This window comes from Cryptomeria japonica, chromosome 10 (assembly GCF_030272615.1).
Source record: "Cryptomeria japonica chromosome 10, Sugi_1.0, whole genome shotgun sequence".
NCBI classification, from domain to species: domain Eukaryota; kingdom Viridiplantae; phylum Streptophyta; class Pinopsida; order Cupressales; family Cupressaceae; genus Cryptomeria; species Cryptomeria japonica.
The window spans coordinates 318231795-318375973 of record NC_081414.1 but is presented as its reverse complement, the minus strand read 5'-3'; positions in this window follow the sequence as shown (position 1 = coordinate 318375973).

Below are 144179 nucleotides of genomic sequence, written 5' to 3'. Positions count from 1 at the left end.
GACTCCTCCTCCCTACAACAAAGAGAGAACCTGTTAGGAAAAACAAATCCTCGCTTATGGAGATTATCAAGAGTTAGCACTTTATTTTGGATAAAAATCCAAAAGAAGATATTAATTTTGGGTGTCAATTTCTTTATCCACACTTTCGCCCACAAAGAGATCTCTTCTAGAACTTTGTAATGGATAGAAACCGCTGAAGACACATAATATTTTCCATCAGAAGTTTCCTTCCAAATCAAACAATCCTCAGAATGCTCCATAAAGAATTTGGAAGAAAGCAAGGTCTCCAAAAATTTTAATCCCATACAAAGCTGGCTAAACTCAATCCACTTCCCATTTCTCCAGTAGTCCCTAACAAAGTCTCCATACATGCTTTTAGACCAATCTTTCCATTCCTTAAGAATGGGGATTTCCTCCAACAGTTTATCCATTAGCCATTTGTCCTCCAAGAATCTAATAATTCTCCCATTCCCCAGTTTCCACTTTCTTCCAGCAACAACCCAAGCTTTAGTTGTTTGAACTGTGTTTCAAATTGCAGAACCTTCCACAAGGAAAGAATTATCCATAAATTCTTCCTCAGACGGTTGCATGTGAAGGTATTTATTTTTCCAAATTGAATTCCATTCCCTTTCCTCCCCTTTCATTCTCCAAATTTGTTTAGCTAACAAGGCATTATTCATAGTCATAATGTTCCTTATTCCCAAACCCCCAAAAGCCTTAGGAGTGCAAATATTATTCCAGGCAATAAGGGGGATTCTATTTTTATCTTCCACTCCCGACCATAAAATTTTTTTTTGAATTCTTTCAATGGCCTCAGCAAACTTCTTGGGGATTTTAAACAGACTAAGGGCATAGATAGGCAAATTTTGAAGGGTAGCCTTAAGCATCATCACCTTACCCGCTTGGCTAAGGAGGGCTCCTTTCCAACCAACCAATTTGGAATTGAATCTATCAACCAACTTCATCCAAAAATTCTCCGAAGGCTTTAAGCACAGAGGGAGACCCAAATAAGTAGAATAGAACTCAACAATTTTACATCCAAGGATCCTTTCGATCCTTCTTTGTCTATCCTTAGGGGTATTGATGAAGAACAAATAACTCTTATCCCAATTTATTTTTTGACTAGAGAGTAGCTTCATAGGAATCCATAACACTCTTCATGTTTCCCACTTCTCTTATGGTAGCTTCTCCCATGGTAATAAAATCTTTACTGTTATAATATACCATTATGACTATTTCCTAGTTAAAAGTTCAAATTTATTTCCTACATTAGCATTCAATGAAATTTTTGTTACTAGAAATGTTAAATCTAAGAGTATTCATTTGGAGCTTTACAGTTATTCATTTTTCTTATATTCTGATTTGTATTTAAAACTATTGATTAAGTTCTGTTATTATCCATGAAACTAACTAATAATATCCTAAAATCTAAAAATAAATTACATTGTAGCATTCTATTAATTCTAGTAAATCATTTATACATTTGAGAATACTATAAATCATCTATTGTGTAGAATAATATATATAATGATAAAATCTCCAAAAGAACACTCTGTTTAAAAACAGTGAATAGATTTATTTCCTCAAACTATATATATATATATAGTTTGAGGAAATAAATCTATTCACTGTTTTTAAACAGAGTGTTCTTTTGGAGATTTTATCATTATATATATTATATATATATATATTATATATATATATATATATATATATATATATATATATATATATATATATATATATATATATATATATATATATATATTTATAGTTTGAGGAAATAAATCTATTCACTGTTTTTAAATAGAGTGTTCTTTTGGAGATTTTATCATTATATATATTATTCTACACAATAGATGATTTATAGTATATATATATATATATATATATACATATATACATATGTATATATATGTGTATATATATATATATACACACATATATATACATATGTATATATGTATATATATATATGTATATATATATGTATATATATTTATGAACTCCATAGATATATGCATTTGTAATTTAAGAGTTAATAAAACTAATGCTACCAAAGCTAAACAAACCATCCTAAGAATATAGTGTATAAATTTTGAGTGTGTACACACACACACACACACACAAAATAAAACTAAAAATGAAATTTAGCAGATTGAGGAATCAACAGTGGGGAACCACGAACCCCTCACCCACCATCGGGGCTTCGCTTCCCTGCGGGTGCCACAGTGAGCGAGCTACCGCTCACTGTGAGCCATCCACAGTGAGCGGGGTGAAACCCGCCACTGCGGGCGGTGGCCGCCATTGTAGTAACCCACAATGGATGACAACTGCCACTGTGGTAACCCGCAATGGACGACGACCGCCCACTGTGGCATACCACAGGGGCCGCCCTCGCCTATCCTCTATCATCCCCAAAATGCTAGGTATGGAGAAAACATCGCCCCCCTCCATCGAATCCTCTTTGCCACCATTCCTCATCCATACCTGCAACAAACAAATTATCCACCATCAAAATATTTCATGGTGGAACCCTAATCCGACTTAGGGTCAAGGGGCTATTAAAAAAAAAGAGAGAGAAAATAGATGAGGATAGACTCTTCTTTTTTAAAATAAAAATTAAAAAATAAGGAAACCCTAAATAGGGTTAACCCATTATGAATAGAATTTTGAATAGGGTTTTAAATTAAAAATGTAGTTAAATGGGGGGAATCTCATTTCAGATAAAGGAAAATTTAAAATAAATTAATGTGTTCACTTTTATCTTAGGAGGTTTTAAATATAATGAGGCATTGATATATTCCTCAAGGAGGAATTACTAACAACTTCATTAAAGTTTTTATTTTTTGGTAGGTAATAGGCCATAGTCGGAATTATTATTATTATTATTATTATTATTGACCCCAAGAACTTCCCCATCTTATGGAAGGCCAAGAGTCACAACTTAGAATCCCACTTAGATGTCCCTATTGGGAATTGAACTTGGGTCTCCACAATGAGAACCCAGTGTTTTCACCAATTAAGCTCAACCCCTTGGACACAACTTGATTAAAGCTATATAAATACATTTTGGAAATTTTAATGCTATATAATTAGAGGGAATAATTTAATGAAGGTTATTAAATGATTATTTTGTTTGTAAGGGGTATTGTAGAGGGATAATATATTTTTAAAATAAGATAATGAACTTTGACCTTACGAATTTATTTAACCCAAGTGGAATATTTTATTAAATAATTTAGTCATTATAATGACTTTTGACACTTTATTTTTATTTGCTCAATTAATTATATTAATGCACTGAATTTGTATAAATATTGATTTAATGGATTCTAGAGTTATTTAAGTTATAAAAGAAGAGATTAAATTATTAATGATTTGGGGAAAACTTGGTATTCCTTTACTTAGATAAATAATTGATATTAATTCAAGAAATTGTATTAATGTCAATTTAGTGAAATTTGGACTATTTAAATATTGTAAAATGTAATTAAAATTGGAGGACCATGGGGCGAAATTATTTAATATTTAAAAGGAAAATTATCCTTATAAAATTAGTTTAATTTGCTTTTGAGAATGGGTGTTATTGTAATTGTTACGTATGTCAAAATCTAATTTGATCGCTTAGGAGTTAGAGATGAGACCCAAGACTTCTGGTTAAATTTCAATTCATCGCTCACTTTAGAAACCCATTCTTAATGTCTAATAAGATTTCCTTTAGTGCAACTTATCATGTTGTCACATCTAATTAAACATAGGTCTCTAGTAATTAAGTATTTAAAAAAAAATTGTTGTTGTGTTTTTTGCCCAAAAGTTAGGGCATGACATGAATGAAAGGTCACTACTCTTGGACTGAATCAAGGAGTCCTCAAATGTGATAATAACTAGCTAATTGTCCATAAAAATATTGACTCCTTCCTGAATTGATACTTCCAATCTTCTCAAGTATCTACTGCAACTTAGAAACTGCATTAACTACTTTCTTAACAACCCGAAACCATCCTTATAACAACTGCAGTCAGGAGGTTAAGCACACAAAGATTTCTGTTTATTCAAAATCACTTAAAACATAACATTTTTCACCATTCATAACCAAAAACACATTCATCCAACATTTGTGGTATTCATTCAAAAAGAAATTAAGACATCAAATGTTCACTTAAAATTAAGGCCTAATACAGACATAAATTGCATAATATCATGTCTTTTGAAAATATAAAAAGTCTCAAACAACAATAAGGGTCTAAATAAGATATCAAAAATGGTGCTCATCACCCATAACTCTCATAGTCTCTATCATTGCCTCTACTTGGCTGAAGGGATCTATCATTGCATCCCTCTTGGACGTCATTGTTTGTACCTTCTCCTAAAGTGAAGCTATCTAACCAGCTTGTAACTGCACCTAGTCCTCCAAAATTGTTTGACTCCTCCCAACCCTAGTTGTCTCCTCCCTTGGCCTACTCATACCTACCCTCCAAATCCCACCCATATCCTAGTTGATCCTATCTAGTGACATCTCCTACCTATCCTCCCTCCCCCTCAACCTAGGGAGGTGTAGCCTGAACCTATATCGGTGCACCTGGAACCTATGTCTGTATATTTGCATGATTGGTACTTTTACTTGTGCTCGCACTAAGCATGGCCTAGGTTGTCCCTATCCCCCTCCCCCATGCGGTGGCTTAGGTGGTCATCCACCCCTACCTCCCTCACCCTTATCATCTCCCTTTGAGCCACTCCCCTTGCCCTCTCCTCCTTCATCTTTGTGTGAGCCTCCCTCCATCAGTATCATCATCCAATCGAGGCATAGTCTCCCCTACTCCTGTCAATTGTGGAAATGGATGCACTTGAAAATATACCTCGTGACCTAGAGTCATCCCTACATCTTCCACATCTAGTCAAAGATCCCAGGGTAAAGTGCTAGTGCATGAAACTTGACCATGGCCACCTCATAGTATAAACATTGGCCCCAGTGAGGAACCTTTTTTCATGTCCACACAAACTCTGTAGACCCTAGTGGTTGTGCCTACACCCATCTAAATTGCCTATACACCCTATTTGGTAGGTGTCTCCCAATGATATATGTTAATCAAGCATCATGTCTAATTGCAGTATAGTAGCTCTCGGTCATCCTCATCCTAGGCCTCACAATCTAAGTAGGGTCTCTAGATCATTGTATTTATATCATGTATGACCTTCTGCTAATACTCCATCTTCTTGAGCTAAGGCTAGGAGATGATCATGCTATATATATGAACATAGGGTTTCCCTACCCCACATCCTCTATAGAAAAACAACCTTGTCACTACATTGTGCTCAAAAGCCCAAATCTATAGTAGTGTGACTCCTGCAAAAATGCCACAACCACCAAGGTACACAAATTGATGCAAATCATGCTATAAATGGGCCAACATGTAGGCCCCCAAGTATCCATGACTTTGCCCCATCCTATAGACATGCCATGGGTCATCCAATCTAAACAAATGTACCTAATGCACATGAAAGGGGGAACAAGCCAAAAATAAAGATCAAATGTCAATAAGTTAGTCTCAACCAAAAACCAAAACAAATGAGCTCAAAGCCTTCACATACATATCAAAAGAGATTAACAAGTATACAATAGAAGCAAAACAAATAAAAATTAAGGGAGAAGAGACTCCCTAAGATGCTCCCATGGTGCTCTTGTTGCCTCTCCCTTGTGCTTCTCCTCTCTAAGATCCAAAGCTTGCTTGAGTGTAACCCCCAATTTTTAGCATGAAGCCATGGATGCCAAATAAAGGATTGAATGTGGTTGAAAGTGAAATCCTATTACTATCTAAATGCACAAATAACAATTCTATTCTATGAGAAAGCTTAAATAATTATGTAAGTATTGTAACAATTCTCACAAAACTGCTCTCTTTTGCTTGAGGATGAAGGTTCCTTTTATAGGCAAAACGGTTGATTGAATGGTCAAGATTGATTTGGCTTAGCAATGGCTAGGATTGCATGATCCTCAATCCATGTTTCCAAATTCAACCAATGCAATGGTGACAAGTGGCATCATGAGAGGGCTTGAGAGGAGAGGGAAGATGCATTAAATGCTTGAGCAGACATCAGGGTAACCTCATGTGGTTGGGTTTTTGAATGAAGCTATTATCCAATGGGTAAACTCTTGTGCAATGTTTACCCATGGTTAGGCCTTGGTCAAAGGGACAAGACCCATGTTGGTTAGTGTGTTGAAGAAGGGAAGCATTTAAGACTCTATAAGAGTCCTTCATGGCTGAGATGATGGGTTGAGGGTTAATTTGGGTTTAGGCTAAATTGGAAGGGATTAGAAGAATCTAGAAGAATGGTTAGTGAACAAGTGGGCTTGGCAAGTGGGTGAGGATAAATATGCTTTAAAATAGTGGTTCAACTTGCATTTGTAGGAGAATGCAAGTGGATATGGTTTTTAAATAAATATTTAGTTTATTTAAATAGGGATTTGATTGGGGATTTTTAAATAAATGTTTGATTTATTTAAATAAGAGGAAAGGGGGTTGATTAAATAAATTGATGGATTTATTTAATAGCTAGGCTATAATTAGTAATTTCAATTTATTTAATTAAATTAGAAGAATGGGTTTGAAATGAATTAATTAAATGTATATTTAATTAATAGAAGAATATTAGTGTATTAAAAAAATATTAAATATTTATTTAATTTAGTGGACAAAATTATGTGTCTATATTTGCCCCTCTTTGAGACAGTACAATTTATCGTGCTGTTTCAAAGATCAATAGATAGGCATGAGAAAAATGCCCCAGGGATGTTAGTTTAGTGGATGGTATGCCCCCTCGATAGATGGGCCAAAAATTTCTAAAAATCGAGCGACCTCTCAAAAAATAGAAAATTAGGCATGGTAGAATGGAAGATTGTGAATGAAAAAAATTAGGCTAAGTCGGTAAGTATTTTTAGGTTGTGTAGGAGATATGATGCAAATGTAATATGGTAGTACATTTGATTGATGTTGTTCAATTGATCAATATGGTTTCGAAAGTCTGGTGCAATTGGCTGAATTGCCCCAGTTTAGTCAAAGTGTGACAGTTGATGTCAAATGGTTGCTTGAACAAGGTAAAATATGAGGAAGTGAGTCAAATTGACTTGATGAGACATAGACAATTGATGTAATTGTATGTTGTGATTGTATTCGATTGGTTGATCAATTGACAATTGGGTTTAAAAGGCTGACACAGTATTGCATACATGATGACCAAGGTGACACAGGCTATGTAGCCCCTTCCCGTTAGATGGACTACAATGTGATTGGCTTGATCATCTTGTGGAACATGATATAGGGTATGTATTGTTGATGATCTGGATAGGGAGGGTAGGGGGGTTAGTTGTAGAGAGAAGGTTTGGAGACATAGTACCCAGTCCTTTAGCTTGAGGTGACCTTTGGAAAGGATCAAATAGAGTATCGATTGACATGAATGGGGTGTATATCATTGTACTCAGTCATGATTTTAGGGATAGGATTCTCATTAGCAATCTCATAGAAAGTCTATTCCTTTTCTATGCATACACACATGATATTTACAATGTAATCTAAGCAAAGGATTAGGCACATCACTTAGAGGCTTCAGACTAATTGACGTATTCTTTGACAAATTAGACAAAGAAAAGTCAGAAGTACTTACTTGATGATTAGCAGCTAGATTTTTAGGAAGGGTAGGAAAAGTTAATCCTCTTTTTGTAAGAGTAACAAGCAAATGAGGTATATCTTTTTCTTTTTTCTTGTCACCCGGCTATAGATAAAGTTGGTTTGTAACTTGTGAATGAGTAAAAAACTGCATATGCTTCACTTTCATGTTCAACTTTGGCTTCCTCGTACTACAAAAACTGGATACTAGAGTTGCTAGCTAATTCTCCTTTATCCTTCTGAAAGGAATTAACTATGTCTTCAAGTGGAAGATCTTCAACAATATTGTCTCCTTTCTTGGCTTCATAGTAACCCACTTAAGCATTAACTGGAGGTGCTTCAAGAGCCAATCTTTTGGGAGGAGGAGGCAACTTATTATGATTTCTAGCCATATAGTTAGAAGCATTATTTGGGTAGGTTCTTTGTGAAACATATTTATAAGGAACATAAAAAGATGTCTAAGAGATTTTCTTTTTCAAAGAAAGAACTTCATTAGCTAGCCTCTACACCACGGAGTCAATAGTATTTGAAGAAGGAATAACAACTTCTGGAACATAAAAACTTAATTTAACCTTGTTAGGATCTTTTTTTATCTTTCCAGCTTAGATTAAATGATCCTCCATTTCCACGGCTTGAGAATGAGCTATTGTCAAATTTGTCGGTGGTGTTCTTCTTAATAAGAAATTGATTTTTGGTAGCTAAGCATTTATAAAGAAGCACTTTAATTTCCTCATGGAAGTGAGTTGAGCTAAAAGAGCATGCATGTCTTCAGTCGGCTTGAAACGTGCTTCAAATTGAGTTTTAAGCACATCCCAATTTTTAATGGTTTAAGGTGCTAAATGATAAAACCTATCAGCAACAACACCTTGTAAAGTCTCAACAAAAAGACTAATAGCTATATCTTCATATTCTACACCAATAATTCTACATGCAATATGGAAAGCTACAATATGTTCATCTAGGTGTTGCTTTCCATCCCCAAAGAATTTAAGAATATTTTTCCTTGATCCTTGAGGAAGAGGATGAAGTGGTGAAGTCAAATTTAAAGGACCAAAATTTTGTCCCCATGGTCCTAGTGCAGCCATTGCAACAAGAGGTACTGGTAGAAATGGAGGAATAAAAAACCTCAGTACTTGTGGGTTTACTAAAGCTCTTGGTGCATTGGAGACCTCACTTGGAATAGGAGATCTCTGACTTGTAGGTGGAAAAATCCTTGTCCTTTGAAGAGAATAACTTGCATGCACATGTAAGTAATCAAAATGATGTTTATGTAAAAGTTCAAAGATAGGATCAACAACACCTTGATTTCTTCATCCTTGAGTATAACTTTGTCTAGCCAGAGTCGAAACTAGTTGAAGCTTGCTTCCCCAGTAGAGTCGCCCAAAAAATGTTGGGTAAAAATTTTGTAAACTTGTAAAGGGTTACAAAAAGAGTGTTTCATGATAGCACTCAAGACAATATCTCTCAAAAGGCAAGATATGCTCCCTCCTAATTATAAGGGAAGGTTCCCCCTTTCTACTGCAATTATTCTACTTTCTTCTACCTGCTAACTTTACACTAATCAAAGGTACAACAACAACTTAGTTCTCTTTTTTCAGAACTAGTTCCGTCTAATTCTCTTATAAGAATAGACTTTTCCCTTAATTTAAATAACTTGAAAACTTGCAATAATACTTAAACTAATTATTTTGGAAAGTAAAGTGTCCATGAAAGAACAAAGTCTCCTATTACTTTCTTTTTTCTGAAAAATGACCAAGGGACGGGAACTCACACACTTAAGAACTCAAAGATTCTTTTTATGTATTATAACTCCTATCAACCACTGGAACCCAAATATACCATTAGCTCAAAGATTGACATATATATTGAAATATGTTCTACTCTAACTAGATAGTTTGTGCAGCACAAAGACGTCACTTTCTATCTTTTTAAATTTAACTTGAGGGATAATTAGCAAAAGCACAAAGACTTAAAACTATATTATCTTAGCCAGGTCCCAATTATTGAATCTTCAAGGTAACTCAAAGATTACTTGTAAAAATCCAAAGTTCTTCAATATCTATCACCAATAGCTTTCACCCACTTTAATCAATTGAGAGCATATGATACTAAATGACATAAGAACGTCAATATCACACAAAGATTGAATTCAAAACAAAGTTTGAATTTCAAGCTTCAATCCTTCTTGATTAAATTGTAAATTCATAAAAATAAAGTAAAAGTCTCAATTTGTTCTTCACTTGGGCAAAGTTTTGTTGCATAAAACAAAGATGGAAAAAGATCCTTATTACAATAAAAACCCTCATATATATAGGAGAGGGGTGCAACATGAAAATAGGAAAATATAACTAATTCTATGACTAAGTCAAAAGAAGAGTTCGATTGACTTAGGACTTGTGCACTCAACAAGAGCACAAGAACAATTACAAAATGACACTTGAAGTATTGCTAGATAAAATAAAAAGCCACTAGAGAATCATGAAAATGACTAAGTGTCACTTTTCTTAGGTAGAATTCTTCTTTTGAAATTCCTTAAACTTCTAGAAAGCATGCTTCAACTGAACTCTATCAGGTCCTTGGGTATTACTGGTGATGATTTTGACTCTATTAATGTAATCCTCTAAATCAATACAACATTTCTTATGCTTCCTCATAATAGTATCTAAGAAATCCAGGGCAAATTGAAGGTCAACCAATTTATCAATCAAGGATGAAGAGAAATCCTCTATGTCAACTTCAATAGTTACAAGTAAATTGAATTCTTTAATGATCTCATCTACTGGTAGCACTTTTGCATCCTAATCAAGAAACACACATGGGATTTCTGAAATCTTTGTAACAATATCTTCCTTCTTGTCAACACATTCCTCTAAAGCCTTTTTCATATCCTTGACTAGACGTTCAAGAATGTTCATTTTTTGTTCTAAGGCTTCTCACTGCTCCACATACATGCATCGTTAAGGAATAACATTATTCTATATAAGTTCATCAGGATCATAATCTTCAAATTTCATCCAAGCCTCAAAGTCTCTTTCTTGTGTTTCAAGCTCCTGGGAGAAGACCTCTATAGTGCTATCTATCTATGTCATGACAGTATCAAGTTTATTGACAATTGTACTAGATGAACCTACGAGTCATGTGCCTTGACTCAAAATATGATCCATCCATTTTGCCATAGCTCTACTATGAGATGTCGCTTTCTTAGCTCTTTTAACAACCTACTCATCCAATGAAGAAGTTATTGGTTCAACAGTCTCATAAGACTTATTTACCTTGATCAAGATCGAAGTGAGTTGCTCGATCCTTGCTTTGAGTTGATATTTATTAACCTTATCTTTATTATATCTGGAAACAAGAGATTCCAAGGCCGATATTGCATCTCTTGATGAGGTGAACTCACAATAGTGGGTTACACTTTCTTGCCAAGTTTGCCATTGCAATATTAATTTTCAAAAAAAACTTTACATTTGAACACCCATTACTGCTAAACCATAAGGAATTTGTAGATGATATGAACTAGTGATTTGTGGAATTTCTTATGTAGATTATAAATATATTTTTTTGAATTTTTTTGGAATCAATTTGTTTCCATTTTTCTATCTCCCTTGAAAACTAGATTTTTACAGAAACAACATTTTTAAAGAGTGATACTCATTTGGTATGGCATAACTTTTTTTTCTAGAATAGATATGAATGTGATTATTTCAAATTTAGTTTTTTAACATCCATATCTAATGTTTTCAATTGGTTTCATAACATTATCTTCAATATTTCATATTTTATGAAGTTTTGAAGTCGAGTTAACTATAGTTTTGAAGTGAATGTATCAACATTTTTTAATTTTTTTCTCTTGGAAAGAGGACTTCAATTCCTATTGCGTAGATGTTTTCAAATATTTTTTTCGCTTGTTTACTATTTTTTCGTAAGCATTGAACTGAGAAGTTGATGTTTGGTGTGAAACCTATGTTTAGTTAATCTATTAAAAAAATCATAATAAACTCAATATATATTAAAATAATAATCATTGGAAATCTCACTTTAAGTACCACTATCATGCATTTAGGTTTGTCAAAATTCATCCATTTGAGCCCCCAATTTGAGCTTTTAAGGCCAAAAAATTTCAGAAACTAGGAGAGTTTGGGGGGGAGATCTCTAACATGGAGGTTCGATAGAAAGGTGTTCGATCAAACCCCCTTTCTATCGAACCCCATTGATACAAATTTTATATTGAACACTTTTTTGGATTTGATCGAAAGGAGGTTTCAATCGAATGCATTTTTTGCATTCGATTGAAAGGGGGTTTTGATAGAATGTGGCTAAAATTGAGTTTTGGACAAAAGAGTCAAATTCTTTCATCTAAAAAAGTGTAACCCACTATTGTGGGTTCATCGGAAGCAAAATCATGATTCTTTTTTCCCAACTCAACCCTTTGAATAGTATAATCAGTATCCTATAATTGACCAATAATTGCACCTTGGGGAGGAACAACTACCTCAACATACTTGTTCTTATCCTTATCAACCTTAACTCTTGACAGAGTCTTAGCTTTCTTGGTAGTTTTGGATTTGACAGAAACAGGTTGATTGAAATCAAAATCTTCAGGGGAAACAACTTGCTTCTTCCTTTTTTAGGCATTAGAAAACAACCAAGGTGGCAAGGTAGAAACATATTTCCCACCAACCATCACAACCCAGGAAGGATTGATCTATAGAATCTTGAACAATTGTAGTCACAAAAGAAGAGACTATGGTGATCACATTGGTGGGATTTTCTAATGAAGATTCATTTGACCTAGAAGCAGGCTCATTGATGAACTTATCAAAATCATCTAATATAGATGTGGACACTCTGGGAAATGTGGGAAAAGCTAAAAAAACATTCTCAATATTATCATGGGGTGTGTCTAGGGCTGACTCACTAGCACTTGTGGAAGATACATGAATAATACTTTATGAAACAACACTTGCAAATATCAGAGGCTCAGGATCAGAAGTAGAGACAATAACTTGCAATGAAGATGTAGGAGAAGATACCTAGAGTAAAGCTTCATCTATTTGTGGCAACTCTTCTACATTCAACTCATCTTGTTCCTGATCACCCTCCCGTTCATTAACTAACTCTTCATTGTGAAGTTCACCCTCCTCTTGATGGTGCATCCAATTTTGATATCTCCTGAACATTATAACTTGAAGGCTCTCCCTTAAATTTACCTTTCTTGGATCTAACTGTGAATTTCAATTTAGGATCTTTCATTGGAACCGCAACATCCGGTTTGTTCTTGGTTCTAATCTCAAGTCATTTTCCCATTGGGCCAACAATGTCATCATCAGAAAAAAAGGAGAAAGGTTTTAGGTGAACACCATGCAAAGATAACTAAATATTAGTATTTGTGAGAACTCTGAAAATGTGCTCTAATGGAAATACACTCCTTTTGTGACCATTGAATAAGAGGAAAAGGAGCAGAAGAAACCCTATTATTTTCATATAAAGGATCAAAGATGTCACCATCCTCTTTTAGATCATCAGGAACATCAACAATACCAAAGTTCTCAATTTTCTCAACTGTCAAGTGGCAATAATCAAGTTTCCTTATATCATTCTCAGATCTACAATCAACCCAAACATCTTCGATCAGATGAACATGCACATAGGCCTTCTTTAGTTTTTTTCTCATACCCCTATAGTCATAATCCTTCATGGCTTTGAAGAATCTCATAGTGACTCTTCTCATCTCATCCTCCATGGCTCTGGCCTTGAAAATAGAATTAATAGAATATCTTCCAATGGAGATAGATAATTTTAAACCTATCTTATGAGAACTAGATTGGGACTCATGTATTGCATTCATCTGATGAGCAAGGTCCATTAGCATAATTTTGTTAGAAGGATATCTAGGGAGCATGAAGGGCTCACCATTGAAACATCCAACCCTAATATAGGTAAAAGTTAGAAACTGAAGAAACATGCATCCATATTGATTAAAAACTTTCCATGTGTGATCAGACACCCTCTTATTATATAGATTTTTATCCATCATGACCATATAATAACCAAAAAAGGCATCATTGAATCTTCAGAAATGACTATGACTTTCTTTCAAGACCAATTGGGTATAGTATTCATGTACCTCAACTTGCCTTCTATCACTAGTAGTAGTTAAGCCAAGAAAGTGTCTCATTGAATCCACAGCGTACATGGTCTTACCAAGTAAAAAGTCATATAGAACCTAAGAGTAGTAGGAACCTTGGCGAGCTACTCATAGATGACATCACTAATTTTCTTTCCCCAAAATATCTTCTCTTTATTCTGTCTGATCACATGGATGTATTGATACATCCACTTATATAAAATATTAGAAGTGTCCAAGGGGTTGAGCTTAGTTGGTTAAAGCATTGAGTTCTCAATGTGGAGACCCAAGTTCAACTCCCATGAGGGAGACCTTTGTGTAGAATCTAAGTTGTGACTCTTGGTCTTCCATTGGTTGTATTTGTCACATTGTTTAAAGTGGATTTATAAGTTGTAACCCTTGGTCTTCCAATTGTTGTTTCGAGTTTGGTGCTTGAAAGGAGCTAGTATTTGTAATAAGTTTATTCAAAAGGAGCTGGTATTTGTAATAAGTTTGTAACGTGGAATGCTCGAATGAGCAAAAAATGACTTTGCGATTTTATGATATTTAATAAAAAAAAAATATTAGAAGTGGGAAGTCCTTTAACTCTACTCAAAAGAGTTATCAAGTCATTGAATTCTTCAATGAAGTCGCACCTGGGAAGAGTTTCCGATCATCTAGCAATAGTTGGCCTTGGAGTTTTAAGCCAATTGTCATTAATATTACGCCTACACTTGTTAGAATTCTTGTCAAAGTAGGCTACAACTGACTACATAGTGATATTTGAATATCTCTCAATACTTGGATATTTGAACACTGAATCAAAGAACACATCATCAAGCCTGATTAACTTCTTTCCAGATTCATCTTTCAGGCTTTTCCTTCTAGGATCAAAATGCTTCGCCACTGCCATCACAAATTCAGGATCTTGTGCTAAAATTGGCAAAAGTTGCAACTAAGTGTACACCACGATTGATAACTTCTTCCATATCCCGATATGAAGGTGGTTTCTTGATTCTTTTGAGGAATTATTCTAGGTCAACATGACCTATCTCCGTGTCTCTAATATGATCAATATTAGAAGTAATTGAAGAAGAAGGATAAACCCACTAACTCATTTGGGTGCATTTTCCGATGAACTATGGGATTTCTTTTTGCTTTGTCGGATTTTACAATGCAATTTGTGTCAAATTTCTCATTTTTTAAAACCTTGTCTACATTCATCAGAATTTTGACGACAATGGTGTTCATCGAAATTCTGCTGAAAATGGGATATGTTTAAAAAAAAAAGTAATGTACGCGCCTTCATTATACGCGGGAACGGTACAAAAAATTGGGAGGAAGCGGGCACACGATTAGAATATTGTTACTACTTATCAAATTGCCATTAGTTTTATATTCAAAGTCATACTATATATTCTAGTCGGTTAGTATTACCGAATCATGCAGTCGGTACACACAGAGAAGTCAGTATGAATAGTGTAGTCAGTTACAGAAGAAAGCAGTCACAGAACGCAGTATTCACCGAGCTGTTTATCGAGTATCTTTTTATGGCTACCGAGTAGTAAAGATAATACACCGAGTGAAATGTGTTACCAGATTCATTGAACCTGGACACACATATGAAAACGTGTTACAAGATCAAGGCACATAGAACTGTTATCACATTGGAAATTGCACATACAGATTTTGTATAATTTTGAGGTCATCTAACCAATGAAATATTTTCCATGGTTATTTATTCGAGAAATCATGTTTGTAAGATCGAAGCAATGAATCAGATCGCCGACATAAGAAGTCTATTTATACAACATGAATTTAGGGTTAGCTATATATGTGAATGTGAGAAATATGTGTGCATATGTGTATGAAGCAAGACTTATGTGATACATGAGAAATCATAGAGTATTATGACAGTTACAGAGACACAGAGGTCACCGAGAAGGTTATCAGAGAACAGTCGAGGAACAAAGTAAACAGAAGGGTTTACCGAGTTACTTTATGAGTTACCGAGGTATGCTATAGGCAAGGTAATCTTATTTTGAGCACATAGAATCTGCTACAGCATTTTAGATGTAAAGTTGTAGATATTTGTAAAGTCTTATTCTAATATTTTGAAGTTGTAAGAGAAACCTTCCTTTAACAGGGTAAAAGACTCTAATCAAGTCTATAAATTGTAAATCCTCTAACTAGGTGCAACATATATATAGTGTTGTAAAATCCTTTAGCAAGGTAGATCTAATAGATCTTGTTACTCCTAACAGGGTAAGCTATTAGAAATAGCTAAATATGTAGCTCTAACCGAGCACTCTTTATTATTGTAGTAGTGAAGTTGTGGGTGCCATCCCCACCGTAGTTTTTCTCTCTAACCAAGAGTTTCTGCGTAACCAAAATATATGTGTTATGGAGTGAATCATGTATGATTGTTACTCATTTGTTTTAGCTTTATGTTATGTTACAGTAGTTTTTTATTTATGCATAACAATAAAGATATTGTTGAGAAAAGGATTTGAAGTACTGATTCACCCCTCCCCTCTCAGTACATTAGCTTTCCATATTGGGCCTAACAATTGGTATTAGAGCTTGAATCTTGGAAAAGGGTTTAACTACCTAAAGAGAAAGATCTTATCAATGGAAGGCTATAAACAATCTCAGAGGATTGTGTATCTACAAGAAGAGCTAGATAATGCAAATCAAGTGATTGAAGACATGCAAAGGCAAATGCAAAAATCTCTGAAAGTGAGAAGAAGATTATCTGATGATTTACAGGACTCTCAAGAGTTAGTGGAACAAATTGAGACATCATCTGAGAATAGTATGTTTGAAGAGATTGAAGAAATGATTGGACAATTGAATGAAAAGAACAAGGCACTAGCGGATCAACTAAAAGCAATGAAAAGAGAACATGAACATTTCAAGACACAGATGACTGAAAATATAGATGCATTAAGGATAGCCAAGGATAAAGCCAGAGATCTACAAAGACAGAAACAACAACTTGAAGTCTTACTATCTGATAAGAATGATGAAATCATAAGGCTAACTGGTATTCAACAAAATATGACAGATCAACTAGGTTATGCACATCACGAAGCAAATATGAAAGATGATGAAAATCAAGCATTGAAACTTGAAGTATCAAGGTTGACTGATGAACTTGAAACAGAGAAGAAATCCAAAGAAACATTGAAAAAGAGTTATGAAGCATCAAAGATGTTGGATGAGCAACTGAATACAAGAAGACCCAACAAAGATGCAGGACTCGGTTACAAAGGAAAAGACTCTACCGAGAAGGGAATCTGCACTACAGAGAGAGGAGAATCATCAAAGCAAGCTGGGAAAAGGAATAACATCAAAAGGAAGAAACCTATTTGCTACTACTATGGAAATCAAGGTCATACTGCCAACATGTGTCAAATCAGAAAAGGCAAGCAACTAAATACCACTAAGACCAATGGTTATTGTTACAATTGCAATAAACATGGTCACACATCCAATCAATGTAGGACAAAGTCTGTTAACAATTATCAGAAGGCAAAATTCAAAGGGTTTTGTAAAAACTGCAATAGATATGGACATAGTACCGAGAAGTGTTGGTTTAAGCAAAAAAACCACATGTGGCCTGCACACCAAGCAAAACTAGAGGTTACCGAACTCACACAGATCCTTACCGACAATATTCTGTAGTACCATGGGATTACAATACAAGGATATGGTGTGAATGTTGTGGAAGATATGGACATATAAGTGCCAACTACTTTATAAGGTTTGGAATGAATAACCGAAGATCATGGAGAAATCCCGGTATGGCATGTTTTCATTGTCACAAAGTTGGACACTTGGTTGGAGATTGCAGAGATCAACCTAGAGAAGACACTGAGGAAATAAAAGAGAAATTTAAGATGATTTGGAGAAAGAAGGAAATTGTGTCAAATAAAGAAAGCACCTTACCTACCGAGTTAGGTGCTCCCAGTCCAAATTAATCGGTAAAGGTATGAAGGGACAACATTCTCACAAGGTTAAATCTTAAACAGTTCCTATTTTAGTATGTACTGAATTCAAAATCTGCATAGTAAGATGTAATAGTAAGTTTGAAATTCTATCAAAGTCTTTTGGAGAACTTTATAGGAAAACTGTTAAGTCAGTAAATTCAGGAATCTTGTCAAGTCGGTATATGAAGGAAATCTGGTTACTCGGTTAAAGTGCAAAAAAAAAAAGGGGAAAGAAAGTTAAGTGAACCGAGTGCATTTAATATCTTTGACCTAACTTGCACGGAGTCCAATAAGATATTTTTGAGTACTTAAAGGTTTTTTGCAGTCATTTTCATTCACCAAGTTTTTGAGAAGTAGAGCAGAGCGAATCAAGGCGATCAAACCATCTTCAAAGTAAAATCTAAGGTATTTACATCGAATCTCATCACATTGTTAAGCTGGTTTACCAAACTCATTAAGTTGTTATTATCTGCTGAGTGTGAAGCATCTGCCATTTGTTAAGCTCTCAAACCCTAAGGTTCCTATGTCAATTTTTATCTGAAATCAAAACGGCACCTAAGATCCAAGACCCAATTGTTGTCACAAATGTAGAAAAGCCCTCACTAAAATACTCTTTGACTCCCAAAATTGCATCTAAACCAGATGACAAAACTGCCTTTTCACTCATCCCGGATCGAGTCTTGTTAGTCAAGGTTGTGAGATTCTTCACAAAATGCCATGTTGAAGAACTCGGTCATGTTGAGATCAAAGATGCATATGATGAATTGTGCACAGATGGTAAAATGGATAGCAAGTATGAGCATATCAAAATCAAGGGATTGACTGAAGCCCTAACCTATCCCCGTGTGTTCAAACCTCAGTGGGTCAAGTTTGTACTAAGCCGAGTGCATGATGATTTCATGTGGCTACAAGAGCAACCATTTAATATCACTAAAGAAATCATTCATCTGATCACCAGTTATCCTATCTATGATCATGCCCGAGCACAGAAAATGATATCACAGAAGGAATTGATCAGTTTGATTGGAGTTGAATCAGATTGCAGAGGTTTGAAGTTGAACAATGTCACTGATCCTGAACTCAAATTTGCCATTAGAGTAATTGGTTATTGTTTCTTCCAATCGGCAAGGGAAAACAGTGTACCCTGTGCAGCAGTGGACTTAGCATACAAAATTGTTAAGAAAGGCATGAAAATTGACTTGTGTGAAGTATTGCTGAAGAACTTGTTTGAAAATCTGAACACAATCAGGAAGCCGAAGAAGAACAACTTGGCAAATACTCTAAAATTTGGATCACTACATGTATGTATGTTTTTCTACTTTGAGAAGTTTTTTCCAACAGTCGGTAAAGTTGTTTGGGAACTACACCGACCAATCACCCATCAGATCAATGACTTCATCAAGAAGTTAGGTGATAACTTTAGTGATATAATGGATGATTACTTAAGCAAGTTCCAAGAGAAAATGCATAATAGGTACCGGATTCCACCACAGCTCGTAGAAAAATACAAAGATGAAATATGTTTTGACATCGACACTGATTATTATTATGTGAATGCTGTGGAACCGAGGACTCAATCTTTGTCACCTATGGGTTATGAGATTGATTTTGATATCACAAAATAGCAAATTGATGCCTATCTATCATTGCCAAGGCATACTACCGAGCTGAGGTATGGAACTTATGAAGAGGTGAAGGAAAAAGTAAAAATGAGCATTGTAGTACCTAAGGCTACAAGAAAAGCTACAAAGATGATTAAGACATTAACTTAGAAATTTGGAGAAGAGTCTTCCTCCACACCTGTCAAAGGAGTTCTAGCCATCACCAAAGAGGAGACAAAAGCCCAAGAAGCAGCCATAACACTTAGCACCGAATTGCCTAAGGGAAAAGTGTTGAAGAGAAAGAAATAGGACACTTCAATGGCCCTACCGACCCCTCCAACAAAGAGACCTAACACAAGGGCATCTGCTACATCATCGAGTAAGAAACAAAAGACTGTTGTCATTCCTAAGGTAACTAGAACTTACAAGAAATCTACTCGGAGACTCATTTTGCCAAAAGAGTTGAGTGATACCAAATCTAAAGATGGAAATAAATTTTAGATTGTGAAAAGAAAGAAGGTAGATGTACATAGTGTAGAATTTTTTTGTAATAATCTAAAAGAATATGGTGGATTTGGTGGATTTAGATTTTTCAAATATGAATCCAGATCTGCTGATGAAAAGAGGCAAATTGAAGAAGCTATCATTTGCACACTTCTCAAATCCTGAGTGGTCCCATTAGAAGTATGTAATTCTATTCCTAAGGAATTATATGCACATATTGAAACCAGATGGCAATATACCCTAGACTCAGAGAAACAAATCAGAGAAAGAAGTTTGGTGCATCTCTTTCCTGATATGTCGGTTGATGAAATAAAAGAACATCTAACAAACAGCCAAACACAATTTACAATAAAACAAAAGGCCTTGAAATTGATGAATGGCCTGTATATAGAAGTGGAGAAGGAAACAAAAGAGCAATGGAAGACCATCTTTAGAAGAAAGAATGCTGGTGAACAATCTACTGTGGAAATAGTCAATGTCACTGACCAAGAGCCTGATGGCACTAAGTAAGACCCTGCTGACACCAATCAAATAGATGAAGATATCATGGATGCAGAGGCACCTGAACAAGAAATGATAGAAGGCAATGCTTATGCAAAACTTGTCTCCAGTGAATCTGTTTTGGAACAAGTTTAGACTTACCCACTGATCAATCAACCTGCTACAATCGAAGCTCCTCAGGATATAGGTGAAGGCACCGAATGTCAAAAGTCTACATCAGAAGGTACTTCACAAGAACAAACCTCTCAAGCACCTTCTAGCACGAAAAATGTTACAGTCGAGACACCAAGCACTGAGACACTGAAGGACACTACCGAGGCTAAAGTAACCAGCCAAAGTGTTGTCTCTACTGAGCAACCTACCGAGGGTCCTCAAGCCTCACAAGCTATTGTAGTGGTTCACCCGGTGAAAGGTAAAGAAAAGAAGTTGAAAAAGCATAGTTTTAAAATTGATTTATCAAAACCGATAGTGTTGCCCAATGTAGACATCTCCAAATTGAAAGGGCAAGCACTCACTGAATTCGATGAATTGTGCAAACCAAAAGCCAAATAGGAGAAGCAACTGGCCATACAAAAGAAGAATAAAGTACTTCAGAAGGTAAAGACCTTACTATAAGATATGCTACCTTCAACTACAGTATCAACCGATGTAGCCATCCATAATCAATTAGATTAACTCCTAAATCAGATTGAGACATTTGGAGTAGATGCATCCGAATACTTGAGCAAACTAAAAGACAAGGAGCTAACTGCTAAAATGATAGAGGAAGTACATAAATCCATTGCTATTGGCAAGGTGAAACTTGTCAAATTTATTGCTGAGTTGTCCCCTCAACTCAAGCACATTCTTTCATTATTTCAGAAACTTTGCACATTTTCTTTATTTCTTATGGACATTAAGAATAAAACAGAAGCAATTGAGAAAGAGATCACCGATCTCTCAAATAAGTTGACCCCCGAGCCCAATTCAGCTCAGAATTTTTATACTAAGCTACAACAGCTCATGGCTCAACAATTGGAACTAAGGAATGAAGAACACAAGATCAGGATGGACATATTGACACTTCAAACATTGTTCTTTCCTCATCTTTCATCCATTCAAGAACAACTAAACCGAGCCACTTATCTCTCTACTACACAAGAGGGAAGCACTTTAGATGGCTTAATTTCATTATTGGCTGATATTAATGCACATAATTCTTTAATGGATAGTGTAAAGGATGCACTCTCTGTCGCTCTCACCAAAGCCAAGACAAAGTACAAATCCATTTTTTATCAGTTGCCACCTCCCAATGGTAACTAAATTTTGATGTTTGTCAAAAAGGGGGAGTATATCAGAGTATATCATCAAGAGTATATATAGCATCAAAGTACACAGGGGGAGTGTATAGTATTCAAAGTATCAAACAACCAGAGTGTAGTATACAGGGGGAGTATACCGAGCAGAGAATGAGTAGAATATGCAGAGTATCCAAGAGCAGTGAACCGAGCAATGAACAAACGAAAGAACAGTGATTACAGAGTTTTGTACAACATATTGATAAGGGGAGTATATTTGATTATACTATTTCAATGACTAAGGTATATACTGCATGTTTAGTCAAATTTTGTAAAGTATACAGATTTTTGAGTAATGACTTTGAAAGTAGTTTTGTCAAACATCTCAACTAATGTCAAAAGGGGAGACTATTACTACTTATCAAATTGTCATTAGTTTTATATTCAAAGTCATACTATATATTCTAGTCGGTTAGTATTACCGAATCATGCAGTTGGTACACACAGAGATGTCGGTATGAACAGTCTAGTTGGTTATAGAAGAAAGTAGTCACAAGACGCAGTATTCACCGAGCTATTTACCGAGTATCTTTTTATGTCTACTGAGCAGTAAAGATAATACACCGAGTTGATATACACTGAGTGAAACGTGTTACCAGATTCCTTGAACCTAGACACACATATGAGAACGTGTTACAAGATTGAGGCACACAGAATCGTTATCACATTGGAAATTGCACATACAGATTTTATATAATTTTGAGGTCATCTAGCCAATGAAATATTTTGCATGGTTATTTATTCAAGAAATCATGTTTGTAAGATCGAAGCAATGAATTAGATCACCGACATAAGAAGTTTATTTATAGAGCATGAATTTAGGGTTAGATATATATGTGAATGTGAGAAATATGTGTGCATATGTGTATGAAGCAAGACTTATGTGATACATGAGAAATCATAGAGTATTATGATTGTTATAGAGACACAGAGGTCACCGAGAAGGTTATTAGAGAACAATCGAGGAACAAAGTAAACAGAAGGTTTACCGAGTTACTTTATGAGTTACCGAGGTATGCTATAGCCAAGGTAATCTTATTTTGAGCACATAGAATCTGCTACAACATTTCAGATGTAAAGTTGCAGATATTTGTAAAGTCTTATTGTAATATTTTGAAGTTGTAAGAGAAACCTTTAACATGGTAAAAGACTCTAATCAAGTCTATAAATTGTAAATCCTCTAATCAGGTGCAACATATATATAGTGTTGTAAAATCCTTTAGCAAGGTAGATCTAACAGATCTTGTTACTCCTAATAGGGTAAGCTATCAGAAATAGCTAAATATGTAGCTCTAACCGAGCACTCTTTATTATTGTAGTAGAGAAGTTGTGGGTGCCATCCCCACCATAGTTTTTCTCTCTAACCAAGAGTTTCTGCGTAACCAAAATATATGTGTTATGGAGTGAATCATGTATGATTGTCACTCATTTGTTTTAGCTTTATGCTATGTTACAGTAGTTTTTGATTTATGCATAACAATAAAGATATTGTTTAGAAAAGGATTTGAAGTACTGATTCACCCCTCCCCTCTCAGTACATTAGCTTTCCATATTGGGCCTAACAATTGGTATCAGAGCTTGAATCTTGGAAAAGGGTTTAACTACCTAAAGAGAAAGATCTTATCAATGGAAGGCTATAAACAATCTCAGAGGATTGTGTATCTACAAGAAGAGCCGGATAATGCAAATCAAGTGATTGCAGACATGCAAAGGCAAATGCAAAAATCTCTGAAAGTGAGAAGAAGATTATCTGATTATTTACAGGACTCTCAAGAGTTAGTGGAACAAATTGAGACATCATCTAAGAACAATATGTCTGAAGAGATTGAAGAAATGATTGGACAATTGAAAGAAAAGAACAAGTCACTGGCTGATCAACTAAAAGCAATGAAAAGAGAACATGAACATTTCAGCACACAGATGACTGAAAATCTAGATGCATTAAGGATAGCTGAGGATAAAGCAAGAGATCTAGAAAGAGAGAAACAACAACTTGAATTCTTAGTATCTGATAAGAATGATGAAATCATAAGGCTAACTGGTATTCAACAAAATATGATAGATCAACTAGGTTATGCACACCATGAAGCAAATCTAAAAGATGATGAAAATCAAGCATTGAAACTTGAAGTATCAAGGTTGACTGATGAACTTGAAACAGAGAAGAAATCCAAAGAAACATTGAAAAAGAGTTATGAAGCATCAAAGATGTTGGATGAGCAACTGAATACAAGAAGACCCAACAAAGATGCAGGACTCGGTTACAAAGGAAAAGACTCTACCGAGAAGGGAATCTGCACTACAGAGAGAGGAGAATCATCAAAACAAGCTGGAAAAAGGAATAACATCAAAAGGAAGAAGCCTATTTTCTACTACTGTGGAAATCAAGGTCATACTGCCAACATGTGTCAAATCAGAAAAGGTAAGCAATGAAATACCACTAAGACCAATGGTTATTGTTACAGTTTCAATAAACATGGTCACACATCTAATCAATGTAGGACAAAGTCTGTTAACAATTATCAAAAGGCAAAATTCAAAGGGTTTTGTAAAAACTACAATAGATATGGACATAGTACTGAGAAGTGTTGGTTTAAGCAAAAAAACAACACGTGGTCTGCACACCAAGCAAATACTAGAGGTTACCGAACTCACACAGATCCTTACCGATAGTATTCTGCAGTACCATGGGATTACAATACAAGGATATGGTGTGAATGTTGTGGATGATATGGACATATATTTGCCAACTGCTTTATAAGGTTTGGAATGAATAACCGAAGATCATGGAGAAATCCTGGTATGGCATGTTTTCATTGTCACAAAGTTGGACACTTGGCTGGAGATTGCAGAGATCAACCTAGAGAAGACACTGAGGAAATAAAAGAGAAATTTAAGATGATTTGGAGAAAGAAGGAAATTGTGTCAAATAAAGAAAGCACCTTACCTACCGAGTTAGGTGCTCTCAATCCAAATTAATCGGTAAAGATATGAAGGAACTGCATTCTCACAAGGTTAAATCTTAAATAGTTCCTATTTTAGTATGTACTGAATTCAAAATCTTCATAGTAAGATGTAATAGTAAGTTTGAAATTCTATCAAAGTCTTTTGGAGCACTTTACAAGAAAACTGTCAAGTCAGTGAATTCAGGAAGCCTGTCAAGTCGGTATATGAAGGAAATCTGGTTACTCGGTTAAAGAGTGAAAAAAAAGGCTAAAGAAAGTTAAGTAAACCGACTGCATTTAATGTCTTTGACCTAACTTGCACAAAGCTCGATAAGGTATTTTTGAGTACTTAAAGGTTTTTTCCGGTCATTTTCATTCACCAAGTTTTCGAGAAGTAGAGCAGAGCGAATCAAGGTGATCAAACCATCTTCAAAGCAAAATCTAAGGTATTTACATCGAATCTCATCGCATTGTTAAGCTGGTTTACCGAACTCAGTAAGTTGTTATTATCTGCTGAGTGTGAAGCGTCTGTCGTTTGTTAAGTTCTCAAACCCTAAGGTTCCTGTGTCAATTTTTATCTGAAATCAAAATGGCACCTAAGATCCAAGACCGAATTGTTGTCACAAATGTAGAAAAGCCCTCACTAAAATCTCTTTGACTCCCAAAATTGCATCTGAACTAGATGACAAAACTGTCTTTTCACTCATCCTGTATCGAGTCTTGTTAGTCGAGGATGTGAGATTCTTCACAAAATGCCGTGTTGAAGAACTCGGTCATGTTGAGATCAAAGATGCATATGATGAATTGTGCACAGATGGTAAAATGGTTAGCAAGTATGAGCATATCAAAATCAAGGGATTGACTGAAGCCCTAACCTATCCTAGTGTGTTCAAACCCCAGTGGGTCAAGTTTGTACTAAGCTGAGTGCATGATGATTTCATGTGGCTACAAGAGAAACTGTTTAAGATCACTAATGAAATCATTCATCTGATCACTGGTTTTCCTATCTATGATCATGCCTGAGCATAGAAAATGATATCACAGAAGGAATTTATCAGTTTGACTGGAGTTGAATCAGATTTCAGAGGTTTGAAGTTGAACAATGTCACTGATCCTGAACTCAAATTTGCCATTAGAGTAATTGGTTACTGTTTCTTCCAATTGGCAAGGGAAAATAGTGTACCCTGTGCAGCAGTGGACTTAGCATACAAAATTGTTAAGAAAGGCATGAAAATTGACTTGTGTGAAGTATTACTGAAGAACTTGTTTGAAAATCTGAACACAATCAGGAAGCCGAAGAAGAACAACTTGGCAAATACTCTAAAATTTGGATCACTACATGTATGTATGTTTTTCTACTTTGAGAAGTTTTTTCCAACAGTTGGTAAAGTTGTTTGGGAGCTACACTAACCAATCACCCATCAGATCAATGACTTCATCAAGAAGTTAGGTGATAACTTTAGTGATATAATGGATGATTACTTCAGCAAGTTCCAAGAGAAAATGCATAACAGGTACCGGATTCCACCACAACTGGTAGAAAAATACATAGATGAAATATGTTTTGAGGTCGACACCGATTATTGTTATGTGAATGCTGTGGAGCCGAGGACTCAATCTTTGTCACCTATGGGTTATAAGATTGATTTTGATATCACACAACAACAAATTGATGCCTATCTATCATTGCCAAGGCATACTACCGAGCTGGGGTATGGAACCTATGAAAAGGTGAAGGAAAAAGTAAAAATGAGCATTGTAGTACCTAAGGCTACAAGAAAAGATACAAAGATGATTAAGGCATTAACTGAGAAATTTGGAGAAGAGTCTTCCTCCACACCTGTCAAAGGAGTTCTAGCTATCACCAAAGAGGAGACAGAAGCCAAGAAGCAGCCATAACACTTAGCACCAAATTGCCTAAGGGAAAATTCTTGAAGAGAAATAAACAGGACACTTCAATGGCCCTACCGACCCCTCCAACAAAGAGACCTAACACAAGGGCATTTGTTGCATCACCAAGTAAGAAACAAAAGACTGTTGCCGTTCCTAAGGTAACTAGAACTTACAAGAAATCTACTCGGAGACTCATTTTTCCAAAAGAGTCGAGTGATACCGAATCTGAAGATGCAAATAAATTTCAGATTGTGAAAAGCAAGAAGGTAGATGTACATAGTGTAGAAATTTTTTGTAATAATCTAAAGGAATATGGTGGATTTGGTGGATTCAGATTTGTCAAATATGAATCCAGATCTGCTGATGAAAAGAGGCAAAGTGAAGAAGCTGTCATTTGCACACTTCTCAAATTGTGAGTGGTCCCATTAGAAGTATGTAATTCTATTCCTAAGGAATTATATGAACATATTGAAACTAGATGGCAATATGCCCTAGACTCAGAGAAACAAATCAGAGAAAGAAGTTTGGTGCATCTCTTTCCTGATATGTCGGTTGATGAAATAAAAGAACATCTAACAAATAGCCAAACACAATTTACAGTAAAACAAAAGGCCTTGAAATTGATGAATGGTTTGCATATAGAAGTGGAGAAGGAAATAAAAGAGCAATGAAAGACCATCTTTCGAAGAAAGAATGCTGGTGAACAATCTATAGTGGAAATAGTCGATGTCACCGACCAAGAGCCTGATGTCACCGAGCAAGACCCTGCTGACACCATTCAAATAGATGAGGATATCATTGATGCAGAGGCACCTGAACAAGAAATGATAGAAGGCAATGCTTATGCAAAACTTGTCTCCAGTGAATTTGTTTTGGAACAAGTTTAGCCTTACCCACCGATCAATCAACCTGCTACAACCGAAGCTCCTCAGGATACAAGTGAAGGCACTGAAGGTCAAAAGTCTACAATAGAAGGTACTTCACAAGAATAAACCTCTCAAGCAGCTTCTAACATGGAAAATGTTACATCGAAGACACCAAGCACCGAGACACTGAAGGACACTACCGATGCTAAAGTAACCGACCAAAGTGTTGTCTCTACCGAGCAACCTACCGAGAGTCCTGAAGCCTCTCAAGCTATTGTAGTGGTTCACCTGGTGAAAGGTAAAGAAAAGAAGTTGAAAAAGCATAGTTTCAAAATTGATTTATCCAAACAAATAGTGTTGCCCAATGTAGACATCTCCAAATCGGAAGGGCAAGCACTCACTGAATTCGGTGAACTGTGCAGAGCATAGGCCAAACAGGAGAAGCAACTGGCCATACAAAAGAAGAATAAAGTACTTCAGAAGGTAAGGACCTTACTATCAGATATGCTACCTTCAGCTACAATATCAACCGATGCAACCATCCATATTCAATTAGATGAACTCCTAAATCAGATTGAGATATCTGGAGTAGATGCATCCGAATACTTGAGCAAACTAAAAGACAAGGAGCTAACTGCTAAAATGATAGAGGAAGTACATAAATCCATTGCTGTTGGCAAGGTAAAACTTATCAAATTTATTGCTGAGTTGTCCCCTCAACTCAAGCACATTCTTTCATTATTTCAGAAACTCTGCACATTTTCTTTATTTCTTAAGGACATTAAGAATAAAACAAAAGGAATTGAGAAAGAGATCACCGATCTCTCAAATAAGTTGACCCTCGAGCCCAATTCAATTTAGAATTTTTATATGAAGCTACGACAGCTCATGGCTCAACAATTGGAACTGAGGAATGAAGAACACAAGATCAAGATGGACATAATGACACTTCAAACATTATTCTTTCCTCATCTTTCATCTGTTCAAGAATAGCTAAACCGAGCCACTTATCTCTCTACTACACAAGAGGGAAGCACTTTAGATGGCTTAATTTCATTATTGGCTGATATTAATGCACATAATTCTTTAATGGACAGTGTAAAGGATGCATTCTTTGTCGCTCTCACCAAAGCCAAGACAAAGTACAAATCCATTTTTTATCAGTTGCCACCTCCCAATGGTAACTAAATTTTGATGTTTGTCAAAAAGGGGGAGTATATCAGAGTATATCATCAAGAGTATATATAGCATCAAAGTACACAGGGGGAGTGTATAGTATTCAAAGTATCAAACAACCAGAGTGTAGTATACAGGGGGAGTATACCGAGCAGAGAATGAGTAGAATATGCAGAGTATCCAAGAGCAGTGAACCGAGCAATGAACAGAGGAAAGAACAGTGATTACAGAGTTTTGTACAACATATTGATAAGGGGAGTATATTTGATTATACTATTTCAATGACTAATGTATATACTGCATGTTTAGTCAAATTTTGTAAAGTATACAGATTTTTGAGTAATGACTTTGAAAGTAGTTTTGTCGAACATCTCAACTAATGTCAAAAGGGGAGATTGTTACTACTTATCAAATTGCCATTAGTTTTATATTCAAAGTCATACTATATATTCTAGTCAGTTAGTATTACCGAATCATGCAGTCGGTACACATAGAGAAGTCGGTATGAACAGTCTAGTCGGTTACAAAAGAAAGAAGTCACAGAACACAGTATTCACCGAGCTGTTTACCAAGTATCTTTTTATGGCTACAGAGCGGTAAAGATACACTGAGTTGATATACACCGAGTGAAACGTGTTACCAGATTCATTAAACCTGGACACATATATGAAAGCATGTTACAAGATCGAGGCACACAGAACCGTTATCACATTGGAAATTGCAAATACAAATTTTGTATAATTTTGAGGTCATCTAACCAATGAAATATTTTACATGGTTATTTATTCGAGAAATCATGTTTGTAAGATTGAAGCAATAAATCAGATCACCGACATAAGAAGTCTATTTATACAGCATGAATTTAGGGTTAGATATATATGTGAATGTGAGAAATATGTGTGCATATGTGTATGAAGAAAGACTTATGTGATACATGAGAAATCATAGAGTATTATGACTATTATAGAGACACAGAGGTCACCGAGAAGGTTATCAGAGAACAATCGAGGAACAAAGTAAACATAAGGGTTTACTGAGTTACTTTATGAGTTACCGAGGTATGCTATAGGCAAGGTAATCTTATTTTGAGCACATAGAATCTGCTACAGCATTTTAGATTTAAAGTTGCAGATATTTGTAAAGTCTTATTCTAATATTTTTAAGTTGTAAGAGAAACCTTTAACAGGGTAAAAGACTCTAATCAAGTCTATAAATTGTAAATCCTCTAACCAGGTGCAACATATATATAGTGTTGTAAAATCCTTCAGCAAGGTAGATCTAATAGATCTTGTTACTCCTAACATGGTAAGCTATCAGAAATAGCTAAATATGTAGCTCTAACCGATCACTCTTTATTATTGCAGTAGTGAAGTTGTGGGTGCCATCCCCACCATAGTTTTTCTCTCTAACAAAGAGTTTCTACGTAACCAAAATATATGTGTTATGGAGTGAATCATGTATGATTGTTACTCATTTGTTTTAGCTTTATGTTATGTTACAGTAGTTTTTGATTTATGCATAACAGTAAAGATATTGTTGAGAAAAGGAGTTGAAGTACTGATTCACCCCTCCCCTCTCAGTACATTAGCTTTCCATATTGGGCCTAACAAATATGATGAGCATTTTTCAAATTTTTTGAGATTGGGTAAGTTATGATCTCTTGCCATTGCCATTGTGTTATCTATTTTTTCACTACAAATCTGATTTACATTTTGCATTTTTTTACATTTACATTTTGTAGGTTGAGGCAATTCCAAGTGTCGACCCAAGTTTGATTCAAGTTTCAGAAAGTTCACCGTTGTTTTTCTCCTGGCTTGCATTGTACGTATACATTCTCAAATTCTTTTATTCATATTAAAAATCCCAAATACTTCTTGCACAAAATAGTATGAACATTGAGAGGGCTTTTTGCTGTACACGATCGATCTCTGCATGGTTTGTAATCCTTGATTCACAATATTCTTATATAATCCTAAAAGAGTGAAATAATGAAAGAGTTTACATTGAAAACTACCAACTCATGGTAGACTATACCATAGACCATTAGCCCCACAATCCCCTCAAGCAACACCAACACAACTATCAAATAACTCGAAGAACCTTAGCAACACTAGAAATCTATATACCACCCATCATAATACATACATGGACCATACATTATTCAAATGCAATTACATAAGATACATGATGGTAGCTGCTCGATTACCCAGATCTACCAATTTCTATACTTGCATTTAACAACCAATTTTCGTTAGTATTCATCATCCTCCTAAAGGGAGCCAAGTCATGGTTGATTACCTCGATTCGGAATACCTCCCAAGACTCAACCCAAAAGTTTTCCTTCCTCTTTCTCTCCACATTTAGCCTTTCGATCTCCTCTTCCTCAGCTTCAGGATCTTCTTCTTCGTCTGAAAAAAAAATGCAAGGTTAAAGTAGACCCTTAGAATACTAGACCATTCCTGCTCCAGTTCCATAACAACACTACCAACAATGTCTACATTGACTTATCTAACAAAGCCAACAAATCACTCGACACATTTTTCCTTCGAGGTGAGGGTGTCCACTAGAATTGTGAGCACTGCTTCATACACATAACCATCAAACCAATGCCTATTTCCACGCAGTTACTCCACCACCAACCCCCTAATTGCATCATGTCCCTCCACATCAATGTCAAAAATTCTTTCACATTGTTCATCCAGGGTTTTCTCCCTTCACATACAACTCAAACCAAAATAATGACCCATTCTAAAGCCATCTCTGTTTAGCTCCACAGTTAAGAAACATTTCCCTGCCTACCTTAAATATCCTTTCTTACCACTAAAAGTTTTCCAAGAAATTCAAAGATATCTAATCCTTATTCAAGTTTGACCCCTCCCCTAGGAAACCATGATCTATGTCTAGATCGGCTTGATTTCACCCCACAGCCAAAGAACCCACCTTATTCTCATCCTTAGATTTTCTCAGGATCTTCTTACAGTGAATCTAATTGTTGTACATTCCAGTTGATACACATTGTACTATTCCCTCTGGCAATTCATCTCTTCCATTTGCAAGAGATGGCAACACCAACGCATGGGACAAACAAGACACCCGTTACGACAAAAGTTGCTACCTATATCTTATCCCAACAAAGCCCTTCGATACCATTACTACTATAAAGGCCAAGATTCTATCAATCTTGCTTGCTCTGAAAGGAATATCGATGCACACTTGATTACCCAATTCCTTTCTTGACCACAGTCTCTGCATCCCTAAAAAGAATATCCATGAAAGATTGATCCCAATCGATGCTATTGTCAATTGTCTGATCCAAAACTGCTTCGGCCCCCTTATTTGCAAGTCAATCTATCGCCCTGTTGCCTTCTCTATATGTGTGTTGCATCCTACAATCCACTAAAGAACTCAATAGTCTTCAATCCTATGAGTCCACATTTGAAGTCTCCAATTAGGAAAATATCCTTTTGAAATCAGATTTCAATTACATTTATTTATAGGTAAATGCTCATCGTATGAGCTGCATCTAAAAAATTCTAGACTCTCAATAAACTCTCTCTTGGAGGGGATACGAACAATAGTTGATAGAGCATATGACTGAAGTCCTATCTCCATATACGTGGATGTTCACTCTACTGTAAACAATGCAGACTGATACAAATTTGTCAATCATTGAATATATTTTCTTGCATGAGAAGTTACAACTTCAAGATCAATTTCTAACTATAGTTTTCATGACATAGATTTTACAAACAAGAGAAAGGATAATCAAATTAGTTTCAATGAATATACCTACATAACTATAAACATATATATGCATGTGTGGTGCCACAATTTTTGAATAGTAGTAAAAGCACATCTTTGGGGAATACCAAGGAACTTTAATGTTGTCTTTAAAATGTTTCATACATTTGTAATCTCAAAATTTGCAGAAGTGCTTATAATATCTTTTTCTTGTCTCTTTTTTACACATAACAATTAATCTCCCTTTATAGAGAGTGAAACGGTTTGACACTGAAGGGACATGCCCTTTCGAAAACACAACTAACTAATTGACAAACAACTATTGAATTCTTAACATAAACAAATTAAATAAACCAAGATTATGGATGTAATCATGACTACAATAAGATTGGAATTCCTTGGTCTATTTCATCATGGAATTCTCCAGCGCGTAAGCTCAACCAACCACGTATCTCACAAAGGGTGTCATGTCTCCATTTTCATCAACTCATGCCCTTGACCTATCCATGAATCCAATCAAATTTCCTCGATGGTATTTCTCTTTTGAGTTGGATCAACATTAAACCCTTTTTACAAAAATATTTATTCCAGTGGGAGCAAGGAGGGTTCCTCAGGCACTTTCTGTCTTATGATTTTGGTAAGAAAACTTATGTAGCTTCATTCCAAGGGTGATACAAAGGCTTGGTGATGACAACTTTAGGTGGTGAAAACTTTGGTCATAACATGACCATCTGTGGGTCCTTATTGGATTAAACAAGTGGGAAAGGTGCCCCTACACCACCTAGTTTAGACACCCCTATTTATAAGAGTTTCCTACAATTGCAAAATAAAATTGGAAAGAAGATCTATCATCTTGTCAATGACTCATTTATCTAGCTTGTAATAAAAAAGGGAAGGTTACTGAATTCATTTCTACATTGCCTTATTAGGTTACCTATTACATATTCTAAGTGGCCTTATTAGGACCTTACAAACATATTTCATTCTCAAACCCTTAATTAACCATTAAACCCCAATAATTTCAAATAATGATATAAATATGCCTACAAAGATAAAAAAAGGAATGGTGAGTCAATGTAATCAATTTTGATATCAATATAACATGGTTTTCTACTCATTTTTCATGTTTTTAACAGTATAACAGTCTAATCACTTGAATTTTCTGTGTTAATACCTTGAATTTTTTTTTTATCTTCTATTGGATTTTATGTGGCACTGAAAAAACTTTAATTTGGTTTTTATTCTATTCAAATCCATCATTGTTTAGGCAAGATATTCAAGTTTTTGTCCAAAATACAAACCCTCGGTCTAGGGTATCTAGTGACAGGTAAAAACGTAATAACTTTTGTTTTCATGTCCATAAAGTCCCCAAAATTGGTAGTATAGAGGGGAAGGATGTGTAAAATATGTTTGTAAGCCTGCAGGCGATCATGTACGGATTGACACATGTGCTGGTGGATGAAGATGACTGAAAATATATCTCAGACTGAGACAAAGAAGTGATGTGGCAATTTGATAAAGGTTTTGCGCATGCAGGTTGCTTGGAAGGGAAAGTGGTGGTTTGGAGAGATGTAATAGTGATTCTTTAATGTGTCCAAGTATTTAAAAGGGTAAGGGATACTTGTTTGGGGTTTTGTTGGGTGATTGTCTCAGATAAAGGTATGACTGTCATAGCTGACAGTGAATTATTATGTTGGAACTTAAGTTATAGTCAAAGGTTGGATTGTTGGGTTACATTGGGGAATATAATTGAGTTATGTTGAAGGTCTCTTAATATGTGTGAGGAGTCTAATGGTATGATGAAAGAACAAGTATCTGATAGATTACTGAGAGGGGGGGGGGTGAATCAATAACTAGAAAAACTAATACAAACTTCCCAAAATCAAACTCAAACATGCAAAGTAATCTTATCAATGAAATAGCACTGTCAAGATCAATACTCATAAGAATATCAATTGACTGTTACAACAACTTAACAATAAACAACATTTAACTTGTAAACATCCAAATGTTTTATCACATGCCAATGCAAACTTCCCAATGCATCTGGTTATCATGTCTTATTAGAAATACTTAATCCAATCAATCATAAGATCATAACCATAAAAAAATTCACCACATGACACAAGTATTTATACTTGGAAAACCCATATAGGTAAAAACCACGGTGAGATGAGACTCACAAGATAATATCTGAACTCTTCTGAAGTTCACCCTGTTAGGAGCGAAGCCTGTTAAAGCTTTTACAAAAAGTCTTGTTAAGAACTAATCCTATTAGGAATCACCTGGTTAAGGGATTGACTACAAATGCCTTGTTAGAAGCAAATACCTTGTAGGGAGTAACCTTAGTAGAGGATTTGAAAATCCAATCTAATGGACCACCTTGTTAGAAGATTTAATAAGTAACCAAGCTTGTCAAAGCTTACCCAGTTAGGGGATTTCAATTTTACTCTAATTATTAGAAAATAATAGGAGTTTCTTGATCTGTCTGAATAGCACTACATTTGCTTGATCAGATCCATTTAAGCTTCTATCTTCATTTACTCAAACTGCAAACTCATTCTCTAGTTCGATAATCACACACTCAACTGATTTCTACCAACTCTCAAACAAAACAACTTCATTGACCTTAAGTACAAATCAATTAGGTTGGTAACACAACAAAATCCTCATCCTCTCATCGAGATTACAAAAAAGTTGGTACAAGCATGACTGTTGGATTTTATAGAAATCTCTATACATCAATCAAGAAAACCTCAACCGCTCCTTGATTACCGCTTCATCGAGCTTAGTAACTTGTCACACATTTTGCATTTGATGTAAATTCATTTTGTTCATTCCCTAGACAAAAAAACATGGCAAAACATTTTGAACTTGTCTTCATACAATGACCTTACTTGCCACCATTATTATCGCTCAACCAACATAACCAATTCAACAACCTTAATTGGTTAAGGTTTAACAAAAAACAACTAGTAGGGTTTACTAGTTACATAACATAAAAAGGGTTTAACCTTTTACTCTGATTACCATTTCAACTCACAAAATTACATACCAGTTTACAATACAATATCAATAATAGCAACAATATCAACAATATCATTTATATATTTACTGGTTCAATTGACATCAATGACAACACAACTTATCATTAATGCAATCTTCATGCAAATGCTAACAATCTCCCCCTTTGGCATTGATGGAAATACAAAATATCAACACCATTGCTTTGTTGTTGTGATTGTGAATAGGAATCTTGGTTTACATTACCAAGTATTCACATGCTCTCCCTGTCTTCAATCTGTCACTGGTTTTCCTTCCCATAATCACATAATTCTTCTCCCCTTTTGACAACAATGCCAAATTGAAAGTAAAATATGTAATTTTAAATTTACGCTGTGCATCAACAACATACTGCAATTGAAAGTAAAATATGTAATTTTAAATTTACGCTGTGCATCAACAACATACTACAACTGGATGCTCCCCCTGTGGAATACATCCACTTCTACATCAATCCTTGTAAAATTTTGCAATTTATTCAAGGACTGATGTATTCAACATCATGTTCAACTGACTTCTAAGATACTCAAAAGTAGTCTTAGGCAGAGGTTTGGTAAAAATATCTGTAAGCTACTCCTTGGTAGAAACATGCTCTAAGATAACATCTTTTCTCTGAACTTTTTCCCTTAAGAAATGATACTTCAATTCAATTTGATTGGTTTGTGTGTGCAAAACAAGATTCTTGGAAATATTTATGGCACTTGTGTTATCACATAAAATCTTTATAGGTTCTGAAATCTTCATCTTAAAACCTTCCAAAATGTGCCTTATCCAAATAGCCTGTGTGCAATTCATATAAGCTGCAACATACTCAGCTTCAGTAGTAGATTGTGAAGTGCAACTCTTCTTTTTACTACTCCATGAAACAAGCCTTCCTCCAAGAAAAAATTCTCCACCGGTTGTGCTTTTCTGGTCATCAACATTTCCTGCCCAATCAACATTTGTCTATACCTTCAAATCAAAGTTTCCTCCATATGGATACCATAATCCATAGTCAACAGTACCTTTCAGGTATCTAAAGATTCTCTTGGTTGCTATCAGGTGTGTCTCCTTAGGATTCTTCTGGAATCTAGCAACTATGCCAACCACATGGGCTATGTCGAGTCTATTGTGAACAACATAGTGCAACTTGCCAATCATTGACCTGTATTCCTTCTCATCAATAGACTTAGATTCATCTTCCTTGGACAACTTACAACCTGTAACCATTGGTGTCCCAACTGGTTTACAGTCACTCATGCCAAATATCTTCAAAACCTCTTTCACATACTTAGACTGTGTAATGAAAATACCATTCCTCATTTGTTGTATCTGCAAACCTATGAAATTTTTTATTTCCCCTACTAAATACATTTCAAACTCATTTTTTATTTCATCTGCCAAACTATTTCTCATGACATCATTACCTCCAAATATAATATCATCAACAAATAATTCAGTGACCAGTATTTCATCTCCTTCAGACTTGAGATATATGTTACTATCATCACTGGTTCTTAGAAAGCCTATCTTCATTAGATGTGTATGAAGCCTTTCATACTATGCTCTGGGTGCCTTCTTTAATCCTTATAAAGCCTTATGCAATCTGCATACCATGTCTTTCTCATCAGTCAAATCATAACCATTTGGCTTCTTTATGTATACCTCTTCTTCCAATATCCCATTTAAAAATGCAGACTTAACATCCATTTCATATACCTTGAACTTTTTATAGGCTGCAAATGCAAGTAAAGTTCTGACACCTTCTAGTCTTTCTACTAGTGCAAAAGTTTCTCTATAATCTTCTCCTTCTTCTTGTGCATAACCCTTGCAGACTAATCTTGCCTTGTTGCGAACTACAACACCATCTTCATTCAAATTGTTCTTGTATACCCATTTAGTACCTATAACATTCTTATTTACTGGTCGATGTACTACGGTCCAAGTGTTGTTCTTCTCAATTTGATCCAATTCCTCCTCCATAGCTTTAACCCAATATTCCTCACCAAATGCCTCCTTAGCAGTTCTTGGTTCAATGGTGGAGATCATGCAAGAATTCTCTTTGATTCTTTTTTTGGTTAGTACTCCAGCATCCTTATCTCCAATAATCTGCTCAGGATTGTGATTCAATCTCACATATCTAGGAATAACATGATCATTATCTTCAAGTTCAGCTTCTTCATTGTCATCATCTTCTTCTGAATTTATCTATTTTGGTTGAACTGCTGCATCAAAATTTGCTTTGCCGGTTTCAGATTTCACAGTTTCTGGTTCCAAAAACAAAATGCAAGGATCTTCATCCTTTTTCTCTGAACTGTTGCATTCTTAGACTTCAGGAAATTCATCCACTCAAACATCAACACTCTCAACAATTCTCTATGTATGGTTGTTAAAAAAATTGTAGGCCTTACTCTTGGTGGAATAGCCAAGAAATATGCCTTCATCACTCTTAGCCTCAAATTTTCTAATGTAATCACCTCTCTTAATAAAACATTTGCTTCCAAATATCTTAAAATAACTCACATCAGGTGATTTTCCATACCAATATTCATAAGGAGTCTTTTCCTTACCTTTCTTTACCAGAACCCGGTTCATTGTGTAGACAGATGTGTTGATAGCTTCTCTCCAAAAGGTTTTCGCTACACCTCCTTGTATCAACATTGTCCTAGCAGCTTCAACAACTAACCGGTTGTTCCTTTCTGTGATACCATTATGCTGTGGTGTCCTTGGTGCAGAAAGTTGTCATTTGATACCATTCTCTTCACAGTACCTAGTGAATTCCTCAGAAGTGAATTCACCACCTTGATCTATCCTTACACATTTTATCTTCTTACCACTCTCTTTCTCTGCTAAGGCCCTGAATGCCTTGAAATTACCAAAAGCTTCAGTGTTATCCTTCAAGAATCTGACCCACATCATCCTTGAGCAATCATCTATGAGAATCATAAAATATCTGTCACCCTAAATGCTTTTTGTTCTTATTGGTCCATAAAGATCTGTATGAACCAAATCTAACAAGTGCTCCGTTGAAAAGGATTTTCTTTTGAAAGTTGAAGAAGTCATCTTCCCTAACTGGCATTCTTTGTAAAGAGCATTAACCAGTTCTCTAACTGAGGCAAACCTCTCATTGTCTTGGACTTACTCACTTTAACAATGTTATCAAAGTTTATATGAGAAAATCTCCTATGCCAAAGCTAGCTATCATCCATTTTAGCATTAAAATAGTTGCTAACTTTAGAATTAAGATGAAATAGGTTACCTTTAGTTTGTTTCCCGGCTGCAATCAATTCACCTTTGTTGTCAAATATTTTTGACATACCATTTTTAAACTACAGTGGGTATTCATTAAGTTGTGCCACACTCAAAAGATTGTACTTTAGTCCTTCAACCCAGTAGACATCATCTGCACCACTCTTCCTGTTAAGAGAAATAACTCCTTTACCTTTAACCATGCAAGGTGAGTCATTGCCAAATCTAACAACACCGCCATCAAATTATTTCAAGGAAAGAAATTTGCTCCGATCACTAGTCATATGATGTGAACAACCACGATCAATGATCCAATCATCAGAGTTATCCATCCTGGATACTAATGCCTTCTGGTTTGATATCTCTTCCTTAATATCTACAAACACAATATCTTCACTAGCATCATCATCAGATTCTTCATTAGTGATACCACTATCAATAGAAATAAGACAATCTCTTTTGCCTTTACCCTTATACTTCTTGAATTTATCTCTCTTGTGTTCATTTTCACTATTAGGACAATTTGCCGCTATGTGACCAATCTTGTTGCATGCAAAACATTTTAAAGGTAATTTACCTCTGTATTTACCAGTGCCTCTACGCAACCGCTTTGCCAATAATGCTTCAAGCTCCACTAAATTGTCTTCATCATCAGCATCTCTACTGGATCTAGATTCATAACCATGACTAGTATCTCTACTTTTTCTCATAGATGGGCTAGAAACAAAAGCTCTAAATGCAGACCTAGATTTTTGTACACTACCATCATAACCCTTTAATTCAAAAGTAGTAAGATTTCCAATGATGGAGTCAAGAGTTAACTTAGTTTTATCAATGGACTTCAACTCCTGAATAACTGCAACTCGAATAGCATAGACCAGTAGTAGGGTTCTCATTACCTTACTGATTAGTGTGGCATCTTCTACTTTCCCTCTTGCACTCTTAATTTCACTGACTATCTCTTTTATCCTTTGACCATACTGTTGGATATTCTCACCTTCGGACATCCTCATGTCATCAAACTTTCCTCTTAGACTCTCTTCTTTAGAAATCTTAACATGTTCATCACCGCTATAAATCTCTTCAAGTTTTTTCCATACTTCATATGCAGTTTCAAGACCATGAACATCTACATATTCAGCATCAGATAGGGAACTGTTAATAGCCTCCAATGCTTGATGATTTTATTTTTGTTCTTTCTTCTAATCATCAGTCCAAATTCTAGTAGGTGCAATATACTTAGTATCTATATGATCCCAATACTGACTTCCCAAACTCTTGATGTAAATTTTCATTCTGTCGCTCCATATCCTATAGTTTTCTCTGTTGAACTTTGGACCTTCCTTCTTCATCATGCTCTAGAAGATCTTTTCCTCAAGTTGTTAGGCTTCAACCTTAGAGGACCTGAATCGCTCTGATACCAATTGATGGTATGGTGAAATAATAAGTATCCAAAAGATTACTCAGAGGGGGGGTGAATCAGTAACTAGAAAAATTGATACAAACTTCCCAAACTCAAACTCAAACATGCAAAGTAATCTTATCAATGAAATAGCACTGTCAAGATCAATACTCATAAGAATATCGGTTGACTATTACAACAACTTAACAGTAAACAACATTTAACTTGTAAATATCCAAATGTTTTATCATATGGCAATGCAAATTTCTCAATGCATCCGGTTATCATGCCTTATCAGAAATAGTTAATCCAATCAATCATAAGATCATAACCACAAAAACATTCACCACATGACCCAAGTATTTATACATGGAAATCCCAAATAGGTAAAAACCATAGTGAGATGAGACTCACAAGATAATATTTGAACTCTTCTGAAGTTCCCCCTGTTAGGAGCCAAGCCTGTTAAAGCTTTTACAAAAAGTCCTGTTAAGAACTAATCCTGTTAGGAATCACCTGGTTAAGGGATTGACTACAAATGCCTTGTTAGAACCAAATACCCTGTAAGGAGTAACCTTAGTAGATGATTTAAAAATCCAATCTAACAGACCACCTTGTTAGAGGATTTAATAAGTAACCAAGCTTGTTAGAGCTTACCCGGTTATGGGATTTCAATTCTGCTGTAATTGTTAAAAAACAATAGGAGTTTCTTGATCTCTCTGAATAGAACTACATTTGCTTGATCAGATCCATTTAAGCTTCTAAATTCCTTTACTCAAACTACAGACTCATTATTTGGTTCAGCAATCACACACTCAACTGATTTCTACCAACTCTTGCCAACTCTCAAACAAAACAACTTCATTGACCTTAAGTACAAATCAATTAGGTCGATAACACAACAAAAATCTAATCCTCTCATTGAGATTACAAACAAGTCGGTACAAGCATGACCGTTGGATTTTATATCAATCTTTACACATCAATCAAGAAAACCTCAACAGCTCCTTGATTACCGCTTCATCAATCTCAGTAACTCATCACCCATTTTGCATTAGATGCAAATACATTTTGTTCATTCCCTAGACAAACAAAAGCGCCAAAACATTTTGAACTTGTCTTCATACAATGACCTTACGTGTCACCATCATTACTGCTCAACCAACATAACCAATTCAACAACCTTAATTGGTTAGGGTTTAACAAAAAACAACTGGTAGGGTTTACTGATTAAATAACATAGAAAGGGTTTAACCTTTTACTCTGATTATCGGTTCAACTCACAAACTTACATACCGGTTTACAATACAATATTAACAATAACAACAATATCAACAACATCATTAATATCTTTACCGGTTCAATTCACATCAATGACAACACAACATATTATTAATGCAATCTTCATCCAAATTCCAGCAGAGTCAAGAGTCCTAAGGTGTAAGGGTTTGTTTCAAACCAAGATTTGTTAAGGGTTGTTGAATGCTTAAGGGGAAAGTTTATGGGATAGTCACAACCATATAAGTTGTTTAATGTGTTGACAAAGGTTTGAAGTCGTTAATAAGCCATTGTGAGTGCTTTGGAGTATGGGGATGGTTGGGTTATGTGTAGGTGAATCTATGTTGTTACCACAAGAAGTGGAGCCTAGTTTTCAATACAAGGGTTGTTGAGTTGTCAATATGAAGGATGTTGTCATAGGAATGGGTATGTGTTCAAACAAAAGTTGCAGACCAGAGTATGTTATGACCAATGAGAGCATTGTTTGTGAGATCAAGTTTGGAGTGAAAAGTTGGCTAAAGGTGTTGAGGCCTAATGCATGAAGGCTTGACCATAGTGGTCATTTGAAGAAGCAAAGAGATTGTGAGTGAGTCATGAATGATGGTGGATCTTGGAGATAGGTCCTGATTGTGAATTTGAAGGTGTTGTTACCAAACAAAGTTGGAACCATGAAGTGTTTCATTGCAATAGTTAAGAGGGCCATGATGGCTCCTCATCATCACATGACCCTCCTTGTGTTCCTCTGGGGTTTAGGTGCTCCTACACCACTTGTGACCTCTCTTTCAAGAGTACAAGTTCTCCACCACTAAGCCAACTTAGGTTGTCTTCGAACTCATGCATTGCCACTACTTTGTAGGTATTGATATCACTGTTTCATAACTCAGTAAACTGTCAATATATATGCATCCATATTATCTTGGTTTATTTATAACTTTGGGAGTCATGGTGTTAAGTATTAATGGTGTCATTGTCCTCATACTACCATGGTCACTACTTTGATCTTATCATAGTGCTTTGATATTGTTGTATTACAGTTGTTGCTCTTGTGATCTATCAATGACTGATGTTCATGATGATAGTGATGCCTCCTATTCTGGTCATGCCTAGGACAAAATCTATGCATATGATTTAAGTTTTCTTATTAACCTGAAATTGGTGTTATGTTGATCTCCACAAAACCTCGAATTACCCGTCCCCACACCGGGTACTTGGAGTACCCAATTACTATGTTACTATGTTGAATGTTCAATGGTTTTGGTTCATTTTGCAATTTTTCTATGTTTAAGTATTTCAATTTGGTATATTATATTGAAAAATCATTTCATAACTAACATTTCAAGTTATTTAATACTAGTTCTAAGAAGACTTTTGTACTTGCGACATCGTTTTTCTTAGTTTGTGAAGGTTATAGACCAAAGTTTCCATAGCCCAATTTTTTTGCCTGTGAAGAAAGATCATGTCAGATAATATAAGCAAAGAACAAAATAAGGAGACAATTGCTAGATTCTGGTCTATCTTGAAAAGAAAAGGCGATGGAAAATGTTATTGTCCCTACAAAAATTGTAAGGGCTTAAAGACTAGAAGACTTCTAATCACAACAGCTTAGAAACATTGTAGGCAACATGGTCACATTGAAGGAGGGCATGATTATCGTCCATTGGTAAGTTGTTCATTATATCATTTTAACAATTTATATACATAAGAAATCACTTGATGATGAGATCATGATCATGGTTTATTTATGTTGATTATTTTTATATAGGTGGAGCGCCCTAGGGAACATGATATGGATTGCCACAACCTGAAGAATGTGGTTTTCCAAGTGGAGGAACATGGAGGTGTGAATATCAAAGCTGAAGATAATGATCCTATGCAAGAAGATGATCATGCACTAGAAAACATAATTGAAGATGATGGTACAAATACATTGATCCATGACACATTTAGTGCTAGTGCAACTGATCATGATGATCAAGATGACTTTGATGTTGTTCATGATGTACCTCTACTTGAGAAGGCATACGAGCCCCTTTACGAAGGCTCTCAAACAACTCTTCTCTTTGTTGTATGGTTATTGGTGAACTTGAAGGTTATGAACAGTTTATCCAACATAACAATCTCATGTATGTTAAGGTATGTCATATATATCATCTTTTTTCATCTATTTTTGTTGTTATTTCATTATAGTTGTTGTGTGTGTGAAGTAGGGTACCTACAGCTGCAACACAAACACTCAATAGATCATTACAAGCATGGTTAGAAAATTAAAAGCAAATAAAAGATAAACCATGACAAAGCGACCTGTCGCCTCCTAAGAGATGCGAGTGTGGATTTTCTCTCAGATCTGGATAAGCAATTCCAGTGACTTGACTACACCAAGATGGAGGATTTGAAATGATGATGATATGCAAGCTAGATGAGATTGATTATGCTATATTGATCCAATAGTCTAATTAAGCTAATGATATGCATGATTAAGCTATGATGATGATGCTATTAACCTAGAAAAGAGATTGATTAAGCTACATGATTCAAAAATTATGCTAGAAAAATGATCAAATTAAGCTAGATCTAAGATGTAATTTCCTATAATAACAATGCTCAAATGATATGCTAGAATGGATATGCCTATAGTAACAATGCCTAAATTGATATGAGATGGGATCCTTTGTGCTCCAAAATGGGGGATATTTATAAGATTTTCAAGGCCAGGGGTGAGGTGGAAGCAATCAACGGTCAAGATTGAGTCTAAAGATATCAAGGGTGAAATTGGAGGAGGTTGGAGAAGAGGTTGGAGGAAGGGACACTTTTCATCTCTCTGGTGACAAGTGTCAAGGAACCTTGCTCATGAGAGGGCAAGTTTCCAAGGGAAGAGACATGTGGCCAAAGTGCCATGTGTCTCAAAGGGAGAATATCCACACCATAGGAGGCTGGGATAAGGAGGTTAGGAGGTGAAAGATAAGATAGGGTTAGTTAAACCCAAGGTTAGGTGAAATGGGTTAGGTTAAGGGATGGTTAGGTTAGGTGGTTAGAAGTTAGGAGGCATGTGGGTAATTTGAATTTTAAAATTCAAATAATAGGAAAAAGACTAATTAATTTTCAACAACTCATAAATTGATTTGTTTTAATTAATTAGGAGATTAGAATAAATGAATTAAATGAGGGGGAGGATAATTAATTTGGATTAATTAATCAAAGGGGAGTATTGAAACGAACCTATTAAATAAATCCTTAGATTTATTAATAAGTAGATGAATGGGAGAATTTAATCAAATTATTAATGAATTCAATTAAATTAGGAAGGGGGGTTAATTAAATAATTTCTTATTCAATTAATTATCTTTAGACCATTTTTAGGTGTATACATTTTTTCCCTCTTTGAAGCGACGTGTGATGGCGCTTTGATTTAAAGAATAATCTCATTTTGATGATGATATTGGTTTGGTAGGATGCCCTAGACATTGATTGATAAATTGCGGTATGATGATACCCCCTTGGGAGATCAATTGAGATAAGTGACCTATGGAGTGTTTGGATCGTGGCAAAATTGATTTCTCGATTACAATTGATTTGATATCTGCAACTGTGGTTGATGAAAGGGCGAGTTCTTCGATCACTACGATGTGGTTCAAAATATGATGATTGAGAAAACTTGATTGAAGTCGATAAGATTGATTAGATTGATGACATCGAGATTTAGTCTAGTTTCAGGAATGACACCTCCTGTATAAGACAAATATGATCAAAGCGTCTGGTTTCAGGAATGATATATCCTATATAAGACTTGATCAGAACGTCTGGTTCTAGGAAAGATGCATCCTGTATAAGACATGATAGAATAGATTAGATGAGCTCGATTGATAGAATTGATAAGGTTGATTGGATAAAGAACTATTATTTTGATGATATCAGGTTGCAGGAAGATCCAAATATGCTGATGTTGGTTCTTTTGAGGGGGTAGCATAAGATTTGTGCTGGGTCGACAATATCTAGAGAGAGATGAGTCATCGGTTTGATTGTGTATACACTTATGATGATACTTTGATGATTCTTGTAATATATTTGTCCTTGGATAAGATGAGCTTTTGTGATCCCATGCAAGAATGAAATGCAAGCTAAATTCAAAGCTACGATCGGACCAGTCACTGGGTTATTGTATTTTATCATCATTGAGATTTTGAAAATGTGGGAAATGAGTGCAAACATCAATGATATAATTGAACCATGATGAATTGAGCACTTCTTTCCTAGATTTTGATATTGTAAGTTAGCACAAGCATCGAGGTATAATTGAACCAAGATGACCTGTGTGTTGCTTGCGTAAAACATGTAGCATTAACCATTTCTATATGCAAATCATAAATGTCTTTGATGATACTCTGATGATCATGTCCTGAGACAACTTTTCACATATTAACGATTAATTTACAAACAACAGACAAGAAAAATATCACGTTCCTTCCTTGTTCCTCTAATCAGAGACATCATGGAGTCACTCAGAAATCATGACAACGAAAATCAATATAGAAAAGTTGAACTGAAGTGTTAAAAGCATTATCCAAAAGATATCATCCATTGAAAAGTGTGTGATGTGCTTAGATTGACATGTGATAGTTTGATGGTGGACAATTTGATCTCGTGTTCAATGTTGGATGTGTCTCAATTTTTGTTTGACAAGTGTTGCCTAACTATTGTTCTAAATGTTTGATTAAGCTCAAAACGATGAAATTTTTTGCCCCTAGCTAGGTTAAGGATTTTTCCCCCAGTCTAGAAACAAACTTTATTATGATATATAAAATGATCCAAACCATGGTGAGAAATCACCTGGGATGCCTGCGTATGTACAAAGGCTTTATTATGGATATGAACAACATTGATGGAAATGAATGCAAGCAGAAAAAAGCATGACCCAATAGATGGAAGAGCTAGCTGACAGATAGCGCTTGTTTGCCAGGTTTTCACCATCTATTTTTATTGCACTTTTTCTCATATTTGATTTTTTTCACTGTTTTCACTGTTTTTGTATTTTCTGATTTTCCATTGTTTTGGATTTTCTGCTTTTTTAGACATAAAACTTCTTCAGATGCAAGCTATTGACGGGTTCCTCGAGTTGATCCCCGTCCTGTGTTGATAGCTGATATGCTCCTGACCTAATTACTATTGTGACCACAAACAGACCTAACTAGTTTGGTTCAAACGTCCCTTTCTTTTCTTGATCTGACTGGTTTCATGGATCTTCCTTTAGTACTAGTTCCCCAACTTGAAAGACTTGTGGTTTGACCTTGTGATTATAACTTTGGTACATTCTTTATTGATATACCTTGAAATGATCAAAGGCATTTTGTCTTCAGTCATGGATCAATTCTAACTCTTGAAATCTAGATACTCGTTGTTCTTCATCTGGGATAAGGTCTTTTAATGATACTTGTAGAGAAGGTATCTCTACTTATATTGGCAGTATTGCTTCTTCTAATCCATAGACAAGAGAGAAAGGTGTGGCGCATGTTGGTATGCAGATACTAGTATGGTAGGCCCATAGAGCAGGGTTTAATTGAATATGCCAATCTCTGCCAGCATCATTCATTGTCTTTTTGAGGATTTTCAAAATAGTTTCGTTAGATGCTTCTTCTTGCCCATTCCCTTGGGGATAGTAGGGTGTTGAAAATTTGTGTTGGATCTTGAATTTTTCACATAGCTCTTGTACATCTTGATTCTTGAATGGTCACCCATTATCAGTGATAATGGTCATGGGTATGCCATAGCGACATATGATGTAGTTGAAGATAAATGCAACAATCTATTTTCCCATGATATTGATGAGAGGTACTGCCTCAATCCATTTTTTGAAATATTCTATAGTGACAAGGATGAATTTGTGACCATTGGATGAAGAAGGATTTATCTTTCCTACTAGATAAAGACCCCATTGGAAAAAAGGCCAAGATGTTGCCAAAGCATGAAGTTCTTGTACTGGTGCATGAATCAAATTCCCATGGATCTGACATTGTTTGCATGTTTTAGCTATCTGAAAAGAATGTCATTCCACAGTTGGCCAATAATATCCCACGTGTATGAGTTTTTTCGAAAGGGTAAGACCACTTGAATGAGTGCCACAAATGTTGTTATGGACTTCATTTAAAGCCTTCTCAGATTCTTCCTGCTCAAGACATCTTAAAAGAGTGTTGTCAAGACCCTGTTTAAAAAGGGTATCCATTACGAGAGTATAATAAGAGGATTGGCAAATAAAGATTCTCTTCTGGTTCTTTTATAAGTCAGGAGGGAGGATATTATCTTTTAGGTATGTGTAAGTTTAGCCATAGCGGGAGGAATCATTCCCAACAAGGTGACAAATAGTCTCGGAATCAGGACAATTATGTGCAGGGTAAAACAACTCTTCCACCAGGAATTCGTAACGCTCTTGATTTTCCTGTGTCTAAAGTAGAGAAGCAAGTGTTGCCATGGCATCTGCTACTTTGTTGTCATTCCTTAGAATCTGCTAAAAAGTTATTTCGACAAAGTATTTCTTAGCATCATCAACCATCTTCTTATAAGGCATTAGCTTTTCATCCTTTGTTTGGTAATCATCATTGATTTGATTGATGACGAGCTGAGAGTCTCCAAAGGCTTGTAGCTATGTAATGTTCCATTCGATAGCCATGTTAATACCTGTAACCAAAGCTTCATATGTTGTTGTATTGTTGGTGCATGGAAAACTTAATTTGTACGCTTTTGGAATTGTATGACCTTGTGGTGTGATGAATAGAATGTCTGCTCTTGATCCATATTATGTTCCATTATTGATGCCTTCTCCTAGACTAATATTCGGGTGATGTATTATAAGATCTAGATCAAACCCTTGAATGTCTACATATGACCATCTTTTGATTTGCCTCTTTTTGAAGAGTCCCAAATATTTTTGCCCTTCGTGTTTTGATAGAGAGATTGCTCGATGTAGATCAATTGTGCCAATGGTAATTGTTGGCAAATGCACACTCCAATGAGAAATTATAGGTGATTGAAGGTATTGTCATTGATGGCAATCTTACAATCATATGATACCGGCAGGCACCAGCACCAATAGACTCTACATTGACATAGGTTCACCGGCACCAAAAAAATTGATTACTGGTACCCTGGCCGACATGATTTTATTTATTGCAAAATGTAATTAATTGTAATACCTTTTTGAAAGCCGACAAGGCATATTGTAATAAGGCTCATATATAAGTATGAGATCTTAGAGAAAATTTGTACGTAGGATATATGATGGATATTATGTGCGAACATTAAGGCAGAGTTTTGGAATAAGGTTTTGGAAGTTGTAGAGTTTAAACCAGTACTGGATCTGGCATAGCGGATGCCCTTTTGTAGTAGTACATGACATTGGATTTTCATAATCCACTTTTGTAAGTTAGTGAGACTTCTCTTTTGTATTTAAGTAGTGAGCTTTAGGTAGTTGGCCTTCCTACATGTGTAGGCCCCTATTGTAATAGTAATATTCTCTTATTGGCTAGTAAGCGAATATTGTGGGTCACAAATCCCACCGAGGTTTTTCCCACACCGGTTTTCCTTGTTAAAAATATTGTGTTATGGTGTGTCTTTCATGTTGTGGTTTCTATTCTTATTTACTACATTTATTTTGGTTTACCGGTACACAGTTTTGGAATTCTTTTCATTTAATAAGTTAAGAAAATCAATTAACCGGTTAGATACTGATTCACCCCCGCTCTCAGTATCTTTGGGAATCCTAACAATTGGTATCAAAGCTTGGTCCTCTATTTTCAAAATCCTAACAACTTGAGGAAGATTCTGACACTGGTACAAATGGATAATCTAAGAAAGCAACTAGAAACATCTCTTGCAGATTATGATGTAGAAAAATCGAGGAATATCAAACTTGAAGATGATCTGAAGGCTGCACAGGAAATCATTCAAGGACTTCATAAAAATCTCACTATTTCTAGGAACAAAAGAATAGAACTTTCTGAGAAGATGCAGAGTGATGATGATGAGAAAGAAACTCTTAATGACCTTGTGAACAAACTGAGACAAGAAAATAGTACAATGAAGAATGAGATGCAAGATATAACCATGAGATTTTGTAAAGACATTGAAGATAGAAAGAAGAATGAAGATGATCTAGCTAGAAGAAACAATGATGTTGCAGATGAAAAATACAAGACTTAGTCATGAGAATCATATGCTAAAGATAGATCTAATACACTTGGAACATGATAAAACTAAACTCATGAGAAATAAAGATTTCTTGGAAAATGAATTGGCTACTGCAAATCAACACAAGGAAAAATTCAAGAAAAGTTCAAAAAAACTTGATGATATGTTGAAGAATCAAAAACCTAATGGAGATACAAATGGCCTTGGCTTTGAAGTTGGTGAAACTGCTCAAGCTCCTACGAGCACTGAAACTTCTCAAGCTCCTGCAAGCACTGAAACTGCTACCACTGAGACCCCAAGCAAGGAATCACCGAAGGCTACAACATAGGCTATAGAAACTGACAAAAGTGTTGCTCCCACCGAGGAACATACCGAGGAAGATCAAGCCTCCAAAGCCATTGTACTCATTCAATCGATGAAGGCATCATCATCAAAGGAGAAGAAAGCAAAGAAGCACAACTTCAAGATAGATCTGTCAAAGCCTATTGTGCTACCGAATGTTGACATTTCCAAACTCAAAGGGCAAGGACTTATTGAATTTGGTGAGTTGTGCAAAGCCAAAGCAGAACAATAAAAATAGATAGCCATTCAAAAGAAGAACCGAGTACTTCAGAAGGTTAAAGCATTATTGACAGACATGCTACTTGAAGCTACTATAAGTAAAGATGCAGCCATCCATATGCAATTGGATGAACTACTCACTCAATTGGAAACATCAGGAGTAGAGGCATCAGAATACCTTAGCAAATTAAAAGACAAAGAGCTAAGTGCCAAAATGATTGAAGAAGTGCAGAAAGCCATTGCTATAGGTAAAATCAAGCTTGTTGGATTCATTACTGAGTTGTCCCCTCAACTCAAGCACATTATTTATTTATTCTAGAAATTATGTACATTTTCATTCTTTATTAAAGATATCAAGCAGAAGACCGAAGCCATTGAAAAAGAGATTACTAATCTCTCAAATACACTGACTACCGAGCCAAATTCTACTCAGAATTTTTATACCAAGCTACAAACATTTATGGCTCAGCAGTTAGAACTTAGGAATGAAGAGCAAAAAATAAGGATGGATATTATGACTCTTCAGACATTATTTATTCCCCATCTGTCATCAGTACAAGAGCAGATCAATTGAACTACCCAACTATCCACACAAGTAGAGGGAAGCACTTTAGATGGTTCGATTTCATTGTTAGCTGATATTAATGCTCAAAATTCTTTAATGGAAAGTGTCAAGGGTGCACTTACCAACGCTCTCAAAGATGCTCATACTAAGTATAAATTTATTTTTGATCAGTTGCCCTCACCGAATGGTAACTAGTTTTGATGTTTGTCAAAAAAGGGGAGTGTACCGAGTATATACAGAGTATCGGAGTGTACAAATGAAATTGTCAGGGGGAGCATGGAACATTAGGGGCATGCAAATCAAGTTTTGTTCAACATATTGATAAGGGGAGTATGTATTCGAAGTATGTATTTGAACGAATGTATATACTGTCATTTTAGTCACATTTTGTAAGTATATAGATTTTGTGTTATGAATTTGAAAGGAGTTTTGTCAAACATACCAAACTAATGTCAAAAGGGGAGATTGTTACTATTTACCAAGTTGTCATTAGTTTTATGTTCAAAGTCATCCTATATACCCTAGTCGGTTAATACTACAGAAAGCTTCAGTCGGTAAGCACTAAGGGTGTCGGTTACAGAAGAAAGGCTAGTCACCGAGATGATATATACCGAGCTATCTACCAAGTAAATTTCCTATGTCCACCGAGTAGCAAAGAAGGTACACCGAGTTAATCTGAACCGAGCGAAAACATGTTACCAGATTCAATGAACTTGGACACATGTGGAAACGTGTTACAAGATTCGAGAACAGGGAACCGTTATTTCATAGGGAATTGCACTTGAAGATTTTGTATGATTTTGAGGAAGTTTATCCAATGAAATAATTTCTATGTTTATTCATTCAATAAAACATGTTTGTATAATCGATGTATGAACAAGATCACCGCCTTAGAGATCTATATAAAGAGTGATTTGAGTATCTAAGAACAAGAAGAGAAAAAGATGGTGAGTTGAAGATAAAGTATTGTGAAAAGATAAGATGTGATGATTGAACAGAGGTATTTAGAGGTCACCGAGAAGATTTTCAGAAAACAGTTTAAGGGATAGAGAATACAAAAGAGGTCACCAAGTTGATCTATCAATTACCGAGGTATGCTATGAGCATGGTAATTTCATATTGAGCACATAGAGTCTACTATAACATTTCAGATGTAAAGTTGCAGATATTTTGTAAAAGATTTTGATTGAACTATTTTGAGTTGTGTTAGAAACCTTTAACAGGGTAAAAGACTCTAACAAGGTCTATAAATTGTAAAGCCTCTAACCAGGTACAACATTTTGTAAAAGTGTTTGTAAAAATCCTTTAGTAAGGTAGATCTAAAGATCTTGATACTCCTAACAGGGTAAGCTATCATAAATAGCTAAACATGTAGCTCTAACCAAGCAACCTTTATTATTGTAGTAGTGAAGTTGTGGGTGCCATCCCCACCGCAGTTTTTCTCTCTAACCAAGAGTTTCTGCATAACCAAAATCTTTGTGTTATGGAGTGAAATGTGTATGGATGTAACTTCTATGATTGTGTTTTGGCTTTATATATTATGAGATCAACTATATATAGTTTATGTTTATCAGTAAGATTGTTTTTAAAGAAAAGTTTTGAAGTATTGATTCACCCCTCCCCTCTTAGTACATTAGCTTTCATTGTTGGACCTAACAAGTTTACCCTTGGTTGATGGTGAGAAGTTGAATTACTTCTTTACCGACAGATGAGTTAAGTTTTGACTTAACCGACAGACATTAAATATGGTAGTTGAAAGAAATAACATTATAAAGCAAGTGTTTTGGCTTTTTTTCATTCATCAAGCATTCAAATCTCTAGAGAGCGCGAAATTCCTGAGCGAAGGCATCCATAGCAAAAAGTGAAGCAAATCATCCTAAAGGCAGATTAAGGTATTTATAACTATGGCTTCTTCTTCTGCACCTGAATTCATTGCAAACCCTATTGTGATTGAAGTTATTAAGCACTCTAGACCCATGTTCAAACTTATTCCCAAACTTATGAAGATGATACCCTAGGAGCATTTTCAAAAATACCTAAGGGAGTAGTTTATGTAGAAGATCCTAGAATGTATATACATTGTCATATTGAGAAAATAGGAGCTAAAGAAATAATGAACATGTATAGGACTGTTATTTGTGATGAACAAGGAAATGTTAAACCGGAACACAAGATAGTGGAAACTGTAAAGTTATTTCAATTTCAATTAAAGAACAAGTTATGAACTATGTATGCTATAAATGTATATGAGGAATTATGTTGAAGTCTAATAATTCTGATTTTATCTGCAGGTCTGAAAGAGAAAGATCATTTTATGTTTTCTATGTCTCCTCCAAATGAATTCAATTGGTATATATATCATTTAGGCAACCGGTCAATTGGTGTATTGACCGGTCATGCCTTTTTAGGCATGACCGATCAATGCACCCATTGATCGGTGCCTTTGTAATTATACTATTAACACAAGGCTGTTTATCCGTTCAAAACCTCGATAGCATAATATAATGATTGATCAAGATAATGAATCGGTTCATGTAAACACAGATAATTCAAAATGCACGATGTATGTAATCCAACCGGTGCAGTTGTTAACCACTGTTAATTCCAAATGAAGCGGTGTATGTATTAAGCCCGATAACAAATATGCCTGATGATTAAGCCCGATAACAGATGTGGATCGGTGCCAATAGTTATGCACCCGATAGCAAGTATGTATCGGCTAATAACCTGATAACTTATAGCATTTAATATGCTAAGCAATGTTTGTAAAATCCGATAATCATATGCAATATAAGTTTAGACATGAAGCATGTAAATAACAGAACAAGGAAGGTTAGAAATATCTTATCTTGCATAAGCTACCATGCATTAACAACCCTAGGCTTTGTGGACATTTTTAGTATCCCTAATTTTCTTGAGGATGTGATAAGGATAGTCTTGAGCAGAGTTCTATTGGGAAATGCACACTCCAATGAGAAATTGTAGGTGATTGAAGGTATTTTCATTGATGGCAACCTTGCAATCCTATGATACCGGTAGGCACCAACACTGACAGACTCAACACCGGCACACAGATCTCCGACACCAAAAAGATTGATCACCGACACCATGACCGACAGGAATTTTGTTTAAATGTATTTTGTATTTAATTGTAAAATCTTTTGTAAGCCGACTTGGCGGATTGTAATATGACTCATATATGTATGAGATCATTGTAGATCATTTAGTAGTAGTGATAGATGGAAGGATTAATGCAGACCTAAAATGAGAATTGTAAGCCAAATATTGGATAAGGGTTTATTTATGTAGCAGAGTTTAAACTGGTACTGAATCTAGAATAGTAGATGTTGATCTGAAGAAGTACAAGATATTGGATTTGTATAATCCATTTTTGTAAGTCAGTGAGACTTCTTTTGTAACTGAGTAGTGAGCTCTAGGCACTTGGCCTTCCTGCATGTGCAGGCCCCTATTGTAAACAGTAATATTCCCTTATTGGCCAGTAAGCAAATATTGTGGGTCAGAAATCTCACCGAGGTTTTTCCCACATCGGGTTTCCTCGTTTAAAATACTGTGTTATGGTGTGTCTCTTATGTTGTGGTTATTGCTCTTATTTACTGCATTATTTTTTGTTTACCGGTACACAGTTTTGATATTCTTTTCATGTTATAATTCAAATAAATTATTATATCGGTCATATACTGATTCACCCCCCCTCTTAGTATCTTTGGGAATCCTAACAATTGGTATCAGAGCCTGGTCCTCTGTTTTCAAAAGCCTAACATTTTGAGGAAGATCTTGACACCACTAGAGATGGAAAACTTCAGAAAGCAATTGGAAACAACTCTTTCAGACTATGATGTAGAAAAAGTGAAGAATATCAAACTTGAGGATGATCTGAAGGCTGCACAGGATATTATTTGAGGACTTGAAGAAAATTTCACTATAGCAAGGAATAAGAGAAGAGAAATTTGTGAAAAGATGCAGAATGATGAAGATGAAAAAGAAACTCTTAATGATCTGGTAAACAAACCGAGACAAGAAAATAGTACAATGAAGAATGAGATGCAATATATGACTATGAGATTTTGTAAAGAAACTAAAAATCGGAAGAAGAATGAAGAGGATTTGGTTAGAAGACTGAATGATGCTGGAAATGAAAACACAAGACTTAGTCATGAAAATGATATGTTGAAGACAGATTTTATGCATACACAAAATGACAGAACTGAACTCATGAGACAAAAAGGAATCTTGGAGAGTGAAATGGCTGCTGCAAATCAACACAAAGAAAAATTCAAGAAAAGTTCAGAAGAACTTGATGACATGCTGAAGAATCAGAAACCAAATGGTGATGCCAATGGCCTTGGATTTGAAGTTGGTGAAAGCTTCGGTACTGCAAACAATCATGATCATAGCAAACCGGTAAGACAACCTAATGCTTACAAATTTAATGGGAAATGCTTTAATTGTAACAAGTATGGGCATAGAGAAAATTAGTGTAGATCTATAAATTATCAGAACACTAATGTACCCACTGGTCAATGTTCTAAATGCAACAAAGTTGGTCATAATTCAGAAAATTGTAGAATGAATGTAAAATGTTATGTTTGTGGAAGATTTGGACACCTATCTAATCAATGTAGAACACAAACTGGCATAGGATATGGGAAAGCTATTCAGAAAAACAATGTGACTTGCTATGCTTGTAACAAGATTGGACATATTGCTAAATTTTGTAGAAGCAAGACACCACCGACAAATAACAAAGGAACCAGCTTGAAAGGAAAAGAAAAGGTTGAAGAGGTAAAGCAAGAATTGTCAAAACAATGGATCAGAAAGTCAGATCAGAATGTTGATGGGAATACTCCTCCTCTAGTAGAACAGAGTATCACTCCACCGATAAGAGACTCTTCATCTAACTGAAGGAAAATTCTTTGGGGGTTTAGTAGTAAACTCAAAAACATGCTAATATACCCTCGGTTGATGGTGAGTATTTGAACTACTTCTTTACCGGTAGATGAGTTAAGTTGTGACTTAATCGACAAGCATTAAATGTGGTACTTGGAGAAAATAACATTATAAAGTAAGTGTTCTGGCTCTTTTTTCATTCATTGAGCATTCAAATCTTCGAAAGCACGAAAATTCCCGAGCGAAGGCATCCTTAGCGATAAGTGAAACAGTTCATCCAAGCACTCATCCTTAAGGTAGATTGAGGTATTTATGCTTCCTCATCCACTCCTGAATTTATTGCAAACCCTACTGTGATTGAGATTATCAAGCTTCCTAGACCCATATTCAAATTTGTTCCCGAAATAGCGAAGAAAGATGATTCCCTAGGTGCATTTTCTCAAATTCCTAAAGGAGTAGCTTATGTAGAGGATCCTAGGATATACATACATTGTCATATAGAGGAATTAGGAGATGAAGAAATCAAGAATATGTATAGGACTGTTTTATTTGATGAATTTGGAAAAATCAAACCGGAACATAAGATAGTGGAAACCCTAGGTTTTACTGAAATCCTTAGTGTCCTGAATTTTCCCAAGGATGTTATAAGGAATGTGCTAAGCAAAGTTCATGGCAAATTCTTTTGGTTGGATTCCATCCATAAGATCACCAAAGAAGCAGTTAAGGCAGTAACAGGGTTACCTTCCATCGGTAGCAGGCCTGACAGAACTAAAAAGGTCTCTAATGACACAGTAATGGACCTAACCGGCACAAAATTTGACAAGAGATCACTTAGAGTCAATGATGTGAAGGACATAAATGTTAGATTTGTCAGTATGATCCTTGGCTATAAAGCCACACATGCAAATAGGTTAAACTCAGTATCTAGCCTATGTATTAAAAGTGCATATCACATGGTTAATGATAATGATAGAATAGATGTGTGTGAATGGCTTAAAGATGAATTGATAGACAATCTAAAAAATATCAAAGGAGATAAGAAAGGAAATTTTAGATTTGGAAATTTGCTTGTATGTTTAATGCTATACATTACTAAGCAAGTACTCGGTATTGGTAGGAGAGATTTTGGTTTTGATATACCGGTAGGAAAGCAACTATTGGATACATTAAACAACATGGGAGAAAATAGAGAGAAAAACATAAATGAACATTTTCAAGCACTAAAGGCTCAAATGAAGACAATAATTAGGCTATCTCAGGCAATTGTGGATAAATATCAAAAGGAAATATGTTTTGTAATTAAGACAGATGAAATTTGGATGGAGGCAGTTGTCCCTAGGACAAGCCCTCCTTGAAGCACCAAAGGAACCCTCTGAGAAAGTCTTTGGAAATGAAGAAACAATTGAAAGTGGTATTCAGTCATAGAAAAGAGTTAAGAAAGTTGAACAAACAGTGAGGAAGGGAACTAGACAAGCTAAAGCAATTAAGGAAGATGTATTAAAGCAAACTGGTATTAAGGAAAGTGAGTTGGAAGGACTTCAACCAGAAGCTCATCTTTCACCGATTGCAACTTCTTCTGAAAGTGATATACTGATGGTATTCAAAAGGGTAGAAAGGAAAAGAAAACCCTCATCGGTACCCTCACCTACACCCAAGAGAACAAGACAAAAACAATAGGCAGTAAGGCTTCCAGTTAAGAAGTTGACTCCAAAGAAGAAGAAGGTAAAACAAGACATTGTTCCACTAGATAAACTCCTTAGTAAAATAACAGAGGATGGAAAGCTGAAAAACATTAGCAAACTGTATAACACACTTTCCACTGATGACAAAGAAAGCATAGAAAATAGTGTAATTTTACACTTGGATATTTACAATAAATTTTTGATGGAAATTGTTGATGAAATACTCACTGATCTCTACAAAAGACTTGAAGCTAGAAGGGTAGCTATTGTTGAGCTGGATAAGAAAATAAAAATTGAGAAATTACTTGCAGTTCACCTAGTGAACTCACCTGAAGGAATAGATCAATTAATCAGTGAAGCCAACCAGACAGTATTTTCAACTGGTCATCAACATGTAGCACTTATGGTAGGAAGAATGAATGAAATTTTTGAAGAGACTACAGATCAATGGGACATATTCTTTGTTGAAAAGGAGAAACATGAAGAACTTAAAAGACCTAAGACTATCAGAGTATATCAAAAGGACAAGGATAAGGGAAAAGGTATGGAAGGTGGACCTCCGAACCTAAAAATAATTGATAACTTACCCTCACCTCTTTCTGATACTCCACCAGTAGAAACCGTTGACAATCAACTAGCTACAGAGAGTATGGAGACTCCTCTAGAGGATACAAATCCCGAGTCTGAAGTTTTGTACACTATGAATATAGGCACCCAAGAGGTAAACATTGTGGTGGATGAAGAGACCACTGAGGACAAGAAGAAAGATGCGGCTGCTGAGCCACCGACTGCAAATGTTGAGGTTGGAGTTAGTGAGACTGTAAATATAAGCACCGAAAAACCTACAGATACAGAGAGAAACCGACAGAGAACACCATTGAGAAACCATCTAAAGCAACGGTAAATGAAATTGAAAAACAATCAAAGGTAAATACAAAGAAATCAGAAGTGCATACAGAGACTACATCTGAAAAACTGACAGTTGAGAGCTCAGAGAAACCCTCTGAGACACAGGTTGAGAAACCCTCTGAGGCACAAGTTGAGAAACAGGAACAAAAATAGGATGAGGTACAGGTTCAGACAGAGACAGTGCCACCGACAATAGTTGAAAAGCCTAAACCTTTGCTAGTAGAAATGCAAACACAAACTGACCTACCAAAGGTCGAAACAAGCAAAGTTACTGCTACAACGGATAGCATGGAAATTGTGAAGACAGTTGGGCAGACATTCGGTACTTCAATGACATAATTCAGACCAATGAGTGTGACAGAGGTATTATTGGACTCTATTAAGAAGATCACTGAGTGTAATGCACAAGCCTATAAGGCTATTGATGACACAATTCCTATTCTTAAAATGATAGCACCCAAGTGCATTGTAAGAAGTAAAGATTCTTTAGGTCAACTAGACACATTGTCTAAATGCATCACCGGTAACATTTTGACAGTTGATCAAATAAATGAGGACACATTTTGAGACAGAATGATTAAGGAGAAAGACAAATTCTTTGAGGAAATAGTGAAGAAGAATAAGGAGAAAATGGAAACCTTATTACAAATTCTTTGAGGAAATAGTGAAGAAGAATAAGGAGAAAATGGAAACCTTATTACCGGCACTAGGAGAAACAATTTCGGATTTTAAGAAACTGTACAGAGACACCTGTAAAACTAATATTTTGACAAAGAACATAGATTCGAAGATCAGCAAAGCTCAACAAGAAATTAACAATATTGCTGACAATTTAATAGGATCATCAGACTCATTTTTGGAAATTGAAAAGAATGTTGTAGATCTTGAAGAGAAAATAGAGAAGTTAGAAAAAGACAAAGAGAAGATAAAGGATAAGGCAAAGAATTTAAAATGAAAACTAGGTCCTAAACTAAATTACCTCATTTCTTTGAGAAAAGAAATTTCTGAGGCTCTAGTTCCCGGACTTAAGACACCGGAAGAGAAAATGCACATACTAACTGGTATAATTTAGAGAACAGAAGCGACATTAAAGGATAGTAAAAGATTCAGTGATAGTTAGAACTTGGTATTGGCAGATCTTTTCCAGATTGTAACCCCTCGGTTACAAGGATCTAGGCAGGAACCACACTCCACTGATAGTGAATGACAACCTTTGTCATTGATGTCAAAGGGGGAGTAGTGGAAATGAGAAAAATGATCAGAACAAAGACATCATCAGCTCAGGGGGAGCATACAGTTTTGGTAAGACAATTTTGGCAAATTCTTTTTGGACAACATTTTTGGACACTTTTTGATTTTTCTCATGAATGTTGCCATCAATGCCAAAGGGGAAAATTGTTGGCAAATGCACACTCCAATGAGAAATTATAGGTGATTGAAGGTATTGTCATTGATGATAACCTTTCAATCCTATAATACTGGTAGGCACTGACACCGGTAGACTCAACACTGACACATAGATCACCGACACTAAAAATATTGATCACCGACACCATGGTCAATAGGAATTTTGTTTAAATGTATTTTGTATTTAATTGTAAAATATTTTGTAAGACAACTTGGCAGATTGTAATATGAATCATATATGTATGAGATCATTGTAGATCATTTAGTAGTAGTGATAGATGGCAGGATTAATGTAGACCTAATATGTGAATTGTAAGCCAGATATTGGATAAGGGTTTATGTATGTAGCAAAGCTTAAACCGTTACTGAATCTAGCATAGTAGATGCTGATCTGAAGTAGTACAAGACATTGGATTTGTATAATCCATTTTTGTAAGTCAGTGAGACTTCTTTTGTAACTGAGCAGTGAGCTCTAGGCACTTGGCCTTCTTGCATGTGTAGGCCCCTATTGTAAACAGTAATATTCCCTTATTGGCCAATAAGCGAATATTGTGGGTCACAAATCCCATCAAGGTTTTTCCCACACCAGGTTTCCTCGTTTAAAATAATGTGTTATGGTGTGTCTCTTATGTTGTGGTTATTGCTTGTATTTAATAAATTATTTTTGGTTTACCGGTACACAGTTTTGATATGCTTTTCATGTTATAATTCAAATAAATTATTATACTGATTAGATACTGATTCACCCCCCCTCTCAGTATCTTTGGGAATCCTAAAAATTTCATGGAGAATTATTTTGGTTGGATTCCATCCATAAGATTACCAAAGAAGCAGTTAGAGCAGTGACATGCTTACCTTCCACCGGTAGCAGGCCTGATAAAACTAAAAAGGTTCCAAATGACACTGTGATGACCCTAACCAGTGCAACTTTTGATAAAAGATCCCTGAGATTCAATGATGTGAATGACATCAATGTTGGATTGTCAGTATGATTCTTGGTTATAAGGCTACACATGCAAATAGACTAAACTCAGTCTCTAGCTTATGTATTAAAAGTGCATATGACATGGTGATAACAATGCTATGATTGATGTATGTGAGTGGCTAAAAGATGAACTGATAGACAACTTGAAGAAAATCAAAGCTGATAAGAAAGGCACTTTCAGATTTGGCAACCTGCTTATATGTTTAATGTTGTACATTACCAAGCAAGTTCCCAGTATTGGTAGGAAAGACTTTGGTTTTGATATCTCGGTAGGAAAACAACTTCTTGATATACTGAACAACATGGGAGATGACAGAGAGAAAAATATAAATGAACATTTTCAAACCTTGAAAGCAAAGGTGAATACAAGAATAAGGCTATCTCAAGCAATTGTTGATAAGTATCAAAAGGAGATATGCTTTGTGATCAAGAAAGATGAAATTTGGATGGAGGCAGTTATCCCTAGGACTGTTTGGGTTACAGAGATGAGATATGAGGCAGATGACAACATAATTGAAACCTATGCAAAAGCCCTCTTAGAGGCACCTAAGGAACCAACTAAGAAAGTTTTTGGCAATTTGGAGACCATAGAAAGCAAAATCCAATCTGAGAAAAGAGTTAAGAAAACTGAGCAGATAGTTAGGAGAGGTTCAAGGCAGGCAAAAGCAATAAAAGAAGATGTATTAAACAAAACTGATATTAAGGAGAGTGAATTGGAAGGACTACAATCGGAAGCACATCTTTCACCGATTGCTACTTCCTCTGATAGTGAAATACCAACAGAATTTAAAAGGGTAGTCAGGAAAAGAAAACCCTCACCGGTACCCTCACTTACACCCAGAAGGACAAGACAAAAGCAACAGGCAGTTAGGGCTCTGACAAGGAAGTTGACACCAAAGAAAAGAAAAGAAAGACAGGTTATTCCACCTTTGGACAAACTTCTGGATGAGATAACTAAGGATGGGAAATTGAAAAACATCAGTAAGTTATATAACACACTATCAAATGATGAAAAGGAGAGCATAGAAAATAGTGTAATTTTACACTTAGACATCTATAAGAAATTTTTGATGGAAATTATGGATGAGATACCCAATGACTTGTACAAAAGATTAGAAGCTAGAAGGGTAGCCATTATGGAATTGGACAAAAAGATAAAAATAGAGAAGCTACTTGCAGTTCACCCAATGAACTCCACACAAGAAATCAATGAGCTGATCAGTGAAGCTAACCGGACAGTATTTTCAACCGGTCATCGACATGTAGCACTGATGGCAGGTAGAGTAAATGAAATTATAGAAGAGACTGTAGATCAGTGGGATATATTTTTTGTTGAAAAAGAGAAACAAGAAGAGCTCAAGAGACCAAAGACCTTTAAAGTCTATCAAAAAGAAAAGGACACGGATAAGGGGAAAGGTAAGGTAGGTGGACCTCAAAGCATAAAGGTGACAGATAACTTACCCCCACCTCCTTCTGATACTCCACCGGTACAAACTACTAACACACAACCGACAATAGAGAGTATGGAAACACCACATGAGGATACAAATCCTGATTCTGAGGTGTTATACACAATGAAAATTGACACACAGGAAGTCAATATTGTGTTGGATAAGGAAACAAATGACAAGAGAGATGTGGCAACTGAGCCACCAACAGGAAATATTGGAGTTGAAAACATTGGAATTGGGGAACAACAACAAACTAAAGGAACAAATGAACCCCTGGACATTGGAAAGGCAGAGACCACAGATGTGCATACTGATGCATCTACTAAGCCACTGGCAACTACTGAAACTGAAAAACCTACCGAGTCACCGGCAGTAGACAACACAGAGGTAAACAAAGAAAAACCGACAATGGACACTATAGTGAAATCTTTAGAGGCACAAACAGAGACACCATCCGAGGAAAACACTAAGAAACTGACAGACCAATAGGCTCCTTCACAGACAGTACCACTGGCTTCATCTGACAAGCCCAAGCCTTTGGTAGTGGAAATGAAAACACAAACAAATCCTCCAGAAAAAGAGGAAAGCAAAGCTATCACAACCACCAACAGTTTACAGATTGTAGAGATAGTTGGACAATCATCCAGAACATCTATGATAGATTTTAGACCTACAAATGTAATAGAGGTACTATTAGATTCAATAAAGAAAATAACAGAGTGTAATGCACTAACTTATAAGGCTATAGATGACACTTTACCAATTTTGAAGATGATAGCTCCAAAGTGTAACATAGACAATAGAGATTCCTTGAGCCAATTAGACACATTGTCTAAGTATATAACCAACAACCTAATAACACTAGATCAGATAAATGAAGACACCTTTAGAGAGAAAATGAATAAGGAGAAGGAAAAATTCTTCAAGGAGATAGTAAAGAATAATAAGGAACATATGGAAACCTTATTATCAGTATTAGGAAAAGCAATTTTGGACTTCAAGAAATTGTATAGAGATGCATGTAAAACTGACATTTTGACAAAAGACATAGATAATGATATCGACATAGACCAGAAGGAAATAAATGATATTGTTGACAAATTGATAGGTTCATCAGACTCAATATCAGTAATTGAACAAGAAATTGTAGGATTTGAAGAGAAAATAGAAAAGATTGAGAAAGACAAGGAAAGGATAAAGTTTAAGGAAAAAGAACTTAAATGTAGACTAAGTCCTAAACTGGATATCCTCATCTCTTTGAGAAAAGAGATTTCTGAGGCTCTTGTTCCAGGACATAAGATACTGGAAGAGAAAATGCACTTTCTTGCCAGTACAATTCAGAGAACTGAAGCAGCACTGAAAGACAATGAGAGATTTTACAACAGTCTGAATGTTGCCTTAGCAGAAATTTATCAGATTGTAATAAACAGATTACAAGGAAATAGGCAGGAACCACACTCAATTGACATTGAATGACATCCTTTGTCATTGATGCCAAAGGGGGAGTAGTGGAGATGAGAAAAATGATCAGTAGAAGACATCATCAGCTCAGGGGGAGCACACAAAGCACATAGTTTTGACAGTTTTGGTAAGACACCTTTTTGGACAACACTTTTTGGATTTTTCTCATGAGTGTTGCCATCAATGCCAAAAGGGGGAGTTGGAAAATGCACACTCTAATGAGAAATTGTAGGTGATTGAAGGTATTTTCATTGATGGCAACCTTGTAATCATATGATACCGATAGGCACTCGCACTAGCAGACTCTACACCGACATACGTTCACCGACAATGAAAAGATTGATTACTGATACCCTAGCCGACATGATTTTATTTATTGCAAAATGTAATTAATTGTAATACCTTTTTGAAAGCCGACAAGGCATATTGTAATAAGGCTCATATATAAGTATGAGATCTTAGAGAACATTTGTATGTAGGATATATGATGGATATTATGTGTGAACATTAAGGCAGAGTTTTGGAATAAGGTTTTGGAAGTTGCAGAGCTTAAACCGGTACTGGATCTGGCATAGAAGATGCCCTTTTGTAGCAGTACATGACATTGGATTTTCATAATCCACTTTTTTAAGTAAGTGAGACTTCTCTTTTGTATTTAAGCAGTGAGCTTTAGGCAGTTGGCCTTCCTGCATGTGTAGGCCTCTATCGTAACAGTAATATTCTCTTATTGGCCAGTAAGCGAATATTGTGGGTCACAAATCCCACCAAGGTTTTTCCCACACTGGGTTTCCTCGTTAAAAGTATTGTGTTATGGTGTGTCTTTCATGTTGTGGTTGTTGTTCTTATTTACTGCATTAATTTTGGTTTACCGGTACACAGTTTCGGAATGCTTTTCATTTAATAAGTTAAGAAAATCAATTAACCAGTTAGATATTGATTCACCCCCCCTCTCAGTATCTTTGGGAATCCTAACAGTAATTACCTCTGTTGGTTCTATTGGGATAGATGACCTCTCTTGATAGTATTCAGGTAAGGTGTCGAATCTCCCATCTTTCGGCGCCTCGAGGAGGTTTTTACCATTATATGCATCATTTCTTTTTACTTTTTTGCGTTCCAATGTTGCCAATAAATGGTTTTCAGCATTAGACCTGATTGTTTTTTTTATTTTCATTTTTGCGACTAGGAGATTTGACACCCACTTGACTCAAAGATATCTTAGCAAAATCCCTAGTGAAATTTGTTGTGGGTTTGATTGCATTAAGATATAAGCATATGGCATGGTCATTAGGAAAGGTATCAATGATAGTATGTCTTTCATTTTCCCAATCCATATGTTTAGGATGGATTAGAGGTAAAGGATCTTTTGGTTGAATTGTTTCAAAAATGTTAGGGGTCATGATAGAGAAGTCAGAGCTTTCAATATGTATTTTGATGTCTAGAATGGTACTCTCATTAGAATGACCTTGTGCAAGGAGCTCCTGATTGTCCTCGATTAAGTACAAGTCAACCGAATGTGATTCTAATTCAAGTAGGGTAGTTCCTAACATTTTCCTTGCATACATGTGAACTATATCGACACCTACATTGTCTTCATCCCTTTCAATTTCAAGTTGCTATTGTTTGTTTTCCCATGATAGTGAATATTCTCCATTCCCTCGATCTCTTAGCTGCCTTTGTTTTTCTATGCTTGAAAAAATTGATGCAAATGATCGTTCCTTGGATTGTGTGCTTGAAGATGATGCCTCTCTATTATTTGGAACAATAACTTCTGGGGCCGGTTTCAGATTACTACAACATTGCAATGGATTTGAGTTTGATGAGATCATGATTTTTTGCCCATTGTAGGGAAATTTCAGGCACTAATGACATGTTGATGGAATAGCTTGTATGTCATGTATCCATGGTCTTCCCAAGAGTATGTTGTAGGGTAAGTCGAAGTCTAGAACTTGGCATGCTGTGTCTTTCTGCAAAGGTCCCACTCTGATGGGTAATATCACAATTCCTTTAGAGGAATGCTCTTCTTCATCATATGTTTTGAATGTGATCTATTTCCGGGGATCAACTGCATCTTCAAAATAACCTAGAGCATGGACAAGACTCAATGAGCAAATGTTTAACCCAGCTCCCCCATCTATTAGGACACGTTTAATGAGTGTTCTATGAATGAGGACTTCAATTTCCAAGGATGCATTATGGGGATGTTGTAAGAAATCAATGCTTGGATATGAAGGAGATGGGCTTTGAATATGATCCTCTTAGATAGGTTTGATGGCCATTATGGATATCCCTTTGGGAACTTCATCTTTGAGTGTATTGTTTGGTGATGATGCTATGGAAGGTTCTTGTGAGTTTTCAAGAGGCGTAGGAATAGATGCCTTTGGAGAGTCAATTTGCTTATGGGGGGATTTTTACAAGTGTGGTTGTCATTGCACCAAACGATCAACTTGTTAATGCCCGATACAACCACTAGACTTATAGAATCCACAGGAGGTGGTTAAGCCATATCACAAACCCGATCGTTGCACTGTACAACACAAGGAGACCAAGGGCACACACCTTGTAATAATCCCCCCCAGAACAAGTGAGGGGTTTGAACCTATGACCAAGCTCTAATACTACTTGTTACAAGTGTGGTTGTTGTTGTACCAAACGATTGACCTGTTAATGCCTAATACAACCACTAGACTTGTAGAATCCACAAGAGGTGGTTAAGCCATGTCAAAAACCCAAGCGTTGCTCTGCACAACACAGGGAGACCAAGGGCACATACCTTGCAATAGGGATGAGCCATTTCTAGACATAGGTGCATGATCTTTATCCTTCTCAGCAAAATCCTTTAGGGATCTCTTTAAGAGTTGCATAAAGGAGCCACCTTTCTTTGGAGATGTATTTGAATCCTTGTGAGGTTTTGACATAGTTGGCTTTTGATTTTGGACTTGTTTGATTTCTCTGATATGTTTAATTGTTATGTCTTCTTCTTGTGTTTTTCTTTGGTATTCCATGGTTCTATGATCTACAGCTATTTTGAATGTTTCGATTGTCTAAAAGGTGTTTTTATAAGTGACCAACTATCAATGTAGATATGATAGAGTGATATGACATGAAAGATAATTCAAGTGTTTAAAAGTTTGCAAGTTTTTTGGTCTTCAGTTTTGGAGTGCAATGATGATAATTTTGATAAAACCAAGTCCAATAGGAATGATATATCCTATGATGTGGGACAAGGTTATCTTGACCAAACGTTGTAGTTTCGTTATAGAGGATGATAGATCCTGATGAGAAACTATGTTTTGAGTGATTAGTTTATCAAAGAGGGTGATAATGCACTTTGAGATGTTTAGATCTTGAACTTGTTGAAGGTGAATACTTGAAAATATTGAGGGTGTCTACCTTTAGAATCTGATTTGACAAAAGATAACTTGACTGAGTGAACCAAGAAGACAATCTAAGCACAAAATGATAGATATCAGGTGCTTATGCTCACTCTAAATTGACCAAGCAAACATGATAGATTTGAAAAAGACATGCAAGAAGACAACTCTGGATTGACAGAGACAGAAATTCGTATGACAGTTTAGAGAACCCTAGACAATAATTTAGACTAGTACATACGATAAACTAGAATCTCGCATGACAAAGGCCTAAACTTGTATGACACTTACCACAGAACCAGACAACAAAAGATAACAAAAAAGCTTCTGCTAAACTGACTCGTACGACAATTCTCACCGAACCAGACGATAAACTAGATTTCCCGTATGACAAACTAGAAATCTCGTACGACTGAGGACAAAATAGAGAAAAAATTTATTTGGATAGATTTTTGATCAAAGAAGTTTGATGTTTTGATTTTGTTTTATAGTTTTTAGATGTCTGATTTTTTGTTTCAGGGATGAAGACATAATAAACATGTGATATAATAGGTGACCTCAAACACAACATGCTAAATCCTAAGAAAGTTGTCTGAGAGAGAAAACCTTTGCTTGCAAACTTAGGTACACACCTAATAGCTAATTAGAATATGACCGCTGAGTCTCACGCAATGGATTCTCAACATCATATTATCCGATTCCAAACGCTAATGGGGGCACGATATGGCAAGTGTCTTGGGAGAGTTACTATCTCCCTTGCACAAAGATTATCCCTCTTTCGGAGGTGAATCGGGTAGCTTCTATCTTAGGGTTCATAGTAAGGGTTTTTTCTTTGAAATTACCCCTTGCAGTCATACAAGCATGATTGAGGCCTATAGCCCAACAAGGTACCGAAACAAGAAGTAGTCATGCAAGCATTATTGAGACTGCAAGGTCCTACTAAATCTATGATATGAGAGATCTCAAAAGAGAAAGCTCAAATAATCCCATCCTCTAAGACTTTAATCCCGAGAGCCTATTTTTTAGAGTGAGTCATAAAGCTTAGTTAGAGTTGTACTCACCTGGATCGTTCTCAAAGGGTGATTACTTTTTTCCACTGTGCCAGGCCCACTAAAGGTAATCAAATCTCAAACATAGAAGCGCTTCAAGGGTCAGGATTTCTGATTGTCCAAATGGACAAGAGCATACTCTTCTACCTTTTAGACAACTTCTCAGACATAGAAAATATGATATTCATTTACCATTAGCAAAATAAATGTGCCTACAAAAATTAAAGAAGACACAAAGTTTGGTTGAGTTCTCCTTAGGCAACCTGCAAAATAGATGTGTTAGTAGTCATGTTGTTTTAATGAAATGAAGCTTTGACAAGCCTAATCTTTGACAATCATCCTGCAAAAAACAATTAGGCTGCTAGAAAACTCACAAATAGACCAAGGTTAACATTAGTAATAGCCAAATTGAAGCATAAAAACCCTAAAATGCAATCTGTTTTGAAAATACAAAAGAATAAATTTGTACGAGTATTCTCAAATACCTGTACGAGTGCACATAGAAACTCATACGGTACTGTAAAGGTACTCATACGAGATTCTGAAATAGACTCTTCCAGAAACCAGTGAGATTAAAAATTTGATGATGCAAAGAGGCCAAAAATGAGATTTTCGGCACCATGGTGGGTGCCAAAATGTCATGTGTGTGAAGTAGGGTACCTGCAGCTGCAACACAAACACTCAATAGATCATTACAAGCATGGTTATCAAATTAAAAGCAAATGAAAGATAAACCATGACAAAGCAACCTATCACCTCCTAAGAGATGTGAGTGTGGATTTTCTCTCAGATCTGGATAAGCAATCCCAGTGACTTGAGTATGCCTAGACAAAGGATTTGAAATGATGATGATATGCAAGCTAGATGAGATTGATTATTCTAGATTGATCCAAGAGTCTAATTAAGCTATGATGATGATGCAATTAAGCTAGAACAAAGATTGATTAAGCTACATGATTCAACAATTATGATAGAAAAATGATCAAATTAAGCTAGATCTAAGATGCAATAGAATGGATATGCCTATAGTAATAATGACTACATTCATATGAGATGAGATCCTCTGTGCTCCAAAATGGGGGATATTTATAGGATTTCCAAGGCCAGGGGTGAGGTGGAAGGAATCAACAGTCAAGATTGAGTCTAAAGATATCAAGCGTGAATTTGGAGGTTGGAGAAGAGGTTGGAGGAAGGGACACTTGTCATCTCTATGGTGACAAGTGTCAAGGAGCCTTGCTTATGAGAGGGCAAGTGTCCAAGGGAGGAGGCATGTAGCCAAAGTGCCATGTGTCTCAAAGGGAGAATATCCACACCATAGGAGGTTAGGATAAGGAGGTTAGGAGGTGCAAGATAGGATAGGGTTAGTTAAACCCAAGGTTAGGTGAAATGGGTTAGGTTAGGTGGTTAGAAGTTAGGATGCATGTGGGTAATTTGAATTTAAAAATTCAAATAATAGGAAAAGACTAATTAATTTTTAACAAATCATAAATTTATTTGTCTTAATTAATTAGGAGATTAGAAGAAATGAATTAAATGGGGGGAGGATTAATTAAATTGGATCAATTAATCAAAGGGGACTATTGAAATGAAACTATTAAATAAATTCTTAGATTTATTAATAAGTAGATGAATGGGAGAATTTAATCAAATTCCTAATGAATTCAAATAAATTAGGAAGTGGGATTAATTAAATAATTGCTTATTTAATTAATTATCTTCACGCCATTTTTTAGGTGTATACAATAGTTAATAAAGGGTGAAACATGCACCATTAAGATTCTTTATATTAACAAATTATATTTTTGGTTGTAGATTGATAGGTGATGTTACCACCATGAAATATTCTACCTTGCTCATACCGAGAATTATTTGCCATTATGAAAGATATTGGAATGGAGTATCAAGAAATAGATGCATGTCCCAATGATCATATTATATATCATAAACAACATGAATTTGCAACAGAATGCCCTGAATATCATATGAGTAGATATCGAATAAATCAACTAACAAAAAAGGTGCCTGGCAAGGTTGTTCATTATATTCTAGTGCAGGGGCACTAGGACATGTGTCTACTTCATTTCAACATGTGTCTACATCATTTTTATTAATGGTTATGTTAGGATAGGATGTGCAATGTGTGTGTTTGAAGGCCTATTGATTAGGTCTAGGTAGTGTAATAAGCCTTAGGGCCCCAAGGTGTTTCAACTTGCTCAAAGGCCTTGTATGGGAATTTTATATGTATTTTTGATGTTTAGGGGTCTAGAATGTGTGGTATGTTCATTCTTGACCTTTGGTGTGAAGGCAAGACCGAATTGTAGAAAATTGTCAAAAGTTGCAAAGTTGCATTGTTGTCTTAAGCAACTTTTCTTGCAAGATTTTAAAATATGGTTATTCCAACGGTTAGTTGGTTGATTGTATGCATTGGAGGTAGTTGGAGGATTTCCTTGGCATGATATAATCCTAGAGGAATGATTCCTACTGGTTAGAGAGATGATATTGAATGAATTTCTTATCTTCAAACAAATGGTTATTGTGTTTTCCTACATTTTTCTTGAATTTTTTGTTCTTGCTAATTCCCTGTGAATGGTGGGAATGAATTAAAAATTTGGAAAGTTGTAAAAAAGGTTCACCATCCATTTGGAGTTGATCTAAGGTCTTGAAGCCTTCGAGGTTGGGAGAAATTGAATTTTCTATCCCACTGGCCTGACAAAAGCCTCAAAACTAGGCTTTGGATGCAAACAGTGACACAAATCAACATCTCTCTATGGGATTGATCTAAAATCTAGGAGGATGTTGATTTATCATTTATACTAGATGTTCCTAATGGTTTTGGAGACAGGAAGTGTCATTTGTCTTTCCTAAGATGATTCCCTTGGCTTGAAATCGTTCATGTGGCAAGCCTGTGCAGTAGGAAAAGAGGGTGGAAACCTTGAAGAACAGATTGAAGGGTGGTCAAACTTGGCATGAGAAGGACCCTTGGACAAGTGCAGATCCTTGGAAAGTGTTATACTTTCATTCCTTTGTGACTAGTGGAGCTTTTGAGAGATTAAACCCCAATACCGACTAGAAGAGGTTAAATAGGGTCAGTAGGATTTGACCATCCGTACTCAAAACCCAGATGCAGAAGTTTGGAACCTTGTATAATTCCCAAAAGGGTATTCAAATATCAAATTTATTTAGGGGGTTTTTTAGGTACGTTGTGAGACAAATCAAGAAAAGTCCAAATGGAGGGCTAATTATTTGTAGCCCTATTTCCTAGGTCCAAAAGGAGAAAAGATACAAAGGACTAGTAGACATCCATCTAAGGGGTCAAGATCAATGCAAATTCCATATAACACATGTGTAAACACTCACATAGGTTAGATTCCACCTTTTGTGTAAAGATCCTGTTGCTTGGGGTTTGGGGTTGTTAGGTGTCCTTGGTTGAAGGGTTGAAACCTTAGGGGTAGGAGACTCCTTGTCAATTGTGAGTTGTCCCAGGTAAAGAGATCCTTGGGAAGGATATAGGGAAAGTTCTAGAAACCTTGAGAAGGTTAAAGAAATTTTTCCATTGGATGATACCAAGTGGAGACCCTTTTTGAGTAAAAACCAAGAAAGTGATATAACATCCCAATCCCTTTGCATCATATTGGTATCAGAGCTATACCAAGGGTGTAATAGTGTATGTCAAACTCAAAATTTGGAGTAGAGGTTGGCAATGAACCAAGAGGCCATCAATAAGATGGTAGAGGAATTGCTTGAAGAGAAACTCAAAGAGACTGGATAGTCCAAGGGAAAGGACAAAACTTGTGATGATGAATCGGAAGAGGAGAATGAGGAGCAAGAGGCCATCCCTCAAAATATGGCACCTGATCAAAAGATGTTCTTGGATGCCCCGAAATTAGTAAACAGGGATAATGTCAAAATTCTACCTATCTATAGCGGTAGCCTAAATGGAGAAGAGGTGCTTGAATGGATAGAAGCACTCAATAACCACTTTGAGTACAAAGAGGTCCTAGAGGAGAAAAGAGTGAGTTTGGAAAAGTCTAGACTCAAGAGGTCTGCCTTGTTGTGGTGGACAATGCTGCAGGAAGAAAGGGTGAACATAGGGAAGAAGAAGATATCCTCTTGGGAGAGGATGAAGAACAAAATCAAAGATCGATTCCTACAAATAGACTATGAGATTCAGATGTATAAGAAGCTGCAAAATATTAGATAGAGGGAGTTGGATGTGAATGCATATACTGAAGAATTTCACAAGCTAAGTCTTAGGTCCAAGAAGCATGAAGAGGAGGTGGAGAAGGTGGCTAGATACCTAAATGGGTTAAGGCAAAATATCCAAGATGAGATCAACATCATATCTCTAGACACTATGCACAAATGATTCCAATTTGCATTGAGGATGGAAGATAAAATAAAGAGGAGGAGAGAACAAAATAATAGAGGAAGAGGTGGCAGAAATTTCAGAGGTAGAGATGGCTTTGGAGGAAGTAATACTGCTTTTAAAAATGGTGATTCTAACCAGCAAGAGTCCAATGGAGAGTTCAATAATAAGAATGGAGTCTTTAGAGGAGGAAGAAGACCTTTTGGTAGGGGTAGGCAAGGAAACCAAGGCAGAGGACTTGGTGTTTTCACTAGTAAATGTTACAATTGCAACCAAGTGGGTCACACTATGAGTAGATGCCTAGAGAAAGCTTCTAGCTCACATGGACCGGATGGAAGGACTCAACTTATGCAAGAAGATGATGGACAAAGTGTCAATTGTCACCCATGGGAAGTGCAGGTCCTACCTTGGATGGAGAAAGCCTTATGTTAAGGAGAACATTGTTGAAGGTACCACAATGCAAAGAACCCCCACAAAGAAAGTCACTCTTCAAAACTACTTGTAAGTCTCATGGTAAGGTTTGCAAAGTGATTGTTCGTTCTCGATCCACAGAGAATATTATTGCTTTAGAAATGGTAGAGAAGTTAAAATTGAAAAGGTTACCACATATGAGTCCTTATAGAGTATCCTGGCTTAACAAGGGGCGGCATGTAGTAGTAGATAAACAAACTTGGGTAGATTTTGAAATGGGGGACTATAAGGATAGGATCTTGTGTGATATCCTTCCTATGGATGCTTGTCACCTATTGCTAGGTCACCCTTGGTAGTATGATGTCAAAGCACAACATGATGGTGAGAAAAATGTGTATGTCATTACCAAGAATGGTAGATAGTTTAGGATGGATCTTTACCTGATCAAGGGAAGAGAAGATTGTTAGTCCACATGTCATGTTGCTTAGTGGAAAGGAGTTTTTGGAAGTCCTCAAACAAGAAGAGACCCAAGGCTATGCTTTAGTTTTACACCCAAACGATGAGTCCAAGCAAGGAAATGGTGAGAAAGGAGACTTTCCTAGTGAAGTGCAAACCGTGCTGGATAGATATAAGGGAGTTGTGGCCAAAGACGTGCTTGATAACTTGCCTCCCATCAGGGAAATCAGTCATCAAATTGATCTAATCCCTGGAGTGACCTTGCCTAATAAAGATGCCTACAAGATGACTCCTAGTCAGAATGAGGAGATAGCAAGAAAAGTGCAAGACCTTTTGGAGAAGGGGTTGACTAGGAAGAGTTTGATCCCATGTGTTGTACCAACTATGTTGGCACCAAAAAAGGATGGAACATGGAGGATGTGCACTGATTCTAGAGCCATCAACAAGATCACAATTAGGTACTGGTTTCCTATTCCTAGGATTGAAGACCTAATGGACTATCTTGGAGGGTCATGCTACTTTTTAAAGATTAATTTGAAGTCAAGTTACCATCAAATAAGAATCAAAACTGGTGTGAGTGGAAGACAACTTTTAAAACCAATGAGGGCTTATATAAGTGGATGGTGATGCCATTTGGCCTCACAAATGCACCTAGTACCTTTATGCGCCTCATGAATGAGGTATTGGCAAAATTTATTGGAAAATTTGTTATTGTTTGTCTTGATGACATCTTGGTGTTTAGCAGGTCCAAGGAGGAGCATTTGAAGCATTTGGATCAGGTTTTGAGGAAGCTTCATGAGGAGAAATTGGTAATCAATCTAGAGAAATGTGAATTCATTAAAACTTAATTGGTGTATCTAGGCTTTGTAGTTTCAAATGGATGTTTGAAAATGGATCTTTCTAAGGTTGATGCTATTGTAAATTGCCCTACACCTAGGACAATAGGTGATGTTAGGAGCTTTCATGGATTGGCTACTTTTTATAGAAAGTTCATCAAGGGCTTTAGTCATATTTGTGCTCCCATCCTTAACAATATAAAAGGAGGAATTAAATATAGGTTTAAATGGACAGAGCAAGAAGCCCAAAGATTTGAGATTTTGAAGAGGAAGGTAGAAAAACTTCCCACCTTGAGACTCCCTAGTTTTGATCATCTTTTTATAGTTGAATGTGATGCAAGCAAGCAGACAATAGGTGCAGTCCTTAGTCAAGGACATCCGGTGGCATTCTTTTCAGATAAGTTGAATGAGGCTAAACAGAGGTATTCAACCTATGATTTAGAGCTTTATGCCATGGTGCAAGCACTCAAAAAGTGGCACCATTACCTTCTTCCAAAAGAGTTTATTGTTTATACTGATAACCATGCATTGATTTTTCTTAATGGGCAAGAGAAGTTGAACCAAAGGCACATCAAGTGGGTTGCACAAATCCAACCTTACACCTTTACTATCAAGCATAAGAAGGATGTGACTAATAAGGTTGCAAATGCTTTGAGTAGGAGAACCCTCACTGTTCAAGAAATTCAGTTGCAAAGTGTTGGTGTTGATTCTGTCAAGGCCATATACAAGGAGGATCATAATTTGAAGGATGTATATGATGTATGTACTAAGTTTGCTGACTCTTTTCATGTTGAGTTTTCTGATTTTATGTTGCAGGATGGATTGCTCTTCAAGGGGCATCAATTATGCATTCCTTAATGTTCTATGAGGGAGAATATCATTAGAGAGAAACACAATGGCAGTCTTGGAGGTCATTTTGGTTTGGACAAAAACTTAGAGTAGGTATCAAGGTTTTATTATTGGCCCAAGATGCAGGTAGAGGTAAGAATATTTGTGGAGAATTTTCCTATTTGTCAGAGGGAAAAAGGTGTTTCAATCAATGTTGGTTTGTATCAGCCTTTACTGATTCCTACTAGGCCTTGGGAAAGCCTTAGTATGGATTTTTTACTTGGATTGCCCAAAACTCCTAGGGGGTTGATAGTGTCTTTGTAATTGTTGATAGGTTCAGCAAGATGGCTCATTTTGTGCCATGCAAATGCACAAATGATGCATTTCATATTGCAGGTTTGTTTTTCAAAGAAGTTGTAAGGATACATGGATTACCTCTCAATATTGTCATTGATAGAGACTCCAAGTTTGTTGGTCATTTTTGGAGGACTCTCTAGAAGAAATTAGGTACCAATCTATCATTTTCATCAGCATATCACCCTCAGACTGATGGACAAACTGAGGTGGTTAATAGATCCCTTCGCAATCTCCTTAGATGCCTTACCAAGCAGCATGGACAAAGTTGGGACTTAGTGATTGGACAAGCTGAATATGCATATAATGATTCAGTCAATAGGAGCATAGGGAGAAGTTTATTTGAGGTTGTGTATGGCCTACATCCCAAAGGGATACTTAAACTCAGAGATATTGGAGGCATGGACAAAAGGAGTGCCCAAGGAGAAGACTTTGTTGTCACCATGAAGGAGATTCATGAACAAGTTAAGGCTTCACTTCAATAAAGTACTGATAAATATAAACTCAGAGCAGATGTTAAGAGAAGAGATATTTAGTTCAAAGTTGGGGATTTTGTGATGGCTTGCCTAAGGAAAGAAAGGTTACCTAAAGGCCAACACTCTAAACTCCTCATGAAGAAGATAGGTCCCCTCTGGGTGGTTCATAAGTCTGGCAAAAATGCATATGAAGTTTAACTTCTAGCAGACTTCAGAATATCTCCCATCTTCAATGTATGTGATTTGATAGCCTTCAAAGGATCCTTGATAGATTTCACACCTAATTCATCTCTTGAGGAAGAGGATGTAGAATGGATGAAGGATCTACCGCCTAACAAACTATTAGAATTGGAGTGCATTCTTGACTCCAAGGTGATCAAACAAACAAGGAAAGTTGTGCATAAAGATATCTGGTCAAATGGAAGGGGCTTCCTGAATCTGAAGCAACTTGGATGAGTGAAAGTGATATCCTCAAGCATGAAACTACAATCCACCGGTTGGCAACTCAAGGGACTTGAGTTTTCTTGTCCAGGGGAGTATGGTGCAGGGACACTAGGACATGTGTCTACTTCATTTTGACATGTGTCTACATCATTTTGATTCATGGTTATGTTAGGAATAGGATGTGCAATGTGTGTATTTGAAGGCCTATTGATTAGGTCTAGGCAATGTAATAAGCCTTAGGGCCCCAAGGTGTGTCAACTTGGTCAAAGGCCTCGTATGGGCGTTTTATATGTATTTTTTATGTTTAGGGGTCTGCAATGTGTGGTATGTTCATTCTTGACCTTTGGTGTGAAGGCAAAACCGAATTGTAGAAAGTTGTCAAAAGTTGCAAAGTTGCATTGTTGTCTCAAGCAACGTTTCTGGCAAGATTTTGAAATATGGTTATTGGGTGAACTCACAATAATGGTTCCCACTTTTTTGCCACTTTTGACACTAACATGAACACTTTTAAAATAATCTTCAACTTCTGACAACTATAAATTTTAAACTATAAAGAAATTTGAAGATGATGTAAATTAGTGATTTGTAGAATTTTGTCTCTAGATTCTATATATTTTTTTTTCAAATTTTTTTGAAGGATTTTTAAAAAAATTTTCCATCTCCCTCGAAAAGTGGTTTTTTACAACAAACTACATTTTTTAAGAGTGATGTGTCTCCCAAAGCACATAACTTTTTTTCTATAAATGATAAAAACTCAATTCTTTCGAATTTTGGTTTGTAACATTAATATCCAGGGCTTGCAGTTGGTTTGATAGTGATATGTTCAATATTTTTCATTTTATTAAGTTTTGAAGTCCAACTAGTCATAATTTCAACATAGGTTTAAGTTTGAACACATAACTTGTTCTATATATATCAAAATTCAATTTTATTTTTTTTTGTTAAAAAGAAGACATCAATACCCGGGGCTTAGATATTTTTCAGAATTTTTTTGAATTAGTTTCCTATTTTTCCCAATGTGTTGAACAAAGAAGTTCATGTTTGGTGAAAAACCTATGTTTGGTAAAATTAAAAAAACAAGTTCATAATAAACTCAATATGTAATAATATTATATTCGTTGGAAAGATTGATTTGAGGACTACAATACTACATTTTGGGTTGTCAAGATCATTCCATTTGAGCCTTCAACCAGAGGTTTGAAGGCCAAAAATCTGCAAAAAAATGTAGAAATCTCCAGAGAAGTGTTAAAAAAAGGGGTTCGAATGAAAGGGGGTTCGAGCGAACCCCCCATTTTTAGGGGGGTTTGATCAAACCCCCCCTATATAATTAAAAAATGAAATAATCAAGCATTAAAGGTGCTTCACTCAAAAGAGTGGGTTTGAGCGAAGTGGGGGCTTCGCTCGAACCCCAAAGGGTAGTCCTTTCGAACAACCCCACTTCGCTCGAACCCCCCCTAAACGAAATTCTCCACTTTCGCCAATTTCCTTTGTTGGAAAAAGTGGGAACTAGCTTTGTGAGTTCACCCTATTCCAATAATTAGTTGGTTGATTGTATGCATTGGAGGAGTTCCTTGGCATGATATAAGCCTAGAGGAATTATGCCTACTCATTAGAGAGATGATATTGAATGAATTTCTTGTCTTCAAACAAATGGTTATTGTGTTTTCCTACATTTTTCTTGAATTTTATGTTTTTGCATAATTCCTTGTGAATGGTGGGAATGAATCAAACATTTGGAAAGTTGTAATAGAGTTTCACCATCCATTTCAAGTTGATCTGAGGTCTTCAATCCTTTGGGGTTGGGAGAAACTTAATTTTCTATCCCGCTGGCCTGGCAAAACCCTCAAAACCAGGGTTTGGATGCAAACAGTGACACAAATCAACATCTCTCTATGGGATCAATCTGAAACCTAGGAGGATATTGATTTTTCATGTATAATAGATGTTCTTGGTGGTTTTGGAGACAGGAAGTGTCATTTGTCTTTTCTAAGATGATGCCCTTGGCTTGACATCGCTCATGTGGCAAGCCTGTGCAGTAGGAATAGAGAGTAGAAACCTTGAACAATAGATTGAAGGGTGGTCAAAATTGGAATGAGAAGGACCCTTGGACTAGTGTAGACCCTTTTCAAGTGTTATACTTTCATTCCTTTGTGACTGGTGAAGCTTTTGAGAGATTAAACCCCAATACCGACTAGAAGAGATTAAATAGGGTCAGTAGGGTTTGACCATCCATACTCAAAACAAAGATGCAGAAGTTTGGAATCTTATAGAATGCCCAAAAGGGTATTATAATATCAAATTTATTTAGGGGGTTGTTCAGGTAGGTTGTGAGACAAATCAAGAAAAGTCCAAAAGGAGGGCTAATTGCTTGTAGCCCTATTTCCTAGGTCCAAAATGGAAAAAGATACAAAGGGCTAGTAAACATCCATCTAAGGGGTCAAGATCAATGAAAATGCCATATAACACATGTTTAAACACTCACATAGGTTAGATTCCACCTTTTTTGTAAAGATCATGTTGCTTGGGGTTTGGGGTTGCTAGGTGTCCTTGGTTGAAGAGTTGCAACCTTAGGGTTAGGAGACTCCTTATCAATTGTGAGTTGTCTTGAGAGAAGAGATCTTTGGGAAGGATCTAAGGAAATCTCTAGAAACCTTGAGAAGGTTATAGAAATTGGTCCATTGGGTGATACCAAGTGGAGACCCTTTTTGAGTAGAAACCAAGAAAGTGATATAATATCCCCATCCCTCTGCATCATATTCCCATTATTCCACGTTTGCAATGATTATTTAGGTGCAAAAGCTTGGTGCAATTTATGTATTACCATGCACACAATAGAAGTCAAGATGACATTATCTGAATGCCTATGGATGGTTATGCATTTATGGACATAGACAAAAAGTGGCCACACTTTAAAGAAGAACCTTGTAATCTTAGGCTTTAATTGGCAGTGGATGGTGTCAATCCATTTGAAGAGTTGAGATCTACTTACTCAGTGTGGCCTATTTTTTTTTATCAACAATAACATTCCTCCATGGATGTCAGTAAAGAGGGAGCACATAATGTTGGCAATGATTGTTCCATGTATTTTTCATTTAATAGTTATCTACATTAAATTTTAAATATTGCAGCAAAATGGTCATAATAATTATGTAATATTTTTGTTCACTCAACTAGGTAAGTACCAAGTTAAAGATATGAATGTATATATTGATCCTCTTATCGATGAGTTGTTGGAGTTATGGAATGGTGTCACTATTTATGGCATCTCTAGACCAATAGGACAAAGACAATTTCAATTACATGTAATGCTTGTATAGACAATTCATGATGCCCCAGGGCTAACACATTTTTGTGGTAAGTTATAGTGTTCAACTTGCACATAATTATTAATATAAAATTATCATATTTAATCCAATTATACATGATCTTGTAGGTCTCCAAACAAAGGGAAAATTTGTAGGTCCAGTTTGTGGTCCAAAGATGAAATCTCGTCATTCAAAATTTTTAGGAAAGCGGGTGTTTGATGAGTATAGGCACTTCCTCCATGAAAGTCATAAGTATCGAAATACTGAAAAAACATCTTTTCAATGGGAAAGAAGAGACTACATCAAAGCCACAAAGAATGACACCTTCCCAATGGAAGTTGGAATATAATAGAATTAATCATCAAGGTAATGTCATTCCATCTAATGGTTTATGTTTGGAATTTATACTTTTATATCGTGTTTTGTTTACTGATGATGTAATTGATGATGATTGTCGTTGTTAACTTTTTAAACTAATATGCCTTGTGAAGTTCATCAAGGCATTAATGACCACCTTCCAAAGGGACTAAAAAGTTATCCCAGACTATTTAGTGGGTTTCCCTACTATGAGAAGCTACAAATTTTGCATTTGTTTGATACTATGCATATTGGAAAGAATATAACAAAGACATTATGGAAAATATTGGATGGAAGGTGTGACAAAGAAAAAATTGTTAAAATTTGTAGTGACAATTAAGAATCCAATCATGCAATAAAAAATGTCATTCAATCAAATAGTGATGGAGACCAGATTAATATAAGTGCCCTTCCTTGGTTATTAATGGAGAATCAAAGCAATTCTAAAAAAGAAGTCATACGGAAAATTCGATTTCCCATAGGATTTGTTGCGAACATAAACAATCTCATAACAAAGAAAAGTGAATTTGGGCCAGGGATGAAAACGCATGATTGGCATACCTTCATTAAGGTAATTCATGTTCTTATGTATTTACTTTATATTTGTATACTGCATATACTTTTTATTGTATTATGTTATAAAATAATGAAAATATCATTTTATAATTGTTGCAGTCCATTCTACCTCTATCTCTCCCAGACCAATTTGACAATAATGTCAAGCAAGTTATATATGATCTTGGAAAATACATGAGGTAAGTAGTGATATTTGTTCAATTTATTGTATAGATATTATATTTATAATTTGTTTTACTTGTTATGTAATAAATTGTATATTATTTTGTAAAGTCTCGTTAATATATTTGTGTCTTGAATCTCTTGTAGGTGGTTGTCATCTAAATAAATTTATAAAGAAGATATAAAATATTGGAAGAGAAAAATTCCTCGTCTAACGTGTGAAATGCAAAAGTGTCTACCTTCAACTTTTTTCAATGCACAAGAAGACTACCTCATACACCAAGTTGAGAAGATTGAATTGTGTGGACCTGTACACACAAGGTCAATGTGGATGGTTGAGAGGCACTTGACATTTTTGAAGTCTTTGGTTTGACAAAGAGCACATCCTGAGGGTTCTATGGTGGAGGGATATATGGTATACCAGACTATGGTGTACATTACTGAATACCTTCCTAAGTTCGCGGCAAAGATCCATGTAGATCGTATTTGGGATCCCAACTCCATTAACAAATTTGAAGGGGAGTACCTGATGGGGAAAGGTAGAATGAGGAAAGTGAGAGTTAATTATTCGATATTGCAATTATTTTATATATATTGTAGTTAATTTGTTCATAATCTTCAATATACTTCAGTTGTAAATTTCTAGTTTTTTTTTTTTACATTTTCTCGAGAGTGGGATGCACTACATTTGTATGTTGCAAACAATCTTGATTGGATGATGGTATGGATTGAATGATGTCAACAATCTGGTCGTGCATTAACATGGAAAGGTGTGGCTTCATTGGTTAAAGAATCTCACCGTAATGGAGATTCCAGTGTTACACAAAGGGAAATTGATTTAGCATATGGTTTAAAAAATAAATAGGTACGTACAAATATATTAATCACCCATATTATTATTATTTTTTCCAATTGTAATGATGTACATATTATATATGTTTGACACTTTGCAAGTGAAACATCACAAGGCTATGTGGTGCAATGGTCATAAATTTCGCATCAAAAAGTTGGATGACACAAAGAAAACTTGTGATTCTGGAGTAAGTGCAGTATTTCAGGTGACTAAAGTTTCGTTTAGAAGTAGCATACATCCTCTAGTCTCAAAAAATTGATACTATGGGATTTTGGATGATATAATTGAGTGTGACTTTAGGTCCTTCAAATTAGTTCTTTTCATCATCAAATGGTACAGGCTACGATTGAATGAAAATGATCATGACAAAACTATTATTGAACATGATAAAGGATTTACAATGGTTAATACAAGGTTGTTTGAGTGAGCTGGAAATGAGCCCTATGTTCTTCCAAGCCAATGTGAGCAGGTATTTTACTCAGAGGTTCCTCATAAACCAGGTTGGTCATTTTTTATTAGACATGATCCAAGAGTAAGGTCAGTAAAGTATAATGTGATGGAAGAAGAAGATACCAAAGAAGTAGAAGATGATGTAGATGATGATCATGATCGACAGTTAGTTAATGATGTTCCTAGCGGAAATGTTCATGAAGAAGAAGAAGAAGAAGAAGATGACGATGATGATGATGTTGTTGTTGCTGTTGATGATGATGATGATGATGATGATGATGATGATGGTGATGATGGTGATGGTGATGATGATGATGATGATGATGATGATGATGATGATGATGACGATGATGATGATGATGATGATGAGTTGGATGAAGAAGAAGATCAATGACATGAATGCAATGTATTGGTATGTGATTAGTATATTATCTAATGCCACCTGTAGGAGATGGAGATAGATAGAGTGTTGGCTAGCCCTCATTTTGTGTGACATTTTTTAAGTTTGTGTTTATTTATTGAATGTGGACTATTTATTAGCTATGTGATGGATGGTGATTTATGATACATATGTGATGGATTACAACATCTTTATGATGATACATATGTGATGGATTACAACATATATGATGGATAACAACATGTTTATGATGATACATATGTGATTTATGATACATATGTTTCTATTATTACTCATATATTTAATGTATTTATTGTTTATCAAACTGGAAATGTAATGCTTATGATGCTCAATTGTTGGTATTGATTACATGTATTTATTTTGTGTGATTCTGTCATCCTTGGTGGAAACAAGTAATTGACTACAGACATCGTCAACCCTTTTGTTGAGGACCCTGCACTTTCTAGATAAACGAAAGGTAAGGAATTAAAAAAATATACAATGATTATGATGTCTGCATATTGTTCATGTTTTCTAATATGTAATTTTTAGCATATGTATCATGTAATTCTTATGATGCTCAATTGTTGGGGTTGATTACATGTATATATTTTGTGTGATTATGTCATCCTTGGTGGAAACTGTGTCAACTTGAATTTCATCTGCAGAATACTACCTGAAACATATTAGTTTCACAAAATACAAAGGAAATACTACAGGAAATCCAAACTCAACCAATGAAACTACATGAAATGAATATTAAAATAAAATCCATATTATTACCTTCATGATTTAAGTCTCATTGTGTCCTAACTCCATTGTTCCTGATTGCAGATGATTTGCTCTCAGATAAGTAGTGGTAGCTTCCAAGATGGCATATGAAGAATGGACTGATAATTGATAGTTAACCAATACTATGATATGCAATGAAAATGATTTAAAGATAAATGAGAAATGCTAAATTGCTAAATTGCTTCAAGATAAAAACTCACGGATGCATAAGTTTACTCAGATTGTTAACTTGAAGACTAACTCTTTCTCAACTCAAACTCCTACTTTTATAGAATTTTGAGAGGATAAGATGATGTGTCTGAGATCAATGATCATTATTAGATCTACAAATTTGGATGGTTGTGAGAAAACGTGAAGGTTGAGAGAAAGAGGGAAGAACAAGACAAGTGTCAGTCATCTCACCTTGACTGGGTTGCAAACTGGGGGAATCTAGGGATGGTTGGAGAAGATTTAGGAATGAGAGGACAAGTGGACTCAAGTCCTTCCTAAGATATAGGGATGTTAGAGAGAATATAGAAGAAGGTTAGGAAATATGTGTACATACACAATATTTCATTTATTTTTGAAGTTGGAGATAAGTGGATAATAAATGTTTTATTTATTTTAATTTTGTTGAATTAATTTAGCCACATGATGGATGAGTTATCAAAGGAAAGATGAAGTGGAGATGCAAGGTGAGTTGGAAAAGGGATTGAATAATTAAGAAATTATTTAATATTTGAGACTATAGGATAAAATAATAACCATTAAATATTAGATATTTAATTGATTGATTAGAAGAATAATTAAATATTAGATATTTAATTAATTGATTAGAGGAATAATTAAATATTAGATATTTAATTAATAGATTAGAAGAAAAAGATAAATGAATTAATTAATAAAATATTTCAATGTTAATAGAAGGACATGAAATGAATTAAATAAATTAATCTTTTCAAATTAACTATTTAATAGAAGAATAATTATTAAATAAATATAAATATTTATTTAATTGCTCATAGCCATTTTTATGTGTATACAGAAACAAGTAATTGACTACAAACATCGTCAACCCTTTTGTTGAGGACCCTGCACTTTCTAGATAAACGAGATGTAAGGGAAAAAAAATGATTATGATGTCTGCATATTGTTCATGTTATCTACTATGTAATTTTTAGCATACGTATCATGTAATTTTTAGCTAACATAAGATAAATGAATTACATATGCAGGAACCTGAACCCCTTTGATGAGGATCTTGCACAGTGTCATGGATCGACAGGTATAAATCAATACACCCTATAGAAACCATTTATTAATTGCTTGATTTCTCTTTAATAGCCGCCTTTTGTCTCAAATGCACTTTATATTCTTCTAACTTGTAATTATAATAAAAAATCTTTACACAAGGATTTAAGATAACAACCACTTACTTTAAATGGTTATAACTGAGAACTGATTTGAAAATAAAGAATCCACAACACAATTGAAAATAACAAAACTGGTTTTCTTTATATTATCTTGAAAATAAAGTCTTTTGACTTGAAACACAGAGATATACTTCAAAACCATTTTCTGTAGCTATCTATTTCTATCTTCCAAAACTTGTTCTCATCAAATGATTACATTTAATATTTTATAATATGCCAAAGGTCATGCCCTTTGATTGAAGTCTTTTGAGAATAGATGAAACCTACAACTAATCATCTAGTTAAGCATAAATGCACATTAGTTAAATGTGCTAGATACTTCTTATTGTATCTAGTATCAAAATCATGGATTGTGTCTCAGGATTCCACCTCTATCAAGACCATGCTTTCCATGAAGTCTGCCACCTTATCAACGTTCTGGTCTTCAGCCATTTCCATTGCACTTTTGAGTATATGTTGGTATTCACAGATCCAGGCCATTTTCTCTTTCTGCTCTCCATATTTGTTGAGTAGGGATGGAATATTATCTGTGCTATAATGGAGGAAGGTTTCTCCTTCTACTCTTAACTCTCTCGGGTATTCTTTGTGAGCTTTCATCAAATCCTCACAGTTCTCCATTGCATTAGGCTATGCTTCATCTCCATTATGTAAATCATGGGATCTCTCATGCAATCGCTTATCCAACCATTCACGTTCTTCAATAATAGTGTGCTTCTTGTTGTATATGTCCCGGTACTTATCCATCCATGTCATCATATTAGTGAACCTTCTTTGAATTAGGATTGACATGGTTTCATTTTTTGCTGTTTTCAATTGAGCTTGTAGCTGCTAGTTTTCTTCTTTCAATTTACTAGTCTTGGTCTGGGGTTGTGAGCTCTCGCCATGCATCAACAATCTCTATGGATCCTTTTGTTTTAACATTTCTTTCAAGTGATCAACTTTTGTTCTCATCCTAACATTTTCAAGCTTGTTTGATTGAGTCTCCTTCACCAAGAATTGAATTTGCACCTTGTTCAGTTTGGCTATATTTACTCCCAAATCTGTTGTCATTATAGTATCTGTGTCGATAACTTGTAAGGTCATGATGTGTCTGAAAGATTTTTTAGTATCAATAACCATAGGCTTCTTACTTAGGGGATACAATGACCATATTCACATAGAAATTTTGTCAGGGTTATATAGTGATCCCATGTACACTTGGGTCATACCCTCAGGAGACAATTTGTGCTTGGCATCAATGTCATGAAGAAAACTATCAAATATTAGGGATGAATTCATATCCCATCGAAGAAAGATAAAACACCTACATCTTTGAGAAGCTTCCTTCCTCTTTCAAGGGTCATGAGGGCCATTTCTTGTGCTACTTCATTTTCTAAGGTGGCTAATAATTGTTTTTAATTTGAGGTATTGACCTCATCAACACTCTCCTTGATTACTTTTCCTTTTATTCTGTACAAGAATGACATAAATTCAGGAGACGTTATAAAATCATCATCAGATATAAAAGTATCACAGGCCAATTACCTTGGATCATCGTCTACTAGGATTCCTTCATTAGGATCCCTAACAGGTGACACATGTTCTTCAATCAGTATCTTGGAGAATTGTTCAAATGAAAACTCATCTTCTTCTGATGACTCCTCCTCCTTTGAAGATGATATATATATAGTCGGCTTCTCCCTAGCTTTTTGTTCACCATCTCTGTTATGATCATCAATAGCCATTTCGACGTCCTCCTCATCCAGATTCCTTATTAAATCATCCCTTAAATATGGGATGTGTTCATAATCACCCATTCTTTTCTTCTTCCTCACTAAATGAATATACCCTTTTGGGTCAAAGTTTTCGCTTGGAGCACCCAATTTCATGTTATAATGGAACAATTTGTTCCATGCGAGCTCCTGTCCTTCTCTCCCATTCACAATAAACACGCCAACACATAGAGTCCTAGGTAGAAAGGATTGCTTATCATGTGAAGCTAAATGCATATAGTTTGATTCCCCCATTTGCCTTGTGATCTCTAGATAAGCTATTCTATTAGGAACTGTTTTAGGAAGCAATAGTGGGGCACCCTCAAATCCGTAAACCCTTATCATGGTCACATCAGAGAAGCAATACCAATCTCCCCAATTGTATTTACCAGTCTCTAGTCCTCCAAAATATATAAGCCTTAAGAATCTCTTTATATCTTCTGAAAGTGGAAAGTTGCAAGGGTAATTATAAAATCTGTCAAGTGTTAACAAAAAATTCTTTTAAATGATTGTAATTTGACCTGACAAATTTGCAATCCCATATTGAAGTCCATAATTGGACTGGAAGAGAATGGTTTTCATCATCATATCTTCTTATCCTCATTTCGTCAGTCCATAGACCCATCTCTTGTTGGCATTATGTGAACCGGTATGAGGACATAATGACATTGTATGTTGTCATTGATGTCAATATGCTGAAGAGGTGAGAACTGGCATATGAGAGAATCCGCATAACACTGTGAACCGACATTTGTGCCGAAGTGAAGTGGTGTTCTTGTTCAAGATGAACTGGCATATGGTTATGGGAACCGGCACATGGAAGCGTTGTATGACTACCGATTGGTAGTCTCAACTTTAGGGTTTTCGGTTGAAGTGCTTCAAGCCTGCGTGGCTCAACCGCTGACATTGTGTGATGAGTTAGCATTATAACGAAGAACAGATCATGTTGCCATGTTAGCCTTGTGCACGTGAAGGATCTTGCATGAAGGAGATTGTTCCTATCTACCTCGGGAATGTGCAAAGTTTGTAAAATGGTGATAACGTGTGATGGGTTATCAGCCACCATGAAATCGGTGAAAATGGACGATGGAGAATGTCTTGAGATTGGATCAAGACTGTTGCAATTAATGGAGTGTTCTCAATGGGCAGGATGGAACCGTTTGAATTCCTTAACCTAACAGGTTTAGGGTTTAGGGTTTATGCTACCGACCTTTTTGTTTTCCTATAAGGTTAATGTTGTGTCTCTTTTTGAGGTTGTTGGCAAAAGTTGTGTGTGTGTATCCAAGAGAAGGTATACGTGATTCTTGCCACACCAAAAGGAGAGAATTGATACCTGCAGAGTGTAAGTGCAGAAGGTGAAGAGGAGCTTAAGAAGATCTACATTGGCATTGAGTGCTATTACCAGATCATTGTAATACCTGTTGATCTCTAACCACCTCAACAGTTGGAAAATCCCTTAACAGAGTAGCCTTAACCGGCTTGTTGTAAATCCTTAAACAGGGTAATTCAAAGCTATTGAGTTTGAAATCCTTTAGCTATTGAGTTCTTGAAATCCTCTAACAAGGTAACCTTTAACAGGGTTTAACCCTTAACCGGGTGATCCCTAACAAGATCGGTTCCTAGCAGAACCTATTGTAATGTCTCTAACCAGACAAAGCTCCTAATAGAGCGGACTTCTAAAGAGTTCAAAAATAGCTTGTGGGTATTCATCCCCACCGTGGTTTTTCCCAGTTGGGTTTCCACGTGAAAAATATGTGTGTCATGTGTGATGCTTTTATCTTGTGATGCTTTCCTATTGTCTATCAAGCATATGATGGTTCTGTATTTTATGCCTGTCAATAAAACATGTTGAACTAGCCGTTATTATGATCTGATGATAGATTACCTGTTTATGCATAAGGGTGAAATGGTAGTGTAGTCTTGAGTTGAGTGAAAAGCTAAGTCAGTAACCGGTTAATGCTTGTCTCAGTCATTCTTAGCTTTACCAGTTGCACTCTATTTCAAAATAGTGTCACTGTTTGCCAGTCATTTGAAGTGTCTGATGTCAAACCAGTTTAGGACTGTATTTTTGTCTGTACTGATTCACCCCCCCTCTCAGTACTAGGTTAGTACTATCCATTCATCATTGAGTTATCAATTGGTATCAGAGCGTCCTCCAGGTTCTCTGTGCTATAAGCTTAACCGCTTGAGGTAAAGATCCCAGTCTAATGATAAAGAGAGAAGGTCCCAAGTTTAACATAGAAAATTTCAGTATATGGAAAGACATAATGAAGATATACATCAGAAGCATGGGTGCTCAACACTGGAGCTATGTTGAGACTGTCTATGTTGCTCCTACCGGTACCCTTATCGATGACCAAAAGAGAGAGATGCAGGAGAATGGGCAAGTCATGGAAGCCCTAATTAGTAGTTTATCTGACATTGAGTTTATTGATGTTCAGGATAAGGTAAATCCCAAAGGGGTATGGGATACTCTTGAAAATATCTATGGTAGTGATGAGCATGTAAAATAGGCTAAGGAAGAAAGCCTTAGAGGGAAGTTTGAAGATATGTGGATGGTTGAAGGTGAGACCATTCAATAGTATGAAATAAGAATCAAAACCGTTGTTGGAGATATCAAGAGTGCAGGTGGTAAAATAGAAGATGCCACTGTGGTAAGCAAAGTCCTAAGATCCCTATTGCCGGTCTATGCAATAAGGGTTGCTGCTATCCAAGAGCTAAGATCTATAGACAAGACTAAGGTATCCCTAGACTCCATTGCAAAGTTGATAGCCTATGAGCTAAATAGTTTTGATGGCACTATTCAAAAGATCGAATCAACTTTTAAAGCTTCTGCAATACCATCCAGAAAAGGAAAAGAAGCTAGCACTAGTGGTGAACCAAGACAAGGCATAGAAATGGATGATGAGGATATTCTGATGGCATTTGAACCTCTCCTTTCTAGGAAACTTCCTAAAGGAACCAGCAAATATAGAGGTAAGCTACCTTTTAAATGCATCTCTTGTAACCGGATAGGACATATTGTTGTAAACTGTCCTAATGGTGACAACAAGGACAAATCGGAAAGGTTCAAGAAACTCAAAGGAGGAAATTGGAGAAACTATTTTATGGTAGTTGATGAAGGTGTCACAGATGAAGAAACAGAGGATGAAGAAAATGAAGATATTGTGTTTGTTGCTGTCAAGGAAGATGTGTCAGACAAGAAGGCTCTTGTCTCTCGGTTTGATAATTTCAATGAGTGGATCATTGGTAGTGGTTGTTCTCACCATATGACTGGTGACCGGAGCAAGTTTCTATCATTGGAGGAGTATGATGGTGGTGTGGTTCACTTTGGCAATGATACACCATGCATGGGCAAAGGCAGAGGGTCCATCTCTCTGAATGGAAAGAGTAGTGCTGACAATGTGTATTGGGTTGATGGTCTTAGACACAACCTTCTAAGTGTTGCCCAGCTGAATGACAGTGGCCTCACTCTGGAATTCAAGAATAGAGTTTGTAGAATCAAAGGAAAGAATGGTGAATTGGTGGCCACCGACATGCAGACCAAAGGTAACCTATTTCATCTGAATGCAAATATAAGTACATGTCTTATGGCTAAATTTGATGATATCTAGATATGGCATAAGAGACTCTGCCATGTAAACTTTGATAACATTGTGAAGGATAGTAAGATCAAGGCAGTTAGAGGGTTGTCGGTGCTAAGAAAACTAGATAATACCTTGTGCAGAGAGTGTCAATTGGGGAAAATGTCTTCCTCAACCTTTAAAGGTAAATCTTTCACTGCTGACAACTTGCTTGATCTTGTGCATACTGATTTGTGTGGTCCTATGAAAACTAGAAGTGTGCAGGGTGATAGGTACTTCACGATTCTTACTAATGATTGCTCAAGAATGATGTGGCTCACATTCTTGAGAGACAAGTCTGAAGCCTTTGTAAAGTTAAAAGCTTTCAGAGCATTAGTGGAGAAGGAAAGCGATAAAAGGATCAAGTGCCTGAGAACTAATCAAGGAGGGGAATTCACTTCCGGTGAATTCAACAAGTACTGTGAAGAACATGGCATCAAGAGGCAATTGTCTGCCCCCCGGACTCTACAATAGAATGGCCTAGTAGAGAGGAATAACCGGACTGTGGTTGAAGCAGCTAGAACCATGTTGATTCAATGAAAGGTAGCTCACACCTTTTGGAGAGAAGCGATGACCACTGCAGTCTACACAATGAACCGGGTACTCATCAAGAAAGGTAAGGATAAAACTCCTTATGAGTATTGGACCGGTAAGACACCTATGGTCAGCTACTTTAGAGTGTTTGGTAGCAAATGTTACATCAAGAGGAGTGAACACCAGAGCAAATTTGATGTGAAATGTGATGAGGGAATATTCCTAGGATATTCCACCAAGAGCAAAGCTCTCAAGTGTTTCAACAATAGGACTTAGAGAATTATGGAAAGCATCAATGTAAGAGTTGATGAAACCTCTGAGAAAACTGAGGAAACTGACAGTGAGCAAGTGGTAAACAAACTGGTTGCAACCTTCTGGGAACCGGTTGACAACCAACTGAGTACCAGTAACAATGTTCCTACACTGACAAATGTAGATGCTGATACTGATGGAGATGAGGATAAAGAAGAAAAGCAAGAGGAATCTATCAAGACCATTCCTTGGTATGTCAAGCTGAATCATGATCCTAAGAAGATCATAGGAGATAAGGATGCAGGAATCCTTACAAGAAGAAAGGTCAGAGAAAACTCATGTATGATCTCTGAATTTGAGCCTAAATAATTCAAAGAGGTGCATAAGGATGAAGACTGGATCAAGGCAATGGAAGAGGAACTTGACCAGATAGAGAAAAATAGTACATGGTCTTTGGTACCTAGACCGGAGCACAAAAATATCTTTGGTACTAAATGGGTTTTCAGAAATAAGCTAAAAGAGGATGGCATAGTGATTAGGAACAAAGCCAAATTAGTGTGCAAATGATATGCTCAACAAGAAGGAGAAGACTATGGAGAAACCTTTGCTCCTATAGCCAGATTGGAAGGAGTTCGTATGCTTCTTGCATATGCAACTTTTAAAGGTTTCAAAGTATATCAAATGGATGTAAAATATGCATTCCTAAATGTTGCACTTGAAGAGGAGGTGTATATTGAGCAACCAGGTGGGTTTGCCCTATCTGAAGATAGTGACATGGTATGTAGGCTACATAAAGCCTTATATGGACTAAAGAAGGCACCTAGGGCATGGTATGAACGTCTGCATTCTCATCTTGTGAAGATTGGATTTGAGAGAACAAGTGAAGATAGTAATATCTACTTGAGGCCTGAAGGAGATTAGATCCTGATCTGTGAGGTATTTGTTGATGACATTATCTTTGGTGGAGATGACAAGATGAGTCATGAGTTTGCAAATGAGATGAAGAAAGAGTTTGAAATGTCACTCATAGGGGAGATTAAATTCTTCATTGGACTGCAGATCCAGCAAATGAAGGATGGAATCTTTATCACTCAGTCCAAGTATGTCAAAGAGGTGTTGAAGACCTTTGGCATGGAAGATAGCAAACCAGTTGGTACTCCAATGGTGACCGGTTGTAAACTATCTAAAGAAGATGACTCAGAATTGGTTGATGAGAAGGAATATCGATCAATGATTGGTAAGTTGCATTATGTAGTGCATAGCAGACCGGATATTGCACATGCAGTTGGCATTACTGCAAGATTCTAGAAAAGCCCAAGAGAATCTCACTTGGTTGTAGTCAAGCAGATTCTTAGGTATCTGAAGGGAACTGTTGTCTATGGATTGTGGTATCCTTATAGCAAGGATTTCAACCTAAAAGTATACACAAATGTTGATTGGGTAGGCAATATAGATGACCAGAAAAGCACAACCGGTGGTGCATTCTTTCTTGGTGGTAGATTGGTCTCATGGAAGAGTAAGAAGCAGAGTTGTATCTCCCAGTCTACAGCGGAAGCAGAGTATGTTGCAGCTTTCATGAACTACACTCAAACAATTTGGATGAAGCATGTATTAAATGGCTTCAAAGTTCCTGTATCTGAACCGATAAGTATATTTTATGACAATACTAGTGCAATTAATATCTCCAAGAATCTATTTTTACATTCTAGAACCAAGCATTTTGAGCTTAAGTATCATTTCTTAAGGGAAAAGGTTCAAAGCAAAGAGATTGCACTGGAACATGTTTCCAGTAAGGAGCAGTTAGTAGACATATTCACCAAGCCTCATCCAAAGACTACATGTATGTATTTAAGACTTAAATTAGGGGTGTTGCCCCTTCAGGAGGTAAACTAAAAGCATATGCTCCACATCAGTGAGGTACTGCATAGTCAAATTTATTTTGGATTGATCTGTTGAAGGATGCTACTCCTCAGGGGGAGCAGCATAATGGAATAGGGAAGCTTGTGCCTCCACTTTGGCATTGTTGTCAAAGGGGGAGAAGATGTGAAGTGGAGAAGATATCTGCAGAAATTGGGGGAGAAGATGTGAAGCGGAGAGATATCTTTGTATATTGCCATCAATGCCAAAGGGGGAGATTGTTGGCATTATGTGAACCGGTATGAGGACATAATGACATTGTATGTTGTCATTGATGTCAATATGCTGAAGAGGTGAGAACCGACATATGAGAGAACCAACATAACACTGTGAACCGACATTTGTGCCAAAGTGAAGCGGTGTGCTTGTTCAAGGTGAACCGGCATATGGTTATGGGAACTGGCACATGGAAGTGTTGTATGACTATCGATTGGTAGTCTCAACTTTAGGGTTTCTGGTTGAAGTGCTTCAAGCCTGTGTGGTTCAACTGATGACATTGTGTGATGAGTTAGCATTGTAACGAAGAACAGATCATGTTGCCACTTCAGCCTTGTGCACGTGAAGGATCTTGCATGAAGGAGATTGTTCCTATCTACCTCAAGAATGTGCAAAGTCTGTAAAATGGTGATAACATTTGATGGGTTATCAGCTACCATGAAATCGGTGAAAATGGACGATGGAGAATGTCTTGAGATTGGATCAAGACTATTGCAATTAATGGAGTGTTCTCAACAATCAGGATGGAACCGTTTGAATTCCTTAGCCTAACAGGTTTAGGGTTTAGGGTTTATGCTACCGACCTATCTGTTTTCCTATAAGGTCGATGTTGTGTCTCTTTCTGAGATAGTTGGCAAAAGTTATGTGTGTGTATCCAAGAGAAGGGATACGTGATTCTTGCCAGACCAAAAGGAGAGAAGTGATACCTGTAGAGTGTAAGTGCAGAAGGTGTAGAGGAGATTAAGCGGATCTGCATTGGCATTGAGTGTTGTTACTAGATCATTGTAATACCTATTGATCTCTAACCACCTCAACAGTTGGAAAATCTCTTAACAGGGTAGCCTTAACCGGATTGCTATAAATCCTTTAACAGGGTAATTCAAAGCTATTGAGTTTTAAATCCTTTAGCTATTGAGTTCTTGAAATCCTCTAACAAGGTAACCTTTAACAGGGTTTAACCCTTAACCGGGTATTCTAGCCATCCCTTAACCGGGTAATCCCTAACAGGATCAGTTCCTAGTAGAACCTATTGTAATGTCTCTAACCGAACAAGGCTCCTAACAGAGCGGACTTCTAAAGAGTTCAAAAATAGCTTGTGGGTATTCATCCCCACCGTGGTTTTTCCCAGTTGGGTTTCCACGTGAAAAATATGTGTGTCATGTGTGATGCTTTCCTATTGTCTGTCAAGCATATGATGGTTTTGTGTTTTATGCCTGTCAATAAAACATGTTGAACTAGCCGTTATTATGATCTGATGATAGATTACCTATTTATGCATAAGGGTGAAATGGTAGTGTAGTCTTGAGTTGAGTGAAAAGATAAGTGAGTAACCGGTTAATGCTTGTCTCAGTCATTCTTAGCTTTACCGTTGCATTCTGTTTCAAACCAGTGTCACTGTTTGCCAATCATTTGAAGTGTCTGCTGTCAAACTGATTTAGGACTATATTTTTGTCTGTACTGATTCACCTCCCCCTCTCAGTACCGAGTTAGTACTATCCGTTCATCATTGAGTTATCATCTCTTGCCCATAGAACAATACCATATGCATGAACAAGGAATAGTGTGCAAAATGAATCTTTGAAGAGTCCTTTTGGATGGTTCTAAGTCCCATCAAAAGTTGCTCTACTATGAATGTGGCAAAATCAAACTCTCTGGCCTTTTGGGATTGAATGTTGGCCGCAATAATCATGGATTTGATTCTCATAAAGTCTGGAGTATTCAACCCTAATACTTGACCAATTGAGTAATATGTGTATTTAAAATAGTCATTAAACAATTTTACATGAAATGCCAAACCTTCCCCCATTTCCAATGGTACCTCGGAATTTAGCAAACGAAAGGGTAACCTCCACCCGACATAAGTGGTATCCAATCTTCTGTATTCTTCTAGAAAATTCCAAAGGATGATAGGATGATCGTATACTCCAAGCAAATCAAAAGCCTCATAAATTACCTCTTGCAACACGAAGAAGCAGGGGTTCTCGTCCTGATCACATATTGTCCTTTTGTTTGGATCAAATTTTTGTGCCAGCAACTTTAGGAGATCAACATTAACATACACATTTGGAACCACAATTTTTCCTAGACTCAACTATAGGCTCTATTTTTTCACGTCTGTGATAGTGAAACAAAAATAACTCATATCCCCTAATAGTCATGTATACATCTCCTACATCAACATAATTATCTTCTAATTTCCACTCTGTGGACCTCTTAGGTTAAGGGGTGGAACCTGGCAATTGATCCAATAGGTCCTGATTTAGTTTCATGTCCTCTCCCTTGGTTTTTGGACATATTTCATTTTTTTTTTGTTTCTTTCCTTTACCCTTGCCTGTTTTCCCTCTTTGTCTCTTTGCAAAACCACTAGAGCTTTCCATTTTGCAAGCAATTCAATATATTATTTGAAACAATCATAGGGGAATCGATCAGAGCACTTACTTACCGCCTTCTATTGTATCTTCAACCTACCTTAATGTCATTTCCAAGCTTCTGTAATTCTAGGTGCTACATCCTTCTGGATATATTTCTCAGAGAATGTCATTCTTGTAACAATAAATGTGTCTTAATTCTGCAAATCAGTCTGACATCTCTTTGAAATTTGAATTTTTTTGATGATGTATGACATTGTCTTAACTCCTTCCATCACTATTCTAAACTTGGCGGCTTCCTGACAATTTAGTCACTATAGATAAATATGGCTACATTAGTATCTCTCTACCTTTTGCGTCATTTCATCTTGAGCTATACCGACAAGTAATCGTTAACTTATTTTTTGATCTTTGGCTATTTATGTTGATAATGTCTTGGACAATGCCCATCGGTATTACTTTTAGTATCGACATATCCAAAGATTGCTTTCTTGACTTTATCAGTCATTCCGATAAGGGTCTTATTTATTTTCTCCTTATCACTGATCTCTTGCTAAATCAGGATAGTTCTCCCAACATCACTCCATTGATCGGGATAACTTCATTTATCAAGACATTGTTGATGCATTATTCTGACTTTACAAGCTATCCCGAACATCTCCTAGATTATGTTCATCGATATTATTTTCATTATCGGTGAAGCAAAAAGGTGTTCTCCCATCTTCATCAGTTATACTGATAGAAGCTTTATCCTTGAATTCGTCATAAGTCAGCCCCAACATGTGTATCCCAGTTCATGGTATGTTATCGGAGTAACTAATCCAACTAAGCTTCTTCAATGTTTATGTTTTCGATTTGCAGACTCCTTTATCAAAATAGTTTTCCCAATATTACTTTATTCCCTGACTATTAGAATAGTTTCACTAGTCGAGATGTGCTTGATAGGTTACTCCGACCTAATAAGTTATTTCGATGAGCTTCAAAACTTTCTTCCATCAAGATAGTTTACACTACCTGGATAGCCTTCCGCTCCTACCCCAATCTTACATGTTATTCTGATGGGCCATGTATTGTTATGAGTGATCCCTAGATGTGTATTAGGATAACCTTACTTTGTCGACATTGTGAAATATTTCTATTCTGCCCTTAGTAATTATTATGATATACATATCAATGTTTGCGCTCGGCATAGCTATGTTGATAACTATGTCCAACACTGACTTATCAGATCGGGTTAGCTATCCTAATACAAAAATGTTGCTTAATGTGGGTTATTTTGTTGGTCTTTCTTAAGTCTATTAGGGATGATTTTGGGACATTGTGATTACATTATGTGAGGTTCTATATTGAGTAAAAGAAAACTTATGTAGCTTCATCCTTTTGCCATGTTAAATACAAAAGCTTGGTGATGACAGACATGCTAGGGGTATTAGGTGTTATTACAGGATTTTATTATTAAGTTTTTTTGCTAAGTCTATTGGTTTCATTTCGCTAATGTTTTTTTATATTTAATATTTGTCACAAGGTGACATTCATCTGACACATAGCATAGATAGGGATGTAGCTCCCAACCCTTCTACCCAGCAGGTAAACCTCATTGTAATTGTACAAATTAGATAGAAGAAAAATGTTATATTAATATGTTATTTTCTTTAGGGTTTTGGATTAATTTTGATAATATTGCTAATATTCTTGTCATAGACAGATGTTTGGGGAAAGGCACCTGCATTAATTCATGACATCTATACAGAGTTGCACACACTATTATGTGATGGTGACATCGCATATTCCACAAACCCTGTCGAAATGATGAGAAAGATCCAAAAAAAAATTAATAGAGAAATTCTTTCTTTGGCATACCAAGTCCCTCAAACTTATGCAATAAAAGAGAGGGTGCAACAATTGATGCAGAGAAAAAAAACCTTGGAAGTAAGCAGTAATGAAATCTTTAATTATAGCATAAGTTTAAAAATGGTTTATATTTTATACTCTTTTATGTTGTGAACTAAAATATGTATGTGTTGTTTATACAAGAAATATTGTGTCCTTATCGAGTTGGTGGCCATGATTAGGGTACTCTAGGTAGTTCAAGTAATGACCATGTTCCATACATTAAAACTACTTTGGTGCTTTGATATATCATTTATGTGTTCACAGGCTCCTTGTTGTTATTAAACATGTGACTACTATGCACTTGACATAGCTATGTTGATAACTATGTCCAACACTGACTTATCAGATCGAGTTAGCTATCCTGATACAAAAATGTTGCTTAATGTGGGTTATTTTGTTGGTGTTTCTTAAGTCTATTAGGGATGATTTTAGGACATTGTGATTACATTATGTGAGGTTTTGTATTGAGTAAAAGAAAACTTATGTAGCTTCATCCTTTTGCCATGTTAAATACAAAAGCTTGGTGATGATAGACATGCTAGGGGTATTAGGTGTTATTACAGGATTTTATTATTAAGTTTTTTTGCTAGGTCTATTGGTTTCATTTTGCTAATGGTTTTTTATATTTAATATTTGTCACGGGGTGACATTCATCTGACACATAGCACAGACAGGGATGTAGCTCCCAACCCTTCTACCTAGCAGGTAAACCTCATTGTAATTGTACAAATTAGATAGAAGAAAAATGTTATATTAATATGTTATTTTCTTTAGGGTTTTGGATTAATTTTGATAATATTGCTAATATTCTTGTCACAAATAGATGTTCGGGGAAAGGCACCTACATTAATTCATGACATCTATACAGAGTTGCACACACTATTATGTGATGGTGACATCACATATTCCACAAACCCTGTCGAAATGATGAGAAAGATCCAAAAAAAAATTAATAGAGAAATTATTTCTTTGGCATACCAAGTCCCTCAAACTGATGCAATAAAAGAGAGGGTGCAATAATTGATGTAGAGAAAACAAAACTTGGAAGTAAGCAGTAATCAAATCTTTAATTATAGCATAAGTTTAAAAATCGTTTATATTTTATACTCTTTTATGTCATGAACTAAAATATGTATGTGTTGTTTATACAAGAAATATTGTGTCCTCATCGAGTTGGTGGCCATGATCAGGGTACTCTAGGTAGTTCAGGTGATGACCATGTTCCATACTTTAAAACTACTTTGATGCTCTGATATATCATTTATGTGTTCACAGGATCCTTTTTGTTATTAAACATGTGACTACTATCACTTGTGTTTTGATATCTTTTCAGACCATATGTTTCCTCTTTTACAGATCATAGAACTATTCATTCTTCATAACAACCCCAATACTTATTTTTTAACTAAGGTCTTTGTCTTGAATATTGATCTCTACTATTTTGATTGCATGATTCCTCTCAGTGATGCAGAGACACCAAAGATTTATCACTTGGATCTTAATATGATCTATTCAACCTTCCAATATAGGCTGCATTTCAGAGGCATTCCTAAAGCAATATCATGGAACTACCAACCTTCGAAGGATCCAAACTGGTCCAATCTACCCTTTCAACATGTTCATCAATAATTTCAATATATAGAAGAGGCATAATTCAAGTACAAACTCTTCTAGATACACCAAGTGGATGGGTTTGAGACATCTAACAAGATTAATTTTTTGTATATTTAATGTATTGTATATTTAATGTATATTTAATGTATTATTCTTCACCTAATGTCCATGTTCTTATGCAAACATTGCCTCACCAGAGGCCATCATCCCCACCTATATTGCCAATTACGTCGGCAACACGCAACATGCAAACATCCTCTAGTGCACATCATATTGACCCCAGAGTTGGTAGATCCCTCTTTTTCTCTCTCTTTTTTATGTGTTTATTTCCCTTGAAGTGTTCTTTATTGGTGGCATTTCATAGTGGATTCATTTTCTGCAGCAAGACATGTGCATGACAATGAAGAGGCCACTAGTGGTGATACCATAGCAACATTTCTTGGATCTTCTCATATTGCTAGTACGGGAACGTTGGCAGTCACATTTGTGGTGACCAAAGATTTGCTTCCCATAAAGATAGAGAAGGTTCTAGGTACTTTAAAATTATTATTATATATAATCTAATTGTAATTTACTTATTGATCACTGGTTTTGGACTAATCATCCCATGATTTGTTTATAGGAAATGATATTTTTCATAAAAATCTTAATGAAATTACATTTGAGATCTTCAGGCCCACCATACGTAAATGGTGGAATGAGCAAGAAAAAAAGATAAAAGATGAACTCGTAAACCATTTGGTTGGGTTGTTTGAAAATGACACATTCGATAAAAGCAAGGTCCTTGACCAAGCTAGAAAACAACTAAAGTGTGTGAGGGACCTGTATAGGACACATTTAGAGAAGAACAAAAAGTACAAGCGTCTCCCCATGATTCCAGAGAGGGAGTGGAAAGACCTGATTTTGGATGCAAAGGAGAGAGTTGAAAGGAAAAAAGGAAATACACCACCAGGTAGAAGAAGGTATGTGATACTATTAAGAATGTAATTATGTACTAATTACTCTTTATATTTATATAATCTAACATATTTCAAACTTTGCATAGACTTCTCGACACATCAAAGGCAACTAAGACAAGACTAGAAAAGCACGGGAAACACAAACTTGTCTCTAGTGGTTATATGAAAGTTGTCACATGAATTGTAAGTATCAATAAATGAAATATCGCATCGAAATAATAAATTGCAAATAATTTTTTTAATCATTATATAATACAAGCAAAATTCATGATATTAAGAAAAAATGCAAGGCTCTGAATTCAATAGAGTGCCCATAGAAAATGACATGAAAATTGCCTTCCAGCAAGGCTATGGAGCCGTGGCTGAACACCTAAGAGAATTGAGTGGGCAAACACAAGATTTAGATGCATCCGTCACACAGGTAAATAAGCTAAATGAAAATTATTTAAAATTGAATACTTGAGCAATAATCTATTCGATGTTAATTTCCAACATAATGTGCCTATATTTGTTTTAAATAATCAAGCAATCATAACAATGCACATGACATTGGAATGTAGCCTGGACAAGGTGGAACACAACCTGCACACGATGAAGGTTGTGGTGTGCATCCCAGTACTGGAGGTATTCATGTGCTAATTTTTATTTTTTATGTAATGATTAATACAATTAAACATCTTTAATTTAAATTGGTGTAGTAATTAATATAACCTTTTTTGTTTTCATTTTAGAGCATGTAGACTGTGGTGACCAAGTTGATCATGATCTAGGTAGACAACATCAGGAACGCGATGGGGCCCCACCAGGTAAAAAGGACCATTGTTATTCATTTAAACAAATTTAGTTGCAATTGGTGTATTGATTAATGTAACTTTTCATGTTTCAACTCCAAAGGATTTAGAGGGTGTTCAGGATGTTGAGGATCAGGCTAGACAAAATGATCAGGAAGATGATGTGGCCCCATCAAGTAAAGAGCACCCCTGTAATTTTCTTTTAATTAATGAAATACTTGTAACAATAATAATAAAACTCATGAATTTAACCCATTTATTTATTATTATAGCGGAACCCCTTTGCATACGCGTCCTCATCGTGAGTACAAAACTGGACATACATTAACTAGATCATGAGCACAGGGCTAGAAGAACTGGAGAGGGGACAAATGATGAAGACAACGATGGTCCAATTAGTCTTTACCTGCAAGCTTCAAAAAGAAAGAAAAATAAATAAATGATTGTAATCTTATTATATGTTAACAACTGGATTTTATGTGTTAATGAATGTTAATGAATGATATGTGTTAATGAATGTTGATGAATTTTATGTGTTAATAAATGTTAATGAATATTTTGTGTTAATATTGAATGTTATGTGATAATGAATGAATGTTATGTTTCATTAATGGATGAAAGAATGCTATACGTTAACGGGGAATTTAGAGTGATATTAGGGGGGGGGAGGGACCAAATGAGCTTCCACCTTCACATGGTTGGCCTTGTTAAGTAGACAATATTAAACTATTCTTGAAACAAAGAGAAGCTCAATAAGGTAACACACTTTTTAATATTTCCTTATGCTCCATTGTTATTCTTATTGATGCTAAGCATCTTGTCTGCAGGTTACATATTCAGTGTTGCAAGTTGTGAACATGCTTCTATGAGACAGTTCCTCATTACAAGTGAATGCATGCCTCATTGGCTTTGTGAGTATTTTTTTCTTGAATAGACACACTTCCTCTGTTCATTCCTTAACAATTGTTCATTTTGTTTTAGAATAGACACACTACCTCATTGGGATTTGTGCCAAGCTTTGACTCTCCATTGGACATTTATTCTCGTAAAATGGAGTCTACTTGTAAGGTAAGTGCATTTTAAAATTATGTATGAAGATGGATAACAAGTGTTGGGGAAGATACTAAATCACTATTTAAAATCTATATTGCATATAATGAAAGTATAAATGCTTCCCAGGTAACCTGATAAATGAAGATTTGGCAGGATGGAGATCATGATATATGCGTTCGATCAGCCCCTCTCTCTTCTCCTTTATTACCTCAGATGGTACATTTTCTCAAGTATGTCTTCTGTATTGGCAACTTTTTCTTCAGCTTATGTATTTTTGTCTCATCTTTCATCTATAGGTTTCTTGCTTCATACCCAAACCCTTCTTTGACTGATCATTCATGTTCCCTATGACAACAAACTCTTTCTTCTCAATACAACCAACTCAATCTAGGATTCATTTGACATCTCTTTGATCTCTTCAAACACTTATCACTCATTCTAAGCCTCATCAAAACCCAAAAAACTCTAACTCAAATCAAGTTTAATGTGTTTGATAAGGTCTCTAAGGTCTGAGGTGTCAAAAAATAAAAAGTGGGAAAAAGTTGTAAAAAGTGCAAAAATGCAACTTTGATTTTTGCAAATGTTGCATATGAGTTCTTAGCCATCGGTTGAAAAGGGAGTGGTTAAAGTTTGTAACTAACATATGGGCCTATAAATGCCTAAAGTTGGTCAAGATTGAGTAGAGAAGGTGATGCAGAGTGACCAATGGTTCTTCAACTACTCTTAGGGTTTCTTCATGATGCAGAGCATCATGGGAATCCATCCAAGTGTCTTAGGAACCGATTGATCCAATTCTTCATTTCAACATATCAATCATTCATTAGAGGCATTTCCCACATAACAACACTCCTTAACCATGGAATCTGTTGGATCTCAAATCAACAGATTGGATATGTTCTAAGGAAATACCAACTCCTATCTTCAGACTCTCCAATTGATCTGGCCAACTTGTGGAGTGGTACAATTAAGTAGCTAACTCCCTCACTTTAGGCTTTGTAGGACCTAGGCAGGTATACATACTCACTAGTTGTTTCTTTTTACTAATGCTTTTTATAGCAGATTCAACGTTTCACTTTGGTTTGCTCCCTATCTCATAATGACATAAGATCCCAAAATAGAGTGCTACTAATGAGTTCAAGATTGTTGTTGTAGAAGCTATTCAATCTTTATGCTTGAAGTCTATATATTCTTACAGAATTTATGTTTCTTATTTGTGTTATCTACTAACCTTAATCTTCCCTACTCTCTATCTACTTTATCAATCCTACTAATTAAATTAAATTGAAGTGTATTCAATATGGCAAAGTAAAGTATTATTTTGAGTAAATAATTGAGTAATGATCAGTGCCTATCCTCTTCTATTGGGTCACAGAGTCTATGTCTTCCAGGATCCCACATATAACTCCTATGTGACAATTTTTTAAATCCACCCTTCTGATGGATCTATTAGTTTTTCTGCTCCCAAGTCTTTATAAATTGACTTCTTCCACTACAATTCACTTAAATGAGTTAACTTTCCTTCTGAAAGACCAATTAAGCAAGAAATATAAGGAACAATTATGTTTCACATGCAATCTTGTTTTTTCAAATTGAAAATGAAAGCAACCAATTTTCCACACTGATAAATTTTTAAAGAAACCTTATCTATTCCAGATAATAACATAAGAGAATGGGTTATTGAAACAAAATTTACCCACAACACATGTAGAGGAAATGTAGATGTTTGTATTGATTAAAATTATGAACATGAAAATAGTCTTCTTGTTGATGATATCTTAATATTACAAGACTCCCCTCATACTTATATGAGAGCCAAACAGTTTCAAAATGAAAGGGTGTGCCCCTTTGAAAGTCATTAACTACTAAATATCTTTTCTATTGTAATTGAGCATAAACAAATTTAGCACCACTATATACAGCACTGCCCACCACCCGAACCACAAACAAACCACATATTCCAATTACATAAGTTGCAGAATAGTGGAAGCTTGGTTGCCCATTATTACCAATCTATTACTTCTCTCCTCAGTCAACCAATTATCTTCCACATTCATCATCCTCCGAAAAGGATCCAAATCACTATTAATAACCCCAATCCAAAAGACCTCTCAGGATTCATCCAAAAAATTATCTTTCCTCTTTCTCTCCTCTTTCTGTCTTTCAATCTCCACATCATCAACATCAAAATCTTCTTCCAAATCTGAAAAATAACTGCAGGGCTAAAATAAACATCCAAGACACTAGCTCATTCCTCCTCCAGTTTCATAACCGCACTACCAACGTCGTCTATATCAACATCTATGATGAAGCCAACAAGTCGCTCAACACTCTTCTCCTTGGAAGCAAGAATGTCAACCAAAATCATGAGCACTGCTTTGTACACATATCCGTCACACCAATGTCTATCTCTGTTACACTAGCCCCCTTATCACCTCTTGTCCCTCCTCTGCGTCAATATCAAATAATCTCTCGCACTGCTCCTCCAGTGTTTCCTCTCTACATAAGTAGCTCAATCCAAAATAATGACCCATTGTTTGAATCTTCAATGGTTCTCTCCTCTATCAAAAAATTTAACATACACCTGCCTAAAATAGCCTACCTTCCCCTAGAAGTTTCCAGAAATTTTAAGGATTTCTATGAATAATTCAAATCTGACTCCTTCCCAAAAAATTAGAACAGCTCTGTGCCACCAGAAAAACCATTTTAGTCACATCCTAAATCTACTCAATATCTAAATTATGCAAACTTCAATTAATGAGTTATACTGTCATGGCACTTTGTACCAATTCCCTCCTATTACCTAATAGAATTTACTAGTTTCTTCCGAGTGCAAGATTTGTCAAGTACATACACGTACTATGGACAAAAACCAATCAATGAACTCTGCTGCTAAATCCAAACAACCATCATTCAATCTTGTTCTGAGGGAATTTTGAAGTACACTTGACTATCCAATTCCTTTCTTGGCCACACTCTCCTCATCCCTGAATAGTATATCCCTAAAAGGTCGATCCCAATCATTACATTTGTCTTTGATTTGTATCGCATCTCCTTCGACCCCCTTATTAGAAAGGTTTTCATGCTTATTTCCATTCTAAGACTAGTCCCTTTTTGAGATGCTTTAGTATTATAGAGTTTGTTTCCTCTATATCCTTTGAGATGGATTTAGTACTGATAAAAAAGTTTGGTTTTCCTATTGTTTGCAAGTTACATATTCAGTGTTACATCAAGGTTTAGCGAATTAATTCATTCAAAGGGAGTCAAATTTGGTATATATTGTGTGATGGTATGTTGAAAGAATAAATATACGGTCAACTACTGAGAGGGGGGTGAATCAGTAGATGGAAAACTGACATAAACTTTTCACCAAACAAAAACAACCTCTCAAGTCAAACTCAAAACTGACGGGTTTAAACACTGAACTTCAAATGCAATATTACTGACAAGTTAAACCGGTTGACTGTTATAATAGTTATAACAAACTAACAGTAAAACATCTTGAAACTCTCAAAACCTTTTAACTGAATCATTCAAATACTTTAGTGACAATAGTTAAAATTGTGATGCTAAAAATGTGGTATATAGAAGGCATACGCATATAATGAGACAATAAAATGTAATTGAAAAGCTTAATTAAAAACTAGATTAGAAATACAAACCATAAGCCTTCCTTGAAATGTCCTATTTTTTTCTATTCTTGAGGACCTTGAAGGTGTTGGATTGATGGGCTCTTAGCGGAGCAATGACTTCCAAAGTGGCAACTCAAGAGCTGAGTAGCTATTTGATCATGATTGATTATGGAGATGATATGAAATGCATGATTTAAGAAACTAGATTAACATGCTATGATTAATCCTAAAGCTAAATACTAGATGATTGAAATGAAAATTGCCTATAGTAATGATGCTAAAGATATGAATGCAAGGGATGGATATGCCTATAGTAACAATGCCTAAATTGATATGAGATGGGATCCTTATTGTTCTAAAATTGGGGATATTTACAGGAATTCCAAGGCCAAAGTTGAGGTGGCAGGAATCGACGGTCCTGATCTGATCTGAAGATATCAAGGGCCAAGATTGAGGAAGTTGGAGAAGAGGATGGAGGAAGGGACACTTGTCATCTCTGTGGTGACAAGTGTCAAGGATCCTTGCTCATGAGAGGGCAAGTGTCCAAGGGAGGAGACATGTGGCAAAAGTGCCATGTGTCTCAAGGAGAGAATATCCACACCATGGGAGGTTAGGATAAGGAGGTTAGAATGTGCAAGATAGGATAGGGTTAGTTAGACCCAGGATTAGATGGAATGGGTTAGGTTAGGGGATGGTTAGGTTAGGTGGTTAAAAGTTAGGAGCCATGTGCTCATTTGAATTTAGAAATTCAAATCATTGAAAATGGTAGTAACAAACTTGAGTTTGTTAATCTTAATTAGGGATTAGAAGAATTGATTTATATGGGGGGACATTAATTAATTTGGAATTAATTAATCAAAGGGGGATATGAAATGAACTATATAAATAAATCATGTAGATTTATTTACTAGTAGATGAATAGAGAAATTAATTAAATTGCTTGTGAATTCAATTAATTGGGAAGGAGAATTAATCAAATAACTACGTATTTAATTAACTATGTTTAGACCATTTTTAGGTGTATACAAAAACATATTTCAGATTGTTGTCGGTTAACATAACATATCAAAGTGGATTTAGCAGTTAAGCAATTCAACCATAATAAACATAACCACAAAAACATTCACCACTTGACACAATAGTTTTGACATGGAAACCCAAATGGAAAGACCATGGTGGGGATGAATACCCACAATTATTTTGAACTCTTCTGAAGTTCACCCTATTAGGAGCCAAGCCTGTTAAAGCTTTACAATAAGTCATGTTAAGAACAGATCCTGTTAGGGACCACCTAGTTAATGGATTGACTATAATGCCCTATTAGAAGCAATACCCTATTAGGAGTAACCTCGGTAGAGGATTTGAAATCCAAGATAATGGATCACCTGGTTAGAGGATTTAGATAACACTAAGCTTGTTAGAGCTCGCCCGATTAAGGGATTTGACTATTGTAATTGTTAGAAAACAACAGGGGTTTATTGATCTATTTGAATAGCAGTACACTTGCTTGTTCATATCCTTTCCATGTTCCTATCTGCCTTTACACATACTGCAGATACATCTCCTGGTTCGGCAACCACACTCTCTTACTCTCAACCACAAATTTCCAACACTTCAACAAAATAACTCATCGACCTTATAAACAAAACAATAGGTCGGTAACACATCACAAACCTAAACATCTCATAGAGATTACAAATAAAATAGTTCAAGTATGACTATTGGATTACATAACAATTATTGCACAACATTCAAGATATCCTTGACCGCTCCTTGATCACCGCTTCATCGAACTGTAACTCATCATGCGATTTCCATTACATGCAATGAACTTGCTCATTCCCAAGAAAAAAACCATTCTCTATGCACCAAAAAACATTTGAAACTCTTCTCATACAACATGCATACGTGTCATAATCATTACCGCTCATTATTTGATCATAAAATAATACAACCGATTCACAAAACTTCAACGGTTAGGATTTATCATATCAACAGATAGGGTTTACCGGTTGATCTCACTTTTTCTCTAGTAATATCAATTTCCTTCACAACCTCACTTACCAGTTACAAAACAACATTATTACAACATCATTAGCGGTTATAATTGACATCAATGACAATATAACATTTCATTAATGCAATCTTCATGCAAATTCCAACAATCTCATTCTTTGGAATTGATGGCAATAGAAGTATCAATACACTTGATTGGTAAGATTGTGAATATGAATCCTAGTTTACATTTTACATTTTACCATGTACTCTACTTCAACTAAGTCTCCATGTCTTCAGCTAGTAACTGGCTATAGATCTTCTCTCTGTCAATCATACAATTCTTCTCAATAGTCTTATAGTTCTTCTCCCCCTTTGACAACAATGCCAAAGTGAAAGTAAAACATAAAATGTCAAACTTCAGTGTTTAGCATCATCAGTCTGCAACTTGATGTTCTGGGACTGATGTACTCCACATTACGCTCAATTGACCTCATGTAGGGGTACAACCCCTAGCTGACCTCTAAGATACTCAAAAGTAGTCTTAGGCAGAGGTTTTATAAAGATATATGCTAGCTGCTCCTTGGTAGATACATGCTCCAATAATAAATCTTTACTCTGTACTTTTTCTCTCAATAAATGATACTTCAATTCAATATGCTTGGTTTGTGCATGCAAAATAGGGTTCTTTGAAATATTAATTGCACTAGTGTTATCACATAAAATCCTTACTAGATCTGTAATCTTCATCTTGAATCCTTCTAGAATGTGTTTCATCTAGATTGCCTAGGTACAATTCATATATGTTGCAACATACTCAACTTTAGCAATGGACTGAGATATACAACTCTACTTTTTGTTGCTCCATGGAACAAGTCTTCCTCCAAGAAATAATGCTCCACTGGTTGTGATCTTCCTATCATCAACATTACCTGCCCAGTTTGCATCTATATAAACCTTCAAATCAAAGTTACCTACATATGGATACCATAATCCATAGTCAATAGTACCTTTCAAATATCTGAATATTCTCTTGATTGTTATCAAATGTGTCTCCTTTGGATTCTTCTAAAATCTAGCAACTAAACCAACTACATGAGCTATATCCGGTCTGTTGTGAACAACATAGTGTAATTTCCCCATTATTGACCTATACTCCTTTTCATCAATAGATGTGACTTCATCCTCCTTAGAAAATTTACATAGCCTGTAATCATTGGTGCCCCAACTAGTTTACAGTCACTCATTCCAAATGTCTTTAATACCTATTTCACATATTTAGACTGTGTGCTAAAAATACCACTCTTCATTTATTGAATTCACAAACCTATGAAGAATTTTATCTCTCCCACTAGAGACATTTCAAACTCATTTTTCATTTCATTTGCAAAGTCATTGCTCATATCATCATTGCCTCCAAATATGATATCATCCACAAACACTTCACTAACTAGTATCTTATCTCCTTCAGATTTGAGATATATATTGTTGTCTTCACTGGTTCTCTAAAAAAATATCTTCATCAGGTGTGAATGTAACCTTTGATACCATTCTCTTGGTGCTTGCTTCAAACCATATAGTGCCTTGTGCAATTTACATACCATATCTTTTTCATTAGTCAAAGCATAACAATCTGGCTGCTTAATGTATATTTCTTCTTCGAGTATTCCATTTAGAAATGCTAACTTTACATCCATCTAATATACTTTGAATCCCTTATATGTTGCAAAAGAAAGTAAAGTCCTAACACCTTCCAATCTAGCAACTGGTCCAAAAGTATCACCATAGTCTTCTCCTTCTTCATGTGCATAATATTTGCAAACTAATCTAGCTTTGTTTCGGACTACTACTCCATCTTCATTCAGTTTATTCCTGAATACCCATTTAGTACCTATCACATTTTTATTCACCGGCCTGGGTACTAGGGTCCACGTGTTGTTCTTCTCAATTTTATCAACCTCCCCATCCATAGCTTTCATCCATTGATCATCTCCAAATGCTTCCTTAGCAATTCTAGGCTCAATAGTGCAAATCATGCAAGAATTCTCTCTAATTCTTCTTTTGGTTAACATTCCAGCATCCTTATCCCCAATAATCTAGTCAAGATTATGATTGAGTCTGATTCTGGTTCCAAACTTAGAATACAAGGATCTTCATCCTTGTTCTCCACACTGGTTTCCCCTAAGACTTCAGCATACTCATCTACGTGAACATCAACACTCTCAATGATTCTTTGCGTCTGGTTGTTGTAACATTTGTAGGCCTTACTCTTGGTGGAGTAACCAAGAAATGAGCCTTCATCACTTTTAGCCTCAAACTTGCTAACATAGACACCTCTCTTAATAAAATATTTACTACCAAATATCTTAAAATAACTGACATTAGGTGATCTACCATACCAGTATTCATAAGAAGTTTTATCCTTATCTCTTTTTACCAATATCTGGTTCATAGTGTAGACAGATGTACTGACAGCTTCTCCCTAGAATTTTTTTGCTATACCTCCTTGTATCAACATCATTCTAGCAACTTCAACAACTGACCGGTTGTTCCTCTCTGCAATACCATTCTGCTGTGGTGTCCTCGGTGCAGAAAGTTGCCTTTTGATACCATTTTCTTCACAATATCTAGTGAATTCCTCTGAAGTAAATTCATCACCTTGATCAGTCCTCAGACACTTTATCTTCTTGCCACTTTCCTTTTCAGCTAAGGCCCTGAATGCCTTGAACTTACTAAAGGCTTCAGTTTTATCCTTCAAGAATGTGACCCACATCATTCTTGAGCAATCATCAGTGAAGATCATAAAATATATGTCACCTTGAATACTTTTAGTTCTTATGGGTCCACAGAGATCTGTATGAACCAAATCTAATAGATGTTCTGCTGAAAAATATTTGCTCTTAAAATTTGAGGATGTCATCTTTCCTAACTGACATTCCTTACACAGAGCATTAACTGGTTTGTCCAACTAAGGCAAACCTCTCACTGACTTGGACTTACTCACTTTGACAATGTTATCAAAATTTATATGACAAAATCTCCTATGCCAAAGCCAACTATCATCTATTTTAGCAATTAAATAGTTGTTGACTTTAGGATTCAGGTGAAATAGGTTACCTTTTGTCTGTTTGTCGGTTGCAATTAGTTCACCTTTTCTCCCATAGATTTTGCACATTCCATTCCTAAATTTCAATGGATAACCTATCTCATTGAGTTGAGCAATACTCAAAAGATTGTTCTTTAATCCTTCAACCCGGTAGACATCATCTACACTTCTCTTTCCATTAAGAGAAATTGTTCCCTTTCCTTTTACTATGCACGGTGATTCATTACCAAATATCACAACTCCTCCATCAAATTCCTTCAAAGTAAGAAATTTGCTCCGGTCACCGGTCATGTGGTGTGAACAACCACTATTAATGATTTAATCATCAGAATTATCCATGCAAGAAACTAATGCTTTCTGATCAGATGTCTCCTCTTTAATGGCTACAAAAATAATGTCTTCATTAGCATCTCCCTCAGATTCCTCATCAGTGATACCACCATCAACTGCAATGAGACAATCTCTTTTTCCTTTTCCCTTGTACTTCTTGTACTTCTCACGCTTGTGCTCATTGTCACCATTAGGACAGTTAGCTACAATGTGTCCAATCTTGCTGCATGCAAAACATTTCAAAGGTAATTTACCTTTGTACTTACCAGTACCTCTAGGCAACCGCTTGGCCAACAATGCTTCAAGCTCAACCAAACTGTCTTCATCATCAACTTCTCTGCTAGATCTAGATTCATAGTTGTGACTGACATCGCTACTTTTCCTCATAGATGGGTTAGAAACTAAAGCTCTAAATGCAGATTCAGATTTCTTAACACTACCATCATACCCATTTAATTCAAAAGCAGTAAGCTTACCAATGATGGAGTCAAGAGTTACCTTTGTTTTGTCAATAGATTTTAGTTCCTGAATGGCTGCAACTCAGATAGAGTAGACCGGTAGAAGGGTTCTCAACACCTTACTAACCACTATGTCATCTTCCACTTTACCACCAGCACTCTTGATCTCACTAAATATCTCTTTGATCCTCTGACCATATAGTTGTATATTCTCACCTTCAGCCATCCGCATGTCATCAAATTTTCCTCTTAGACTCTCTTCTTTGGCAATCTTCATATGCTCATCACCGCTATAGATCTCTTCAATTTTCTTCCATACCTCATAAGCAATCTCTAGACCATGGACATCTACATACTTTGCATCAAAAAAAGAACTGATAATGACCTCCAAGGCTTGATTGTTTTCTTGTTTCTCTTTCTTCTGATCATCAGTCATAATCCCACTAGGTGCAACATATTGAGTACCAACATGTTCCCAGTATTGACTTCCTAGACTCTTGATATAGATTTTCATTCTATCACTCCATATTCTTTAGTTCTCTCTATTAAACTTTGGACCTTCTTTATTCATCATGTTCTTCAAGATCTTTACCTCAAGTTGTTAGGCTTAGACCTTAGAGGACCTGAAAAGCTCTAATAGCAATTGATGGTATGATGAAATAATAAGGATCTAGTCAACTACTGAGAGGGGGGGTGAATCAGTAGATGGAAAATTAACATAAACTTTTCACCAAACAAAAACAACCTCTCAAGTCAAACTCAGAACTGATTGGTTTAAACACTGAACTTCAAAAGCAATATTACTGACAAGTTAAACCAGTTGACTGTTATAACAAACTAACAGTAAAGCATCTTTGAAACTCTCAAAACCTTTTAACTGAATCATTCAAATACTTTACTAACAGTAGTTAAAACATATTTCAGATAGCTGTCGGTTAACATAACATTTCAAAGTGGATTTAGCAGTTAAGAAATCCAACCATAATAAATATAACCACAAAAACATTCACCACTTGACACAATATTTTTGACATGGAAAGCCAAATGGGAAAAACCGCGTGGGGATGAATACCTACAAGTATTATGAACTCTTCTAAAGTTTTCCCTGTTAGGAGCCAAACCTGTTAAAGCTTTATAATAAGTCCTCTTAAGAACATATCCTATTAGGGACCATCTGGTTAAGGGATTGACTATAATGCCCAATTAGAAGCAATACCCTATTAGGAGTAACCTTGGTAGAGGATTTGAAATCCAAGCTGATGGACCACCTGGTTAGAGGATTTAGATAACACTAAGCTTGTTAGAGCTTACCCGGTTAAGGGATTTGACTGTTGTAATTGTTAGAAAACAACAAGGGTTTGTTGATCTATTTGAATAGCACTACACTTGCTTGTTTAGATCCTTTTCATGTTCATATCTACCTTTACACATACTACAGATACATCTCCTGGTTTGGCAACCACACTCTCTTACTCTCAACCACAAATTGCCAACACTTCAACAAAACAACTCGTCGACCTTATAAACAAAACAATAGGTCGGTAACACATCACAAACCTAAACATCTCATAGAGATTACAAACAAATCGGTTCAAGTATGACCATTGGATTACATAACAATTACTGCATAACATTCAAGATATCCTTGACCGCTCCTTGATCACTGCTTCATCGAACAATGTAACTCATCACGCGGTTTCCATTACATGCAATGAACTTGCTCATTCCCAAGACAAAAACTATTATCTCTACATGCCAAAAACCATTTGAAACTCTTCTCATACAACATGCATACATGTCATAATCATTACCGCTCATCATTTGATCATAAACCAATATAACCGATTCACCAAACTTCATCAATTAGGGTTTATCATATCAACAGGTAAGGTTTACTAGTTGATCTCACTTCTTCTCTAGTAATACCAGTTTCCTTCACAATCTCACTTATCGGCTACAAAACAACATTATTACAACATCATTACTGGTTATAATTGACATCAATGACAACATAACATTTCATTAATGCAATCTTCATGCAAATGCCAACATTGTGATGTTGCCCTACAGTCCTAGGATCATTGTAGCTTCCATATAATATTGATTGTCCAATAATATCTTTATGTTTCTTGAAATCATCTCCATATCATCATAATCCAATGGAGATGCACTTCTTACTTGTTATGATGATCATCATTGCCTTGATGGTGTATTCTTCATCTCGAATTCTATCTTTGTAATGATATGACTTGTATTCAAATGTATTGGCTAATGGTATGGACGAAGTTACTTCTTCTTGATGAATCATTTATTAATCTCTTTACTCCTTAGTGTGATGGGTATCTTCAAGACCTTATCTTTAAGATCTCCCTTCCTTTAGGAATTCCCTTAATATGATGGAGACACATGATATTTTTTCTTGGTGGTGATCATCTCTTGGATTCAACCCTTATTTACCTTACAAAAATGTCTTATTTGTAATACTTGATAGTTTCCTCAGTTATTATTCTCTTACTAATATTTAGTTATATTTACTTCTAACAAAATTTACTAACTCCTAAATGCTAATGGTGTCCAAGGATTGTCACTCCTTGTCCACAAATGTACCTTACTGGTTTAGTGGGAATAGTTCAAGAATGGGGACATTACATAGCTCTTGTATTTCACATTGCATTTCATTAAATGCATCAAAATCTTATAGTTGACCTGCATCCCATATATATAGGGCAATCAACCTGCAAAAATTTGCTTTTTTTTTTTTAAATATTGGGGAATGTCAGAATTCTAATGAACACCACAAGACAACCGACAAGGTTGGCGTACCTACGAAATTCTTGTCCTATGTCTCATTGTCTCACACACGTCAGAATTCCAACGTATCCTCGTCAAAAAAAGAGGAGTGTGTCCTACGTCTCATCATCGCACACATGTCAGAATTCCAACCTCTCCTCATCGAAAAAAGAGGAGTGTGTCCTACGTCTCATCGTCACACACACATTGGAATTCCAATGTCTCCTCGTCAAAAAAAGAGTGTGTCCTACGTCTCATCATCACACACACGTCGGAATTCCAACATCTCCTTGTCGAAAAAAGAGGAGTGTGTCCTATGTCTCATCGTCGCACACACATTGGAATTCTGACATCTCCTCATCGAAAAAACATGCCACTGCTCCATAGAAATTTCCGACATGGATAACTTGTATTTCCAACGAAAAATAGCGATGGGGATTTTCTCTCGATTTTGTCAGAATTCCAACATTTTGTTGTCTAAACTCTGACGAACGCTCATCGGAAAATGGCCCCAAATGTACTAGTGACAAGATGTAGGTCTTGCTTCTGAATTTCATCCCTCTTTTGTTTAGAGATATCTCTGTCATTATTATGATAACAATACTGAGAGAAAAAGAAATTCATTAGTATCAACATGATACAAAAATTCATTAGTATCAACATGATACACTTGCTCAATTCATTTTTGTTCATATAATTTGAGCAAGTTCTAACAATAGTACATTTGAGATAATTAGGTTTTCCAAAAACCTATTTTTGATAACTTGATATTTCCAAAGTAAATGGAATGAAAATTACCATTTACGTGTGTGAAAAATAAATGAATTTCAAACAAAAAAATTTGAAAAAATCCATTTATAAAAGTGTAGAAAGAAAAATGTAATTAGAATTCATTTAAAAATAATCTAATTACACTTAGAAAAATATAAAAACAAGTGTAATTCGAGCTCATAAACCTGAAATACACATATTAAAGAAAAAGAACCAAAGTGTTGATCAGGTCTATAGACCTGCCATACACTTAAAAATTGAATGAAAATAGTATAATGCATGGTGAGTTTACAAACTCGCACTGCACTTTAAAATATTTTGAAATGGTGTCGAGCGGGGTCATAGACCCGACATACACCATTTCATGGTGTATGGCGGGCCTATGGCCCCGCCACACCCACTCGGGCATTGCTGATAAAAATAGTGCATGATGAGGTATTGGTCGGGGTCTCCGACCTGTCATACACCACGTCGTGGTGTATGGCAGGTCGAAGGCCCCGACCAACACCACAATAAAACTACAAGAGACAAACAATGTGTTGGGTTGGTGACCCGCCACACATCACACTATGGTGTGTGATGGGTTGTCGGCCCTCCACAACTTTACAATGGTATAAATACAGTGTGCATATAATACTTGGTGTCATGGCGAGGTCGCAAACCCACCATGAACCAATCAATGGTGTGTAGCGGGCCTACGGCCCCACAACGACACCACTGTGAATTATATCAATGAATCAAAATAAACCCTAACTCAGATCACAGATCCGGCTGGGTCAAAAGCTATAAGAATGATTTAATAGCATATAAATTTATGAAAAAAGTAAAACAAAAAAGGGTTACAAAAACCCTAAATCGAAGGGAAAAAATTCATACCCGAAAATGGAAGTTGAGAATCCTTCTCCTTCCAGCCACAAATTCGATCTCAGAGGGATTAAAATGAAGATTAAGGAGATAATTTAGCCTTTAAAGGAGGAAAATAGACTCCTAATCCAACACTTCAAAAATTCCACAAATAACTCAAAGTGTATTAAATAAGTGCAATTTGGGTTTATGAACCCGATTTGCACCTATGAAGCACCTAAGAGGTGAAATTAGCCAAAAGAGTTGTGAATCAAGTCTACGGACCCGAATTACACCTACAAGGTGAAACTTGGTGTAAATCAAGTTTATGGACCCGAATTACACCTAAATGATGAAACTTGGTGTAAATCGAGTTTACGGACCCGAATTACACCTAAATTGTGAAATTTTCACAATTAACGAAAAAGGGGTAAAACAAGGAAAAAAACGCTTTTGACTACACAAAACATCTTGAAAAGAGAACCATAGAGTAGGAAAAAACCATAAATGAGAAATTTTGTGGGGTACCCTCATTTTTGCTAACACTAAAAATGAGAATAACAGACCTGTAAATGAACATCGTGGACAAGGAAGCTTCCCCTCCATTATGGCTCATATACACATGGTCGAGGTATACACTGTAGTTAGTATGCCATAGTGATCCATGAATTTGTATTTTTGGATAGGATCTCGTAGCTTAGTGAACTTCCCACATAGACACCATTAGTATTTTACCCAGAACTTCATTGGAACAACCCACAAATAGAAAACAAAGAAAAAGATATCATGAACCATCCCGACCAAAAGATATCATGAACCATCCTGACCACTCGACTCACTTGGGGATATCCTAGAGTAGGATAGGAACTTGATATATAAAAAATAGTAATCTAACCAAGTGCCTAGAAACCAACAAAATCTTTTTTCCAAAGAGATATGTCACCATGTCTTCTTGTAAGGAAAGATGTATCCTTGTTAAGACGGTCTTGTGTATATATTTTTCTTAGATGTTTGATTTGTTGGTTGGCTTTATAGGTGGTCATCTTTTAGGTAGCTCAAATAATATTTTACATCTAGCTCGATGTTTTATGTACAAGGAACAAATTTATTGCAATTTTTTTTATTGATTTCAATGTTTTTTTTATGTTTTTCTAATGTTTTTTGGGTTTTTTGAATGTTTTGAATGTTGGAATTATTTCAAGATATTTTCCGAATGAGTAACTCGGTGAATCGCTAGTTTTGAGAATCCACTCCCATCATTAGGTTAAAGTTGTCCCCAGTTAGGTGACAGTGTGAAAGCGTGATGCAGGATACATGAGGCAATAACCCTGATTGCATATCAATAACAAGCCATGGTAAATATGACGTATGAGTGGATGCAATGGATGTGATCGCAACAAGCCTAAAAGAAAATAGAGCCATAACCTTTACGAATGGCTCCTGTTTGCCAAGTTTTCACCACCGTACTTATCCAATGCACCACCGAAGTGGTTTTCACCATTTGGATGAATGATTTTCTTTACTATTTTCTTGCTTTTTTTAGGACCTTTTCTGAATGTTTTTGGTCTTTTTGAGATTTTGTGATCCTGATACTCTGCACAACTTATATATAGAAATTTTTGAGATGCATGTTGTTTATTGGATCTGCCAGTGGCTCCCCTTCTGAAGTTGCTAACTGATATGCCCCAAACCCGAAGATGATGGTGATGACATATGGACCCAACCAATTGGATTCAAATTTTCCCTGATGTTCTCTATTTGGTTAATTGTGAGGATTCTCTCTGGGAACAAGATCTCCCACCTCAAATGTGTGAGGCTTGGCCCTATGATTATAGATTTTTCTCATGCATTGTTGATATGCTTTAAGGTGATTGTAGGCAGCTTGTTGCTTCTCATCAAGCAGTTCCAAGTCCTGAAGACAAGAGACTCGATACTCTTCAGCATTAATCAGATTGTGCAAAGAAACTCATAGGGATGGTAATTCCAACTCAATAAGCAAGATAGCTTTTTCTCTATAGACAAGGAGTATGGGGTTGCACTTGTAGGGGTTTGAATGCTAGTTCAATATGCCCATAGTGCGGGATTCAGATGAATGTGCGAATCATGACCAACATCATTGACTATCTTCTTTAAGATCCTCAATATGTTCCTCTTTGAAGCCCTTGTTTGACCATTTCCTTGTGGGTAATATGGGGTGGAGAAATGGTGTTGGATATGAAATTTCTCACAAAGTTCTCAGACATCCTAATTTTTGAAGGGAAGCCCAATATTTGTGATGATGGACATGGGTACACCATATTGACAGATGATGTAATTAAGGATGAATGAGGTGATCTTCTTGCTGGTGACTTGGGTGAGTGGAATAACTTTGATCCACTTTGTGAAGTACTCAGTAGAGGTAATGATGAATTTGTGACCATTAGATGAAGATGAATGGATTTTACCCACAAGGTCAAGTCCCCACTGACAAAAAGGCCATGGTGTTGTGATGGGTTGTAGTTCTTGTGTAGGTGCATGTATCAAATCTCTGTGTACTTGACACTTCTTGCATTTTCTGACAAAGTAATAGGAGTCTTTTTCCATGGAGGGCCAATAGTATCTTGCCCTAATGATCTTTTTAGCCAATGAAGGGCCACTTAAGTGGGCACCAAAGATACCTTCAGGGTTAATTTGGGTTTAGGATTGTGCAAATGATTAGAAGGGGGTTTAGGGTAAATTATAAGGGATTAGAAGAATCTAGAAGAATGGTTAGTGAAAAAGTGGGCTTGGTAAGTGGGTGAGGATAAATATGCTTTAAAATAGTGGTGCAACTTGCATTTGTAGGAGAATGCAAGTGGATAGGGTTTTAAATAAATATTTAATTTATTTAAATAGGGATTTGATTGGGGATCTTTAAACAAATGTTTAATTTATTTAAATAAGAGGAAAGGGGGTATCAATTTATTTAATAGCTAGTTTATAGTTAGTAATTTAAATTTAAATAAATTTATGAAATTTATTTAATTAAATTAGTTTATTTAAATGTGAGAAGAGTATTTAATTAAATGTTGATGTCATGGAAATGGAGACAAGGCAACAACAAAGTTCAATGTTAATAAGTTAGTTTCAACCATAAAACCAAAACAAAGAACTAAAAACCATTCCAAACATATCAAAAGTGATTTCAAAAAGCATGAAAGAAGTTTAACAAAACAAAAGAAAGGAGAAGAGCCTCCCTTGTTTCTCCCCTCTCCAAGTCCCAAATGAGTGTAGCTCTCAGCTCTTAGCACTAACCATGGATGCCATATGGAGATTCAAGATGTTGGATGTGATAAACAAATCCTATGCAAGTGTAGATAGTGATTCTATGAAAAAGCTCTATGCTAATACCAGTATAGAAACAATACTCTAATACTTCCTTTTTTTGCTTGAGGATAAGGGTTTTATTTATAGAAGAAATGGGGAAATAAAGGGTTAAGATTGAGCAATCTTAACAAAGATTAGGATTGAAAGATATTCAATCCATGTGAGAATTTCAACCCAATCCCATGTTGACAAGTGTCACCATGAGGAGGCTTGAGAGGAGAGATAAGGAGCATTAAATGCTTGAAGGGACATGATGGTTACCCTAGGGGGTTGGGTTAGGGTTAGGTTAATGGATATTCCTTTTATTCAAGGGATAAATGAATGTGCAAGGGTTAAATGGTTACCTTAGTCAAAAAAATAAATGCTTTGAAGAGACCCATGAGTCAAAAAGATGGTTAAGTTAGAGGAAAGTCTTTAACCAAAGGTAAAAGGTGAGTTAACCATAAATGGTTATGTAAGAGCCTTTAATGGTTTGCAAGACTTTAGAGGTTAACCATTTGAAGACATAAAGTCTTTAATGGTTATTGAAGACTTTGGAGCTTTTTTAGAAGTGACTTCCTTTTATTTAGGAATGTGACAATGATTAGAATAGGATTAGGCTAATTAGAAGAGTTCGAAGAATCTAGAAGGGATTTAGGCATGCAAGTGGATTTTCTAGGAGAATGCAAGTGGGAGGAATTCTGGGATTTTCAATTGAAGTAAAATCATTTATTTCAATTAAATGGTGTAGTTTGCATTTGGATAGATATTTAAATAAATATTAATTTATTTAAATGTAAATGTGAATTTTGGATTTTATTTAAATAAATCTTAATTTTTTTACATGAGAAAAAGAAGATAAAGCATTAAATGCTTGAAGACTTTGAGGGAAACCATTAAAGGTTTCAAGTGGGTGAGGATAAATAGGATTTTAAATAAATTATTTATTTATTTAAAATAGTTGTGCAACTTGCATTTGTAGGAAAATGCAAGTGGGTGGAGGATAAAGGTGATTTAAATAAATGTTAATTTATTTAAATGTGAGAGATGGAATTTTGGGGGATTTAAATAAATATTAATATTAATTTATTTAAATGTGAGAGAAGATTTAATTAAACAAATATGATTTATTTATTTAATTAATGGTCTGAATTTGGTTAAGTGAATTAAATCAAATAAATTGAATAATTTAATTAATTAATAGGAGAAGAGGGTTAAGGTAAATTAATTAAATATCAATTTAATTAATCATTGATTGATGGTTAAATAATCAAATAAATACTAACTATTCATTTAATTAAGTGGACAGATTTATGTGTCTACAAATGTGAAAGAGGTTTTTTAAATAAATGTTTAATTTATTTAATATGAGAGTAAAGGGTGAGACTAAATAAATTGATAAATTTATTTAATTGTTGGACTATAGTTAGTAATCTTAATTTAAATAAATTTATGAAATTTATTTAATTAAATTAGTAGAATGTGGTCGAAATGAATTAATTGCATGTACATTTAATTAATAAAAGAGTATTACTGTATTTTTTTTCAATAAAAGGCCAAGGCCAAGGATTATATTATTATTTAAAGGAATTATAGACTGCTGGTATATAAAAAAATCAAGCTTTCTTACATCTAGAGTATCTAATTCGACCCACCTAAACCAAATAGAGTACCTAAAAATAGATCACCCTTCTACAACCGCTAAAATTATCCCTTTTTATGCCTAAATTTCACAACAGATATGCTCTGGGATGTTGGCATAACTGATGGTGTTGACACAACCAGTTCATCAATTAGTATTGTCCATTGATGACAAACACTTACCAGTGAATAAGGCCAAACTCATAGGCAAGGAGGTGTGGTAAACCACAATGGTTTACTCATGGATGCAATCAGTATGGAAGATTCAGTGCTTCCCTAATATGCATTATTGACACACTTAAGCAGTGTGTTGTTCGAAGAACTAATCGATCGAAGGATAAATAGAGTAGTTGATCGGTCAGTTAAGCAACTGATAGGTGTTGATATCAATTTCTTAAAAATGGAAGATCAAATGATGATGTGGTCGCAAGAGGTGACTCAAGCTGCAGTTTAGTAGTCTTATGCATGACCGGAACACTCTGGACAGACAAGTGATCAATCTGATTGATGATCAGTGACCGGTGGTAAAAGATGAAGAGTTACACCAGTGAACCGGTGATATAGGTTGAAGAATGCTATCCACTGAGAATCTCAGAGTGATGACCGGTAAGCTGGATGTGATGACCAAAGGTGAATTAGTCATGGTGAGATATCATCAAACAAATGGATAGTGAAGTCTACAGTAGTTAACAACCAATTAAGGTGAGATTTATGTGGATTTTCCAATTGGCATTAAAAACAAAAAAAGACAGAACACAACCCAGAGGTTGGTGAAATTATGAATCGTAGAGGAAGATAAGGATGAGTTGTTAGCGAGATTGATGGAGAGCGTGAAAAGAGTGCAGGAAGATTTGGAAATATTTGAATTTCAAATCTACCAAGTGTTAGGTGTAAACTAATTGAGGAATCAGCAGGTATGTGTTGGCAAAATATAGTATAAAGGTTTTTGGCAAAAACCAAAAAGATTGATCGTAAAATTTGCAAAGTGCAATTTTGAAGAGAGGCGATCCAGCAAGGCGAGAAGAGGGAAGAACTACTAAGTGAATAGAAGAGTGTTGAAGAGAGTGTGAAAAGCTTGGATAGTATGAAGAGCAGAGAAAGAATGTAGAGCACCAATAGAGTGCAGAGCAAGTGTAACCGGTGGTCAAACTGAAGACCTTCATTTGGAACTGATTAAGCTAAGAGTAGCTATTACAGCAGATCATTCTCTCTATTATTTTCTAATAACTACAACAGTAAAATCCCTTAACCGGGTGGACTTTAACAAGTCCCTTTGTAAAATCCCTTAACTAGGTGACATCTTAAATGATGATCCTAAGTCCTCTAACAAGGCTACCTCTAACATGGTAAAGGTTCTAACAGGCCTTAAAGAAAATCCCTTAACTGTGTGGCACCTAACAGTGTCTTTGTAATCTCCTAACAGGGATGGCTCCTCACCGGGCGTACTCTAGAAGAGTGCAAATTTTGTGAGTTTCTACTCACACCATGGTTTTCTCCCATTTGGGTTTCCACGTGATAAATCTTGGTAGTCATGTCTGTTTGATTTTATGTATGCATATTTCTTATTAAATGTTGCTTATACTGATAAGTGTTAAGTTTGCATAGAAGTTTTGATTAGGTTTAAATCTAGAACAATTGGTGTAGTGTCGATTCACCCCTCCCCTCTCAGCACCGGTTGGGACTAACATGGGAGTCACAACAAATTATCCCCATTCCATGACATAAGCATCAAAAACATTCAACAAAAAAATAACAAACTGTAACCCCTATTACATTGCCAAAATATGGTCACAGACCCATAAAACCATATCAAAATGCTAGAAAACCAGTCAGAGATCCCTGCAATCATTCTGAAGATGATCTCTTATTGTCAAAATTGTCATCATCAACTCAAATACCTTGAATCCTTTTGTAGTATTTCACTGACCCCTCCTATTCATAAGCTGGATCACCAATTAGAGCACCCAACGGCCCATCCATGACAAACCCCATAAGTCTTTTTCAGGAAATCCAGGTTTGTGTGAATGTGAGTTTTTCTAACCTCCCAAAATTTGACATCTGATATGACCAAAATCAGAAGGTGAGTCACCGGCTTTCCATCTCGCTCTGTTACGCCATAGTCTTTAGGCCGCAGGATTGTCCGGTTGATGTCAATTTCTTGCAGAACTATGTCTATGTCGCCTAAAAAATCCTCTCGGAAGATTCTCTTGCAGAGAATATGACTTTCTATTTTCAGCTCCACTACCATCAATATAGTTGCCAGAAATTGAGCTGGGATATCAGTATTAACCCGATATCGGTGTGTGCCAATGAGAAATTCAATACCCAAAATCTCCTTCAAAGCTTGGATAAACATAGCATGTGAAAATTTGGTGACACTGAGTAGCCGTTTGTTTGATATGACCCCCAAAAAGGCCATTTTCCTTTCATCCGCCACTATTATGATATTGGACTCCATTGTCCACCAAGAGATTCGCTATCACCTGAAAAACTAGAGTAAAATTAATGATGAAAAAGATAGGAGTGAGGAATGTTGGATGAAAAAGATGGGTATTTAATCTTGAACCAAGCTTGCTCGAGAAGTTTCTCCCAAGCCATAAATGTTCCATCCACCCTCTGCAAATAGACACTGACAAATTTTATCATTCCAGTTGGATCTCCATTTTATCTTCAACATTAAAAATGATATTAAATTCTACTTGCCTAACTCTTTTGAATTGCATCAACTAAAATCCAATTCATCTCAGGTGATAGCATATGTGTTTGTCCATCTCATCACGCATGGGGCCATACTAACCATCGCTTATCAACGGATTTTAAAAATTTAAAGTTATCCCACCAAATCGGGTAGACATCATTTTTGAGACTCGAAGGAGCCGCTTGCCAAGACCCCGAGCTCTTATTCAACAAATATAAATTAAATTTATTAAATACTAATAGATGAATCTATTTTTATCCCGTCAATTGCCTTATTGGCTAATTCATCCACCATTTGATTGCCCTCTCTATAAATATGATTAAAGGTGACGACTTCAAAAAAAATTAAAATTTTTAATGCTCTTCCAAGCAAAGCATTTAGCTTCCAGTTAGGTGTTTCCTCATGTCTCAATGCATTGATTGTAATGGTTTAATCCCCTGAATTTCCAACTTTTGGATGCCAAGAGCCTTGCATTTAATCAAACCAATTATAAAATCTTGAAATTATGCTTGATTATTAGAACCAATGACCAAAAAAACTACCATACTAGCTATCTTTCTACCCTCCCAACAATGAATAACACAACCTGCTCCTGAGATGCTTGGGTTCCCTCTTGAAGCACCGTCAAAGTTTAGTTTATACCAACCCTCTTGAGGAGGTGTCCATACGCACCTAAGACGTGCTTGCACACTATCTTCTCCTCCTTGTCCAATGAATTTTGGAATTTTTAGACCCCGCACTTTCCTCTCACTTGCCCATCCCAGCTAGAGAAGCTCTTCTTTACCAAATTTTGTTTTTCATTCCGGTTGTTTACAACCTCCAAAATAGAAGCTTCAATCTTATTGAGGAGGATATCTACATTCATTCTTCCATCCTTGAAGATCCGTCTATTTCTTTCATTCCAAACTTCCCATGCCAGAAGTCAAGGGCTAGATAACCATAATCCATTAAAGATTCCATTCCTTTTCAAGATAGGCTAACGCTTAAAGAGACTTAAAATATCTTCTAGGAGGGTAGTTGACCACCCTAACTTTTCACATAACCATTGCCAACATTTGATGGTATATGGGCATTGTAGGAATAAGTGATCAATGGTATCCTCTTCTTTTTCGTAGAGCACACATCTTGAGGGTCCACTAAACCCAATTTTCCTGAACCGGGCTACTGTAAGGACACAACCCTTTAGAATTTCCTAAGAAAAGATACCATCTTTCAGTAAACAAACCTTGTTCTAGTAGATATTTAGAGGAAGATATGAAATTCTCCAATCTTGTTGTTTTATTATTGTCCTATAACCCTCTTTAGTCAAATATACACCTGAATTAGCTTTAGACCACACCAATCTGCCCTGTGAAGCTCTGAAAGCCACATTTATATCCTTGAGAATATTATTTAGTTGATTAATGTCATCTCTGAGATCATCCCTATCTTGGAGGGAATTTCAAACTCATCCAGCCACCTGACCATCCATATCCAAAGTCACTTAATTCTTAACATATAGACCCCATCTCTGTTCCAAGGATTCCTGAAGTCTTTCTAAGTTCACCATGGATTTTATAGGGGGATATCCACCCTAGGAGTCATCCTAGAAGAGAACCTTAGCTCCAGATACTATGTCCCAAGTAATATTTTTCATAATTATATCCCTACGAGAAAGGATAAAGTTCCAATATCCGGACCCTCTTGGGGGAGACTCTATCCTAAATATTGCAGTCCGATCTTTCCCTATTAGATACTTGCTCTTCAGAATTTTAACCCATTTGAGTTGCGGATGTTCATATAATTTCTACACAAATTTGATTCCTAAAGCCTTGTTTTACCATAGTTGATTCCTAAGCCCCACACCTCCGAATTCTTTGGGCTTGCAAATAGAATCCCACACTATTATGGCCATCTTCTTTTTCTCCTATAAACCTTTCCAGAAAAATTATCTTATGCATTTGCTGATCTTCTCATCTACCCCTATTGGGAGCACTAAACATGACATCAGATATATAGGTAATGCTGAGATTATTGCCTTTAGCATGATTACTCAACCCGCCCAAGTCGACCATCTGCCCTTCCAGGAAGAGAGTTTCCTATTCAATTTCTCTTTAAAGCCTTCCCAGAATTTTATCGATCTTATGCTACTCTGCAAGGGAAGACCTAGGTAGGTGCAAGGAAGCTTACCCTGATGAAAATGCAGTATTCTGATGATTTGTGCTTCCTCCCATGGTTGAAGAAAAAAGAAGAACACTTATGGTTTTTCTATACTAATTTGTTGACCCAACACTGTAGAGTATTTGTTCAGGATGTATTTGAAATTGGATGCTTCTTGAGGGGTTCCTTCATCCAATAACATGGTGTCGTCTACAAATTGTTGATGCGTTACTGCTGCAATCTCCCTAGTGATACTAATCCCTCCGATCTTCCCAACCTGTTGAGCCCTTTCAATATTTTTGTCCAAAGCCTCTACCATTATAATAAAAAGGAAGGGGGATATTGGATCACCCTGTCTGAGCCCTCTAGAAGCCTCAAAAAAACCCACTAGAGTTCCATTAGTGATCACTAAAAATTTTGGTGTAGAAATACAATAAAACATAAAAGTTATCCATTGTTTGCTAAAGCCAAATGGTTCTAAACACTTACATAGAAATCTGTAGTCAACCTTGTCATATGCCTTCTCTATATCTAATTTTATAAGCGTACTCAGAGCCTTCCTGGTTTGGATGGAATGAATGGCCTCTTGTGCTATGATGATGTTGTCTAGGATAGATCTCCTGGGGACAAACCCTTATCGTTCCTTAGAGATGATGTGGGGAAGAAATGATTTCAATCTGTTTTCCAATGTTTTGACCAAAACTTTATATATGGTGTTACAAAGTGAGATTAGTCTGAAGTTTACAAAATCTCTAATTTTATCCTTCTTAGGTATCAAAACTATGAAATTTTTATTTATCTCTTTTAAAAATCTACCCCCATTTTTGGCCACTTCGAGTGCTTCCACCATTTCTTGCCCAAAGATATGCCAACATGTTTGATAAAATCCTGCTGGGAAACCATCCGAACTAGGGGCTTTGTCTGGATGTAGTTGAAAGAGTGTTGTATGTATTTCAACCTTTGAGAACTTAGAGTAAAGTTTTTTATTCTGATTCTTGGATATTAAATTGGGGATGCTGGATAGGATTTCCTCTTGATCCCCCCACATAGATCCTTCCCAATTATTAAGTGAATTTGTAAAGTATTTCACACTTTCCTCTTATATTTCTTCCAAACTATCTATGACTCCTCCATCCTCTTTTTTGATGGTTTCAATCCTATTCACCCCCCTCCTTACCTTAGTGTTGGCATGGAAATTTTTTGAATAGTTATCTCCTACCTCTAACCATGTTTCTTTTGACTTATGTCTGTAAAAGATTTATTCATTAGATAATAGCTCCTGATACTCAGCCAAGAGCACTTTCTCTTTGTCAAATAAGTCTATATTCATACCAGATTTCATGACTTCTTCAGAGATCAGTTGCAACTCCTCCTCCACACCTTTATTTTTTGTAAAAATATTTTAAAATTTCTCTCTGTTCCACTTGAGCAATTTTACTTTTGCAAATTTAATTTTGGAGACAAAACAAAAGATTTTGGATCCTATCAAAGACTGTTCTTTCCACCACTTTTCTATGAGTTAAAAAAAACCTTCTTGTTTCTTCCACGTATTTTAAAATTTGAAAGGGCTACAAACAGGTCTCTGGCCCTCCATAATATCCAAAACAACTAGGTAGTGATCTGACCCCACTTGAGTTCCAATTACAGAGGCCATGTTACCTTGAAAAGATAGGAGTTCCCCTTTGAAAAAGAATCTATCTCATTTCTCTGCAATGTTGTTGAAGTCTCCGCATCAGTTGGTCCATGTGAAGGTTCCATTCCCACATTTGATATCAATTAGATTATTCCTACTTACCCAATCCTAAAAGTCCATTTGTGTTTGAAGCTCTCTCTGAATACCCCCATGTTTGTCAGATAAATGAAGGATAGCATTGAAATCCTCACCAATTATGGTGTGAGGATAATCCATACAGGCCATTTTTTCATCTATATAGTTCCAAATCTCTTTTTTACCTCTTGTTAAAGTAGGTCCATATACATTAATGATTCTGAATTTGATTTTTTCTTTAAAGCTTTGGACCAGCCCAACCATCTAGTTGTCTTTTTCTACTATTACCTCCACATGAAATTTTTGGGGATTTCACAGAATAGCTAAGCCCCCTAAAGCACCATCCTCTTGAACTGTTTCACCACTCTAGTATTCTAACCCCTTTTTAAATGTTTCTATTTCCTCCTTATCCATTTTGGTTTCTTAAAGCAACACTATCTCTACTTGAGCTCTTTGTAGCCCACGCTTGACTAAGCACTTCTTGTTAGGGGCATTGAGACCCCTAACATTCCACATTATGATTTTCATAATTCCTTGGAAAGGATATTCCCCTTCCCTGCATTTAGCATATTTGTTATTTTGTTTTGATCTAAGGAAACACCATCTTTCAGTCTCAATTATGATAACATCTTCATGCCTCTCTTTTTACCTCTTGTAACACCGCAATATGGTTTGTCCTTTTGGGGGAAACATTGACATAACCCCAAGCATTCTTGTCTATCATCTTCTTGACCTATTAATTCTTGATCTATTGTCTCTAGAGATATATCTTCTTATATCCCATCACATTCTAAGACATTCTGAATCAATCTGGAGCTTGCTTCCCTCTCTTCCTCCGAGTTGAACTTATCTGATGGGGTTAAGCCAAGCAAATTGCAAACTACCTCTAGCTCTCTAGGATTTTCTAAAGTGTTCTGACCCCCCTCTGAAACCACCCCACCTATTTCAAGGATTGTTTCCTCCACTCTATCAACCGAATTTGATGCTTGCATCGCCTTATCTGAGGTAGTGCTTGTGTTAATATATGAGTTGTTCTCTCTATCCCCTCCCTTTATATTTGAGTTTTTGAGGGTATCAATCTACGAAATGATATCTACATTCAGAGCCTCACTATCTTTTTTAAGTTTATTTATCTCTTCCAATGGCATTATGTTGATAAACCCCCGTGGAGGATTTGTGGACATCTCTACTTCATTCCTCCTAAAGTGAGGTTTGTATGAACCTGGAACCATTGTAATACTTTCTTCTGCCCTATTCTCAATATTTGAGCAGTTCCCACTCCCTACCCCTAGTTTAAAGGTAGGTAGAACTGATTCCATATTTTGCTAATCTTTAGGGGATTCATTAAGCCTTAAATCAGTGTTGCTAATGCTGGTTGTATTTTTGTCACCTAGTTCTGCTTGTTGATAGCTAGACTCAGCTCTCGTATTCATGCTCCTACTATTTTCAACCAACACTTATTTCTCCTTTTCATTTTCTCCTACTGATTTGGATTTCTCTACCACTGTTATCTATGCAGAGCATCCTTCTTTTATTTTTTCCCTTAGTAAGCATTTACCTATAATCCCATCTAGCAAGATTTCAATTCTATGTATCCATTTACCTAATTCCGATATGAATTCTATGGTTTGGTAGATACCCATGTTGGCATCGACTTCTACCAATAGGTTAGCTATATCTCTCCTAAGACCATTCTTCTACTCCTAAACATGCACCCAATGCATCCCCAATTCTAATTAGGGCATCCAGATGCCAAAACTCAGATGGGAGACCTATCAAACTAATCCATAACTGCTTTTTGATGTGTCGATGTTTCCTAGGATCGAAACTATGATTCCAATTAAACCTACTGAAGCTACAACCTTTGAAAAACACAAGCATTCCAAACAATAAATCTACTTTCATCTTTCCATCAATTCATTCTATGAGGAAAAAATCATTTTTCAAGGGTCTGATGCTTAACTTGCCTGGAAATATGGATTTCCACCATGCTAGGATCTTGTCTTACACCCCATTGATCACATTCCATCTCACAAATAGTGTCTTCTTTTGTAGGCATTTCACTGACATTTTCAGCAGATTTGGAGGAAGAGCAAACAGTTTATTCCCCAATTTTTTGATAGGTTGGGGATTCATCTTCCCTCCCCCATAACCCCTATTGGCTTTGAACTGCCCACCGCCCCAAAATTTTCCCTTATGGTTTGGCAAGTCCCTTCTATATTCATCTTGATGACCCTTGATTGTTCTAAAAGAATCTTGCTTCTAATGTTGGTTTCCCTACTAGCCAAATCTTCCCCATGGGTCGTTAGTGATTGGTTTTATCTAGTCTTGATGTGTATCTGCTTGCCTAATGCCAATTGGAGTTCTATTAACTCCCATGGCAACCCCTAAATTTTGTGACTCGCTCTTGAATCATGCCCCAATGAGGGCCACACAATTATTTTGTTTCTTCCCAAACCCGAGCTCTGCTGTGAGAATTGTTGTAGGTTTTGCCCCCGCCATGGCCTTTGTTACAAAGGCTCCCTTTGCACCATTTTTAACCCCTTAGGCTTGTAATGAATGAAGAATATTATTATATTAAACAAATATTAAATATTTATTTAATTAGTGGATAGATTTATGTGTCTACATTTTCCCCTCTTTGAGACGGTGTAGCTTATTGCGTCGTTTCAAAGAAAGATAGATAGGCATGAGAAAAATGCCTCAAGGATGTTTGTTTGGGGGAACAAGTCAAAAACAAAGATCAAATGTCAATAAGTTAGTCTCAATCAAAAACCAAAACAAATGAACTCAAAGCCTTCACATACATATCAAAAGAGAATAACAAGTATACAATAGAAGCAAAGAAAATAAAAAGAAGGGAGAACATACTCCCTAAGATGCTCTCATGGTGCTCTTGTTTCCTCTCCCTTTTTCTTCTCCTCTCCAAGATCCAAAGCTTGCTTGAGTGTAGCCCTCAGTTTTTAGCATGAAGCCATGGATGCCAAATGAAGGATTGAGTGTGGTTGAAAGTGAAATCCTATTGCTATGTAAATGCACAAATAGCAATGCTATGCTATGAGAAAGCTTAAATAATTATGTGACTATAGTAACAATGCTCACAAAAATTCTCTCTTTTTCTTGAGGATGAAGGTTCCTTTTATAGGAAAAATGGTTGATTGAATGGTCAAGATTGGTCTGGCTTAGTAATGGCTAGGATTGCATGATCATCAATCCATGTTTCCAACTTCCACCAATGAAATGGTGACAAGTGGCATCATGAGAGGGCTTGAGAGGAGAGGGGAAAAGCATTAAATGATTGAGAGGACATGAGTGTAACCTCATGTGGTTGGATTATTAAATAAATCTATTATCCAATGGGTAAACTCTTGTGTAAGGTTTACCCATGGTTAAGCCTTGGTCAAAGGGACAAGACCCATGTGGGTTAGTGTGTTGAAGAAGGAAAGCATTTAAGACTCTGTAAGAGTCCTTCATGAGTGACATGATGGGTTGAGGGTTATTTTGGGTTTAGGATTGTGCAAATGATTAGAAGAGGTTTTAGGCTAAATAAGAAGGGATTGGTATAATCTAGAAGAATGGCTAGTGAACAAGTGGACTTGGCAAGTGGGTGAGGATAAATATGCTTTAAAATAGTGGTGCAACTTGCATTTGTAGGAGAATGCAAGGGGATATGGTTTTTAAATAAATATTTAACTTATTTAAACAGGGATTTGATTGGGGATTTTTAAATAAATGTTTAATTTATTTAAATAAGAGGAAAGGGGGTTGATTAAATAAATTGATAGATTTATTTAATAGCTGGGCTATAGTTAGCAATTTAAATATAAAAAAATTTATGAAATTTATTTAATTAACTTAGAAGAATGGTTTTGAAGTGAGTTAATTAAATTTATATTTAATCAATAGAAGAATATTAATGTATTAAACAAATATGAAATATTTATTTAATTTAATGGACAGATTTATGTGTCTACGATACCCATTGATAACTCTACCAATCACTGTCGCCTAAATTGAGCCTGTCAATTTGCACTCATACATCTCGCCCCAATTGATGTGAGTGCCTTGAACCTCCACATCCTCATGATAAAAAACACAATGTGGATCATCCACATTACCACCCTCCCGACCATAAACAACTAGCTCACCATGGATAGGGATCCATAGAATCTAGTAGATGTCCTCTAATGTAACAAACATCTCTCCTGTAGGCAAATGGAAGGTACAATGCTCATTGTACCATTGCTCAACTAATGTAGACAACATACCGAGATTCATCTGAATCTCGGGCATGAATGTAGCATGTCATAAACCAAGCACATACAATGTCATGTAAACACTCTGATAGTTTCAGTCTCAACCTCTAAGTCTGAGGAATCACTCACACGAATTTAACAGGGCTAAGTCAGCTTGCAATCACAAACACAAATGACATCAGTGTTAAAATATTAAAAGCTTCAATTAAGCTCTATCAACTCTATCACATGGCATCATCAACTTTATTAGCTTCATCAATCACTCTACAACCTATCCTACTAGGGGAATTACCGTATTTCATTAATCTGGTTGTCTATCCTACTAGTCATTTTTGTTTATCATAGTGATAGCCTATTTGCCTCTATTTTGACCATATGTGCGCTAATGTTTATCACATATGTGCCAAAAAACCATAAACGCATTTTAATCATGCACAAATACACCTTGATCACATACGCGAAAAAATCCATAAACACAATTATCCTAGAGATACATAGCAAAACCAAAAATGTGCCAATATTTGACGCATACACTGTAGGATTGACCCTATACGCATTTTTTATATAAACACATTTTTAGGCACCATAGACGCACTTATACTAACCCTAAACATCTTTTTAACATAAACACACCACAACTTAACATAGACGTGCTAAGAATTGTCATATACGAATTTTCAACGTTTTACCTATTACCATGTTTTTGGTGACATACATTCTAGCCCTAATTATGATATAATTGTAGCATCCTAAATTGTACTCCCTTACAATTTTGTTCTCAATTGGGCCCTCACTTTGGTTTTCATCCCTCAAGGCCTAATTGGAACCCTAATTTTGCTCACACCATGCACCAAAACTCAATATTTCCAACACCTATGCTTTCTCCCTCAAATTTGTGAGTCCTTGATTGGTCAAGACCAAAGTATTTGCGCCCTGGTCCTCAGGGACTAGGGTGCCTTTTCTCTAGTCCTCCCAATTAGGGCCCATTTTGGGGCCTCTCAATGAAAACTTGAAATGGGCGAGAACCTGGGTCTCGTGTCAACTCATGTCAGAAAAATAATTTGTTTCTCAACCAAGCATGTATAAAAGGAGGTCTAGCCCTCTCATTTTGACATATACATCTAATCAATTAATCACACATATCAAGCATTCATTCAAATTCAAGTGAGAAAGCAATCAATCTTCTTTCAAGCATTGGAGCAGAAGTGAAGTCAAGGTTCAAGCATTAGAGATAACATTCATGTTCAATGTTTTATGAAGACTACATAAAACCCTAAATCCTCATGGAGATAAACAAAACTTAATAAAGAGGTATAACATTAGTGTTTAAGACGTTTTCAACATTTCCCTCAAAAGAATATCATTTCCATACAACAAATCATTTACATTTCAATTCTATTTCATGGTTAATTCTAAAACTGGGGTTTGACCTAAGGCAAACCGCTATTCCCAACTATTTTCCCTTCTCTACTATGTGCAGGAACAGGTACAGAGTTGCAATTTTTAGGATTGACATTATTCACAAAGATGAATAGATTCTCTTTTGGATGACAAAAAGTCCGAAGGACCATAGCGACGGGCAATTTGGTCCTGACAATTCTAGATGACCTTTTGGGAACAAATTTCAACACTCACATATTGCTTAAATCCAGGTTTGTGGCTATGTTTGATAACTATAGCTCATTGTTTATGCATAATTACTTCAATTTCAGCACATTTACCCTAATTTCAACATTCTCACAATTCAACTTAAAAAGAGGGAATCAAACTCCAACCAGTGAGGCTTATTTTCTCATGAGAGAAATCCAAGAAAAAATGGAAGCGAAGATGGAGAGCGTTGGTTTGTGTAGGTTGTGGCCTGCATGAGGGGGTTGTGGTTCTTGCATGCGCCCATTCTTGGGCTTGTTTGTTTCCTATTCTTGAGCTAGGTGTGGGGTTGGGCTTTGCCAGGCGTATGGATTGTGGCAACCAGACGGGGTTGGGGCCAACATTTTTTCCTTTTGTGATTGCAAATTCAAATTTATTCTTTTTTTTCTGTTTTCTTCTTCTTTGGTTTATGCGGAGTGTGCTTTTAGGTAGGTGTGGTGATCCCAGCATTGGGATTTGTGAGTTTTTAGCCTATGGTTATGGCTCCAGGCGATATTTATGGTGTAAAATCTCCTTTGAACTTTTTTGGAGTAGTTGGGGTTACTTCCCCAAACCAAAAGATGAGTGTTTGATAAAAATTTATTCACCAATGATGTGGGTAATGCAGGTTTTGTGCCTACAAGAGGATCCTGAATTTTGAATGTAAACAGTTGCTTGGAATGCTCTAAGAAGAGACCCATTTTGGTGATTCAACCAGTGTCCATTATTTTAGACAGTTCAAATAACTGGAAGATGACTAAGAGGGGGGGTGAATCAGTTGTCACCAGATTACCGGGACCTTAAGCAATTAAAAATTTTAATACCGAAACCCAAAAGATCAATATTGGAATGCATAAACCAATTACCGAAATAGCAGATATGCCAATTAAGCACAAGCAACAATTAGATAATAAATACCATCCACATGACACCAAGATTTGTACGTGGAAAGCCCGGTAAAGGGAAAAACCACGGTGGGAAGCCTACCCTTAGTCAGATGATACTGTTAGGAACCGGGAAGGACAATTGAGAGAGGGAGGTGAATCAGTTGTGAACCAGTTGTCAATAAATTATAGATCAAATGCAAATCATTCCAATTTAAACTTAATGTCGGTAAACCAAACTTAAATGTCAGTAAAATAGATTAATAATTATAGCAGTACTGGTGTAACTTAATGCATGAAACATAAAGAGAAACAACATCCACAGCACATGACACAGAGATTTTGATTTCGTAAATTGGTAAGGGGAAAAACCATAGTGGGAAACCTTACCCACAATTAGATGATACTACTGCAGATAGTAAGTGTATACAAATGGGGTCTGCACATACAGAAAGGCCAACCTCCTAGAGCTCACTGCTCAATCACAAAATAGGAGTCACACTGACTACAATTGGATGGTTAAGTCCAATGATAATGTACTGCTCAAAACAACATCTGCAATGTTGGATTCAATACCGGTTTAAGCTTTGAACATGAGTGTCAAACACCTTCATAACCTTCCTTCAACCTTCAAATAATTTCTACGTGATTCGCACAAGAATCTGCTTATTTTTGCTCTTCAATATTCGAACACACTCATACCAAATATGATCTTCAATAAGATCTTACAATCATTTATATAAAACCTAAGACCAAATGTATAGGTCGGCTCACTAAATATATTACAATTAAATCAATTACAAATAAGTCTTGATGCAATACAATATGTTGGCTCAATACAATATCCAATCAATAAGCCATTTCCAAAACGTGTCATGATGATCTGGAATAGATATCATGTACCAGTCCATAACCTAGACCTATCTACTGGTAAAGGCAAATTTGTCAACCTGATTAGACCAATAAGCATAACACCAAATCCAACATCCAATCCATGTCTTTGACATAATCAAATGATCTCCAGATGATAATAAGTCATCATCATTGTCGATGAACAATATAACCTGCTGGTGAACACATACAGGTGACTGTGCATAAGTCACTAACCATACCAGTGAACCTAATGTAGACCTCCAAGAAGACAAGTGTTGACATCAATGACAAACCCAATGCAACACATGGCGAAGTCATCCATAATACCAATAGATACTTCTACACTAAGTATGTGATTACAAATGAGGGGCCTGCACTTGCAGGAAGGCCAACAACCTAGAGTACACTGCTCATTACAAAAGGAGTTTCACTGACTACATAAAAATCTAGACTACAATCTGGAAGAGTGAATGAACTATAATGATAGCATCTCCTATGCCTGAGTATAGTTCCAGTTAAGCTCAATACCGGAGGACTAAATCCTCTTACATAAACCCAAATCGATCACCAATGATCGACCAAATCCTTTGCATGAATGATTATTACATTATTCGCTCCTATACATCCTTTTCATCCTCACATATGATCTACAATGAGATCTTACATTATATATATACAAACCCTCGATCACAAACAATAAGGTAAGCCACCAAACAATAAAGCAATTATATAATTACAAAACATGTCGACTTGAGACCAAACAGATAATATCCAACCCATAAGACATCACAGAAACACATCGAGAAGTCCAAACAACATGTTACATTAAGTTGATTCATAACCTAGATAAACCAGACCCAATTTAGGTCCACACATGCTAAAGCAATGATCCCAATCAGCCAAGTCTCGAACACGATCACCATCAGCATCCTGAATCTCTACTAGAAGCCACACCAACACCACTTAATATCAAAGATCTTCAACAAAGCTCTATCAGTGAAACCCTCACCGGATCAACAAACCAATCTTACCAGCATATAAGATAGCATCTAATCACCAAATCAAAACCAACTGACTGAACATGAATCTGAGTAGCATGAATAGCACATCTAAGCCAATTCCATAAACCAAAGCATACTGAATCATCGTGATCTAATCCAACCAGAAACCAAACAACCTACCAGGACCAGAAGGATACCGGTAACCAACCAAAATAGATAATATTGACATCAATGACAAAACATCAATGCAACACATAATCAATTCCTCCAAATGGCAAACAATCTCCCCCTTTGGCATTGATGGCAACACTAGATGTGAAAAACATCCAAGTACAAAGAAATGCCAAACAAATCTCCCACACAAGAATATAGCAATGAAGTTCTGATCTATACTCTCCCTGTAAATGATATCACAATTAAGTTCTGCAAATTTCTCCCCCTAATGTATATATCCTTTAAGTTTTTCACATGAATATCTCTCCCCTTTTAACATCAATGCCAAAGATCTGACAAAAATATCAAAGCAAAAACATTAACCACTAAAACACAAAACTAACTACTCCCCCTGAGTAGTAGCATCACCACATCAATCCAGAATGAATAATATCTCTGATAATGCATACCGGATTGATGCCAAATAGCATAAATCATTTTTTTGTCGAAGGAGTAGAAACCCCTAATCTGTCTCTGAGGTACTCAAATGATTCTTTAGGCAAAGGTTTAGTGAAAATGTCTGCAATCTACTCTTTAGTGTTCACATTAACCAATCTAACTTAATTTTCTTCTACCTTCTCCTTCAAAAAGTTATACTTGATATATATGTGCTTTGTCTTAGAGTGAAATATCGGATTCTTTGATATGTCAATAGCAGCTGAGTTATCACAGTGAATAACTATCGGTCCATTGCAATGCAATTTTATGTCCTTCAACATTTGCTTCATCCATAGAACTTGTGTATAGTTAGTAGCAACAGCAACATACTCAGCTTCAGCAGTAGATAAAGAAGTACATGACTATTTCTTGTTGATCCATAAAATAAGTTTCTTTCCAAGAAAGAAAGCTCAACCAGAAGTACTTTTCTAGTCATAAACATCACTTGCCCAATCTGCATCTATATATGCATATAAAGTAAATTCATCATCCTTAGGGTACCACAAACCATATTCAGATGTACCTTGCAAGTATCTAAAAATCCTTTTCACCGCACTCTCATGATTTTCTCTAGGATCACTTTGATATCTTGATGCAATGCAAATAGCATTCATTATATCAGGCCTAGTCTGAGTCAAATATAGCAGACCTCCAATCATAGACTTGTATCTTATAGGATTTATCGGTGCAAATTCATCTTTCCTTATCAATTGCTCATTGGTAACCATAGGAGTACTTACCAATTTAGAGTCTTTCATACCAAATTTATTCAACAATTCCCTAGCATACTTAGTTTGATAGATGAAAATACCTTTATCAGTCTGAGTAATCTGCAAACCTAAGAAAAATTTCATTTCCCCAATCATAGACATTTCAAATTCTTTCTCCATATTGTTAGAAAATTCCTTGCACAACTTATCTTCACCTCCAAAAATGATGTCATCAACAAAAACCTCAATAATCAATATATCATCATCAATGACTTTATTATATAGATTATTGTCAGCATTACCTTTAGTGAAACCAAGCTTCAAAATATATTTGTCTAACCTTGCATACCAAGCTCTAGGTGCCTGTTTCATCCATATAAAGCTTTCCTTAACCTCCAAACTATGTTTTTATCATTTGAAAGTGAAAAACCATCAAGTTGCTCAATATAAACTTCCTCATCAAGATCCCCATTCAGAAAGGCATGCTTAACATCCATCTAATAAACCTTGTAGTTTTTATATGCAGCATAGGTAAGAAATAATCTTACAACTTCAATCCTAGCTACAGGTGCAAAAGTTTCACCATAATCAATTCCTTCCTTCTGAGAATATCCTTTACAAACCAATCTAGCTTTATTCCTTACAACTTGTCCATCTTCATTTATTTTATTCCTAAGAACCCATTTAGTTCCAATGACATTCTTATTTTTAGGACAGGGAACTAAAGTCCATGTGTTATTCTTTTCTATCTTATCTGATTCTTCTCCCATAGCTTTCATCCAACATTCATATTTACATGCTTTAATTACTGATACCAGTTTAACTTGAGAAATTAAACATACCTCATTAGCTGCCAATCTCCTTATTTTTGTCACTCCATTGTTCTTATCCCCAATGATCTGATCTTCTGAATGATTCATCCTTACATGCCTAGGAGTCTTCTGATTCTCTCTTCCTCTTCTCGGTTCTTCAGTTACTGTTGAATTTTTTGATACTAGCGGAGTAACTGGCTCAACATTTTGTTCTAGTAAAGGTGTTACCGGTTCAGTTATGATCATTTCCACTGCCAGTTCTTGCTCATAAACTCTAATTTGACTTTTATTCAGTTCATCCACCTTGACATTAGCACTCTCCACAATTCTCTGCAATCTCTTGTTATAACATCTATATGCTTTGCTTTCATTAGAATAACCAAGAAATATTCCTTCATCACATCTAGGATCAAATTTTCCAATGAAATCATCTCTCTTGATATAACATTTACTACCAAAGATTCTGAAATACTTAACTGTAGGTGTATTGCCAAACCATAATTCAAAAGGTGTCTTACCAGTTTCTCCTTTGATATGTACTCTATTGAATGTATAAACTATTGTGCTCGCTACTTCTCTCCAGTAGGTATGAGGTAGATTAGCTTTCATCATCATGGTTCTAGCAGCATCCAAGATAGTTTTGTTCTTTCTTTCTACAACTCCATTCTGTTGAGGTGTTTGGGGAGCAGAAAATTGTCTCCTTATGCCATGCTTCTCACAAAAGTTATTAAACTCACCGGATGTGAATTCTCCACCATGATCTGGCCTTAAGCACTTAATCTTCAATCTTGTCTTAGTTTCAACTTTAGCTTTAAAGATTTTAAACTTTTCAAAAGCCTCAGATTTCTCCCTTAGAAAAGTAACCCACATCATTCTAGAACAATCATCAATTATTAGCATAAAATATCTATCACCCTGAAAACTTTTAATTCTAGCAGGGCTAGACAAATCAGTATGAATAAGATCAAGAACATCATTATATTTGTCTTGTATACTCTTAAAAGAGGTTCTGAACTATTTTCCCATTTGACATTCTTTACATACCGGATTATAGAGCTTCATAAGCTTAGGTATATCTCTAACTACCTTAGTTGAACTGATCTTTACCATGCAATCAAAATTCATATGACATAGCCTTTTATACCATAGCCAACTCTCATCAATTTGTGCAATCAAACATGTCTTCTCACCAGAATTCAAATGAAATATATTACCTTTTGTTTGAGTACCGGTTGCAATCTCCAAACTAGATCTATTAATGATTTTGCATTTTCCATCCTTGAATTGTAATTGAAATCCCTTATCCACCAATTGTCCTACACTCAAAATATTATGCCGTAAACCTTCAACATAATAAAGATTATCAGTATTGTTCTTACCATCCAATGATGTAGTTCATTTTCCTTTGATCATACATGCTTTGTCACCTCCACATATAACTAGACCGCCATCAAATTCTTGCAAAGATAAAAACTTCCTTTTATCTCTAGCCATATGATGTGAACATCCACTGCCAATTACCCATTCATCCTTATCTTCAATTTTAGTAGCAAATGCCTTCTTTTCAAGTACATTCTCTTCTAGTGTTGGAACATCTTCCTTGATAACCAGGAACACCCATTCCTTTCCATTGTCAGAACCACTAGTAGAGTCTTGTGTCGGTTCATCATCAGAATCAGTCACACCTTCCTCATCCACAATGTAGCATGATTTATCTTTGTTTTTCTTGTACTTATACTTGTTCTGATATCCAGGATTAGGCTAAATATCTTTTAGCTCTTTCTTCAAATCTTGAATTCCTTTCAATACATCTAGATACAAAATGACCTATCTTATTACATGAAAAACATTTAAAAGGCATTTTTCCTTCATACTTACTTCCTACTGGTCCTTTAGGTACTCATCTAGCAAATAGGGCTTCAAGTTGCTCAATTTCTTCATCTTCTCTTTTCATATCATCCAATTCCTTTGCATACGAAGCTTTCCAATCTTGCTTGTCGGTTGATGATATAAATGCATGAAAAGCAGGTTCAGACTTCACAACTTCATAAGGTCCAAATTCTTCAAGCTCAAAAGCAAATAATTTCCTAACCAACGTATCTCTATTGATAGAGGTATTAGCCATTGTTCTCAATTCATTAATCATAGTAGCCTTCATCTTAAAAGTTGATGGTAAAGCTCTCAAAACTTTAGAAACTATTTCATCTTCACTCAGAGTTCCACCACAACATTGAATTTCCATAACAATTTCATTTACCCTTTCCATGAATGCAATAATACTTTCATCTTCTTCCATCTTCAAATTTTCATATCTCACCCGGTAACCATCAAGTTTAGAAATCTTAATAGTAGGGGCACCTTCATTAAGAATCCCCAACTTGTCTCATATAGCCTTTATAGATGATTTATCAGTTAATCCCATTATTTATTGATCAAAAAAAGCACACAAGAGGGCTTCTCTTTCTCTACAATCATTCTCAAGCTCCTTATCCAAGTTTGTCGAAGGAGGATTGCCAAATATCAGATTAAAAGGGGTAACTTCATTCTCTGTGATTTCCTAAATTTCCTTACCGAGACATCTTATATGAGTCTCCATCTGAATCTTCCATACTATGTAATTTGTTTCATCAAGCCTAGGAATATCTCTCTGAAAGATAGCAATAGATGAGCTTGAACTGTTAGTCACCATAGGATCTTCCTCAAGCGGTTAAGCTTCTGCAGAGAGGACCAGAGCTTTGATACCAATTGTTAGACGGATCAAATAACTAGAAGACAACTGAGAGGGGGGGCTGAATAAGTTGTCACCAGATTACCGGAACCTTAAGCAATTAAAACTTTAATACCGGAACCCAAAATATCAATATCAGAATGCATAAACCAATTACCGAAATAGCAGATATACCAACTAATCACAAGCAACAATTAGAGAATAAATACCATCCACATGACACCAAGATTTGTACATGGAAAACCCGGCAAAGGGAAAAACCACGGTGGGAAGCCTACCCACAGTTAGATGATACTTTTTCAGTAAGTATGTGATTAAAAATAAGAGGCCTGCACTTGCAGGAAGGCCAACAGCCTAGACCACACTTCTCATTACAAAAGGAGTCTCACTAACTAAATAAAAATCCAGACTACAATCTGAAAGAGTGAATGAACTGTAATAATAGCATCTCTTATGCCTGAGTACAGTTCTAGTTAAGCTCAATATTGGAGGACTAAATCCTCTTACATAAACCCAACTTGATCACCAATGATCGACCAAATCCTCTGCATGAATGATTATTACATTATTTGCTCTTATACATCATTTTCATCCTCACATATGATCTACAATGAGATCTTACATCATATATATACAAACCCTCGACCACAAACAATAAGGTCGGCCACCAGACAATAAAGCAATTACATAATTACAAAACCTATCGGCCTAAGACCAAACCAATAATATCCAACCCATAAGACATCTCGAAAACACATCAAGAATTCCAAACAACATGTTATATTAAGTCGGTCCATAACCTAGATAAACCGGACCCAATTTAGGTCCACACGCGCTAAAACAATGATCCCAATCAGCCAACTCTCGAACATGATCACAATCAACATCCTAAAACTCTACTAGAAGCTGCACCAACACCACTTATGCATAATATCAAAGATCTTCAACAAAGCTCTGTCGATGAAACCCTCACCGAATCAACAAACCAAGCTTACTAGCATATAAGATAGCATTCGATCACCAAATCAAAACCAACTGACTGAACATGAATCTGAGTAGCATGAATATTACATCTAAGCCAATTCCATAAACCAAAGCATACTAGAGCATATCGGATCATCATGATCTAATCCAACCAGAAACCAAATAACCTACCGGGATGAGAAGGATACTGGTAACCAGCCAAAACAGCTAGTGTTGACATCAATGCAACACATAATCAATTCCTCCAAATGGCCAACACATTATAGAGGAAATTGAATATTTTTTTAAGCATGATTTTCAAATTCATGGGAATGAGGGTTTCACTTCAATTTGTGGAGTTGTGGTCGTAGCGAACTTGGTCTCCTAAGGAGAAAATGGAGATTATGTTGTTGCCAAACAACTACTTCATGATGGTTTTCAATTATATGGCAAATCAGAATAATTTTTTTAAGGGTGGACCTTACTTCCACAACCAAGTTGTTCTTTTTATGAAACCTTGGCATGCAGGTTTCAATCCTTTAGAGGAGTTGTCGAACCGCGCACTTGTTTGGGTGTGTCTCCCCAGATTTCCTGTTGAATGCTGGCATAATGATATCTTGCACAATGTGGCTACGTTGTTGGAGAAACCTGTAGGCTCCTCCCAACAAACATGAGAAATAAAGGTAATGAATTTTGCTCGCATTTGTGTTGAGTTAGTTTTAAGCAGCCCTCTTTCAAATTCTTTGGAAATTTGGGCGGGTTCATATTCTTGGGTTTAACAGTTAGACTATGAAACATTGCCATTTTGTTGTCGTCTTTGCCATTAATATGGTCATCTACAGAGAAGATGCCCAAGATCTAAACTATTAGAGACTCAGTCATTTGAACCCCCTCGCAACTCTCCAAGGGTTGACAAAGGAAAAGCTCATATGCCTAGTGAGGTTGCAGGTGGTGAGGGTTTTCTTCCAACTAAAGATTAGAATAAGAATCAAGGTCAAAAGAGAATATTCAAGGAAAGATAGGAGGGAAATAAATCTAACCGGTTTGAGGTTTTTGACGATCTCAATTAGTAGGAGGTGAATCCTAGTATGTTGGTTATGGACCAGAGTGTTATGGAAGGGGTTCAGGAAGACATTGTCATAGAGGGTATTCAAATTTTGCAAATTGAGGGGGCCTTGCAAATGGACATAGATCATAGTTTGGTGGCATTTGGGGGACCTAAGTCTATGGTTATTGCAGCACATGGGGAGGGACAAGTTCAACTAATCCTCTTGCAAAATTAGTTCTTGATGCAGCAAAAGAAAGAAAGGCTTCTCCTGCATTGGGTATTCTTTAGAAAGATCAGTAGAAAGGGATTGTTGAGAAGCCTTACAAGACTAGAAGAAAAAAATATTTTGACAAAATCAAACTGATGGGGGAGACTCTGGTCAAGTCGAGTTCTGTTAAAATTCTTGACTCCCACTTCTTTAATCCTTCGAAATGATCATTCTCTCCTGGAATGTATGGGGCTTGAATAGTGGTCCTAGATATAAATTTGTTCGAGACTTGGTGTGAATTCACTTTCCTGATGTTCTTTTTTAACAGGAGACAAAGTTATATGTAGAAAGCATGACTGGATTGTCATCTAAGTTGTCGGGTAGAGGTGATTTCCAGTGTATTGGTGCTCATGGTACTGTTGGGGGTGTGTCTTGCCTTTGGAATCCTTTGAGAATTTGCCCCCTCTAGTGGATGTCTTCTAAATTCTCCATGTCTTTGATTACTACAAGAATTGAGACCAGGGAAACTATCCTCGTCTCCAACATTTATGCTACTACTAACTTTCTGGGTAAGCAATCCTTATGGTCCCATATAAGGTTTATCCAGAGTATGGTGCCTTATCACCATTGGATTATGGCTGGAGATTTCAATGCCATTACTGGGTTGGTTGAGAAACAAGGTGGTGTAGCAAGATTGGAACCTTCTTCTCTCTTGTTGCGTGATAGAATATCAGCCTTGAACCTTGTGGACATCAAGCCTAGTAATAGACAATTTACCTAATCGGAGAAATGAGGAGAATTGCATTGCGGAAAGACTTGACCACTTTCTGGTTTCCTATTTCTAGGTTGGTGGTGGTTCATCTACTTGCTCAGATATTTTGGATAGGTGGGGTTCAAATTATTGGCCTATTAAGTTAGTGGTTTCTTCTGCTCGGGTGGATTGATATCCTTCTTTCAAGTTCCAACTTATGTGGTTGCAAGATCCCTCTTTACTGGACTATGTTGTTGACTAGTAGAGGATAGGTAGACCCGCTTATGGCACTGCTATGTAAACTTTTGCCAAGCTACTGCAATATGTTAAATATCAACTTAAGTGTTGCAATCGTCAATGTTTTGGGAATATTTTTCATGTTAAAATTGTCGCTCAATTTGAGTTGGATAACATAACCAGGGAAATCAGGGAAATTGGTTTATCAAAATCTCTGCTTTGGGAAGAGGCTAAGGCCTTGAAAATCCTAGAAGAATGTGAAATGCGTGACGAAATTTATTGGAAACAAAAAACTCGAGTGGAGTAGCTTCAAGAAGAGGATAAAAATACAGCCTTTTTCTTCAATTCAATGAAGGCAAGGAGGCATGGTAACTCTATTCCAGTGCTTGTGAATGATAGGGGAGAACAAATTTCCTCTTTATAGGATATATCTTGAGAGGCGATGGGGTATTTTACTTCTCTTTTTAGGGAGGACACTTAGGAGGGCTCAGCTAAGGAAGTTCAAGTTCTTTCTTGTATCCCTCAGCTTGTTACTAGAGAAACGAATATCTTATGCAAAATATTTCTCTTGATGAATTGGAGGAGGTTGTTTTCCATATGAAGAAAGGGAAAGCTTCGGGTCCCAATGGGTTTCCGATTGAATTATTTCAGAAATTTTGGGATATTAT